The following is a 141,395-nucleotide window of genomic DNA, read 5'->3' as shown; positions in this document are numbered from 1 at the left end:
TGGGATAGGGAGAGGAAAGGCTCAAGGTGATCGGGAGGGAGGGGGGAGGGTTTAAACACATCTCACTGAGACCTAAGTGTCTCATCTGTAGGAAAATACACCCACCAGCTGTGCCCCTTGAAGAAGAGGCCCCTGACTGTGCAACAGGCTGGGTCCTGGGACCCTTTGCTACAGTGTTTGCACCTGGACAAATGTCTCCTCGAGCTACAAAATACAGAGAAACTATAAGGGACTAAAAATAGCTGTGTGCGTGCTGTTATGGACAATAAGATACAAAAGACCAAAAATCCAACTGCCACTTCTGAAGAGCCGGGAGCAAAAAGAGGGTACTGCACATGCCCCCTGCACACACCACCACCAAAGGGGTGGGCAGACCACCTAAGCCACCCTCTGGCCAGACCCCTGGACGCGCCCCTCCCCTCACCCCATATAAGGAGCCAGCTCGCCCCCCGCCCCCAGGAAGCGAGCAAGCAAGGGAGCCTGTTGCTAATTCTTGCTACCCCCCTGCTGCAGCAGGAGCCCCAGTAAGGCTTTGCCTGAATTTCTTGTCTGGCCTCTGATCAATTTCTATTGATCAAGGAGGCCAAGAACCCTGACGGGTAACAACTGCACAAACATGGCTGGTCAGGTTGTCCTGGTCTTCCATCTGTGTGGCCCAATGGTCACATGAGCGTGCCAGGGGTTGCACTACCTCCTTTGGGGATCCTGGAGCGGGGAGTATGGAGGGGGCCCACGTGAATCAGGTTCCTTTTCCATGGCCATTGCTTTCTGTGGTACCTACGTAGAAAAGGGCAAGATGAGCCATATTTACCTTCAAAGAGGGAAATGAGAAAGGTGACCAGCCCACATTTCTACCAGTGACATGAGGAAAAGTCCCTCTTCTGTTCTAGTGTTAAAAATCACATACATGGCTTGTTACTTAGGTTGGAGTTGAGCTCAGAAAATCATTTACAGCCCCTCCAATTTAGAGACTCCAAATTGCCACCCCTTTTGCGGTTGTCAGAGGAGAAGAATCTTGTGCCAGTTACTGGGGTTGGAAGACAGGGGAGAAGCCAATCTGCTCCCGAACCGCTGGCCATGGCCATGGGGCCTCTCTGGGGCTGGGCCCCTTAGTTCTGTAGCCAGGGCTACTGCAGGGCAAGGGGGCCTGTCATGATGTGCCAGGGCCTTTAGACATGGCCTCTGGGACATTGGACATGCGGCAGCAGACAAGGACCGGCTGGCTTGGCGCAGACACTAGGGAGATGACTCAGGGTCACAAGAAGGATCCATCTGGGTTTCTTACCAATTCCTCCAAGGAAGGAGAGGGAGAGGGAGGACTGAGATACCAGACATTTAAAATATGGCTCATAGGACATCGCGTTCCATATGGGCGGGAACCATCAGTGGAAGCTTGGAGCCTGGGGTTTTTCTGGGTCTGCTGTTTGGGTCATGCCTCCCTGGAGGACCAAGGTGGACACCACACTATGTGGCTTAAGGGCACCCAGCAACTTGGGAGTCATGAGTCTCACCTCCTGCTTAGTCCCTGCACCCATCTGGGCAATATCGGTGCAATCGGACTACGGAAAATTAGCATCAAGCTTAAATCTAAGCGATCTGAAGCTGTATCATTGAATGTCTTTCCCATTCTTTCCCTATAGTGGGAAGTGTGACCATTATTTGAATGTTGGTTTCCAGTGCAGAGAAAACCAAGCATTCTCTTGACCAAACTAGTTTGTAAAATAACCAAGGGCTCACCTGGGGAGGTGGGCAAAGGGGTTTCATCTCAGTAAAGCAGGAAAGATATAGTCTGGCTTGATCTGTGACCGAGATGCTTGAGAAAAGACCTCTCCTGTGCCCTGTTGTCCCCACAATACCCTAAGGATTAAATGACTCTGATCCAGGAAGAGTCCATTCCAGTCTCTCGCATGGTCATGTGCCAAAGCTGAGGCTGGTTGCACAATCCAAGCTTAGAACTATTCAGGCCAGTAAAAAGCTGAGAGGCTTCGTTGACAGCCCGGGTCTGTTCACGGTCTGGGGTCCTCTCAGGAGGAGGTCAGGGGCTTCCTAAGTGACTCGGAAGGAAAGCAGCTGCTCTTCGACCTCTGCAGAGCAACGTCCATGAATATGCTTGCTCCAGCTGCTGAGAATTGTCCCTAGTAACTTTTTTCCTGATTAAAAGAGAATATATGCTCATTCCAGCATTGCTTGTCCAACAACCCAACATGTCCAAAAACAGTAGAATGAATAAATATTTTATTTATATGATGGAATACTATATGGCAATGAAAATGAAAGAATTGCAGCTTCGTGTGAGAACGTGGATGAATCTCACAAAAATAAGTTGAGCAAAAAAAAGAAGAGACACAATGACACAAATGAACTTATTTACAGAACAGAAATAGACTCACAGACATAGAAAACAAACTTACGGTTGCCAAAGGGAAAGTGGGGGGAGGGATAAATTAGGAGTTTGGAATTACAACATACGCAAGACTACATATAAAATAGATAACCAACAAGGACCTACTATATAGTACAGGAACTATACTCAATATCTTGTAATAACCTATAATGGGAGGGAATGTAAGAAAAAGAATATATATATATATATATATATATATATATATATATATCACCTTGCTGTACACCTGAAACTGACACAACGTTGTAAATCAACACTATTTCAATTAAAATTTTTAAAAATACATGTAAAAAAAATAGAAGACACAGAAGGGAACATAGGGTGTTATTCCACTTACATAAAGCTCAGGGAGTTCCCTGGCGGTCCACGCTTTTGCTGCTGAGGGCCCATGTTCAATCCCTGGATGGGGAACTAAGATCCCACAAGCCACGTGGCATGGCCAAAAAAAAAAAGAAGTTCAATGACAGTCAAGCTATACCATTTTGTTTAGGGATGCATATATGAATGGTTTTTGAAAAGCCAAAAAATGACTAAGGGGGAAGAAAGAGGCTTGGGGGGAGGTTTCTGGTGGGCTGGTAATGTATTTCTTGCTCTGGGTGGGTATTTGCTTTATAATTATTTATCAGATTGTACATTTGTGTTTTAGGTACTTGTCAGTATGCATAGTTCATAACACAATGTTTTTAAAAGTTAGGTGCAAAAAGATAATCTATGCAGATGATAAACTTTGCCTTTTATGAATCACATGCAAAATCAAATCTAATGCAAACTGAAAACTACAAAACATCACTGAATGAAATTAAAGATGATCTAAATAAATGGAAAGACATCCCCCGGACATAGATAAGAACATTTAATATTATTAAGATAGCATTATTCCCCCAAGTTTATATCCAGATTCAATGCAATCCCTACCAAAATCCCAGCTGGATTTTTTTTTTTCAGAAGTGGAAAAGCTGATTCTCAAATTGATACTGAATTGCAAGGAGCACCAAACAGCTAAAGTAATATTGAAAAAGAAAAAGAACGTGGGATGACTCACACTTCCCCATTTCGAAACTTACTACAAAAAGCTACAGTGACCAAAGCTGTGCCATCCTGGGAAGAAAGAAAACATAGGTGTAAATGTTCATGAGCTTGGATTAGGCACTGGCTCCTTAGATATGACACCAAAGATAATACACCAAAAGCACAACAACCAGAGGGGAAAATAGGTAAATTGGACATCGTCAAAATAAAAATTTTGTGCTTCCTAGTATACTATCAAAAGGAAAAGACAGGGCTTCCCTGGTGGCGCAGTGGTTGGGAGTCTGCCTGCCGATACAGGGGACGCAGGTTCGTGCCCAGGTCCGGGAGGATCCCGCATGCCGCAGAGCAGCTGGGCCCGTGAGCCATGACGGCTGAGCCTGCGCATCCGGAGCCTGTGCTCCGCAGCGGGAGAGGCCACAACAGTGAGAGGCCCGTGTACCGCAAAAAAAAAAAAAGACAACCCACAGAAGGGAAGACAATTTTTGTAAATCACATATCTGATAAGTCTAGTATCCATAATATACAAAGAACTCTTATCGCTCAATAACAAAAATACAACTCATTTTAAAAATAGGCAAGGGATTTGAACAGGCATTTCTCCAGAGAGGATATGCAGGTGCACAATAAGCATAGGAAAAGATGCTCCACATCACTATTAATTAGAGAAATGTAAATCAAAACCGCAATGAAACACCACACCACTAGGATGGCTAGAATTAAAAAGCAGATGATAAATAGTGTTAGGAGAATGTGGAGAAATTAGGGCCTTCATACATTGCTGTAGGAATACAAAATGGTGCAGTCACTTTGGAAAAAAGTCTGGCAGTTTCTCAAAAAGTTAAAAATGGAGTAACCATATGACCCAGCAATTCCACTCCTAGGTATATACCCAAGAGAACTGAAAATATATGTCCACACAAAAACTTGTATATGAATGCTCATAGCAGCATTATTTATAATAGCCAAAATATGGCTATCAATTGATAAATGGAAAAATAAATGTGGGATATCCATACAATGGAACATTATTCAGCCGTAGACAGGAATGAAGCACTTATGTATGCCACAACGTGGATGAACCTTGAAAACAAGCTAAGTGAAAGAAGCCAGTCACAGAAGACCACCTATTGGATTCCATCTCTGTGAAATGCCCAGAAGAGGCAAATCCATAGACACAGAAGGTGGATTAGTAGTTTCGTGGGGCGGGGGGGGGGGGGGGGGGGGAGTGACTACTGTTAAAAAACAAAATCAACTGAGTAAATTGTAAAGATCTTATTGGCTTTATTCACCGATCATGAATCACCCAGCGTCCCATCTAGCAAATAGAAAGGAGCTCTGAGGCGCCGTACAAAAGGGAAGACTTTTACAGGCAGAAAGAGACGGGACAAGGAAATGAGTCTAGCAAAGAGCTGAGTATTTCAGGCAAGGTCCTTTGGGGACCTTGGGGGGATGACAGGGATTCCTTTGGGGGATGACAGGGATCTACCAGAAGGATTACTTCACTAGTGCTGACCAGGAAATTCCAGACTGACTGGTTAAGATTACATTCGTAGGAGAGCTTGAAACAGCAGTTAGGTTAAAGTCTTGGTTTGGTGACGCGTAGCACAAGCGACACCACTTGGGACCTGTTACCTCTCTTTTGACACGACTGTGTTTCTTTTTGAGGCAATAAAAATGTTATGGAATTAGATAATGAGGATGGTTGCACAAACTTGTGTATATGCTATAAATAACTGATTGTACATTTAAAAGGGTCAGTTTTACGGCACGTGAATGGTAATCCAAATTTTTAAAAATGAAATTTTCAAAAAAGAAAACCCAGTAAAATTGGGAATTAATGTTTCAATTCCTTTAAAACAATTTCACACAATAAGCTTTATTTTAAAAAATAGCGTGCTCATTGTAAGAAAAGTTGGAAACACCCCGTTCAGGAAGTAACCACCGCCACCCTAACCAGCGAACACCTCCGGTATGGCTGCTTAAGGAACGGGGATCACTTTGACAGCTGCTGTTGCTACCAGTGGAAAGACTGCCTCCACCCCCACAAGACACCCCCACCACCCCCCGCACACATGCTGGCCGTAAAGAAAGAAGGTAATATTAGCCCAAACTGTCAGTGCATCCCTTCCCAGGACTGAACGTCCTAGTCGGCTGGCAAGAGCAGGGGCCTCTGGAGAATGCGCGGGGGGTGGAGGGTGGGGGGGAGGAATGCGGCGCTGCAGACTAGACGTGGGGACTGCAGGGTGGAGCGTGGGCGCCAGGGGTGTGGTGGGAGGTCAGGGGCGGGGACTTGGGGATGGGGCCGGAGGTTGCGGGGAGCGCCTAGGGACGCGGGCACAGGGGCGCGGCAACGGGGCGTGGGTGGGGCTCGCGGGAAAGGCTCCGGGGCCAGCCGCGGGTCCGAAGTCGGGAAGTGAGGGCCACGGGGTGGCGCGTGGAGGACGCAGGGGCGTGGTGTGAGGGCGAGGGTGGGGCGCGGGGGCGGGGCGCGGCCGGGGTCCGGACGTGGGCGCCGCGGGGTGGAGCGTGGAGGGCGCGGGGGCGTGGCGGGAGGCGTGGGCGGGGCCTAGGAACAGGGGCGGGGCGCGGCCGCTGGGCCGCTGGGCGGCGGACCTGGAGGGCCCGGGAGGGGCCGAGACGCGGGCGGGGCGGGCGCCGGGATGTGAGCGGCTCGTTGGTTTGTGCCCAGACGGCGGCGGCGGCGGCGGCTGCCGCAAGCGGCGACCCGGCCCCGGCCCGCTCCGCTCCTGACCATGCCACCTCCCGCACCTCCCACAGAGCTGGTGCCGTCGGAGCGCGCCGTGGTGCTGCTATCGTGCGCGCTCTCCGCGCTAGGTTCGGGCCTGCTGGTGGCCACGCACGCCCTGTGGCCCGACCTGCGCAGCCGGGCGCGGCGCCTGCTGCTCTTCCTGTCGCTGGCCGACCTGCTGTCGGCCGCCTCCTACTTCTACGGGGTGCTGCAGGACTTCGAGGGCCCTTCGTGGGACTGCGTGCTGCAGGGCGCGCTCTCCACCTTCGCCAACACCAGCTCCTTCTTCTGGACGGTGGCCATCGCCCTCTACCTGTATCTTAGCATCGTCCGCACCTCGCGCGGCCCCGGAGACGGCCGCCTGCTTTGGGCTTTCCACGTCGTCAGGTGGGTGGCGGCGACGCTGCTTTCCCTCGGGTCCAGTGACCCCTGCCTGGATCCTGTCTGCTGCCCCTGTGGCCCTCGCCACCCTCTGGGCCCTGCGTCTTGATTGGACCCCTGGCCAGGCGCCCAGCGGGCATGTCCCGGGACAGCCCTGGGCCAGCAGAATGATGCTAGGCTTGCCTGGGAGATGAACTTGTCCTGAACATCGCCGCAGGGGGCGCCCCTTTGAGGCGGCCCCAGCCATAGCCTCCCAGTGAGGTGGGCGCCTCAGTGCAGCCCCTGGAGGGTGGGAGGGGCCAGAGCTCGCCCTCAGAGCGTGGCCCTGGTAACTTGGAAGCACCTGGAGAGCTGGCGAGGCCACTCTGGGCCCTTGGCCTCCTGCTTCAGTGTGTTCCTGCCATCTCTGCTGACCATGGGGATCGGGGGAAGCAGCTGGTCAGGCTGGGAGATAAGTTAGGTGTGGTGCATTCAGCCACTCTCAGGCTGCCGTCCACCCAGCCCTCTGCCAGATGCAGTGCTTCAGCTGTAAAATTTAGGAAGGACAGTCTTGTTTATCTTTGCTCATCTCTAAACCTTAGGCCCCAATCTCTTGTTATCTCTGTTCTAGATGATCTTACTTTCTTTCCAGAGTTCAGCAACTCTGAGATTGAGGTCAGAGGCAGAGGCTGGTCTGGAAGAGGGCAGCCAGCGGCCTGGAGTCTCTGAGAGCAGAGAAAACCGAGGCCTTGTCCTGCCCTGGCATTGAAGGGTCTCATCCAAGCAACCCTCATCTATGGAAGAAGGTTGGCCCCTTCCTGGTGTAATTTCAAGATTCAAACATCTGGTGGTGTCCTCTGGTGAACCCAAGGCAGGAATTTTATAGAGCCTCTTTCCTCTTCTCTTTCCTCCAGATAAGAGTACCAAATGCTGCCCTAATTATAGGTCCTCTCTGTTAAATACTTGAGTTCTTTCCAAGGGACTGAAGATAGTCAGCACTTTGGTAGAGACAGGTCACCTGGGTGTCACAACAGTGAGGTCACAAGCCTGCAATAGTCACTTGACCTCCAGGTCTCAGAGCTGTTGGATGGAGGCCAGCTGGTCCCTGGGAAACTAAACGGCCTGCTTCTCGGCTGTTCAAGTCAAAATGTTTGTAGCAAGCCATTCAGATGTGCCTCGGGTGCTGCAGAGACCCACAGAGAGCGGGGCTGCCTCCCCCACTCCCGCATCCAACCTGATCCCACCAACCATTTCGGAGACCCCGTCCTTGGCAGGCTGGTTGGCTGTGGGCAGCGTGGAACTCACGTGTACTCGAATAGGAGCCCAAGACTTTCTTTGCAAGATTCTCTTGTCTTTTTCCCCCTCTTTTGAAAAATACTGAATACAATGTATTTTTCAAGTGATAAAGAGAACATGGTGCAGCTCCTATAGAAAAGACATTTCCTAAGAAACCTTTCTTTTCACTTCTAGGGATGTTTTCTGTGACGCTTAGGGAAAGCCTCCTAAGAAAGCCCATGTGTCCTTCTCTGGCCATAAAAGGGAAGCGAATTGTTCGTCTTGTCTGTTGAATGTGATCCACCTGCTTCTTAAAAGAAAAAAAAAGAAGAAAGAAAGAAAATTACTTGTATCCAAGCTAGAAAGGGACTTTGATAGTTTACTCCCTGTCAGAAGTCAGCACTCATGTTGCTGGTGTGAGACTTGGTAAGACCTGTCCAACAGGTTCATGTATTGACCTAGGTCCTCCCAGACTGTGTTGCTAAGGACTCTTCAGTGTCTTTCTTTGGAGGACGAGTTTGTTGCTGCTGAAGGACCTCTTGGCGTGGGAAATCTCATCTTCAGCCTCTGGCAGCCCAGGCACCCACTCACTAACCATTTCAGATGACTGCAAATCAGTCCTGTTCTTCAAACCTTCCAGTCTTGGGAAATATTTTATTTTTATTTATTTATTTTTAAATATTTATTTATTTTTGGCTGTGTCGGGTCTTAGCTGTGGTACGCAGGCTTTCTAGTGGCGCACGGGCTCAGTAGTTGTGGCTCGTGGGCTCAGTAGTTGCGGCACACGGGCTTAGTTGCCCCACGGCGTGTGGGATCTTAGTTCCCTGACCAGGGATCAAACCCGCATCCCCTGCACTGGAAGGCGGAATCTTAACCACTGGACCACCAGGGAAGTCCCCCGGAAAATATTTTAAAATATGACAACACAAAGGGTTGCTCTCTCTGTTCTTATGAGTTGATTTTTTAAAAAAAAAACTGACAAATACCTTGAGAAACGGACAAAGGACATTCTGACGAAATAGTAAAAGCATGAATACTCAAAACAATACAACAGCGAGGTACCATTTTCTCATTAAATTAGAGGGAAAAAAATAGTAAGGCAGGATACTAATGTGATAAACATTATTATTGGCCATGTAAGTGGGAATAATCCACGTAGAAAATATTTGGTTCATACCCCTCGATCCCAGCAATCCTATTTGTAGGCATCTAGTCTAAGGCGATAAACCAAATTACATGCAAAGTTGGATGTACAAAGGAGTTTGCGTGGCAGTGTTAGCCAGCACAGTGATGAGAATTTGAAAGCAACCTAAATGTTCAAAAAGTCGGGGTTCAGTAAGTTATAGACTACACCCCACCCAGAACTGTCATGCTGCCAGTAAATACTGGCCATGAACTCTATAAGTCGTATATTTTTTAAACGGTATGATACAACGTTAAGTGGGAAAAGCCATCTATAAAACGAAATGCAGCCATGCACCGCAGGAGGCTGGAGAGAGTCGCAGGCAAGTTCCCACAAAGCGCCTGCATGGCCCCTGGGACCCCATCATAACGCCTGACATAGTTTCCTTTACGGAAAGACTTTTATCTCGTTGGGGAAGGAGGGCAGCTTAGACTTTATCCTCAGAGAAATTGCCTGGCATCACAAGCCGCATCAGGCTCCAGAGGTCTTGCAAGGATCAGGCTTTGATCCTGCATAAGCCAGGGGACTCACCCAGAGATGATCACCCTCCAGCCACAGCTGATGAGACTTTCCCAAGGCCACAGAGCTGTTAGCAGGAGGCTCAGCGTTAGAACTTCAAGGTCAGTGCCCCTTTTAGGATTCCATCTTGTCTCTTGGCCTTGATAATAATTTTTTAAACAGAGATAATTCAACAATCGTTTATTTTTAACTTTCCAGATTCCCCCCATCATTAACACTTTACCATGTTAGCTTTACTTATCCTCTCCAATTATTTTTTTCCTGGAACCATGTGAGAATAAGTTACAGGGACTTCCCTGGTGGTGCAGTGGTTAAGAAACCACGTGCCAATTCAGGAGACACGGTTCGATCCCTGGTCCGGGAAGCAACTAAGCCCGTGCGCCACAACTACTGAGCCTGCACTCTATAGAGTCCGTGAGCCACAACTACTGAGCCCATGTGCTGCAACTCCTGAAGCCCGCACGCCTAGAGCCTGTGCTCCGCAACAAGAGAAGCCACCACAATGAGAAGCCCGCGCACCGCAACAAAGAGTAGCCCCTGCTCGCCACAACTAGAGAAAGCACATGTGCAGCAACGAAGACCCAACACAGCCAAAAATAAAATAAAAAAAAAAAAAGTAAGTTACAGACCTGATGCCCCCAACTCCTAAATCCTTCAGTGTGCATTTATTTCCAAAAGACAAGGACAGTCCCTTGCGTGACCACGTACACTTCCCCAAAGCAGAGAGGAACGTGGAGCAGTGCCAATATCTGATTGTGTCCTGTGAAGAAGGAAAAAGGCAAAGCAACTAAAAAAAAAAAACAAAATCTGATTGTGGATCTGTTGAGGTTTTGCCAGTTGTCTATTAAGGTCGCCGATGGCAAAGGGACTTTGTTTTCACGTCTCTTTATCCTCCTTCAGTCGGGAGCAGTGTTTCCATCTTCCTTGGTGTTTCACAACTGGTGTTTTTGAAGAGTACAGGCCCGTTACCGTGTAGGATGTCCTCCCTCACCTGGGTTGCCTGATGCTTCCTCGGGAGTGGATTCAGGATCTGCACCTTGGGCTGGAATCTCACAGAAACCTGTTCTCGCTTCCTACCTGGTGGCGGCTGGCGACTTGGATTTGTTCCGTTCCCGGTGCCGTTCACTGCGATTGCTTGGTCAAGGTGTTATCTGCCCGTTCACCTCCTGGAACTCCTCGAAGTCTCATCCAAGGCTTTCCCATCCCCTGATTCCGACAGCATTCTGCGGTGACTCTTCCAGATGTTGCCGCATTTTCCAAGTGTGAGAATATTCTGTGTTCAGGGAAAGCCCTGCGATAAGTCCCTTTCTACTGTGTCTTAGCTGTGGAGACGGCACGGTCCCGACACCACGTATTTTAGTGATGGACTGCACTATAGTTGATTGACAATGTCGTGTTAGCTCCAGGTGAACAGCACAGTGATTCCGTTACATATTTATATTGTTTTTCAGATTCTTTTCCCTTAGAGATTATTACAAAATATTGAGTATAGTTCCCTGTGCTATACAGTAGGTCCTTGGTGTTTCTCTCTTTTATATAGTGTGTGTGTTTATGTTAATCCCAGACTCCTAATTTGTCCACCCCCCTTTCCCCTTCGGTAACCACAAGTTTGTTTTCTAAGTCTGTACCCATATCTTACATGCATGTGGAGAAGCATTTGTGACCGTGTGTTTGCAGTTCTCACCTAAGAAAGGGCTGTGCATCTTAGCCTGCTCCGGCTATGGGCGGGGTCATTTCCTTTCAGATAAGATAAGCAGGGAAACCGGCTCTGTCTCCCTGCAGAAGGTGACCTGCCTATCGAAAGCAGTCTTCAGCCCCTCTTCCCCTGCAAGGTGGTGGGCTCCTTCTGAACCAGTACGGCAGGGTCACGGACTGTCCCCTCACCGCTGGGCCAGGTGTGTCCTGTGATCGTGGGGGGAGGTCAGGCTGGGGCGCCTCACCTCGCCGCGTCAGAAGTGGAGCCCAGGCCGAGCTGGCAGCCTCGAGCAGCCTTTGGGTTTCTTCTGGCTCCACTGAAGTGGGGATAGGTGTGGGCATGACCCCAGGCCCACGTTGCCACCCACGCTCTGGCATTTGCTGGAGGCTCTGGAGGAAGAGAGAAGTCTATGGCATCCCAAGTTCACCACGAAAACCCCTGCTGTGGGGATTGGGAAGTTCCAGCGCAGAGAAAAGGGGACCCGTGGGCCCCAAAGGGGAGAGCCTGCAAGCTCTCTAATCAGACACCGGCTCGCTCACAGCGGGGCCCAGTGACAAGGCCCCAAGTGGGCAGTGTCTGAATGGGGGGTGAACCCAGTGGTTGTGTGAACAGCACCCCACGTCAGACAGTGCTCCCCAAAATGACAAGAGCTAAACCGGCTTTGTTTGCTGAGGGCCCTGCTGCAGTGAGGTCTCTGCGCTGCATTTGCGTGTCCGTGGGACACCCGCTGCGGCACCAGAGGCTGCCCCTTGACCCTGCCGGGGCAGAGTCAGAGTCTACCCCGGGCCCAGGTGAGCAGGAAAGCGTCCCTGAGCGCTGCACAGTGCTCCTTGGCACCCACAGAGCCAGGGTTGCAGAGGCCCGTGCCAGGGGCTGAGTGTTTAGAAGTTCCCTTGGACGCCTTTCCCCACCTCTGCGGCCAGGGCTACCAAGCGACCGACCTCGTGGTGGCCTGGCCGGTGCCTGACACCCTGAACTCCCACGTCCTGCCCCCTGCCCCACCCATAACAATAGGGGCAGAAACCTCCAGGCGGCCTCCTCGGGCCTGGATTCCTTGCACCAGGCTGTGCCCCCTGCAGCTGCATCCCTCCGGCCCGGGCCCGGCTCTGCCCTGCTCCCCAGAGCTTTCAAAACTGGCACATGGTTGCCAGATAGTTTCGTTCTCAGAGCATCTTGGGGTCATGGTCACATTCAAGGCCTTGCATAGGCCCCAGGCACGTGGACCAGGCTCTGCTGTTTGGGGGAGAAGACCCTCTTGTGGCCTTCCCATCAGGTGCCACCCTGCACCAGAGATCTGTAGGAAGGGTGAGGTTTGGGGGAAGGGGGGAGTGCAGGAATCCAGCGGTGGATTGAGCAGACCTTGAGCCCTTGGTGCGGAGGGGGAAGGGTGTTCCCAGCCCTGACTGTGAACGTGGCTCTGTCACCACAGGTGTCCCCCTCCCTGACCAGTGGGACAGGTTGTTTCAGAAGATCCCCAGCTGGGCAGACTGGGAACTCTGAAGGAAAGCCAGAGCCTTGCTCTCGGGGGCACCGGCCGCCTCTCGTGGTCATCTTGACAAATGCCACGGAATCCAGGTGTGGGACGCGGCCTGCTCACCGACCGCCTGATCCTGCGGTGCTTCAACTTCTCATGGGGCGACTGAAGAACAAAGTGAATGTCAAGTTCCAAAAGCCACGCTCATGACCAGTCTGCAGGGCATTTGTCAGTTTACCCCTCCCCTGAGCCTGCTGAGGGCCCCCAGCTCTGCTGGTCTGGGTGTCAGGGGGTGTCCCAGGGCTGGGCTGCCATCCCCTGCCCTGGCATGTCTCTCCCCCAGAGTTGGTAGAGAGCATCTGCCCTCATCTGCTGTGGCAGCCCTAACAAAGCCTGCAGACTGGGTGGGGTGCTTAAACAACAGACATCCCTTCTCTCCCAGTCCTGGAGGCTGGAAGTCGGAGATCCAAGTGTAGGCAGGGTTGGTTTCCGCTGAGGCCTCTCTCCTTGGCTTGCAGACGGCCGTCTGCACCCTGTGTCCTCACACGGTCGTCCCTCAGTGAGTGTCTGCATCCTAATCTCCTCTTCTTATAAGGACACCTGTCCTATTGGATTAGGACCCACCCAGTGGCCTCATTTTAACCTAATCACCTCTTTAAAGACCCTGTCTCCAGATACGTCGCGTCCCGACATACTGGGGGTTAGGACTTCAACACAGGAATTTGGGGGCAGGAGGGGACATACTCAGCCTATAACTGCCTCCGAAGGGGGAGGAAGCCAACTTGGAGTCTGGCCTCGGTTTCCACGCAAACACATGTGAGAGCTGGGGCCTGGGCACCTCTGGGAGCAGCTCTTGGAGCCCCTCAAGTGGGGGATTCTGCTCAGAGAGTGGTCTGCAGGCCCCCTCCATCTAGGTGACCCCAGCCACGCTTCTTCTCCACCTGCATCACAGGTTTGGAGAGAAGGAGCCTCATTGGTCACCTGCTTTAACCATGTCCCTCCTCAGTGCCTTTCATAGCATCCCCTGCACGTGGTCACATGGCTTCCTCCCCTTGATGGGGGACGCTGCCGGTTTAGCCCTTGGCTTTGGGACTGAGCAGGTTGCCTGTCCTTTCCTTCAGCCGCCTGAGTCTGCTCTGCTAGCTGGGCGTCCCCAAGAGTCTTCCAGTACTCGAGGCCCAGCTCCAGGCCCAGCACGTCCTCACATGCCCGCTCTGGTGCCAGCTTCACAGTCTCAGGTTTAGAATGTGGGTCCCAGGTGTCCACACGGAGGCAGGACAGTTTGCTGGCCGTTCTCCATCACCCACGTCTGGGCATCAGGGCAACCCCTCCGACCAAACACCTTCTGGGTCCCAGTCAGCTACAGCCCTTGGTCTGTTTCTCATGTGCTGTTGTTAAGCTGTATCTTACTTCTGGTTTTGTTTGTTTTTTGATTGATGGCTGCTTTTTATTTTTTTGGAGGGATAAAAAACTGTTAGGTGGTGCATGTCAGAAATTAGCAGTAGACATTTCTGGAAAGTGAGAATTAGGTCACACATGTCTTTGTAGAGTTCCTCCCAGAGTTGGACACCGCCTACAACTCAGGGTGGCCACTTGGCCAGAGAACAGCTTGGCGTATTGAGGTCACCAGAGAGATTTTCTCCTGGCTCTATAGGTGAGAGCCTGGGGCAGGGCAGCTTCAGCGCCCTATCCTTTTCATCCTCTGTCCAGTGGTGGCCTGGAGCTGGCTTGTGGGACCCGGTTGTTAAATTTGAGGGCATTTTGTGGGCTGATTGTTAGATAGAACATCGTTAAAAATTAAATTATATAAACTGCATTAAAAACAAAAGTAACATACTCAAAACTCCTTAGGTCCTAATTATACTTTTTTAAAAATTTATTTTATTTATTTATTTACTTTTGGCTGAGTTGGGTCTTTGTTGCTGCGTGGGGGCTTTCTCTAGTTGCGGTGAGCGGGGGCTATTCTTCGTTGTGGTGCGCGGGCTTCTCACTGCGGTGGCTTCTCTTGTTGGGGAGCACGGGCTCTAGGCGTGCGGGCTTCAGTAGTTGTGGCTCGTGAGCTCTAGAGCGCAGGCTCAGTAGCTTTGGTGCACGGGCTTAGTTGCTCCGTGGCATGTGGGATCTTCCTGGACCGGGGCTCAAACCCGTGTCCCCCGCATTGACAGGCGGATTCTTAACCACTGTGCCACCAGGGAAGTCCCCTAATTATACTTCTGTTGCTTTGTAGAGCAGATGTCAGCAAACTTTTCCTGTACAGGACCAAATAGTATTTTCAGGTCTGTGGGCCATGCGATCTCCAGTGCCACCGCTCAGCTCAGCTCTGGTAGCTTGGAAGAAGCCATGGATGATATACAACCAGTGAGTGTGGCTGTATGCAGTAAAACTTTATTTTAAAAAACAGACTGAATCAGGAGCTTGGGATGGACACATATGCACGACTGTATATAAGACCGATAACTAATAAGAACCCACTGTAGAGCACAGGGAACTCTACTCAGTACTCTGTAATGACCTGTATGGGAAAAGAACCTAAAAAAGAGTGGATACATGTATATGTATAACTGATTCACTTTGCTGTACACCTGAAACTAGCACAACGTTTTAAATCAACTATACTCCAATTTAAAAAATAAAATAAATAAATAACAGACTGGGCCAGATTTGGTCTGAGGGCCCTAGTTTGCTGGACCCCTGTTCTAGATTTAAGAAAGTGATAGAGAAATGTTTGTAGTAAAGATTAAATGCAAAAGTGTTTCTTGTCTCTGTACTTAAGCCCTGGCGGCAGCCACGTCGGGGCAGGTGGGAAGCCGCATATTTCAGGGGGAGGTGATGCGAAGGGGCCATGTCCCAGAGCAGGAAAAAAGAAGAAGCATTCTTCCAGTATTGGAAAAGTATTACCTGATCCACAGAGAGGTTGCTCGTGTCAGGTTGGCCCAGTGAAGTCCCAGCTCTCATCTGGTCCCCCAGGTCTTCCTCATTTCACTTCCATCTTAGTCATTAAGGAAAATGAAAAGGTCAGCCCCCTTCTCATCACGGAACTGCTCTCATTGGCTGACTGCAACCGCAGGCTGGCTGCAGATACCAGAGTTCTGCAAAGCTCCACAGAAGCCTCCTGTGAGAATCAGTTGGCTGTGTGGAATGTACGATGAGGAGTATTGTGTATTTTATTATTATTTACAAATTGTGTGCCCCACATCCTTTAGATCAGTAAAATTCATGATCAGTTATGTTTGTGTACGTACACGCACACACACGTGCGTAGATGTCTTTCTGATGTTAAAACATCACCAGCACACCATTGTCTGTACCTGTAAATTACGAGTCCGGTGGAGCCTGCTTGGCGGGGTTGTTAGACCATCCCTCCCACTCCATTCCCACTGCTCTCTGAGGTCACCTTTTCTTCCACCTCCACTCAGGTACCTCCCCAGGCAGCTTCTGGCCTCAGCAGAGCTGCTCTCTGTGCTTGAGCTCAAACAGCAGCTCTGATTGATCAACCCACGTGCTGAGCCCTTTCAAAGCCATCTATTTGGTCTCCCCTCTAGCAATTTTCCATCACAGATTCAGCTCCAGGTACAGCCCAGTGACACAGAGGAAATACGTCACCGGGTAGCTTCTGTACAACAAACCTAAAGTTGTGAAATGTGGGGCTGTCACCAGGGGCCCTGGTCCCCAGGGGCCGTAGGGATGCTGAGGAGGGAAAGAAGCTGCTTCCTCCCGCCAAGCCTGTGCTCTCCCTTCCCGGCGGGGTGGGAATCCTCAGCTCCAGTCCTGCCGGGTGTTGGTCCCTAAGCACTGCTCTCCCATCTCTAACTTCAGGATTTCCGGTTCAGCCCTTTAAAAGCCTTTCACCTCCTTTCAGTAAAGCCCTTGCAGTGAATATTTAAAGAGTAAATTGGGAAAAGCTGTCTCACTTGGTTCAAACTTCATTCATTCACTCACTCATTCATTCAGCAGGTCCTAGTCTTGCCCCTATCGTGTGCCAGGCACTGGTGTAGATGCCAAGATAGAGCAGTGAATCCGCATGGCCCTCGCCTCATGGAGCTCATAGCTGACATGTGTTGTCCTAAAACCCCAGGATGGCGTGAGTTTTAAAACAGTAACCCTTTGGTTTGATACTAATATCTATTAACTCACCAGATCAATAACTTTTCGTAGCACAAACATTTAAAATAGACACACTCCATCCATTTGAAGTGTAACTTGGTACCTTTCTCATAATCCTTGTTTTTTTAATAAATTTACTTATTTTATGTATTTATTTTTGGCTGCATTTGGTCTTCTTTGCTGCGTGCGGGCTTTCTCTAGTTGCGGCGAGCGGGGGCTACTCTTCGTTGCGGTGCACGGGCTTCTCAATCTGGTGGCTTCTCTTGTTGCGGAGCACGGGCTCTAGGCACGGGGCTTCAGTAGTTGCGGCACATGGGCTCAGTAGTTCTGGCTCGCGGGCCCTAGAGCGCAGGCTCAGTAGTTGTGGCTCACAGGCTTAGTTGCTCCACGCCATGTGGGATCTTCCCGGAGCAGGGCTTGAACCCGTGTCCGCTGCATTGGCAGGCGGATTCTTAACCCCTGTGCCACCAGGCAAGTCCCCACCATCCTTTAATTTCTATGGGGTTTTGGCCCCTTCTGTGCTCTTGTGACTTCAAGGAGGATGTGCTGCTTCTGCCTCTGCTGGGCTGTCGGGGCAGCAGAGCTCAGGGTGGCACCCAGTGGCCCGCCCCAGGCTCTGGTCCCTCCTGCAGAGGCCAGTGAGGGGAGGAGGTACCAAGTCTTTCCTGGGCCCAGGAAGCGGACTTTCTCCCTTTCCTCGCCATCCCTGCCCTGCCTCGTCCCCAGCCCTGCGGCATTTGGAGAACCTTATAAAATCACAGCCCTTCTAGCCTCGTTTTGGTAACAGACTAAGTGCAACTGTGGCCTCATCATTGTTCTACGACCTTCTTTCAGAAAGAGCCGATATTCCTTACACAGAGCCCTCAAGACAGAACCAGTTTCTGAACTAAACGTTTTCCTGATAACACTGTCCTATTTACTTACTGCTTGTTCTCTGGGCGGCTGACCTACCACGTAGGCCCGTGTGTCCTCCTGGGGGCAGAGACCGCGCAGGCCTCATCATCCCTGGTGGCTACACCGCAGGCCCAGATCCTGGGACCTGGGGACAAGCCTCACTGACAACGTTGGTCGTAAATGCGGACACGCTTACCCTGTCCCGCATGCTAGATGTAACGCTGATGAGTTTATTCTTGTGACAACCAGCAACGATGCTCTGCTCCAGGCACCGCGATCACCCCCACTCTGTGGAGAGAAACACGGATGTGTTGCGGCCACGTGGGGCAGGGCCGAGACTCGGACCCAGCCTGCTGCATCGCAGTCCAAGCTCTTAACCACCCTGCCGGGCCGCCACATAGCTTCTGTGTGTCCCCCTGGCTGATTTAAAAGGCTTGGCGAGGAGACTCGTGCGGGGACCACTGGGGAGGGGCCTTGGGGCTCAGCCCTAATCCCAGCTGTGTTGCCATTGCAGTAAACTCTAGAAAAGTCAGCCCAGCACTGCACTGAGAGGTGGCCCCCGCCCCAGGCTTTGTGCTTTAGTGGGCCCCCTTGGACCCTTGCCAGTGTCCGCCCCTTCCCATAGAGCAAGGAGGGCTCAGGACCGAGGAGATGTGTCCGCCCGGAGCCCAGGGCCCCTCTTCTAGTTCCTGCTGTGGGTGCACGGGACCCAGACAACCCCAAGCCACCAGTGTGTGCACCCCTGGGCCCAGGCTGGCCAGGGGGGGCTGACTGTTGGCGGGGTGTGTGGATGAGGCTTGTCTGCGTGGGCTGGTGTCTGCGGGCCAGTGCACAGGCCCCTCGGTGCGGGAGGGAGCCGGCCGTCCCGATGCCACAGCATCCCAGCGCCAATCTCCGAGGAGCCTGGCAATTCTGAAATAGACCCCGGCCTCCAAGGGCTTGGGAGGGTTTGTCCAGGTGGGAGGCCAGGGCATCCCGGGCTTGGCAGGGCTTGGGCAGAGCAGGGCTGGGTTGGGGGATTTGAGGACTCCCGCCCCTCCTTTCTCCGGGAACACTGTCTGCTGTATGCTTGGGAGAGCACCGTCCTTCTTGCCTAGCATCCCGGTGCCTTCACCCTCGCTGGCTTTGCCGGGAGCTGGGTCTGACCTCACCGCCTCCCGTCTGCTCCTTATTCCTCAGCTGGGGGATTCCGCTGGTCATCACCGTGGCGGCTGTCACGCTAAAGAAGATCGGCTACGACGCCTCGGACGTGTCCGTGGGCTGGTGCTGGATCGACCTGGAGGCGGAGGACCGCGTGCTGTGGATGCTGCTGACCGGGAAGCTGTGGGAGATGCTCGCCTACGTCACGCTGCCCGTGATCTACCTCCTCATCCGGAAGCACATCAACAGAGCGGTAGGTGCCCCACGGGGCCCCGGCCCAGAGCTCTGTGTGGCCACCATGTCCCGGCGTCGGGCTTGGCTGCCGTAGGGGACGGGACTGGTGACCGACCAGAGTGACGGAGGGTTTGCTGTGCCTCAGGCACCGTGACGTGCGCTGAATTAATAAGCATCGTGGGTTGACTGCTTTGCTAATTATGCAGCCCTGTCGGGAGCGGGTCCTGTTATCCTCCGTTTGTGGATGAGGAAACGGGAGCTCACCGAAGTTAAGGGGCTCCCCAGACTCGCCCAACTCTGACCTGCTGTGAAGCCAAGGAGGCTGCAGGCTCAGCCTGTGTTCTGGGCCGCAGCTCTCTACTGCCCCCTCCTGGACAGATCACCACGGTCGCTTAACCTGGAGAGGAATTTGGATGAAAGATGAACAGTAGCCGACTAAGAATTGAACTGGCATGCCCCTGGGGAGAGGAGGCCACAGGCTTTCACAATCAGCGATACAAATAACTCACTTCTTTCTCCTTGATGATTAAAATATTATAAGTGGTAGACTTTTCAGGCTGTCAGGAATTCATAAATCAATAGGCTGGGCTGCTCTGAAGTCTCCTAGACTTCTGGCCAGAAATTCTAGGAAAGAATGGTTTCCCTCTGATGATCTGGCCAAATTGTTCCTTGCTCTGGACTACCGGTTCCGCACATGTAAAGTATGGGCTTTCTCCTAGCCACAAGCAAACTGCTACCCCAGAAAGCCTCAGGTTAGCCCATCCGTTGATCCGCTCAACCATTCATTCAGTGTGTTTTTATTGAGCATCTACTATGCACAAAAGCTCTGTGTGTCGGTGGGAATGCTAATGAGAGCTCAGGCATGGGTCCTGCCCTCCTAGGAGGAGGGAGAAGTGTAATTACGATGGAAGATGAAACGGGGCTGGAGCAGTAACATCGTGAAAGCTCTGGGGATAGACTTCCAAGCTCATTCTGCTGGTGTAGTGCCTGTGTTTCTTTTTTGCTCTGAGTTTTCAAGGCTGTAATTGTAGGCGAGAATGTCCCTAACTTTTGACTTTCGGGTGTGCTGCTGGCTCAGCGGTCATTTCCAAGTGTGTAGGGTGCTCCTCGCAGCTGACACGTGATCGCCACCCTGTATGTGGGATGCACACTTTGGGTTCTCTTTTTACTCCAGAATTCACCTGATTCTCGCCCCTCCCTGCCGCCCTCTTCTGGCTCAGCTTGGAGTCGTTGACAGAGATGCTGGCAGGGCTTACCGATGGGTCTGAGATCCTCTTTGTCTACTTAGGGTTTTTTAGTTGGTCTCCTGCCTGGGCCAGGGCTACCCTTCTCACCTCCTCTTTTCCGTTGCCCTGGGAAGGTTCCGGGCTCCCCGATGAAAGCTCCCAGGAGCCCCACCAGGCTCTGCCCAGGACCTCCCCATGCCCTCCCCCAGCTGCCTTTTCATGTGTGTGTGTGTGTGTGGTGTTTTTTTGGGGGCCATACTGCAGGGCATGCGGGATCTTAGCTCCCTGAGAACCCGTGCCCCCTGCAGTGGAAGCACAGAGTCCTAACCACTGGACGGCCAGGGAAGTCCCCCGAACCACCAGATTTTAAATTGGCACCGCCAGCTCTCCCTCCTGCCCAGACTCTTAACCACTGGAGCGCCAGGGGAGTCCCTCGTGTGTCTGTCTGCCTCCCTGCCCTTCCTGTAGTGGGGGCAGGAAGCCTGGGGCCCTGCCTGTGAGGCTGACCACCCCCCCCATGTGAGAATGGTCTTCTCCTACAGCTCTGCGGGTGTTTCCAGAGAAAAGGAATACTAGTGAGCAGGGAGGTGAGAATGTACGGGTGGTTCCCTGCCTCTAGCTAGGAGGGAGAGCTAAAAATAAATGAACTGGGCGAGCTTTGCCCTGAGGAAGAGCGGACCAGCAGCCCTGGCTAGCGCCCAGCTAGTGCCCAGCTCCCCTGCCCACCCATGTGGTCCTGGAGGGGGTGGGTGGTGCCGGTCTCTGGGTGCTGAAGGCCCCAGGGAGGAAGCACGTGCTCTGAGCAGGTGAGCTGCAGCAGCTTGGGTGCTCAGAGATGCCAAGGGGTGTGGCTCTTCTCCTCACCTGCGCCTTCAGTGTCCCCCACAGAGGACCAGGCTCAAAAACACATCTTTGTTATGGAGCAGTGTTTTTTTATCTATTTTTAGAAGTTCGGTTGTGGTCTGGAACTGCCTTTCCTGTCACTGAAGGGCATTCCGAGGAGTGGGGAAACCAAAGCTGGCGGCTGCTCACCTTTTCTTCCTGTCCCAGCTTCGGGCAGAGCCCCTGCTGTGGGGCAGGCCGGCGGCGGGGTGGGGGGACACAGCAGGGCCGGGGGGCAGGGGGAGGCTTGCCTTCTGGAGGAGGATGGCCGTGAGCCATGGGCCTGATAAACGAGGGTGAATGGTGTCCAGGAAGGAGGAGGATAAGAGCTATGAGAAGCAGACAAGGATAAAGAGCTGGAGGTGGGGACAGGACCACCTGGGAAACGCCTTTGCAGTTTAAATAGGTTGTCAGGATAGCCCTTATCCAGAATTCGACACTGGAGCAAAGACTTGAAGAGGGTGAGGGAGTGAGCCACGTAGATGTTTGGGAAAGAGCATTCCAGCTCGAGGGAGGAGCCTGTGCAAAGGCCCTGGGGTGGGGTGTGCCTGGCATGTTTGGAGCATTAGGAGGCCCGTGTGTCTGGAGAAGAGTAAACAGCGGGTACGTAACAGGAATGAGGTCAGAGCTAGACTAGGGTTGGGGACATCGTAAGGAACATGTGAAATGGGAAGACACCAAGAGCTTTGAGTGGAAGACTGGCTTGATCCGACTTAGGTTTTCAACGAGCCACGCTGCTTCTGTGTTGAGAGTAAGACTGCATTGGGGATGGGGTGGGGTGGTCAGGGCGATAGAGGGAGACCTGTGAAGAAGCAGTGGCAACTCCCCAGAGAAGGGGTGATGGTGCTTGGACCAGGGTGGTGGCGGTGGCAGTGGACATCCAGGTCTGGGTCTGTTTTGAAGGCAGGGTCTGCAGGGCTTGCCTATGGATCGGACGTGAGCTGTCGCACAGAGAGAGGGACCAAAGGCCACTCCCAAGTTTGGGGCCTGGACGGCTGGAAGGACGGAGCTCCCGTTAGCTGAGTTGGGGGAGCACGCATGTATGTCGGACCTGAGAAGTTTCCGACGTGCTTTAGACACCCACGTGGGGTGTGGAGCAGACAGTGGATGGAGGAGACCGGGCAGAGGTGGGAACTTGGGCTGCCGGCCTCAGGTACTGCGCGGCTCACGACCTCCGCGTCCCGGTGGGAGGGCAGCCTGCGGTGGGGCTGGAGGGGGCGGGAGGGCCCCGTCGCTCACGTCTGCTTTGTGTGCTCCTCGCGCAGCGTGAGGCTCTCTCCGAGTACCGGCCCCTCGTGTCCCAGGCGCACCAGCTCCAGCGCCGCACCTCCGCGGCCGATAAGAAGCTGGCCCTCATCCCGCTCATCTTCGTCTGCCTCCGGATCTGGAGCACCGTGCGGTTCGTCCTGACCCTCTGTGGCTCCCCGGCAGTGCGGACGCCAGTGCTCGTGGTTCTGCACGTAGGTCTGCCCCGCCCCCGCCCCGCCCCCGCCCCGCCCTCGCGGCTCCCGGCCCACCGCGGGGTCAGCAGGGTCAGATCCCTGTTCCCGGCAGGCAGGCAGGCAGGCAGGCGGGGGGCTCTGCCCAACCTCGCCTTGCTCGCTGCCCCACAGGGAGCCTTGATGAGAGAAGATGGAAGGTCAGCGTGGCTCGGGGGCAGCCCGGGGGTGTTGAGTTGCTGTCCAGTGGCCTAGGAGTAGCCCCGGGAGAGTTGACTGACCCTGAGTCCTTCCCAGCCCAGAAGACCCGGGGACACGCCTGCAAGTCCAGGCCTGCCCGGTGCTCAGCCCAAGGCCCACGTGGACAGGGTCCCCCGCAGACCAGCCTCAGGGGCGGAGGACCGGGTCCTGGGTCCCCAGCACTTCCCGGCCTCCCTGCGTGTGCTTCTCAGGCCCGCCCCGGCCCTGGCGCTCACGCCTCTCCCTTTCTCCCTGCCAGGGGATCGGGAACACCTTTCAGGGGGGCGCCAACTGCATCACGTTCATCCTCTGCACCCGCACCGTCCGGACTCGTCTCCTCTCCCTCTGCTCCTGCTGCTGCCCTCAGGCTTCCGCTGCCGCCGAGAGCCCACTGGGCCCCCCAAGGCCTCTGCGCCCTCCACAACGGGCGGGCGAGTCTCAGGGGCCCAGGCGGGCCGCGGATGAACTTCCAAGCACCTGAGCTGCTGCCCCCCTAGTTCTGTGCGTGGGTGCTGCCGACCTGGGGCGGGCGGCGCCGAGTCCCCTCTGCAGGGAGCGGGGCGTCAGCCGCGCTGTCCGCCTTCGGCTACCGAAGCTCGAGCCCCGTGGGGAGCAGCGCAGACTCAGCTTGTCTACCTCCTCGACCCTCAAGCACGTCCCCCTCACACCGCATCCTTCTGCACGCAGGGGAATTCGTCAGCATGAGGGCTGCACTGAGATTCAGGGAAACCCGTGGTACCTGATCACTGCCAGGTTGCCTTGCGGTCCGGGCGTCATCGGCCTCATGACCACACAGCACTGTTTACAGCTGGAGGGACCCACACCGGTGGGAAAAGCACATAGAGATATATATACACTGGGCACCCATCCTCAAGAAAATGTCAGAGGGTACCAGCGACGTGGCCCCCACTGAGGTATCACAGAGCAGACTCCTGGTTCGTCAGGGCGTTGAGATTCCCCCGAGAGCCTGGCTTTTCTCGGATGGCTTTGCTCGTCAACGAAAGGGCCAGTTACCTTTCACCAGGAGGTTCCCCCCCTGGTGACCAGCGGGAGCACAGCCGCACACAGCTGCAGGGCAGCTGGTCTCCTGGGGCCTCCTGAATTCTCTCCACGGGCTGCCAGCCCTTGATGTATGGATTGTGTTTGAGTTTCAAGCAGAGGCCAGGATCCCGACTCCTGTCTCCCCCAGGCACTTAACATTAAAATGCAGGTCCCTCCTCCAATGCAAGGGCTGGAACAGGACAGGAAGAGGCCACTGCAGAATTCCCCGCAGACGCCCCACTGTCACTTGGGTCTGTTCTTGTAAAGACTGAAACGGGTGAGTCAGGGAAGGATCTGGCTCATTCACTTCCTAGGTTAATTTTTTATAGGAAAGGCGACCAGAGGGTTAGGGAACACCCAAATACTGATTCCTCCCTGAAGGTGAAGGTTTGGGGGATTGGTTGGGGAGAGTGACGCATGCATCATGGGGTGATGTAAAAGAAAACGGATTTAAAAGAAGCATCCGTATCTCTATAACCTATGACTCTTCCACCAACCCTTTCATCTTAGGTCAGAAAACAATTTCTCTGTTCAGTCACAGAAGTCACTGGCTAAGAGTGGGAGGTGTAACTGTCACCGTGCGTGCGGGGCCTTGGGGAAGAAAAGTACAACTAACCTGATAGGTGCCCCTCCCTTGGGGCCCATGAGAACTCTGCAAAACTGATTTTCTGAACCTGTAAAAGGGTTCTGGATTAAAACCAAAGCCACACCCTACTGTTGATTCCTCTTTTACTCTCAAAAGCAAAATCTATAATAGGAAGAGACTCTGAAAGTAATAGTCCTCTACAGAACTAGGTCCAAAACGCTCCTTTTGGGTTCCCTTTTTAAAAGAAGGTTTTATGAAAATCAGCAAGAGGTGAAACATCCTTTTAGGATCCAAAGAAAGCTCTGGGCTGCCCTACAGAAAGCTACTTGTCAGTAAGGCGGTCTCCTTACAGAAATGGCCCACGTGAGGGGAGTCTGGGGTTCCCCTAAAGACGTTACAGCTCATCATGGGTGCCTAGCTGGTAAAGAGCCTCACGTTAGCTTCTAGAATGGAGCAGAAATTCAGGAAGTTGCTTGCTGCAAAAGAGAAGGTGACTCACGGCTGCGTTAGAATATGGGCCCTGGGGGAATGATGCTCGAACACCTCTTGTTCTGAAGGGGGCCCCAGAGGCCTTGGCTCAGATGGTGCAACATCGATGCCCGCTGGGCATGGCCTCTAAGGACAGGCCTGAGACCTGGGTTTCCCCAGACCGGCTGCAGCCGGAAAACACCCGCAGAGGGAGTCGGGGCTCAGAGAAGAACATCTCCGTGTGCCCGGGCCTCCCTCACATTCTCATTCCACCTGTGAGTTGCCGCTGCTGAGTATTTCCATTTCCCTCCCTCTGCTCCCCACCCCGTCTCTGCGGACATGTTACTGAACAGGTGAACATGTTACTGCGAGTGGCGGACACGTGCGGGCAGGGGAGGGGCTCATCCTGGTGCCCGGAGCGTTGCAAACAGCACCATCACGAAGCCCAGGAGGGTCTCCTGCCTCGGATCAGAGCCAGACAAAAGCGCGTTCCTTTTACACGTGGCTGGGCGCCCGTGGGTTCTCTCTCTCTCTCGGCCAGTGTGGTTAATGTTTATCCACCCTCACCCCCCCGGGCACAGCTGTGGGACCTCGGCCTGGACAGGGGCTGCATCTCAGCCCCCAGCCCCTCTCTTCTCAGGCACTTGCTGAACCTTGGTCTTTTCCTCAGGTTTACTAAACACTTTCTGCCTCTTTGTGCTTCAGAGTTGTGTCTGTCTGTTTTTGTTTTTTAATAAAGATTATGATTTGGCCCAGGGTTAAGGGTGCAGACAGAGCTCTGCCTGTGTCCACAGCAAGAAAAGAACGTTTTTGCAGGCTTCCCGTCTCGGCATAATGGCATCGCGGGAGGTTTTGTGCACGTGCAGAATTGTAGGGCACACCCTGACCGTCTGGGTCAAGGCCAAAGTCTTGCTATTTTAAATTAACTTAACTACATTTCTTGTGTGTATTTGGTAAACCGACTGCCGTTGATGTGGGTGCGGGTCGGCAGTGCGGCTCAGACGGGCCTGTGCTGTGGGGCAGGTCCAGAGCTTTCCACACGGTTGGGCCCTGGAGACCACGTCTGTGTCCTTCTCTGTGGGCAAATGCAGTCGGGTAGGTGGCCACCTGGTTGGTATAGCCAGCTTCTCCTGAGTTTGCCTGATAGAATCCCTGGTCTGGGTTGGGGAGCAGGGGTGGTGGTGTTTAGAATGCAGATTCCAAGGCCCCGTCCCATATGAGAGTCAACAGAGCCAAGTTCCAAGGACCCGCAGCTTAGGGCTAAGCTCTCACGAGTGAGACACTTCAGATACTGGGCCACCAACCAGGTCTCCCTTCTTGCATGATTCTATCCCGACACCCGGTGACCCTCTGCAGTGGCAACTAAGGCTCCCAGGTGGCCGGGAACTGCTGGGGCACAAGGGCTCTTCTCTGAAGGAAGCAGCCTTCCAAAACCAGCCATCGGAGCCAGCTGCCTAGTTCGGTGCAGACCTTCGCAGCCCTGCAGCCCTGCCGTCAAGTCTTTTTTTTTTTTTTTTTAACTGCTACATCTTGGGAACTTTGCTCCCAGAAGCGTTCCTTGTTTATTTGTTCTACTTTCTGGATTTTGTAAAGCTAAAAATACATCAACTGTCAAGAGGATGAGAGGACAAGCCACAGACCGGAAGGAAATATTTGCAAAAGACACATCTGTGTATCTATACAAGATGATGGATGCTAACCTAGTGTCATCATTTCACAGTGTATGTGAATTGCCTTCACACTGTACACCTTGAACTTATACAGTGAGGTGTGTCAGTTATTTTTCAGTGAAACTGGGGATTGGGGGGTGGGGAATACACATCTGATAAAGGACTGTTACCAAAATATACAGCAGACTCTTTGTTGTTTTCAAATTTTAATTTATTTTTATTTATTTATTTTTGGCTGCATTGGGTCTTCGTTGCTGCACGTGGGCTTTCTCTCGTTGTGGCGAGTGGGAGCCACTCTTTGTTGCAGGGCACAGGCTTCTCATTCCAGTGGCCTCTCTTGTTGCAGAGCACGGGCTCTAGGCATGCAGGCTTCAGTAGTTGTGGCACACGGGCTCAGTAGTTGTGGCTCGTGGGCACCAGAGCGCAGGCTTAGTAGTTGTGGCGCACGGGCTTAGCTGCTCTGCGGCATGTGGGATCTTCCCGGACAGGGGCACGAACCCGTGTCCCCTGCATCGGCAGGCGGACTCTCAACCACTGTGCCACCAGGGAAGCCCGGCAGGCGGATTCTTAACCGCTGCGCCACCAGTGAAGCCCTACAGTGGACTTTTGACACTCAGCAATAAGAAAACAAACAACCCGATTGAGAAATGGACCAAAGACCTTAACAGCCGCCTCACCAAATAAGATACACAGATAGCAAACAAGCATGTGAGAAGATGCTCCACATCATGTACCACCAGTTAACACAAGTTAAAACAGCGAGATATCACTACCCACCTATCAGAGTGGCCACGAGCCAGGACATCGACAACACCAAATGCTGGCGAGGTTGTGGAGGAACAGGAACTCTCACTCACTGCTGGTGGGAACGCAAAACGGTGCAGCCACTTTGGAAGAGAGTTGCGCAGTTTCTCTCAAAACTTAACATACTCTTACCAGCAATCACGCCCCTTGGTATTTACCGAAATGAGTGGAAAACTTATGTCCACACGAAAACCTACACACAGATGTTCACAGCAGCTTTATCCATAAGTGCCCAAAACTTGGAAGTAGTTAAGATGTCCTTCAGCAGATGAATGGATAAACTGTGCTGCATCCAGACAATGGAATATTATTCAGCACTAAAGAGAAAGGAGCCATGAAGCCATGAAAAGACATGGAGGAAACATAAATGCATTACTGAGTGAAAGAATTCGATCTGAAAAGGCTGCATGCTGTACGATTCCAACTGTAGGACATTCTGGAAAAGGCAGAACTATGGAGACAGTAAAAAGATCAGTGGTTGCCAGGGGTTGGGGTGAGGGAGGTGGAGCACAGGGGATTCTTAGGGCAGTGAAACCACTCTGTATGACCCTATGATGATGGATACTTGTCAATACACATTTGTCCAAACACACCGTGTCCAACACCAAGAGTGAGCCCTAATGTAAACTCTGGACTCTGGGTGATAATGACGTGTCAGTGCAGGTTCATCCCAGGTGACAAGGGTACCACCTGGGTAGGAGGTGTTGATGCTGGGGAGGGCTGTGCAGGTGTAGGAGCTGGGGGCACATGGGAAATCTGTAACTTCCCTTCAATTTTGCTATAAACCTAAAACTGCTCTACGAAAATAAAGTCTTAATAGAATTAATTAATTTAAAAATACATTGACCAGCCCCTAGAAATGCCTTGCATCTTTCTTATATTAATTTTGTTATTAAGATGCAACTTGGCGGGGAGGGATAGATTGGGAGTCTGGGACTGACATGCACACACTGCTGTATTTAAAACAGGTAACCAACAAGGACCTGCTGAACAGCACAGGGAACTCTGCTCAATACTGTCTAATAACCTGAATGGGAAAGAATTTGAAAAAGAATAGATACGTGTATATGTATAACTAAATCACTTTGCTGTACACCTGAAACTAACACAACATTGTTAATCAATTATGCTCCAGTATAAAATAAAAATTAAAAAGAAATTTAAAAAGTAAAAACAATAAAATTATTACACTCAAAAAGATACAGCATACACAAACTTAAACAATACAAAATTAGAAGTGTCCTGTTTCTTCCGGGCAACCACTTGGGAGGGTGTTTTAGCTACTCTCTCTTGCCTTGGTCTCCATACCTTGAACCAGATTCTACGTGCTTACCTGTGAGAAAATGGAAGAAGCCTTTCCCGGCCGGTGCTGAGAGACCTTCCTGAGACCCTCCACTCCTCATTAGGTGCTGCGTGCCTCTCCCCATCCACACCATCTCCCCTCGGTGACCCTTCATCACCTCTTCCCCGATCTTCCCACCAGCCCCCTCGTCTGGCGTAGGGAGGCTCTGAGCACCACCCAAGGCACAGTCTGGCCAGGCGACCTGGCCTGAGGGACTCCAGGGGATGCAGCGAACGGTCCAAGCTCTCAGGCCTCCTCTGACCTGTACCTGTCCCCCTCTCTGGAGTCGCCTCCGCCTTCCTCACCCCAGCAAACAGCACACCCTTCCATGCTGGTGATGCTTGTGGTTTTTCCCAACCCCAGCAAGCAATCATCTGACACCAGCTGTAGGACCAGCTGGGTGTCCTGCAGTTCAGTTCTGACACCGTCTACCTGGAGACAGCATCACACCCTCAGGTGAAGGTCTCAGTCCTAAAGACTGTCTCCCCACTTCAGATACCAGCTGAAAGTCCAGGTTGTCACCTGTGCTTCTGACCAACCACCTGTAGACTGGAGATTCCCACTGGGGACCCCCTCTTTGGGTTCGATTAATTTGCTAGATTAACTCACGAAAATCAGAGAAACATTTTACTTACTAGATCACTGGTTATTACCATGGACATAATTCAAGAACAGCCCGATGGCAGAGATGCACAGAACAAGGTATGGGGAAGGGACACGGAACTTCCATGTCCTCCAAGTCCTACTCTCCCCGAACCTCTGTGTTTTCCTGTCCTTTTGGGTTTTTATGGAGGCTTCATTATATGATTGATTAAATCATTGGCTACTGGTGGTTTATTCAACCTCCAGCCCCTCTCTCCTCCCAGGAGGCTGGTGGCGTAGGACTGAAATTTCCAACTCCCTAATCACAGGGTTGGTTCCCCTGGCAACCAGCCCCATCCTTTGCTTACCTAGGGGCTTTTCCAAAAGTCGCCTCATTGACATAACAAAGACACTCTCAATGCTGAGGAGATTCCAAGATTTTAGGATCTATGTGCCAGGATGGGATGAAGACCAAATATATATTTCTGATGATAAATCACAATATCACGGTGCTGTTCCATACTGTCCCATGCTGTTCCCTCTCCCTGGAAAGCCCTTCTCTTCCCTTCTTGCTTGGCTCCCTGCTTCTGCCCTTAGCCAGCAGACACCCTGAAGACCACCTCCCTCTGCTCCATGGCCTTCTAAGCAGACCTCTGAGATGCCACGGCGTCCATAAAGACCAGAAGTTCCAGGGACCACTCTACCTGGCCGGTTCCCCCAGAGCCTGCCCGGTTCTGGGCACAGAGTGAGACGCTAGGGCCAGCCCAGCATGCACGTGGGGCTTAAGCCTTTCACATCCAAAAAGTTAGAAGTTTGGGAGGAAGAGGTAAATGACTTCTTTTTTTAAAAAATATATTTATTTATTTGTTTGTTTGTTTGTTTTTGGCTGCATTGGGTCTTGTTGCTACGCACAGGCTTTTCTCCAGTTGTGGCGAGTGGGGGCTACTCTTCGTTGCTGTGCGCGGGCTTCTTATTGCGGTGGCTTCTCTTGTTGTGGAGCACAGGCTCTAGGCATGCAGGCTCAGTAGTTGTGGCTCACGGGCTCAGTTGCTCCACGGCATGTGGGATCTTCCCAGACCAGGGCTTGAACCCGTGTCCCCTGCATTGGCAGGAGGATTCTTAACCTCTGCGCCACCAGGGAAGTCCCTAAATGACTTTCTGAATGAAGCATGTGGGTTCCCCAACAAAAAAAACCCCAAAACTCAGACTCACTTATTGGAGCAGAATCCAGGCTCCATGAAGGAAAGGTTTGCCTGGCGTTATGGGGTCAGGACATTGATAGTAGCTGACAGCTAATGTTTACTGAGCTCTTATTACATTTGGGGCCAGATGAGGTCACCCTTCTCAGCAGAGACCCTAGTGACCACACAGGTTGCAGGCCTCCCATAGAGTCGGCCCAGCCTGTTGATAAGGCAAAGCCGTGCATTGCTTGCAGGATAAGGAAAAGCACTCCCAACAGGGCCTTAATAGGGTCTCAGAGTGGGAGGGACATTTAGTGGGATATTTAGTGATTTTTTTTTTTTTTTTTTTTTGCCGCACAGCACAGCTTGCAGGATCTTAGTTCCCCAGCCAGGGATCAAACCTGTACCCCCTGCGATGGAAGCACGGACCCCTAACCCCTGGACCACCAGGGAATTCCCTTTAGCGGCATTTTTGAAGTGTGGTTTAAGGTGGGCCTTTTAATGTGCTGGGGATTGGGCGAGGGTCATGACATCCCAGTTTTGCATCAGTGGGCATAGTGGGGTAAGCATCTGGAGGTGAAGAATTTAAAGAGTTTTGGGTGTAAACTGTCACGATCCTTTCTGTTAAAGAATGCGTCGTTTCTTAAAAGTTCTTGGAGGGAAGTAGAAGTTACTTGTGGAAACAAAAAAATGTTGCCCACAATTCCAGTTCTACAAGGATGAAGTAATTAGCCCCTGACCTATAGCAAACCCTGAAAGGAATTCAGGATGAAGTACTCTGTGTTTTGGGCACATGGGGCCCAAGATAGTTAAGACACATGTCTAAGAAAGAATTTTGATGACCCCAGATTCTATGCACCTTCCCATGCATAGCAAAGCACTAAAATCATTAACTGGAGATATCTGTTTTCTGTGATCAGCATTAATCTTTTAACGAGATGTAGGCTTGGCTACATGTATTTCCCAGTCAAAAAATTTCATATATATGCTCCTCCAATACCTCTCTCGGAGCAGTTTCTCAGAGCTCTCTGAGAGGCTGTATGCTGGGCCATAGTCATCAGTAAGATACTGAATAAAACTCAACTCACAGCCCTTACGTTGAGCTTTTATTTTTTTCCAGATGACACTTGCAACTCATATCTCTCTGGGCCAGTCTCCTGGGAGCAGTAAAGTGATGCTGATGAGGGCAGCCACGTCTTTACCCAGCCATGTCTTGGCAGACAAACCATGGTCCAAGAAAGGGGGTCAGGAGAGACAGGTGTGTGAACAACGAGGCTCTGGAAGGAGAGAAACCGGGTCAACCAGGCCTCTGCCGTTCCTAAGGGTGTCACTCTGGGCAAAGAATTGTGACCTCTCTTAGTCTCGATTTCATCTAAAAAGGAGATAATAATGAAACTAACATGAGACCCAGTGCTTAGTACAAGGACTGAGCCAGAGGAAAGCTCTACGAGACGCAGCTGTCATTATTCTCGGTTAGCTTTTCTTGTGTTACCTAAGAGCCCCTGAATGGTCTACTACTTCCTGCCCCTTCCCCACAGCTGAATCCTCCCCTCTGTTTCCAGTGCCCCAGGCCCAGTTCCAGACGGAACAATCTCACACCTGCTCTTGTTGGGCAGTACCTATTTAACAAGCATCTGGGGAATTTCCCATGACCATTATGTCAGAGATGGGAGCAGACTCTCCCTTTCGCTAACATTTTCTGTAGCTTCTCTTCTCCCTGGCACCCAGCGAATCGCTGGATTTGCCTGGACCTGTTGCATCTGGGAGAGCTTCTCTCAAATACCAGCAGACAGCGTTTGTCTCTTCCCTGTCTCGGCACCACCACCCCAGGAGGAAAAGCAGACGGGTAGCGTCGGACGTCGGAGGGCAGGTGCCGTCTGAAGTTACCCAACCAGCGCCATGATGAGTGACATGAGTGACGAGGAGAGCATTGCAGACACTGTGTCAGCCCTGGGGGTGAGTCCGCCCTGGCTGGGCACAGATCCGGGGGACCTCGGGGCTGGGTGTCCACGGAGAGTAGCCGATGCCACGTTCAGGAAAAGCGTGGAGCAGTGCTTCTGACTTTCTTGAGAGCCGGGACCCCCGGGGTTCTGGTTAAAATGCAGGTTCTGATTGAGCGGGTCTGGGGTGGAGTCTGTGAGTCTATATTTTTCACAAGCTCCCGGGTAAGGCGGCTGCTGCAGACCTAGGAGACCTAGAGGAACTCTGGTTCCGGGGGCTTCAAAAGCGTGGGCGGTGCTTGCAGGGCTTGGCTTCAAGGAGAACTTGGGTGGCCCGGCAGTACCCACTGGGCTTCTAGATTCCGTAATATGCTCCTTAAGGCCTCAGGCTGGACACGTAAAATGTATTCTCTGGTCCTGGGGCGTCACGTGGCACTAGATTCTGTGGGACGCTGTAACCGTTCAACAACGGACCAGCTGGAGGCGGGGGTGGCGATGACTTACAGCCTGTGCTGATATCTGTGATGCTCCCACCGAGGTTCTTTTCAACTGACTGTGGGGAAGAGTGTGAGCTTCAGGGGAAAGCCGCGCATAGTTTACAGCATGCTTCCCGCTGGCACAGCCCTCTGCCCCTGTACTACCTTTGAGCTTCCAATTCTGCAAGTTGTAGGTAACTGAGGCTGGAACTCACACAATTCAACATCAAAAAGCCCCAAACAACCCAATTTTAAAATGGGCAGAGGATCCGAATAGACATTTTTCCAAAGACATACAGATGGCCAACAGGCACATGAAAAGATACTCAGTATTACTAATCACTGGGGAAATGCGATGAGATATCACCTCACATCTTTCAGAGCGGCTGTTATCAAAGAGACAAAAAGTAAGTATTGATGAGGATGTGGGGAAAAGGGGACCGTCGCACTGCTGGTGGAAATGTAAACTGGCCCAGCCACTATGGAAAACAGTATGGAGGTTCCTTAAAAAATTAAAAATAGTACTACCATATGACCCAGCAATTCCACTCCTGGGTATTTATCCAAAGAAAATGAAAACACTAATTTGAAAAGATACATGAACCCCTATGTTCACTGCAGCATTATTTACAATAGCCAAGATATGGAAGCAACCCGTGTCCATTGAAATACGAATAAAGAAGAGGTGGTGGGAATTCCCTGGCGGTCCAGTGGTTAAGACTCTGCACTTTCACTGCCAAGGGCGGGAGTTCAATTCCTGGTCAGAGAACTATGATTCTGCAAGCTGGGAGACACAGCCAAGAAGAAGAGGTGGTACACACATACACACACACACACACACACACACACACACACACACACACACACACACACAGAGTGGAATACTACTCAGCCATAAAAAAGAATGGAATCTTGCCAGTGGAACTAGAGGGTATTATGCTAAGTGAAACAGGTCAGACAGAGAAAAACAAATACTCTACGATTTCACTTATATGTGGAATCTAAAAGACAAAACAAATGAACAAACATAACAAAAGAGATTCAGAGTCATAGTTATAGAGAACAAACAGGGAGTTGCCAGAGGGGAGGGAGGTGGGAGGAGGAGAGAAATAGATGAGGGAGAGTAAGAGTACAAACTTCTAGTTACAAAATAAATGAGTCACAGGCATGAAATGTACAGCATGGGGAATATAGTCAATAACTACGGAGTATCTTTGTATGGTGACCTATTTCATGTAACTAGACTTATCGTGGTGATCACTTTGAAAAGGATAGAAATATAAAATAACTGTGTTGTGCACCAGGAACTAACATAGCGCTGTAGGTCAATTATACTCCAAAAACAACAAACAAACTCACAGAAAAAGAGGTCAGATTAGTGGCTGCCAGAGGCAGGGGGAAGGGAATTGGAGGCAGGTGGTCCAAAGGTACAAACTTCCAGTTATAAGATAAATAAGTGTTAGGGATGTAAAGTACCACATGATAAATATAATTAATAGCGCTGTATGTTGTATATCAGTGGTCCCCAACCTTTGTGGCACGAGGGACCGGTTTGGTGGAAGACAATTTTTCCACGGACGGGGCGGGGGGGGGGCAGGTGGGGATGGTTCAGGTGGTAATGCCAGCGACGGGGAGTGACAGGTGCAGGTGAAGCTTCACTCTCTCGCCCGCCGCTCACCTCCTGCTGTGCGGCCGGGTTCCTAACCGGCCTGGACTGGTACCAGTACTGGGGGTTGGGGAACCCTGTTATATATGAAAGCTAAGAGAGTAAATCCTAAGCATTCTTATCACAAGGAAAATATTTTTTTTTCTTTTTCTTTTATTTTGTATCTCTAGGAGATGATGGATGTTCACTAAATCATTTCGTGATGCACGAGAGTCAAACCATTATGCTGTACACCTTAAATTCGAACAGTGCTGTCAATTACATCTCAATAAAACTGGAAGGAAAAATGTCATAATTTTTACCTTTTTTCTTGAAAATTATCCTTTAACACGATTAATGTAAGGTCACTAACCCCAGAGTCAGAAAGACATGGGCAAACTAGCATACTATTCTAGAGTATTCCAGCATTTATTCCCTTGCTTTTACTAAGGAGAAATTCACATAAAATTAACCTTTTTAAAGCGTACAGTTTGGTGGCATTTAGTACCTTCACAGTGTTATATAATCACCACTCTATCTAGTTCCAGAATATCCGCATCACCTGCAAAGGAAACCCCACACCCATTAAGTAGTCACTCCCCATTCCCCTCTCCCCGCAGCCCCTGGCAACCACCAATTTGCTTTCTGTCTCTATGGATTTACCTTTTCTGGATTTCTCATATAAATAGAATCATACCATATGTGACCTTTTTGTGCCTGGCTTCTTTCACCTAGCATAATATTTTCGAGGTTCATGTAGCTTGTGTCAGGACCTCATTTCTTTTTATAGCTGCATGATCTCTTGTGTGTATGTATCACAATCCGTTTATCCAGTCATCCATTGGTGGACGTGTGGGCTGTTTCCCCTTTTTGGCTATTGGGAATAGCGTTGCTATGAATATGCATATACATATATTTGCTTGAGTGCCAGTTTCTGTTTTTACTCTTTTGGAATTAAAATATACCTAGGAGTAGAACTGCTGAGTCATATGGTGATTCTGTTTAACGTCTTAAGGAATCACCAAACTGCCTTCCACAGCAGTTGCGCCGTTTTATATTCCCACTGGCAACACGCAATGGTTCCAGTTTCTCCACATCCTTGCTCATGACATGGATGGACCTTGATGACATTATGCTAAGTGAAATAAGACAGTCAAAAGGACAAATACTCTACGATCCCACTTATATGAAACAACTAAAGTAGTCAGGTTCATAGAAACGAAAAGTAAAACAGAGGTTGCCAGAGCTGGGGGGAATTATTGTTTAATGGATACAGAGCCTTAGTTTAGCACGATGAGAAAGTTCTGGAGACTGCTTGTACAACAGTGAGTATACTTAGCACTACTGAACTGTACACCTAAAAAAGCAAATTTTTGTTATAAGTTTTTGACCACAGTTTGAAAAACAGAGTTGTCTACCCAAGGTAATGTGTAACCAACAAAGCCACTTGGGTCCCTGAGAAGCTTCCTGAGCCCCTGGCTTTCATGCATTCTGTCCATGATTCCCAAAGGGCACTCTTTAGTGCATGCGCACTCTGATAGGTGAGGTCAAATTCTATTCTTGGAAAGAAAACTTAGGAACCTTGTACCATCTCTGGAGTTTACTCACCGGGTGTGTCAGCACGATCCGATCCACAGCCTTTCTGCCTTGGGGGCATCTGATAAAATCTTGGCCTGTGGAGCAAGAAGGTTTGGACCAGGCATGTTTTCTCCCTCTTCCTTCCACCCACGTTGCAGAGTTGGGTTCCGATGGCCAGAATCCAGGCAGGCCTGGGTGAGGTGTAGCTGGCCCCACTGGGCACTGGGCTTGGGAAGTCTTGTGTCATCCTACCGGGCCCCCTGCAGCCGGAGCGCTGCCTGTGTAGATAGCTGGATGCATGCCGGTACCTGCTAATTACTTCTTCCTTATCTACACCTGGAATGGGGATGACCCAGAGCTGTTTCCTGCCTTCCCACCCCTCCCTCCAATCAAGCAATCCACACACACACTCTGCACCTTGGTAGCAGCCTCTCATTTTGTGCCCTCCGAGGCATGTGCAGGCACTTCTGCTCTAATGCGATGCACACGTTCCTAAAGAATCCCACTTTCTATCATATGGCACATAAATAAATAACAGGATTTAAGGGGAAAATAGGGTTGGGGCAGACCACCACGCAATTTTTAAATCTGAACACAAACAAAAACAAATACAGTCCTAATGAAAACAGCAGCCTGGGTAAATCTCCACTGACATTTGCACCCAGCAGCTAGGGGGTTCTCACTTTCTCCTTGAAAATGAGTGTTCTTAGGCCATTCGCTTCCAGTTGAGAGCCATGTCATCACATTTTAAAACCTGATTTAGGCTGTAGTCAAAACAAACAAATACATATATATATATATATATAGAGAGAGAGAGAGAGAGAGAGAGAGAGAGAGAGAGCGCGAGAGAGAGAGACATGTCTTCACAGCTTCATCAAGGGTAAGAGTCCCATCTTCTGTCCTAACAGACTTTCAGGCAAATGTTTGATGGTTATATCAGTTAGAAATGGGTTTGGCCGCAAGTGACAGAAGATGAAAAAGAGGAGTGTTTTTCTTTCATGGAAAGTCCAGGCAGTGGTCTGGCCAGGAGCAGCACTTCGAAGGGGAAGGGACCCAAGCTCCTTCCGTCTCCTTGCTCTGTCCTGTGCGGCCTCAACCTTGTGGCCCAAGCTGGTGGCACCCATATTCCAGGCAGCAGGATGGCAAAAGGAACAAAGAAGAGAGAAAGGTTCTTACAAGCCAGTACGTGACACCTTCACATATGTTGCTTTAGACAGAACTTGTCGTATGTCCCTGCCAACCGCAAGGGTGATGGGAAACCTAGTCTTTCCTTTGGGCAGCCTCAGGTCCTGCCCCAAATTCTATTACTAGAAGGACTGGGCAAATGGATTTGGGGATGGGTTGGGGGAGCTGCAGCAGTCTGTACAATAGAGGCCCACGACAAAACTTTAAAATTCCAGAACATTCCTAGTAGAGATGAGACCAAGAGTGACTTAAAGTCCTGGTATCACCTGGTCTCAGAATGATGCCGGAAACTCGGTATCTGTGTGCCAGTGCCAAATCTCGGAGAGTTTTGGATGAAGTAGAAAAGAATGGCTTTATTGCTTTGCCAGGCAAAGGGGGACACAGTGGGCTCGTGCCCCTCACAAACTCTATGTCCCAACCCAGGAGGTTTTGGTGAGGAGTTTTATAGCTATAGTTCAAGCATGGGGTTGCTGATAAGATCAGGGTGTGTGCAGGGCCTGTACTCCTTTAATCTGGTCTCAGGTAATCTGATGCGTTTCTGTGGTTCCTTTAATCTGGCCTCATGTGGTCTTCTTGAAAAGCTTCTCTGGAATGAAGAATGCTGACATCTTCCATTTGTTGGGGGTTTTAGTTCCATAAAGAGCTTAAAGATATTGTCATGTGCATCCCTTGAGGCAGAACCAGGACCTGCCCCAAGGCTGCACTATTGTTTCTTGGGTGTTCCTCCCTTGTCTCTGCGTCCCCTCCAGCCCCTGATTGGCAACTGTTCAAATCTGCCCTTTGGAACTGAGGGACGGTCATGAAGGCTGGAGTCTGTTCCCTACAGACAAGAAAGGGGGGGGGACAGAAAGGCTTCCGTGCCCAAGAGCACCACAGGGTCCTGCTCGGTTTCAAGAACAGCCCAGGGATTTGCCGACCTGCTTTGTGATGCTAATTCAACAGCTTACATCCTGGTTAAATTTTCCTATACAAACTTTTTTTTTTTAATTCTGAAAAGCTTCATTTTCAGATAGACCATTTTTAATTTTTGTTTTATTTTAAAATTAATACAAAAATCCTCTTAATTCCCCTTGGTGTCAGTCACCTCGTTTTGTCAATTTTACAGCCTAAATATCTCTCAGATGCATTTGCTTCTCTAATCTCTGCCACCACGCAGGTCCAAATCACTGGCATATTTCACTCGCTCTGCAGCAAAGAACACCTCCCTCTCCTCTTCCCCAAATCCACTGGTCTCTTGTCCCCTCATCGGTTCTCCTCTAGGCAGCCACAGTAAACTTTTCAAAACACAAATCTGGTCACCCTCCACCCTCTAATGCCTTCTTTCTGCTCCTAGAACAAAAATGAAGCTCCTTCACATGGTCTATAAGTGCTAAATATAGTCTGGCCCTGCCTACCTCCCCAGCCTCCTTCTCCATCCAGCCTCCCTTTCTCCTTTGTGCTCTTCAGCTACACTGATCGCAATTTCTCTTGTACCACAGGACCTTGGCACATACTATTTCCTATCTGGAAGGCTCTCTCCACCACCCCGTCCCCACCCCACCCCCCTTTGCTTAGGTAAGCTCTATTCATCCTTCCTTCCCATCTCAGCTCAAGCTCACTTTTTTTTTGTTTTGTTTTTTTGCGGTACGCGGGCCTCTCACTGTTGTGGCCTTTCCCGTTGCGGAGCACAGGCTCCGGACGCGCAGGCTCAGTGGCCATGGCTCACGGTCCTAGCCGCTCCGCGGCATGTGGGATCTTCCCGGACCGGGGCACGAACCCGTGTCCCCTGCATCGGCAGGCAGACTCTCAACTACTGCGCCACCAGGGAAGCCCCAAGCTCACTTTTTTAGGAAAGCCTTCCCTGACCAGCCCCCCAACCCCCTTCTTTAGAGTTCTTTTATAGTCATAACAGTGTATTTATCTGACTGAATTCTGCTTTCTTAACTGGAGTCTAAGCTGCTTGAGGACAAGGCTTTTTTCTCTATTTTGCGCCCTGTTGTATCCCCCCTCTAGGACAGTAGTAGACTCAGTACATATAAATGTAAACATGTGCTAGGATTGAAACCATTCCTAATCTCACATCCCAGAATAACCAGTTTTCAGATTCTGATAAGTCTTCTAAAATCCTGTGCTAATATATTTACATTTTATGTTAATAATGTTTAATAGTAATAATATATGTTAATAATAATGATTTGGGAATTGAGATCTGGGACCCAAATCTTCACGTCAGAATCCTTGACAAGCAAGGATCTTAGCAAGCACTTTCCCCACTGTGACAGGTTAGGGTGGACCTAACACACAGCCCTCTAAGAAAGAGGAAAAGTAGCTTTGGGTCCTTTTCTCCCTCAACGATAAAATCCTAATATAATTTCCCTGTAATGAATCAAACTGTATGGAAGATGGGAAAGAGAAAGTCAGGAAGGCCCTGGCAGAACGCGGGTCTGGTCACTTTCCGTTGACTTTAAAAGTGATTCTTTGGCTCTCAACAGAGGTAGTTTCAAGCACAGGTTCGTTTCTCAGAAACATTGGTACGTGTTCCTGTGACACACCTTGGCCTGCTATGTAACCAAAATATCCTTGGGTTAATCAGTGTTGTTTATTATTGTCATTTTAAATCCCAAGGCAAAAATAGGTTTCAACTGGCAGGTCCCCTTCCTAGTGCAGGCAGGACAGAGACAAGGGCAGGGTGGGGAGGGCGAGGGCCAGAGATGGGACACCCTCTTCCTCCCCGCCCCCGTTTTCAGCTCCCGCGGGTAAGGAGTAAACGTGGAAAGTTCACAAAACCAAAAAGACACTTGCAGTGGGCGAGCCCGGCCCACACACCTCAGGTCGCCCTGACGCTAGGGTCCTGCAAGACCCCAGCAGGGACAGTCCCCGCCTCGGACCAGTGGGCCACTCCCTATTCCAAGCCCCCAGATCCCTGGGCGCCCAAAGGACCCCCTTCCCCCAAGGGCCTAAAGGCGGCCTGAGACCCCGAGGCTGCTGTGCCCGGGTCCCGGGACCTGGAAGGACCGGGCAGGGGACACAGAGGACTTGGGTGGGGACAGTCCCCGAGCTCTGGGCCCACTCCCGACCGTTCCCGGCCCTCCGGGGCCTCCAGGTGCCCTCCCTGGCCCCCAGGTGCCCTCCCTCGGTGTCTACTGGCCGCCGCGGGGCTCGAGGGTCCCGGGCTGAGGAGGCCGCGGGCAGGGCTGAGGTGAACCCGGGGCAGGGGCGAGGGGACAGCGCCCCACGGCCCAGCATCCCGGCGGCCTCCCCGCCGCGTTCTCTCCGCTCGCGCTGCGCTCCCGCCGCTGAGGCGTTGGTGACGCCGAGGCTGTACCTGCGCTGCCCCGGGGCTGCCGAGCCAGGTACTGCGGCGCCCCCTCCCCTGCCCTCCCCCCCCCTCCCTCCCCTCCTCCCCTCCTTCCCCTCCCCTCCCCCCGCCTCCCCGGGACAGGAGAGCCCCCTCCGGCCCAGGCCGGGCCACCGGCTCCTCCCACCACCTCCACTCCAGGTGGGAGGTCGAGGCTGGGGAAGGGGAGGTCTGCATCGGCCGACACCAACCCCATCGCTCAGCTTTCAGCTCCCCAGGGAGCGAAGTGGAAGCTCTGGGCCTAGAAGTGGTTCTCTTGATTTCCTCTGGACCTGGCAATGACCCATGGTGGCAAACTTCTGACAGTTCTTTTTGCTTTCCCAACCGGTCCCCTTCCCTTCACCCCGCCACCCCTCTCCCGCCCGCCGCCCCGCAGCTAAAGTGCATTTTCTTTGGAGAATTTTTCAAAACTCTGAAATAATTGGGAACCTCTGGTCTTGCCAAACCTCAGTGGGAAATCATGGTATTAGGGCTGTGACCCAGGAGAAAAAGGACAGGAAATGAAGTTAGAGAAAGGAAATGGTCAGTCCCGCCCCCCACTGCTCCCAACACCTCCCTATCCCCCCAAACCCCCCACGTGAATGGGGAAGCAGGGACCAACACACACACACACACACACACACACACGCACGCACGCACACGCGCTGTCACCTTCCTCAGCCTCCCACACAGAGGCACCTGATGACAATTCCCGAGTTTGCCACTGATGCCAAGACCAGTGCCCGACACACAGTGGACCCCCAGTTAACTGTCATTTGAAGGTGAACAGGGGAAGATGTGACTACATTAACTGGATTTGCGCCACAGCAAATAAAACAGGGAGCATGCCCTGTAAAGATGAAAGCCCATCGGCTTTGCGAGCCTGCTCTGGATTTGGGCCACTTGACCTGGTGTGGTGGCCGCATGGCAGCCAAACACATGCTGAGCACAGGGGGCCGACAGGGGCCTGGCCATGCATGGAGGACCCAGACAAGCAGCTGTGACTCACTTTCCCTGCCCTGCAGATAAAGGGATTTGAAATATTTACTGCTTTTGCAATAGTGATGATTACACAGAAAATCTCATCTCTAGGCGACTCTGAGTTCCTTAAAAAGGAAAATAAACTTTCTGAGAAAAGTGTCGCGTGGTAGTTTGGGCAAAAGCCGACTTCCTAGTGGAGAGATTTGGCTGCAGGCTTCCTGCCAGGGACCACTCCTGAGAAGCCTCTAATGACCCCATCTCCTGCCCCCATGTTACCTGCTGTGTTGTAGGGTCACTGGAACCTGCTGCTTTCCATGTGTTTGTGACGGAAATAACCCTTCCAGTCACTCACCACGAGCCTGACTTTCGCAGTAAGGAAATACCGCAGACTGTCCCAATCGGGAAGGCACTGCGCCTGCAGTCCCTGGGGGGTGCCCACTTGCTGAGTTAGACCCCAGACATCTCCCTTAAAAGAAGAAGCGAAAACGAGACAAACCTCTGGGTTCCCGAAAGGGTTATTCTGCCTCAGCCCGCCTATAAAAATGCTATTGGCTGTTACCTGGCTTGGCCAAAGTACAGACAGAATGTCTTCTCTCGCCATTCAGTGCATTTGTTATTTTGGCTGAAAGGAAATAAGCAGGACCCTGCGCTTCCAGAGCAAAGATGGAGCAACAGGACGCAGTCAGGAGGGAAGGGGTAAGTTTGCTGTCGAGACAGCAAGCAGCAGCCCCACGGCAGGGCCTGTTCGGCATTGCTGGGGATGCTCTTCGGAGCTCTGTGCACGGCGAGGACCACTGGGGCACCTGCCCCTCAGAGCTCACCCAGCAGCTGGACTTTTACAGGGACTAGAGAGAGGAGACATTTAGACACATTGAGATTTAGAGGTTCTTTGGGCTGGGACCGAAATGATGAGACTCAAAGGATGAGTTTGTCACAACTTCCCTCACTGTAAGAACTTGAGGTGAAGGGCTTCGGAAACCAGCAACAAAATCCTTACACATGGCCTGTGAGAGTTTTTTGATTTGTTTTGATTTTCGCTTCAGGGCATTTTCACTAACCTTTTCAGCAGGTGAAGAGCTAAGCCAGCACGAAAAGAAGATAGAGAAGATGTTGCAGGATTTGAATTGAACTCAGAGGTTCCCTCCCTTTTAGATAAGCAGAATCCTTTTCTTTTAGAGACGAAAGATTTTTCTGAACCTCTTCCCACCCACCCTTGGCCTCCATATAATTGTCGTTGTACTTTTAGAGTCTTTTTTTTAATAATTTTTTTTAATTTTTTTTTTTTGCTGCGTTGGGTCTTCACTGCTGCACACGGGCTTTCTCTAGTTGCGGCGAGCGGGGGCTACTCTTCGTTGCGGTGCGCGGGCTTCTCATTGCGGTGGCTTCTCTTGTTGCAGAGCACGGGCTCTAGGCGCGCGGGCTTCAGTAGTTGCAGCATGCAGGCTCAGTAGTTGTGGCACACAGGCTTAGTTGCTCCGCGGCATGTGGGATCTTCCCGGACCAGGGCTCGAACCCGTGTCCCCTGCATTGGCAGGCGGATTCTTAACCACTGCGCCACCAGGGAAGTCCTAGAGTCTTTTGATTGAGGAAAATGCACAAGGACAGAAAGGTAACATAAATTTATTAACACTTTTAAGAAATTTGCATTTTATTCATCACAACAGCATCTGCTTATATTGATGGGGGAGGTACTTATTTGTGCAAATTATTATTTATTCAGTCGTGGACAAGAGAGCCTTGCCATAGACAGGTTGGGTCCATGCTCTGTAGCTCACAGATTAAGGATAGGTCTGAGAGGTAGAAGTACCTGGGATTCATTCCTGCTCCATCCTATTCTAGCTGTGGGAACTTGGGCAAGTTATTTAACAGCTCTGTGCCTTGGTTTTCTCACCTGTAAAATGGGAATAATAACCATACCACCTCAGAGGGATGCTGGAACAAGTAAGTGAGATCACGTGTGTAAATTACCTAGCACAGAGTGGATCCCCCATAAGTGTTATTATTGTGTGACCATCCTTTAGAGCAGAGCACTACTGACTTTGGGGGCCGGATAGTTCTTTGCCATGGGGGGCTGGCCTGGGTGTTGAACAGCATCCCTGGTGTCTGCTCACTAGATGCCAGTAGCACTCTCGCCCACGAGATTGCCTGCTTTAGAGATTACTACGTCACTCCACAGGGATTGTCTTGTGGACTTCATGACAAGAAGAACGTGTTAGGTCAAATGTTATCGCCTCTATTTTATAGAAAACGAGCTGTGAGGTAATAAGAACTCAGGGATTTGGGGGTCGGGGGGCCCTGGTCTGGTCTGTGCCGTCTCTTCAAAAGAAGTGCACTGCCCAGCTGTGCCCCCGGGTGGGGCTGCAAAAGAACAGAAACACCCTGCGTGGTGGTCCCTGAAAACGCACGATGCATTTTGAAAGGAGATGATTAAACGGTCACATGCAAAAGATATGGGCTGATCACAAACACCTGCTCCTGCAGTCCCCCAAGGAAGGGGGCCTCCTCCAGGGATCCATCCAGGGGGATGCAGGCTGCCCCTTCCCAGGTGCCTGAGGGCAGACCTGGCCCTTTGGGTGAATATATGCCGGGTGTCCCAGGAGACGTCAAAACAGAACTATTCCAGTGGTGACTGTAAAAGAACCTTCAAATCACAAAAGTGAAGCCAAGGAGGGATTTAGGAGCTGAGTGGAAGTGGGGGGGCCAGCTCAGCCCACAGAGGCTGGGCTGCCAGGGGCCGCTCAGGGCTGGTGGGGAGGGCCTGGCTGGCTGTCCCCTGGTGGCTGTGTGACCACGGCCTCACTGGACTTTGGGTTCCTCATATGTAAAGAGAAAAGACATGAATCTGGTGTGCATCAAGAACTTTCCGCCGGGAAAAAGGACTCTTGGCCTGAAAGAAACAAATAAGATGATTAGAAAAAAAATGCCAAAATGCTTTGGAAAGTGAAAACAGAATTTTTCGTGGAGTGTCTCCACCACCAACTAGTTTAGTGTCGTTGAGCTACTAACTTCCCCTCTGGGTCCTCATTGTTAATAATTAATATTGATAGCAAACCGTGATATAATGTGTAATGCTTGGAGTGTGTACCACCACGAGCCAGCTGCGGGCCTGTTTCACATATACGAACTCACTTATTCCCCATATCAGTCCTGTGAGGAAGGCAGTATCATTGTCCCCACTGTACAGATGAAGGAGCCAAGACACAGAGAGGTTTAGTAGCTGGCCCTAGGCCACACAGCCAGCAGCAGGAGAGGCAGGATTCAACCCCTTGCTCTTGGGCTGCAGTGGCCACGCTGTAAACCCCCCCGCAGCGACAACACTTGGCCCCTCCAGCTCTAAAATGTTATGACGTTTGTCTCTCCTCTCTCCCCTCGTCACTCGGACCTCAAGGAATGTTTGTGAAACTTTGGGTTCATTCCATAGTGTGATACAGTGACTTATAGTGTTAATAATTCATAGGGACTCACTTTTCCAGGCATATTTGCATTCTGACTGGAGACGCCTGACAAAGAAAAGTCTGAGACGGAGAGTGTCTCTCTGGTGGTAGAAAGAGAAATTGGAGACAAATTCCTAAGAGAGAAATGGTTTGGGTGGGGCTTTCTTCCCAGAGAGCTTGAATCACACCCTGTCAGAGGGCTAGCCCTAAAGGTGGTTGCTTCACTGAAGTCTCAGAATGTTCTCAGCATTTTGAAAAACAGGAAGCCAGTTTACCTTGGGCATGAGGGATTTGGTTCCTAGTTTTTCTCAAAAGCACAGTTCATAGTCCCGGCTTCCCTTGGCCTCTGAGGAGGGTCCCCTCTCATGTCTTGAGGACACTGAGCCATTTGTCATTTTCAATAAGATGGTCAGAGACCTGGACATCCTCCCTCATGCCCTAATCCTGCCCAGTACCAAATTCTATTTTTTCCCCTCTTGGAAAGGAAAGAAAAGGAAAAGAGAAAGAAAAAGAAAGCTTAAGCCCTGAATTTCTCTTACATGCCTTTTTTGTATAGTAACTTTATTGAGAATATAACTCCCAGACCATACAATTCACCCCTTTAAAGTATATAATTCAATATATATTCACAGAGTTGTGTATCCATCACCACAATCAATTTTAGAACATTTTCATCACCCCTAAAAGAAACCCCCTACCCACTGACAGTCACTCCGCATTTCCCCCCATCTCCTTCTCTTCTCCCCCAGCCCTGGGCAATCACTGATTTATCTCTGTCTCTGTGGACCTGCCTATTCTGGACATTTCACATCGATGGAACCAGGTGGTCTTCTGTGACTGGCTTCTTTCACGTAGCTTGTGTTCAAGGTTCATCCACTTTGTAGCGAGTATCACTGCTTCATTCCTTTTCATGGCTAAATAATATTCCATTGCATGAATATCCCGCATTTTGCTTATCAGTTCATCAGCTCATAGACATTTGGGTTGTTTCCACTTTTTGGTTATGATGAAAATGCTGCTATGAACATTTGTGATCAAGTTTGCATGAATATGTGTTTTCATTCTCTTGGGTATATACCTAGGAGTGGAATTGCTGGGTCATATGTTTACTCTGTGTTTAACTTTTTGAGGAACTGCCGGACTCTTTTCCAAAGTGGCTGCACCATTTTCCAATCCCATAAGCAATGTGAGAGGGTTCCAATTTTCTCAGCATCCTCATAAACACATTTACCTGTCTTGTTGGTTTTAACCATCCTAATGAGTGAGAAGTGGTATCACGTTGTCGTTTCGATTTCCATTTTTCTCGAGGGGTACCGCATCCCTTGATTTTACTTCCTAAATAGTCCTCAAAGCGGTACCTCTTGCTCCCCTGCCTCAGCCACTCCCCTACCCGGGCCCCCATCCTCTCTCAGTCACTTTCCTGACTCCCCTCTTTAACCACTTCTGTGGATTTTCTTCATAAAACTTACTCCAGTTCTAGTTTCATTATTAAATTATTATGAAGTTTAAAAAAAATGTCTGTCTTTCCCATTGGACCACAGTCTTCCTGAGGGCAGCTGTTTTGCTCACTGGACTATAGCATGGTACACAGATCATAGACAGCTGTCAATAAATATGCAATGCAATGTTTATTGCATCGTCCATGAAAAAAAATTAATCAACGGTCAATCTAAGAAAGAAATGAAATTTTTATTCGACCCAACCTGAGGATTATAACCTGGCAGCCAGTCTTTCAGAAAGCTCTGAGGGGGCTTCCCTGGTGGCACAGTGGTTGAGAGTCCGCCTGCCGATGCAGGGGACACGGGTTCGTGCCCCGGTCCGGGAAGATCCCACATGCCGCGGAGCGGCTGGGCCCGTGAGCCATGGCCGCTGAGCCTGCGCGTCCGAAGCCTGTGCTCCGCAACGGGAGAGGCCACAACAGTGAGAGGCCCGTGTACCACACACACACAGAAAAGAAAGCTCTGAGGACTGTTCTTCCTGTTAGAAGTCAGAGCACAGTCATATAATTTTTGAGACGAAGTGTTATACATCAAAGTAACATATGACAGTTTACATAGTCTAACGAGGTGAGTAGTGAGTTTGAGTAGTGACCCCTTACAGGATTGGGAAAGGAGTGTTATCTCCTAAGGATTTAGCTTGCTGGTGCCAGGAGGGTATTGTTTGTTGTCGTTGTTTTTCTTTCTTTGTGTGAGTAGGCAATCCTGTGTCCTCTAAGGGGATCTAGTTAATGTGTAACGCATATGCTTAATGCACACTAAAGGGGAGGGGATAGTAGCTCAAATGGCAGAGAAAATTTTATGTTAAATTTTTCTTTTCCTGCCTTAAAAATACTTTTGTTTCATAAGAATGAAGGCATTTGGACCAGCAAGGTCGGTGAGAACTTGAGAACTTACCCAGAATGTCTTTGCTATTTCCACAAAGGGTGAACCCTGATTCCTACGGGTCCTTAGAATGTGCCTACGGCTTGAATTCAAGGAGGAAGCCAAGGAATAGAAGTTGAATTATGTGCTCTAGGCTTAGACACTCTACAGCGTGAGGTCTCTGATAATTTTTGCTAGAATCCCATAAAAGCAGTCAGAGAGCTGGCTATCCACGTACCTGGCAGGATCCCCCCGGTCTGGGCCATGAGCCCCGGGACACCAGCCAGCTCCCGCACTGAGCTTGGCCAAGGACTTCAAACCTTAGGACCCATCAAAGTGGAATGTTGGAGTTGCACCTGCAGTATGAATGAAGCCTGGTGCATTTACAGCTTGTCATTTACTGGGAAGGGAATTAGAAGAGGAGAAATTTTAGTCAACATTTTTTTTCCTTCCTCGCCTCCTTCCCTCCCCTCCTTCCTTCCTCCCTTCCGCCAAATCAAGCAATAGGACAGCTATAGGGCAGGGCTCTTTGTTTTCTTCTCCACTATATCCCTAGTAGCTAGAACCTAGAACCATGGCTGGCTCACAGTGGGTGCTCAACGTGTGAATGAATGAATGAATACCTAGAGCACTTCAGGAGGTGAAGTGTAACATGGTTGGCCCTATGCTACCTCCTGGGTGGGGTTTTGGGGGTGGGGTGCGTATGCCTACTTGCGTACCCCCTGCCTTTAGAAAACACGGTGTAGCAACAGCCCGGGAACCCGCCTCCCCTCCTGGGCACCATCCCCTGCTCCCCCCACTTCTGTCACCTGCTGCCCCCCTGGCCCGAGGGGGTGGTGGGGCCTGAGGAGAGACTGGAAACCAGAGCCCGTTGCTCCTTGATAGGCTGCCTTGTCTGTGGCTCTTATCATCTTTACCAGAAACTTCCTGTGAATTAAGCATTTGTTAATTATTTGGTGGAAGAGGTGAGACGGGCAAAGTTTCACTTGCGGTTCTGCTCTTGACCAGGACTCCTGTGGGTCCTGCACCTGCTCTGTGGGGTCGGGGAGGGGGTCACTAGCTCAGCGGTCCCCCCCGGGCATGAGGCGAGGCCCAGGTGCCCACTGTTTCTCTGCCTGTCCTGCTCCTACTTGCCTCTCTCAAGAGGTTCCCCCTTAGATTCGGAGGGATGCTGCCCAGGGGAGACATGAGGACCTCAGCTCACCACCAGAGGGGCTGAGTCTCATGTGATGGGGACCTCGGTTGTAGTACAGGATGAAGGGCGTCAATGGTGGGTTCAGAGAGCCCAGGCCCACCGCAGTCAGTGGATTCACCTCCACAGCTAGACGCTTCCATAATGAATCCTTGCAATAACTCCGAGAGGTGTTATTATCCTAACGCTAAAGATGAGGAAACTGAAGTTCACAGAAATTAATCCAGAAAGTGGCAGTGAGCAAATTCAAACTGAGATCCATAGATTCTAAGAGCAAAGCTCTTTCCACTTTTATTTTTCTCCCAATTTTCATTCTTTTACTAATGAATTCCCACGTGTTATTGAGTTAAATGAGTGTTCAGTTACCCAGGTGTCAAAGGGGATATCGTCACAGAATGTGTGTGTTTAAGAGTCCCCAGAAATCTTTAAATTTAAATATTTCTTTCACCATGCCTTCTGCCTCTTAGAGCAACAGTCCAGAGGCTAAAGGAAGTTAATCAGTGGCCCTAAAAAATTAAAAATTTTCCACTTTCTCTCTGATTTTGGGGGGGGCTGTGTTTGAGGCAGTCCCTGAGTGCATGTGCTGCAGTCAGCAGAGGCGGTGCCCCGCAGGAACGTCACAGGAGCGGCTCAGACATGAGGCGGCGTGTTGGAGGGGTGACCCTTCGGTTTTGTTGAGACCCAGTGGTTCTCAACCGGGGGCGATTCCCCACCTGCCCCCAGGGACATTTAGCAACGTCTGGAGACATTTAGGTTGTCCCAGATGGGGTGAGGGGTGTCTCTACAGTGCACACAGGACAGCCTCCCGCAACAAAGGATTATCCAGGCTTAAGTGCTACGGTTAAAGAAACCTGCTCCACCCAAGGTGCGTGGAGGGTAGGTTTCCAGACACGGAGTGGTTGAAAGACCACGGGTCTTCAGATCCCATTACATCCATCTTTCTGCAAGACTCTGAGTAAATCAGGAGCTCCCTGGGACCCCGGGTTGCTTCCTTACCTAAAGCCGTGATCTCTCCTCCTGCAGAGGCTGACACCAGTGCTTGCTCTGGCGACGCTGATAGCCGCCTTTGGGTCATCCTTCCAGTATGGGTACAACGTGGCTGCTATTAACTCCCCCGCCAAGGTAGGTCGCTACGGTGGGCGAGACGCAGCCCCCCGGGAACAGGGGGGCGGGTTTGGAGCAGCCGGTTCCCCGGGTGGCCACGGGGGTGGGACTGTACAGACACTGAGGGCACACAGTGGGACCTCAGGTGAAGGGTGGGGGAAACCCATGAAATAAACAGCACAAGCCCAAGGGACTTGCAGGCACAGGGTCATGGGGACACACCAGGTTCTCGTGGAGAGCCAGGCCTGGCTGGACGCATGGTGGGCTGGCCTCCAGGGGTGGGGGGTAGGTTTGGGGGCACTCTGATCTTCCACAGCCTCGTAATCCACAGCAGAGTCTGGAGGGGCCAGGCTCATCCAGCATTGATTCCGTGATTGGAAGCCTGGAGTCATTCCTTTCTGGGGTTAGAAACATCCTGGGCAGGGACCTCCCTGGCGGTCCAGTGGTTAAGACTCCAAGCGTCCACTGCAGGGGGCGCGGGTTCGTTCCCTTGTCGGGGAGCTAAGATCCCACACGCTGCGGGGCGTAGCCAAATAAATAATAAAGAGAACCAATCAAATTCTTTAAAGAAATAAAAAGAAACATCCCCGGCAGCTTGCCCATCAGATGCCTCCCAGCCACCCACCCTGCGTGGGTGCCCCCTGCTAATTGCTGTTAATCTTCATTCCTCTCCTCCACTTAATCGTGTTGATGTTCCAACATGCCCAGCTCATCCCATCGGGTGGCCCAACAACTTACACTGTTCTTTCTGCGAAACCAGCTCAAATTATTTTGGTGTTCTGTTTTGCTTTGCTCTCCAGCTCATGAAAGCATTTTATAACGAGACCTACTATGACAGAACCGGTGAACACATAAGCGAATTTTCCTTGACCTTGCTGTGGTCGGTTTCTGTGTCCATGTTTCCCTTTGGAGGCTTCCTCGGCTCCCTCATGGTCGGCCCCTTGGTGAATAAATTAGGCAGGTAAGGCAAGGTGAATGTTCAACTCCCTGAAACTCATAGACCCCATCAGAGTTTAAAACCTGGGCCTAAAGCAGAAATCATTATCATAAAACCGGGTTATGATTGCTGCGATGATCTTTGTTTCCTGGGCTTCCCTGGTGGTTGTTTCCTAATGTGGTTAAGAAGACCAGACATTGACCAAGTGTTTGGGGACTTAGGCAATGAAGGTCTCAGGGCTGGAGTTGGGTGGGGGTGATAGGTCTCAGGGCCTGGGGTGGGCATGGAAAGAGCAGAGAGTGCTTCAGAGATCAGGACTCACTCCCGCTCTTACCCTCTCTTGCCTTGAAATCGTCCTTTCCAAAACTTCCTTTTGGCCTTTAGAAGAGTCAAATGCCAGATGGCATGGCCAAGACATCAGGCCCAATGCAGACCATAGACTGATGCTCCTGAACTCTGCTTCCTAAATGAACACAAGCTAACTGCTCTGTTCTTTTACCTTGGAATCCAGTTACATGCAAAATGTAGCCCAAATTAAATTCCTGTAAAACTCTGAAATGGCTGAGATTAATGTCAAGCCCTTCGGTGTGAGACCGTGTGGTCCCAGGGCGACCCTCACTGTGAGTGTCATCAGTGGCAAGAGCAGAGCTTAAATCTTTGCCCCTAATTCTAGAAGCATCAGAGATTCTGTATTTGATTCCAAGAAAGGTCCTTAAGCCCTCCCCCCCGCCTGGTAAATTCCATGGGCGTGAGAGAGCAAGCAGCCTTGTTATGAACAGTATTTCAGAGTTCTTCCCCTCCAGGCCCCTCCCTTCGAGGATGGGCACACGGAGGCGGGTTGAGGTAAAGTGCCCGTTCTCAGCCACAGATCTAGTGAGCTCAAGGCCAGACCCCAGACCTTGGTTCCTTCTCCAGTCTTTTTCCAAAAGCATCTGAGAATAGAAACATACAAGCTGTGATTCAGGATCGAAGGTCCTGAAGTCTTGCTGGGAGGTTGGTGTTGAACGCACAGTTCTCCCTGTGGACCGCCGGTGGGCAGAGCATCAGTCAAGTCAGACCTGCAGGATGCTTCTGAGTGAAGGACTAGCCGTCTGGTCTGAAGACGCAGCTGACAGTTGCTAGTCCAATTGAAAATGTGATAAGTGCTACTCAGTTGTTTGTGGTTTTCTTAAAGATTTATCAGTGTTCTTTAAATATCAGTAGCAGCTAACAATTAATTGATGGGTTCCTACTTGCCGGCCTCTATCGTAAGTGCTTTTAGGGGATATTAATTGCACTAATCCTTACAAAAGCCCCATCCCCTTTTCACACATGGGAAAAGGAGGCACAGAGGGTGCTGGGAGGAAATTTCACTTCTGAGCACATCGTGCCAGTAACGTCCACACTGTACTCTGTTGTATCCGGCACACGTCTTCTCAATCCGTTGCCTTATTTATTTATTTTATTTATTTCTTTGGTTTTTTGGGTCTTCATTGCTGCACGCGGGCTTTCTCTAGTTGCGGCGAGTGGGGGCTACTCTTGTTGCGGTGCGCGGGCTTCTCATTGCTGTGACTTCTCTTGTTGTGGAGCATGGGCTCTAGGCACACGAGCTCAGTAGTTGTGGCACGCGGGCTCGGTAGTTGTGGCCTGCAGGCTCTAGAGTGCAGGCTCAGTAGTTGTGGCGCACGGGCTTAGTTGCTCCGCGGCATGTGGGATCTTCCCGGACTAGGGCTCGAACCCGTGTCCCCTGCATTGGCAGGCGGATTCTTAACCACTGCACCACCAGGGAAGCCCTGTTGCTTTATTTTTAATTGTACATGTAGTATCTTTTTGATACAAAATCTTTAAATGTTCAAGTGGTCACATTTAACTCATCTATGATTTTTGCTTTTTATGTCTTAAGACAGTCTTCCCTACCAGGCGTCATAAGGATAATCTTCTATAATTAAAAAAATGATTTTACAATTTTGTCTTTCCCAGATAGATCTGGGATAATTTTATTTTGTATGTAGTAGGTGAATGGAGAGGGAAGGCCAATTTTATTTTAATTTTTTTCCATGTAAAAAATCACTTACTCTCAAATTTATCTTAGTTATTCATGTTCCTTTAGTCTTCTGTGTTAATTTTAAAATCAGCTTATCGAGGGCTTCCCTGGTGGCGCAGTGGTTGAGAGTCCGCCTGCCGATGCAGGGGACACGGGTTCGTGCCTCGGTCCTGGAAGATCCCACATGCCGCGGAGCGGCTGGGCCCGTGAGCCATGGCCGCTGAGCCTGCGCGTCCGGAGCCTGCGCTCCGCAACGGGAGAGGCCACAACAGTGAGAGGCCTGCGTACCGCAAAAAAAAAAAAAAAAAAAAAAATCAGCTTATCGAAATCCCTGAAAAAGAATTCTGCTTGGAATCGATTTGGATTTATCATTTAATTGGAGGAAAACTAAACATCCTTACACTGTTGAATCTTCCCTTTTATGAGTAAGCTATGGCTGATTTATTTATCCCAGAACTCATGGCAGTTCCTTGTTTGAGGTTTCATGTCTTTGTCATCAGTTCTGGAAAGTTTTCAGCCATCATTTCTACAGATCTTTTCTCTCCTCCATTTTCTATATTCTTCTGGAAGTTCCTCCGTGCCTTTGTCGTTGTTGTTGTTGTCTGTAAAGAGACTTCTTTAAAAAACTATTTTTCAAAAATTGTGGTGGGAATTCCCTGGCAGTCCAGTGGTTAGGACTCCACGCTTTCACTGCCAGGGCCCGGGTTTGATCCCTGGTCAGGGAACTAAGATCCCACAAGTGGCACGGTGCGGCAAAAAGAAAAAAAGTGTGGTAAATATACATAACATAAAATTTGCCGTTTTAACCAACTTTTAAGTGTACACGTTGTTTTTTTCTAATTTTAATTAATTCATTTGGCTGTATTGGGTCTTCGTTGCTGCGTGCAGGCTTTTCTCTAGTTGTGGTGAGCGGGGGCTATTCTTGGCTGTGGTGTGCGGGCTTCTCATTGCAATGGCTTCTCTTGCTGCAGAGTGCAGGCTCTAGGCACATGGGCTTCAGTAGTTGTGGCATGTGGGCTCAGTAGTTGTGGCTCGCAGGCTCTAGAGTGCAGGCTCAGAAGTTGTGACGCAGGGGCTTAGCTGCTCCACGGCATGTGGGATCTTCCCGGACCAGGGCTCGAACCCGTGTCCCCTGCATTGGCAGGTGGCTTCTTAACCACTGCGCCACCAGGGAAGTCCAGTGTACAGGTTTTTGGCATTAAGTACACTCACACTGTTCTGCAACCATCACCACCACCCACATCTCTGTAACTTTTCATCTTACAAAAACGGACACCATGTACCCATTAAACAATAACTCCCCTTTCTTGTCTTCCCCTAAGTCACCAATCAACTTTCTGTCTCTGTGCGTTTGACTGCTCTAAGGACCTTATATGAATGAATCCTACAAGATTTGTCCTTTTGTGACCGGGTTATCTCACTTAGCCTAATGCCCTCAAGGTGCATTCATATTGTAGCACGTGTCAGAATTTCTTTCCTTTTAAGGCTGAATAATACTCTGTTGTATGAATATACTACATTTAGTTTATCCACTCATCTGTCGATGGACATCTGGGTTGCTTCCACCTTCTGGCTCCTGTGACTAGTGATATTATAATCCTCCCTATCTTAATATGTCATACTTCCCATCTTCTCTCTCTCTCTCTCTGTTGCTTTCTATGTAACTTCCTCAGGTCTGCCTTCCTCTTCATTAATTCTTCCCTCAGCTGCAATTCACCTACTACGTTTTTATTTCAATGACTATATTTTTCATTTCTAAGTTTTATTCATTTGCTTTTAAGATCTATCTTTTTTGCTATTGTTTTGGGTAGTTCTGTTTTATGTATGTTCTTGTTCCTTCTATAGTACGCTTTTGATTCCTTATTTTATGACACTACTCATTTAAAACATATTTTATGGCTTCTATCTAACCCTGTTGTCTGACGCTGTGCGGTTTGTATGCGCGGCCTCTTGCAGGTGGTGGATTGTCTTGTGTGTCCTGTAATGGTGATGCTTCATCTCAGGGGGTGGGGGTCCTTGGCTGGGGGACTCCTGGGGAGCCCAATGGGAGGAGCTTCTCCAGAGAAGCTTTCCCTTTGCCTTTGTCTGGTTCTCCAGGGCCCAAGTCCAACTCCAGTCTTGACTTAAATTGGACTGTTTTGTAAGTTTTATTAAGTTTGATTTTTTATAGGTTTTCAGGAGATACCCTTTATCAGCTTACATAAGTCCCCTCATTTTTATAGTTTGTTAAGGTTTTCTTTTAAATCATGATAGATATCAAATTTTATCGACTTGTTTTGTTACTTCAATTGTTGATCCTGTATTTTTCCCCAGTACAATCTTTAATATGGTGTTTTTAACCTTGAAAGAGTCTTATATATGCTGTTGAATTCAATTGGCTAATATTTCATTTAGGATTTTCACATCTACGTTGATAGGTGAGATTGGCCTAAACCTTTTCTTTAATGTCCTCATCCAGTCTGGGTTTCAAGATTACACTAAAATCATGTTAGTTTATGGTTGCAGGACCCTTTACTGTATTGTAATACGCGAGCCTTTCCCTCTGTTCCCCACTACTGATGCCCGCTGCACTGAGGTCATTTACATCTGCTCCCACAGAGAATATTCCCACACCAGGCCATGCACTGGACCTGTATCCATCTTAGGTCAACAGCAAATCGAACAACACAACAGCAACTGCTGTAACTGAGTAGATGCTCGGCAAACATTTGTTAAAGGAGTGGCAGATCCTTAAACCAAACCAACTGGTATTTTGTCCTCTGCAGAAAAGGAACCTTGCTGTTCAACAACATCTTTTCCATCGTGCCTGCGATCTTAATGGGATGCAGTGAAGTTGCCAAGTCATTTGAGATGATAATTGTGGCCAGACTTTTGGTGGGAATATGTGCAGGTAAACCATTCTGTGATCCGGGATGGTCAGAGGGAGGGAGAACAGGCACCTGGGGTCTGAACCAATCTGGGGTCTCTGAAGCATATAGGGTCAAGCTGTTCCTACACCTCTGCTGTGTGTAGACGCTTAAGCCCCTGCGTTATAGGGATGTGTGTGGACCGCGGGCAGATCTTCACTGTGGAGTTTCCTGTGAAGAAAGCTGTTCTTTGAAAGACTGAGATACAGAATCTTAGGACAGGACTGGTCCTTCCAACCACTCCTTTATCTCAATGTTTTCTAAACTGCAGGTCGGGACTGATACTGACCAGGGTTCTTGGCCTTCCCCAATCAACAGAAATTGGCTAGAGGCCAGACAAGAAATACAGACAAGGCTTTGTTGGGGCCCCTGCAGCCGCAGGAGGGAGCAAAAACAAGTAACAGCTTCCCTTGCTCACTCCCCGAGGTGGGGGGCGAGCTCGTTCCTTATATGGCGTGAGGGAAGAGGTGTGTCCAGGCATCAGGCCAGGGGGGTGGCTTGGGTGTTTTGCCCACCTCTTTGTGCTGTTGAGTGCAGGGGGCATGCGCAGTACTCTGCTTTTGCTCAAGACACCCAGTGTTTTCTCCTGGCTCTTCAGAGGTGACAGTTGGGTTTTCTTTGGTCTTTTTGTATCTTGTTGTCCAGAATTTGCCCCAACTACACATGCACACAGTTATTTTCAGTCCCTTATAGTTTCTCTGCCGCTTGTGGCTCAAGGAGATTGTCCAGGTGCGAGCACTGCAGCAAAGGGTCCCAGATCCCAGCCTGTCTCAGGATCAGTTGGTGGGTGGTGACGTCTGTTTAGCAAACAGTATTTTCTTTTTTTTTGCTTTTAACTAGGGTAGACTGTGTCACATGTAGTAAAGATAAGGATTGTCTTTTTCTGTGTGTGGTAGGCGGGCCTCTCGGCCCAGCCGCTCCACAGCATGTGGGATCTTCCCGGACCGGGGCATGAACCCACACCGCCTGCATTGGCAGGCGGACTCCCAACCACTGCGCCACCAGGGAAGCCCAAGGATTGTCTTTTGAAACGTTGTTTCAGTTCTTTATCTTTATACATATGTGAGAACCAAGTTGGATGTAAAATGTATTTCTGTATTTTGCACCGTGAGTTGTGGTCAAAAAAGCTTGAGAAATTATCAAATGCATGAATCCCTCTACCAGAAAAGGGTTAATGGTAGTAACCTCTCCAAAGCCATTCTGCCCAGGCCGGGTTTCCCTGGTTATAGAAAATTCCCCCATGATGGCTTCAGACTGAAGAGACATGGTTCAGCCATGCCGTGGCCTTCCTTCAGGTTGGCTTCCTCTATAGGCAGAAGGGCCAGGGCCGTCGAGGCAAGCGAGGTGCCCACTCTCGGGGCCGTGCACTGCAGGGTGGGCCCCCAAGGGTAAGCGCCCCTGGAAATGCTGCACCCTGGACACTTCACTCGCCCCCCACCAGGCTGTGGCATTTTCAAGTGACTCGTTCTCCTTCCAAACACAGGGATGGGGATGAAGAAGGGATAATTTGGCTGGATGTCAGCAAACCCCTTCCCTGGAGTTTACTGACAATAGAGGAGACAGCAAGAAGCCTGGTATTTGGGGAAGTGGCGAGGGATTGCAGGGCTGGGGAGATGAAGAGGAAAACAAGATTCCCGAAGACAGAAGAGGTCACCGCAAGGAGGGACTGATGGGCCCCCTGGCAAACTTCATTCATTCTAGCTTTCCCTGAGAGCACCCGGACATTCATCTACCATCTGGCCAGGAGTCCCGAGGTGCCTGGCCCTGCTCCTGCACTTTTTCCCTGCAGCCGGGCTCAGCTTTATGAAAAATGGACGATTCCTGGAAGTTGTCAGCTGCGGGCAGGTGCTGTGACGTTTCTATTGACAGCCAACAATTCAGAGTTGGTTCCAAAAAAGAAATGTTAGGCTCCAATAGAAAACTCACAGTTTAACATCCCAACCTTTGCTTTTTTTTTTTTTTTGGCCATGCCACACAGCTTTCCGGATCTTAATTCCCCAGCCAGGGATTGAACCCAGGCCCTCGGCAGTGAAAGCACGGACCACTGGACCGCCAGAGAATTCCCAACCAACCTTTGCTTTTAAATAAGCATGACTTCTGGTCAACAGTTCTCAAACTTTTTGGCCTCAGGACCCCTTTACACTCTTAAAATTATTGCGGGTTCTAAGGAGCTCGTATATGTTATACTGATCAATATTTACCATGTTAGAAATTGCAACCGAGAAATGTATTAATTCATTTTAAGATAGCAATAAGAAGCCCATTACATGTCTTTGTGAAAATAATTCTATTTTCTAAAACAAAAAAATTTAGTGGTATTGCTTTACATGTTTGCAAATCTCTTGAATGTCTGGCTTAACAGAAGACAGCCAGATTCTCAAACCTGCTTCTGTGTTCTGTTGGTGTGACGTCAGAGAGCATGTGATCTCTGGAAAACTGGTCAGGGAACGAGATTGAAAAGGACAAGTAACATCTCAGGACGGTTCTGAAAACAGTTTTGATCTTACAGACCCCCTGAAAGGTGACACCTGAAAGGTGTCAGGAACCCCCTGTGTCTTCAGGTCATACTTGAAGAACTCCAGCAGAAGCCTAATCTATTTGCTGTTCATTCCTTCACATATTTCTTGAAAAGTCAGGAAAGGGTGTCATCAAGCCCCGTGGTACTTAGACACCCTAAAAACGAAGTAAACGGCCACTCTGACCAAGCGGGTTCAGGGTCAATGCAGCTTGGACCCCCAGATGCTCAGTTTGCTGGTTTGCTGTTACTCAACATCTTTGGTAAGAACGCTTCAGACTTTCACTAATGGAATTTAAACTTTAAAAGCTGCTTCTCTGGCTTTGGTGTCAGAACAGGCTGGCCGGGGGTTGCCCCATGGAGTTGTTTTTTAAGACAGAATGAGACTGTTTTCCACCGACATGAAGGGAATCCCATCTCTTCACAAACCCCCTGGTGTTGGTCTCTCCAGTGTTGCTATTAACTAAGTTCAGAAGCACTTGGCCTTGAGAAGCGGCCACCGGGGCCTGAATGGTGACCGGGCAACACGAGGGCGTCGCTTTCTCCATAGCCCTTTGGGCACTGGGCCTGCAGGGCCACCCCCGCCCCTCCACCACACCAGACACTTAAGAGCTGCTCTAAAGACTGTCCGTCTTTGTCTGAAAATCAGAAAGAATTGGTATTAATTAATGAACTGTGATGCCCCTTTTAAAATATTAAGCAGAATCCCACTACTGGGCATATACCCTGAGAAAACCATAATTCAATAAGAGTCAGGTACCACAATGTTCATTGCAGCACTATTTACAATAGCCAGGACACGGAAGCAACCTAAGTGTCCATCGACAGATGAATAGATAAAGAAGATGTGGCACATATACACAATGGAATATTACTCAGCCATAAAAAGAAACGAAATGGAGTTATTTGTAGTGAGGGGGATGGACCTAGATAGAGTCTGTCATACAGAGTGAAGTAAGTCAGAAAGAGAAAAACAAATACCGTATGCTAACACATATATATGGAATCTAAAAGAACAAAGGTTCTGAAGAACCTAGGGGCAGAACAGGAATAAAGATGCAGACGTAGAGAATGGACTTGAGGACACGGGGAAGGGGAAGGGTAAGCTGGGACAAAGTGAGAGAGTGGCATGGACATATATACACTACCAAGTGTAAAATAGCTAGTGGGAAGCAGTCACATAGCACAGGGAGATCAGCTCAGTGCTTTTCGACCACCTAGTGGGGTGGGATAGGGAGGGTGGGAGGGAGACGCAAGAAGGAGGAGATATAGGGATATATGTATATGTATAGCTGATTCACTTTGTTATACAGCAGAAACTAACACACCATTGTAAAGCAATCAGACTCGAATAAAGATGTTTAAAAAAAAAAAGCCAAAAAAATAATAATAATAAAATACTAAGCAGAGATGTCCTTGGGCAGAATTGCAGAGCTGAAAACTTGGCCGTCAGTTTCCTCTTACCTCAGTGCTATAAAATACCCTCCCATCACCAGCAGCTCCAGCCTCCCCTCACCCCACACCGTCTCCCTTGGTCTGCCCTTGGCCACAGCCTTCCTCTCAGACCCCACGTCTTTCTGAGCACCAGCTTGCCTCTGGCTCCACGTGTGAAACTTGGACCAGTAACAGCCCATCTGACCTTCCTCCCAGACCCCCAACCTTTCACTGGACTTTGAGGAGAACTAAATGGGATAATATCTATGAAAATACTTTAGAGCCTATTAAATTTTCACCTATTCATAAGGGGGTCAGATATCAGTAAGACGGGAAAACCAACGAGTTCAAACACTGAGGCGTCAGAAGTAGTTCAGTCATTACACAAATCCCAGAATGCAGTTAGTCTACAATATATATTTAAGTTTTCAATGCTTACTGACAAATAAAGCTTGTGCTTCGATGTCTATGCATCAGCTTATTATGTAATATACAGTCTCAGAAGGTAAAGCTGGTGGGCAGGGGTCCTTGGACTTCTAGTAACAGGTTCCCCCCCGCCCCCCGCCGCCGCCCCGAGGAGCAAGACAAGAGAGAGAGTCTAACCACACCTGGGCTTTTCCTCTCCGAGACCAAGCCAATCAGGAGGGAAGACCTGAGGTCCGGGTGGCCTGTGTCTCCAGGTGACACCAGTCTGGAAGCAAACGCACTGTCCATGAACTTCTTTGGTCAGACTATTTTCTCTTAAAGTTAAAAGGCCTAAGAATTGCAAGAGGGGTGGTTTGCTTAGTCCTGCAGTTTTGAGACAGTTTCAGCCCAACTAATGCGATTGCTGAGGAAGAATAAATGTATTTGAAGACAGAGCTCATCCCTGCCAGATTAATGTTTCCTGATGGTGTCTTTATTTCACCCTCCCTCCCAGGTCTGTCTTCCAATGTCGTCCCTATGTACTTAGGGGAGCTGGCCCCTAAGAACCTGCGGGGGGCCCTGGGGGTGGTGCCCCAGCTCTTCATCACCGTCGGCATCCTCGCGGCCCAGATCTTGGGTCTTCGGAGTCTCCTCGCAAACGAAGAAGGTGAGCTCAGGACACCTCAGACCCCCAGCCCATTCCTATGAGCTGGTCTTTTCTCTCTAAATGACGGGGCCCCTGCACAGCCCTGACCCCACGGTGCTGAGCCGGAGGTTCCCAGAGCAGGCCTGAACAAGTTGGTGGGGACAGACAGACTGACGTTCTCTAGTCCCTCTTGGGACACGGATGAGGGAGTTGTGAGGGCGCAGGAGGTGCTGCTATCTTTCTCTTGGTTGCTTGGTGGCTGTCACACAGGGACCCGGGGCGTGGTAATGACAGCCACCAGGGTGCCAGGCTCTGTGCTTAAGGCCTCCGGCACCATTGCACTGGAGCCTCCCAGCAATGCAGCTGCCCAGGGGCCCGTGATCATCCCATCGCAGACCAGGAAAGAGGGTCACAAGACCCAGCCTCCGTGGGTGAGGTGGTGAGTCTCAGGGCTGGTATCCACACCAGACCCAGACTTCGGAACCGCACACCCCCCCCACCCCAAGAGCCTGGGGCCTGGCACATAGTAGGTGCACAGCAACTCATAACTGTCGTTGTTCTTGCATGACCTCCCTTTTTTTCATCTTGGGTCTCGAACCTCTGAAAGGGAAATCACCACTAACAAAGCACCAGTCAAAACGTATGGGCCAGACACGAAGTCTTTTATATAATCCATTTAATCCTCCAAACAACCTATGAAGCATGTACTATTACTATACCCATTTTACAGGTGCAGAACCTGAGGCATAGAGAAGTTGGATCACATGTCCAATGTCTCCTTAGGACACAAATGCAGGCAGTGCAGGCCTGAGTCTGAGTTTAGCTACCAGCTCTCCCACCTTTCAATCGCCCTTGTAAAGAGCTGGGCCCAGGAGTGGAGGAGCTAGGTTCCTGTCTCCCGCTGATGGCACGTTACCAACCAGCTGCACCCAGAAACAGCCACGGATCCCTGGCACCTGCGAATTGCTCTGTGGTGTGTGGGAGGGAGGCGTGGTTCCACCCAGGGAGGGGGTCTCAGAGAGGGCCTGGGCTTGGGGGGCGGCGAGTAGGACCAGCATTCCAGATGTGGGCAGAGGGGATGGAAGCATAAAGTTCTTTGTGCATGCAGGGAGCTGCAGGTGTGGTGGTGGACTCTCACTTTGTCCCTCCATCCTTTATGGTGACTATTCAGCCCTCGGTACCCTCCTCTAGACAAGAGTGTGGAGGGCAGGGCTTGGCCTTCCTCATCTTTGAATCTCCGGCGCAATTCATGGCACATACTAGGTGCTCAGTGAAGAAGGAAGGAAGGCCGGAGAGAATAGTGTCAGAGTTCTTGGAAGCAAGTGGGCAGTCACAGCACAAAGGCTGCATAGAAGTCACGGGGGTCAAGATTGGAACAGGGTGTCTGGGTTTGGCAGTTAGGGGTCACTGAGATCTCATGAGAAGAGTTTCAGTGTAGGGGGCGGGGTCGGGGCCAGAGGGCAGATGGCAACGGCCCGAATGGCTGGCACGTCTATACTCGCTGTAGTCTGTGCAAGGGTGATAGAAGCGGGACCTGGATCAGCTAGGCCCTGGATTCGGAGCCAAGAGGTGGGAGAAGGTTGGGAGGATAGGGATTCAGGGTTCAATGTGCCTGAGTTCGAATCTCAGCTTTGCTCCTAAATAACTGATCTCGGGCAAGGGGGCTACATGCCCTCCATGCCTCAGTGTTTGCAGGTGTAACATGGGCTTGATCCTGGTGCCTGCCTCCTGACATTGCTATGATGGGGAAGTGGGCTACATGTGAAAAGCCATTAGACTCCAGTGCCCGGCACGCAGATGTCTGCAGTTATCACCTCCTCATAGGAGAAAAGGGGGTGAGTCGGGCATTCACAGCTCCTAGATGGAGCCTGAACCACTCATTCACTTATTTAACTGTTTTTATTGAGTGATGTAACATATATAAGGATCCAGAACTAGAACCACGCCGGCCCCCTGTGCACCCCTCAATCACAGCCTTCCCGCCCCCAAAGGGAGCCACTGTGCCAACATTTATGATCATCGCATCCTTACTCTTCCCTAGAAGAGTTTCACTACTTTTCTAGAAGATAGAGTTAATTTTCCCTGTTTCCGGACTTAATACAATGGAACCACGTTGTGTGGAACCACATTGCACCCAACATCGCATCGGTAGGATTGGCTCCTGTCCTGACTCGCTTCATTTTCGCCACAGTATAAAATTCCATCTTATGAATGAACCATGATGTATGCATCCATTCTACTGTGTGGACATTCGCCTTGTTTCTGGGCTTTGTTTCTGTAATCAGTGCTGCTCTGCCCTTGTCCTTCCGGTGTCCTGGTGGCCCAGGCATGCGTTCCTGAGCGGGACTGCTGGGTTAGAGCACGTGGGTGTCCAGCATCACTAGCTCCTGCCAGACTGTCCCCTAAAGATGCCACGTCTCCACACAGCGGTGTGGACACTTCCCATCTGCCCACATTCTCGTCAGTGCTTGGTGTTGTCAGAAGTTTTCACTTTGTTCATCTGATAGGTGGGTAGTGGCTAGTCATCAGCATCCATTCTCTAAGTATTCTCGTCAGTGCTGGGTGTTGTCAGAAGTTTTCACTTTGTTCATCTGATAGGTGGGTAGTGGCTAGTCATCAGCATCCATTCTCTAAGTATTTAGAGTGTCCGCTCTTGGTTAGGCACCATCCTAGGTGCTGGGGACAGAAGAGAAGAAAGAAGCTCCAGCTCCAAAGAAAACCAATCAGGATAATGGGCCAGAGCGGCTCCGTGGGGCTGGAGGCGGAGAGAAACAGGAGAGGAGGCTGGGGCGCCAGCTCTCACGTGGGACTGGTTTCCTTGCAGGCTGGCCCATCCTCCTCGGCGTGACCGGGATCCCCGCGGCAGTGCAGCTCCTTCTGTTGCCCTTCTTCCCCGAGAGCCCCAGGTACCTGCTCATTCAGAAGAAAGATGAAGCGGCTGCCAAAAACGGTAAGGCTTTCCCAGGAGACCGGAAGAAACGACGCAGGTTGCGGCATCTTTGCTGGGGGGCGGGGGGTTGCGTGCTTCAGCCCCCAGCGCCCTCTCTGCTCCCTCACCCAGCGCTGAGGGAACTGCGCGGCTGGGACGACGTGGACGCCGAGACACAGGAGATCTGGGAGGAAGACAGGGCCGAGAAGGCCGCCGGCTTCATCTCCGTGCTGAAGCTGCTGAGAATGAGGTCCCTGCGGTGGCAGGTCATCTCCATCGTCGTCCTCATGGGCGGCCAGCAGCTGTCGGGAGTGAACGCGGTACCAGGGCAGCCGGGGCCGGGGCAGCGGGCAGGCACGGGGGCGGGGGCGGGGGCGGGGAGGGATCCGCTGAGGGGTCCAGGCTGCCCGGCCGGCCTCACCAGCCTCGGGGGTGGCCTTCCAGATCTACTACTACGCAGACCAGATCTACCTGAGCGCTGGGGTGAGGGCACAGGATGTCCAGTATGTGACGGCGGGCACAGGCGCGGTCAACATGCTGATGACCATCTGCGCCGTGAGTGCCCCTGGGAGCCGAGTCCCTGTCTGCCACCAAGGATGGAGGGCACCTTGAGAGTGGGGAGTCTTGGCCCAGGAAGGAGCCCGGAGCTCAGTGGCGACATGCCCCTCGGTCCCTCCTCTCTAGCCTCTGGGCTGTCCTCAGATGCCAGCCTGTCTCTTGGGGGGGGAGGGCGGTAGCCTGTGGCCCCAAAGATGGAGACCCGTCCCCACCGTCCACTCCGGAAGCTACCGCCGTGAGAGGTGGCTCTTCTCCAACGTCTCACACTGGGGACCACTACCTGTGCCAGGGCCATCGCGTGACAAATGGGGCCCCTGGACTGCGCAGTGCGGAGGCCCGCTGGCCATTCAAGGACACACACACACACACACACACACACACACACACACACACACACGGGCGGGCGGGCGCACAGGGGAGGTGGGCCTGCTGAGCCTCCCACGTTTCCTCGCCCTTTCCCTCCAGGTTTTCGTGGTGGAGCTCCTGGGGAGGAGAGTCCTGCTCCTCCTAGGCTTCTCCATCTGCTTCACCGCCTGCTGCGTGCTGACTGCCGCCCTGGCTCTGCAGGTGAGGAAGGGGGCGCCTGGGGGGGCCTTGCGCCCTCGTGCGCATGCGCGAGTCCGCTGCTTGGGGATCCCGCGCAGCCCCGATCCTCGCCCCAGCAGCGCACTTCCCACTTCCAGCGGGTATTCCAGGGGCATCCAGGTGGCGCTGCTTGTAGAAGGAGGTGCCTGGCGCCCGCCTTCCCAACCCAGGCAGAGCTACTGGCCCTCCGGGAACCGAGAGTCCTGACGCTCCCGTCCCAGGTTGTCTCCGCTTTGCCAGGTGTGATTCAACTCTGTTTTCTCCCCACAGGACACAGTATCCTGGATGCCCTACGTCAGCATCGCCTGCATCATCTCCTATGTCATAGGACATGCCCTTGGGCCCAGTATGTATCCCAGAGCTGGTTCTGTGGTTTCACTGCCCCCTCCTGTACCACCAGCCCTAGAAACTGCTGGCCTGAGCTCCTTAGAGAGGCTCCAGGGAGGGGCGAATTCGGCCCAAATGGCTTCTCTGCCTGTGTTCTTGTGGCAGAGGGCTTTGAGCGAGGACAGTAAAGCAGCCTGTGTAGGCTGGAGCACGGTGCCCGTGTGGTCGGCACAGAGAGTCTTACAGGTGGTCATGGGCCCCCTTTAGGGACACCACAGGATGTCGCCTGTTGTGCCCGACTCTTGCTAGGTGCCTTCTCACACTGCTTCTCCACGAGACCAGGAGTCCTGGAGGCACACTGCTCCACCTTGGGCCGGATGCCTCTGGAACCTTGCATGGGCAGGGCCTCCAGGACCCTCTGTGGGCTTGCTCGGCCGGCAGGGAAGACAGCTCTTCCTCTTCTTCCCCAGGTCCTATCCCCGCACTGCTCATCACCGAGATCTTCCTGCAGTCCTCCCGGCCGGCCGCCTACATGGTGGGGGGCAGTGTCCACTGGCTCTCCAACTTCACTGTGGGCTTGATCTTCCCATTCATTCAAGTAAGTGCCACCCAGGGGCCCCAGAGGCCCAAAATACTCAAGCAGTAAATCGAGAACCTTTTCAAGAACGTGAACCCTCTCCCCTCCCACAGGTGGGCCTCGGAGCTTACAGCTTTATCATTTTTGCCATGATATGTGTTCTCACCACCATCTACACCTTCCTGGTTGTCCCCGAGACCAAGTCCAAGACCTTCATAGAAATCAATGAGATCTTCACCAAGATGAACGAAGTGTCAGAGGTGCACCCAGAAAAGGAGGAGCTAAAGGACTTTCCACCCTCTACTACGGGGCAGTAACTCGAGAGGAGGAGCCTGTGAATCAGGTCTGCGTGGAGCTTCCCTCCTGGGCTATGAATCCAGAACTAGGACAAGTCCGGTGTGGAAGGCAGGCCCTGATGAGACTGTCGTAAGGGCTTCTGTGCAGTTCTTAAAGCCAGGCTGTCTCTTTCCAGGTTGACCCATCACCAACCCCAAGGCACGCCGGGCAGCTGTCCCTCAGCCATGCTGGGTCAGCCATTGTGTGGCTCCTGGCAACACCGGCTCTTATAATGAAAGCCATTACCGTGGTGTTGAGATGGAAGGAATCAAACGCGGCCAAAGAAACTAGTTCTTCTCCAATCCCGTAGTCTTCCGGGGGCCACGGGCCCGTGTTCAGGGTGGAATCCATCCTCTTGTCAGATCCATCTCCAGAAACACTAGTTTTGAAAAGTATGATGTCGTGAGTGATGAAGTCTAGGAATCTGGGAGGCAGGTCCCTGTGGAGACTCTAACCAAGTCAGAGATTATTGTTCCCAGATTATATTATTAGAGGACAATAGGATTGCCTCTATATATACTCAATAAAACAAATATGATCACTTTTCACCAAGACGTGCTGCTTTTCTGTGAGCCGGTGGAAGGCGGGGGGCATTCCCTGCTCCTTCAGACAGCTTGGCTGCACTGGAGTGTCAGCCCCTTAAGGGCAGGGGTTTGGCCAGTTTTGTCTATCCCGGGATCCCCACTGCCTAAAAGAACCAGGCATGGAGGAGGCCGCTCAGACGATCTTTGCTGAAAGAAGGGGAGGAGTGAGAGATGAGGTGGTCGCAAAGTTGAGATTTTTAAGATTTAAGGTTGGGGAAGCCTCTGCATGTGTTCAGGTGTGTAGCGAACACCGAGGGGCCCCGAAGGTGGACAGGAAAGGGTGTCGGGAGAAAGAGGCAGTGCCCCCTACACACACACAGCAGAGCTAGAGGCTTTCGTAGAGGGGTGTGTGTGTGTATGTGAAGAGGGTGTGTACAAAAAGGTGGAGAAAACTGAGGTGTAGGAAGGGAAGTGGAGGGACCACCTGCCGAAAGGCTTCTGACAGGGTGTGAAATCTTCTCCTGGGAGTCAGGGAGGCAGAGGCCAGGGGCCGGGTGGGACAGAGGTGGGGTTGGGAGCAGCTTTCTTGGGGGTGGAATGGGGATTCCCCAGGTGGTGAATTCCATGACTTACGAATATAGTGAAGGCCTAGACAACCCTGTGGTTGGACCATCCTTACCTTCTGCCACAGGGACCTACAGTGTGAGGGGGCACAGAAAACAACCATAGATGGTAGCTCGCCGTGCTGAGAAACAGTAAGGCCAGGATGTCAGAATTGAGGGACTGTGGCATTATCAATTCCACTCATGTTACCGACAGCACCTCTAACCCAGGGGAGGCTCTGGAGCACAGGATTCTGTGGGTCTATTCTCCGGGGTCAACCATGGTTCTGCCACTTAGTAATTGAGCGACTTGGGCAACTTATTTGGTTTTTCTGTACCTCAGTTTCCTTTTTGGTTGAGCTAATAGTAAATGCCTCACATGGTTGGTTATGAGAATTAAATTCTATGCTGTAGCTTTTAGATCAGTGCCTGGTGTGTATTAAGCACTTGGTTATTTTTAAGCGCTTGGGATGTTGATCTTGTAGACAAATAAGCACACAGGTAAAATACAGTGAGAGACCCCACTCTACATGAATACTGGGATTAAACAAGTAAGTGGATGGCAGAGGCTGGGAACCATCTCACTCTTGCAGTGGGAAATTACAGATAAGCCAAGAGAGAGAGTCTAGAATGATCCATGTGGTAATAGACTAGAGTTGGAGATATTGTTCAGCTGAATATAGACACAGGTGGCTACACATAGAAATATTTATAGATATGTGGATTTACATGGGTTGGTAAAATACAACAGGAGGAGAAAAAGATGGGCCTGGTGCTATGGTTGCACAGAAGGAAGATGGGGAATTAGGAAAGACAAAAAGGATTTCTCCAGGAGAAAATGCAATAGGAAAGAGAAGAACGGTCACTCCAGGCGAGGAACAGCACAGAGAGATGAGAGGGTTTGAGGGGAACGCCAGGTAGCTTTGTGTGAACGTGAAGCCAGAAAGCCCGAACTAGATTCTGTAGGTCTCTGTGAGCCACACTGAGCCTGAACCTTGTCCTCAAGATAAAGGTGGCGGGACTTCCCTGGTGGCGCAGTGGTTAAGAATCCGCCTGCCAATGCAGGTGACACAGGTTCGATCCCAGGTCCGGGAAGATCCCACATGGTGGAGCAACTAAGCCCGTGCACCACAACTACTGAGCCCACGTGCCACAACTACTGAAGCCCACCCGCCTAGAGCCCGTGCTCTGCAACAAGAGAAGCCACCGCAGTGAGAAACCTGCGCACCGCAACAAAGAGTAGCTCCTGCTCGCTCGCCACAACTAGAGGAATCCCGAGCGCAGCAACGAAGACCAAACGCAGCGAAAAAAAAAAATAAACCTGGTGGTACGTGACAGTTGAGTTTCAGAGAGTGTGGCTGCAGTAACAAGACCAGGCAGGACTTGGGGAGGGAGACCGATTGGTGAGAAATAATAAGGGCCCTGCAAAGCCAGCAGTGGTGAGGCCGAGAAGTGAGGGAGAATTCAGAGAGACTTGGTGGGATTTAGGGGCCCTCAGCCACTGTAGGTGAGGCATCTGGCATACGTGCCAGGTTTCTAACGGGCCAACGGAGAATGGTTTGGGGAGCTGAGCGGCAGGTTTTGGGAGAAGACTAACAGTTTTGGACCTGTTGAGATGGGGGAGCTCACGGAACACACGGCAGACATCTAGAAGGAAGTTGACCGTATGGCTCTGAAGCCGGAAGAGCAAGGATGTAGATTTGGGGGAAACATACATACTTATCAAGCATCTACTGTGTTCCAGGCACTGGGGCTGCAACAGTGAAGAAAACCATGTCACTGAGTGAGAGGTGCGATCAAGAAAGATTGGGTAGCGTGAGGGTGACAGGTGGAGAACGGCTGTTCTCCAGGGAGGGGGAGGAAGGCCTCCCTGAGGGAGGGAGGGGGCAGCCACAAGAGAATCTGCGCAGGCACCGGCCTGGTGCAAACGTCCTGAAGTGAGAGAGGGCTGGCCGCAGCTCGGGAGTGACGAGAGGTCGGTGGAACGGCTGCAGCAGAAAGGGTAAGGAAGGAGGTAGCTGGCAGAGACTCAGCAGGCCACCGGGAGGATTGGGGATTTTATTCTGAACGTGAGGGGAAGTCACTGGCTGACTTGAGTCAGACAATTCTGATCTGATTTGCAATTTAAAGAGCCACTCCATTAGAAAATGTCGGGAGATGGGAGGTCCGTGGATGCTGATTAAGGTCAGTCAAGGTCAGGGCAGTTAGCAAGTGAGAGAGATGGTGGGGAGGGGCTACAGACCCTGTTTGTTCGCTGCTGTGTATCCAACAGTGCCAAGAGCACGCAGCAGGGCTCACTGGGTGTCGTTTTGAATCGGTGAGTCTTGGCCGGGAGGATTTTAAGAGCGAGAGTAGAGCAGCGTGAGGCTGAGCTGATGCAGGGAGAGCATAACTGGAGGAGTTGCCAGCCGCAAGGCAACACGTTCATAACCCCATGAGGCAGGTAGCTTTCACCAGTGGTTTCCACACTGCTGGATTTCACAGACCAAAGCTGGGTGAACTAGCGTTGGGCTGCCTACTTTTTATTTTGTAAGTAAAAACCTAAAATAGGGAATTCCCTGGTGGTCCAGTGGTTAGGACTCCGTGCTTTCACTGCTGAGGGCATGGGTTCAATCCCTGGTCAGGGAACTAAGATCCCACACTGTGTGGTGTGGCCAAAAAAAAAAAACACGAAACCTAAAATAATAATAATAACTCTCAACTACTATCATAATGAAAAAAAGAAAGGGCATTTTACTATATAGGCGGGATGTGACCACAGAATAGATTTCAGTCCTTTAAATCGAATAGACTTTTCTTCATGGAAACCTCACTACATTGCCCTCTGTCCTGATGTCACTCAACCAGCAGCAGACAGACTTCAGGAATGCGAGGGCTGCAACGCTGGCGATGTTCCTTATGGAAGAGCTTGGAGGGCAGAGTCTGAAGTCCCACTTTGGAATGAAAGTGGCACAGAGTCTTGCCATCTTCAATCAGCTTCCTCGAGGGCTGGTTCCTCAGTTCCCAGAAGAAGAATGAGGAGGCCGGTGGCTGCCATTCTGACCCTCACTTGCATGGGCTTCATCGTAAAAGTGCGTGGTGATTTGGTTCTCTTACCCGGGGATGGTTCCTCTTCCTCCCCTCCCCTGTTATTCCTTAACCAGCTGATCAAGTGCTGCTGAGGGCTCTCCAGTCACCCAGCATTCAGCTCAGCACTGGGACACGGCAGAGTTGCCTATATGGCATCTGCTGTCTTCAAGGAATTTACAGTCTAGGCAGGAAGATGCAAACCACATGCAAATGGAAATTACGGGGCAATGAGAACTGACAGAAGACTGTTGTATCTAGTTTTGAGTCTGCTCTGAGCATTGTCTTAACCATCCGAGCAGCTCCGATGCCTGATTGGGAGCTTGACACTTGTTGGCACTTAGTAAACGTTGACTGAATGGACGTGACCTGGAGTGGTCTTCAAGGAAAATGTGGTGAGCTGAGCCTCTAAGAATGGGTGAGATTTGTACAGCAAGGGAGGATAAGGCGATTGGAGGGTAGTGGGGGAGGGAAAGGACATTCATTCATTCAACAAATATTTGTTGAGCACCTACTATGTGCCAGCCAGTGGATGTAATGGATCCAATGGCCAAAAATACAAGTAAGCAAATACTGGAGGTCATTTCAGATAGTGCTCAGGGCAAAGCGGAGAGCGCCAGGTGAGGGGTGTGGATTACTTTCAAAAGGGTGGTGCTAGTGAGGACCTCCCCAGGGAGGTGACATTTGACCTGAGACCTGGGGGAGGAATGTTTCAAGCAGAAGGAACAGCAGGAAGGAGCTCGGTTTTGCCATCAGCTTGACTTTGTTGCTGCGGTTGACTCAGAGAGAGGAGGGGAGGCAAACAGTGTTGAATCAATGTTATTAGACTGTAAGCATTGTGACTAGGTATTGTGATTTCTGCCAAAAGGATACAGAATTCGGCTGATAAAGTGGAAAGATGGAGTGGGCTAGCATTCGAGAGTCTTTAGGAACAAACTGAGAGGTAACTGTGGTCTGCTAACCCCGAGATGGGAGACTGCTGTGGATTATTCAAGTGGGACTAATGTAATCACAGGGGGCAGGAAGAACCAGAAAGACAGCAGCAAGAGGAAGATTCAGTCTGATATTCTTGGCCTTGAAGATGCAGGAAGGCTTCTAGCAGCTGGAAAAGGCAGAGAAATGGCCTTTCCTTACAGCCTCCAGAAAGGCGACACCTTGATTTAAGCCCACCGAGACCCCTGTCAGACTTACGACCTCCAGAACTGTCAGGTAATACATTCGAGAGGCTTTAATCCACTAAATGTGTAGTAATTTGTTACAGTGGCCACAGGAAACTCATACAGATCTTGGTGCTGAGAAGCAGGGGAAGCTGTAACAAATACCTAAAAATATGGAAGTGGCTTTGGCGTGGGGCAATGGGAAGAGGCTGGAAGAACTTTCAGGGACGTAATAGAAAAAGCCTAGATGGCCTTGGACAGACGTGGTAGAAATAGAAATGTTAAGATTTCACTGCTCACTGGGGACCAGGCTGTGCAGCCAAGGTTAAAAGGCAGGGAGGCGCCCCCCAGGGGAGAGATGAGTGCATGATTCAGGGTTGCGGAGGACAGACCACTCACACACCGCTCAAGTGGTACAGCGTCTACTTAATGCAAAGGAGGAGAGAGAGGGCTTCCCTGGTGGCGCAGTGGCTGAGCGTCCGCCTGCCGATGCAGGGAACGCGGGTTCGTGCCCCGGTCCGGGAAGATCCCACATGCCGCGGAGCGGCTGGGCCCATGAGCCATGGCCGCTGAGCCTGCGCGTCCAGAGCCTGTGCTCCGCAACGGCAGAGGCCACAGCAGTGAGAGGCCCGCGTACCGCAAAAAAAAAAAAAAAAAAGAGAGAACACGTGCCAGATCCAGCTCCCGGCCAAGCATCCGCCACCCCACAGCCAGTGGATGCGCAGCCCTGGAGGCTGCACACGCCCCACTTTGTGCTGCGTGGGAGGACCCCACCTTCTCCCCCGCCACCCCGTGAGGGCTGAAATACAGAAGCTGGGGGCCTGCCCTTGGCCACTGCTGAACGTGCTTTAAGCAGAACCCTCGAGCACACACTGAGCCTGAAACGGAAAGATAGTCCCTCCCAGGGTGAAAAGCCCGGCACAGGCCGTGAGGGCTCTTCATGTCTTGGTAGGGAAGTGTCCTAGGTCCAGGACTTTCCCAAGAGTTAACACTCTGCTAGCAAGGCTTCAGAAGGGATGAGGGGCGCAGCAGACAACACATGTAGCACTTGGGAGAATACCTAAATTGTCATGAGCAGACCGTTAGGAGAAATAAGGCCCCCATGTTCTCTCATCCCGGTGGCCGTCACGCTGCTGTCCGTGTGCCAACACATTTTTACCCAGGCACACAAGTGTATTTTGCTTTAGTCACCTAACATGACGTTCGTAACATGTCTCCACGTCCCTACGTAATTTTCATAATTATCCCTTGAAATGGCAGCCTGGCATTCCAGTTGATTTGTCATAATTTATCCAGTTATTCCCTACGTTTTTGTTTTGCTAATATAGATAATTCCTTTTTTTTTTTTTTACTTTATTTTAACTTTTTATTCTATCTTGGAGTATAGCCGATTAACGCTGTTGTGATAGTTTCGGGTGCATAGCAGAGGGACTCAGCCATACATGGACATGTATCCATTTCCCCCCAAACTCCCCTCCCATCCAGTCTGCCACGTATCATTGAGCAGAGTTCCCTGTGCTATACAGTAGGTCCTTGTTGGTTATCCATTTTATTTTATTATTGGAGTATAATTGCTTTACAATGCTGTGTTTGTTTCTGCCATACAGAGAAGTGAATCAGCCATATGCATACACACATCCCCTCCCTCTTGGACCTCCCTCCCCACCGTCCCATCCAACTAGGCCATCACAGAGCACCGAGCTAAGCTCCCTGTGCTATACTGCAGGTTCCCACTAGCTAACTGTTTTCCACATGGTAGTGGGTTTATGTCAAAACTAATCTCCCAATTCATCCCACCCCCCCTTCCCCCATGTCCACACGTCCGTTCTCTACGTCTGCCTCCGTTCTCTACGTCTGCCTTTCTATTCCTGCCCTGCAAATAACTTCATCTGTACCATTTTTCTAGATTCCACATATATGTGTTAATATATGAAATTTGTTATTCTCTTTCTGACTTACTTCACTGTATATGACAGACTCTAGGTCCATCCACATCTCTACAAATGACCGATTTCATTTTTTTATGGCTGATTAATATTCCATTATATACACATACCACATCTTCTTTATCCATTCATCTGTCCCTGACTTCAGACTATACTACAAAGCTACAGTAATCAAGGCAGTATGGTACTGGCACAAAAATAGAAATATAGATCAGCGGTTATCCATTTTAAATATAATAGTGTGTACATGTCAATCCCAAACTCCCTAACTATCCCTTTCCCCCACCCTTCCCCTCTGGTAACCATAAGTTCATTCTCTAAGTCTCTGAGTCTGTTTTGTAAATAAGTTCATTTGTACCATTTCTTTTTGGATTCCACATATAAGTGATATCATATGATATTTCTCTTTCTAATAGTGGTAATTCTGAAATAAGCACTTTTTTTGTTCAATATTTTATTGACTTATTTAATACTAATAAGTGTAAGTAGAAATAACTAAGTTGTATCTCTTTAAAAGCATTTAGTTTGCTCTTTCCCCCAAATGGACAATTAGTCCAAATTCGTAAGAGGAAGCACAGATGGAGAGATAACACAGTAGACACATAAAGGATCCTGGCAATCAGGCCCGACTTGGTTTCCAAGGCACCTCATTTCTAGGGACCCAGGGCAGGTGGTGTTTTTCTTCTCCTTGGTGCAACCAGAGAGTTTCTGATTTGAGACTTGATGGAGACAAAGACAAAATTCACGCTGAGTGTGAATCTTTATCTTATCAACACGTCCAAGGAAAATATTCTCCTGGGGAAAGTCAGCAGGGTCCAGAGACCAAAAGGGTAATAAAGTCTCACAGGCCCCAGGCTGTCAACACAGAGCAGGACCCAGGTGTCACTTGGGAGGCAGAGCACACCTGTTTCTCAGCTGAACAAGGACGGAGAAAAAAAGGGGCAGGGACTTCTCCACCCACCCCACCCCACGGAATGGGTAAGTGCCAAGTCTGGGAAACTGTCACTGCCACTGTTCCTTTGCCACCAGGTGAGGGGACTGTGGAGGGAGAGGAAGACCCCTGAAATGCTTCTAGCAAGGAGAGGACAACACTGCCCCTGCCTTTCCTGGGGAGCCACCAGCCCTGGGAGAGCAGTGGGGGGGAAGAAGCTTCCCCAAACATCCCAGCTCAGACAAAAGAGAAGAGGGGTTGAGTCCAGCTCTAGGGAAGTGTGGGAGACCCCTGTCCCCGTCCCGTTCCCCCAGCCTCTGAAGTTGCCCAAATCCTGCTTTTGTCTGCCTGGCTGGTTTGCTGGCTGCACAGGGCTGAGGGCTGTAGGCAGTCAGGCAGATAGTGGGGGTGGGGGTCAGAGGTACAGGTAACAGGCAAGCAGAGGGGTAGGGGGATGGTCTGGGGCCATGGCTCTGCACCAGCTGGCTTCTTGGAGCCCTGGGTGGCACCGACTCAGGCAGCCACAGACCCTGCCCCAGTTCTGCTGGGCCCTCCTCAGACTTTGGCCCCGGGGGTCAGTTCCCGGGAACTACCTTGGGTGCTGCGGTAGCCATGGAAACGTGACTGCCTTGGTTTTCCCCAGGGCCTGTCCAGGAGTGGAAGGCAAGCCATGCCTCTGTTTGCTGCTTCCTCTGTCTAAAAACTCCTCCCGCAGCAGCTCACAGGCCCACCTCATCCTTTCAGGTTTCAGCTTAAAGGCACCTGCTCAGAGAGCGCCCTTTTCTGCCCCCCATTGGCTTCTACCCCATTACCTGTTTTATTGTCCTCATAGCATTATCGTTATTTGGAGGTCTCGTACTTGTCTGTGTTTTTGTTTTGTTTTGTTGGCCTCCCCTCACTAGAATATAAGCTCCTCAAGGGCACAGTACGCTGGACCTTTTTCCTGAAGCTTCCCCTACTTCATCCAGGGCCAAGCCCAGAGGAGACGCATAGCTGTATCTTTAAGGAGGGGGATTCGTTCAAGGAACAGGAAATGATGCCATCCATTTCCCCCAACCTCCGGCACCTCCCCCACTCCCCTGGGCATGGCCTAGGGTCCTCCACCCCCACTTCCAGCCCAGCCTCGGCCCCACTTCCGGAAGTTCCCAGGACTAACCTCCCAGTCCCTGACCGTAAACCTCCTCTCCCGCAGCGCCTCTAATCCACGCTGGTGCTGGCCACGCTGAGCGCAGCCTTTGGCGAGGCCTTCCAATACGGCTGCAACATCGCTGTGGTTAACACACCGCACGAGGTGGGTGGGCAAGAGGTGGGCAGGAGAAGGTGGCCATCTTGCTCTGTGGAGGCCGCCATCTTTCTTCTGGAAGCCACCAGCTTTCTTCCGGAAGCAGCTGCCTTCCTCTAGTAGTCCTGGGAGGCAGCCTCTGCAGACCAGGGAATGACTAGAGTTGTGGGCTATTCCCCTCCCCCCCCCCCCCACCCCCCCGACCCACAATGTAATCCTCTCCAGGCACGTTGGGAAGCGGGTGGGAGGAGATGGGCTTGGATTCCCTGCCCAGTAGCTTTGGGCCTTAGTCTCACTGCCTTTCTCCTGGGAAGACCACTTGCAGATGACAAAGAGGATGGAGTCAAGGACTAAACCCTTAGGGGTTAGGATTGGGGTGAGGGGAAGCAAAGGAAAAAGAGTCTCCCAAAGGTCTAGTAAAGCATGTGAGTCAGGAGGGAGGGACAGGCCCTGATGACGAGTAAAGATGAAGCGTGAGAGTTGACCACTGGCTTTGACCTCATGGAGGGCATGTGTGACCTTGACAAGAGCAGCTGAGTTGAGACAAAAGCTTGACTGAAGTGGGTTCGGGGAGAACGGGCAGAGTGGAGGAGAGACAGCTCTTTAAGGAGTTTTGCTGTACAGGAGTTTTGCTGTACAGGGGAACAAAAGATGAAGCTTAGTGAAGGGAGAAGGGGGGTTGTGTTAGGGTTTTATAGGGCAAGAGTCATGTTTCTATTGTCATGAGAAGGATGCAATAAAGAAAGGTGTATTGGGAATTCTCTGGTGTTCCAGTGGTTAGGACTTGGTGCTTTCACTGTGAAGGTCCCAGGTCAGGGATTGAACCTGGGTCCACAAGCTTCAATCCCACAAGCCATGCCGCGTGGCTGAAAAAATAAAGGGACCAGTGATGCAGGACACACAGGGAATAGATACAGGAAGAAGGTCCCTGAAAGGGCAAGGACAGGAGCCAGTGTCTGTTCCCATGCATTTGGGTGTATGAGTCCTGCTCTACTTTTAAAAATCACTGTCATTGGGCTTCCCTGGTGGCGCAGTGGTTGAGAGTCCGCCTGCCGATGCAGGGGACACGGGTTCGTGCCCCAGTCCGGGAAGATCCCACATGCCGCGGAGCGGCTGGGCCCGTGAGCCATGGCCGCTGAGCCTGCGCGTCCGGAGCCTGTGCTCTGCAACGGGAGTGGCCACAACAGTGAGAGGCCCGAGTACCGCAAAAAAAAAAAAAAAAAAAAAATCACTTTCATTACTTTATAGCTACACTTAATTCTGCTTTATAGGAGGTACTGCAGTAGTTGCTCATGGCTTATATTAATATACTTATCATTATTACCATTGAAGGAACATTTTTTTCTCAGTCAAGCAATGTACCATCACTGTAGCACAGTGAAGCTCTTAAATTCTCCATTGGATATATATTATTTCTATAACCAAGGAGGAAACTAAGACTTACAGAGGTAGAACTTGCCCAAAGTCATACAATTAGTAACAATATTTCTTTTTTGTTTTTTTAGCATCTTTATTGGAGTAAAATTGCTTTACAATGGTGTGTTAGTTTCTGCTGTATAACAAAGTGAATCAGCTATACATATACGTATATCCCCATATCTCCTCCCTCTTGCGTCTCCCTCCCACCCTCCCTATCCCACCCCTCTAGGTGGACACGAAGCACGGAGCTGATCTCCCTGTGCTATGCGGCTGCTTCCCACTAGCTATCTATTTTACACTTGGTAGTGTATATATGTCAGTGCCACTCTCTCACTTTGTCCCAGCTTACCCTTCCCCCTCCCCGTGTCCTCAAGTCCATTCTCTACATCTGCGTCTTTATTCCTGTCCTGCCCCAAGGTTCTTCAGAACTTTTTTTTTTTTAGATTCTATATATATGTGTTAGCATACAGTATTTGTTTTTCTCTTTCTGACTTACTTCACTCTGTATGACAGACTCTAGGTCCATCCACCTCACTACAAATAACTCAATTTTGTTTTGTTTTGTTTTTATAACTGAGTAATATTCCATTGTATATGTGTGCCATATCTTCTTTATCCATTCATCTGTCGATGGACATTTAGGTTGATTCCATGTCCTGGCTATTGTAAATGGAGCTGCAATGAACATTGTGGTACATGACTCTTTCTGAATTATGGTTTTCTCAGGATATATGCCCAGTAGTGGGATTGCTGGGTCATATGGTTGTTCTGTTTTTAGTTTTTTTAAGGAACCTCCATACTGTTCTCCATAGTGGCTGTATCAATTTACATTCCCACCAACAGTGTAAGAGGGTTCCCTTTTCTCCATACCCTCTCCCGCATTTATTGTTTGTAGACTTTTTGATGCTGGCCATTATGACCGGTGTGAGGTGATACCTCATTGTAGTTTTGATTTGCATTTCTCTAATGATTAGTGATGTTGAGCATCCTTTCATGGGTTTCGTGGCAATCTGTATATTTTCTTTGGTGAAATGTCTATTTAGGTCTTCTGCCCATTTTTGGATTGGGTTGTTTGCTTTTTTGATATTGAGCTGCAAGAGGGGCTTGTATATTTTGGAGATTAATCCTTTGCCAGTTGCTTTGTTTGCAAATATTTTCTCCCACTCTGAGGGTTGTCTTTTCATCTTGTTTATGGTTTCCTTTGCTGTGCAAAAGCTTTTAAGTTTCATTAGCTCCCACTTGTTTATTTTTGTTTTTATTTCCATTTCTCTAGGAGGTGGGTCAAAAAGAATCTTGCTGTGATTTATGTCATGGGGTGTCCTGCCTATGTTTTCCTCTAAAAGTTGTATAGTGTCTGAGCTTACATTTAGGTCTTTAATCCATTGTGAGTTTATTTTTGTGTATGGTGTTAGGGAGTGTTCTAATTTCATTCTTTTACATGTAGCTGTCCAGTTTTCCCAGCACCACTTATTGAAGAGGCTGTCTTTTCTCCATTGTATATCCTTGCCTCCTTTATCAAAAATAAGGTGACCATATGTGTGTGGGATTATCTCTGGGCTTTCTATCCTGTTCCACTGATCTATGTTTCTGTTTTTGTGCCAGTACCATACTGTCTTGAAGTAACAATATTTCTTATGTTGCCTCTTGCACAGCAAGGTTCTGCAAAGTGAATATTTTGTTGTTGCCATGTCGCTCGGCATGTGGGTTCTTAGTTCCCCAACCAGGGATCAAACCTGCGCCCCCTGGCGTAGAAACTTGGAGTCCTAACTGCTGGACCACCAGGGAATTCCCAACAGTGAATTTTTAACATTTTGAGCAGCCTGGTTCCGCATCTCACCCCATCATACTGTAGGCTTTTTTATTTTTTTATCTCCAGGTAACAACAGAGAATCAATTGTGTCCTGAGCGTATTGATAGACACATCCTTCAGGACAATGACCAGGGGCAACTGGGAACATTACTTCTTGGTCTCTCATGAGTTGCCTGATTGTCTATGGATGGGGCAATGTCTTCCAGGTCTTGAAGTCCTCTTATAATGAAACCTACTTTGAGCGACACGGAGCCTTCATGGACGAGAAAGTCCTGCTGCTGCTGTGGTCCTGCACCATGTCCATGTCTCCTCTGGGCGTCTTGGGGGGGTCCCTGCTTATTGGCCTGCTGGTTGACAAATGTGGCAGGTAAAGAAGAAGGGTGCTGCTGTCACTCAAAATTCATATTAGTAAAGCATGTTGGCTCTTGGCACTTGTGCACGTGGTGGGGAGTTGTGCGACCTTGAAAATCAGGAGGTCTGAAGTCCAGCCCCCACTTTGCCATAGACATCCTGACCCTAAAGCAAGTCCTTGAATTCCTTGGGATTTCTTCCCCTTGTCAGCTGCATGGGAACAGCAGCCCCTCTGTTGTCCACCCCGTGGAGATGGATCGGCCTTTGAGAGCAAAGTCTTGACCATACTCAGCACTTCTAGCAGGTGTTCAGTAAATGCTTGTTGACTGGGTTTAATTCGAGGTCAGGTGACCCATGGCTCCGAGTTGTAACAGCTGCAGCCTCTCCCCGTGCAGCCTCATCCGTGTCGTTCTGAGCTTTGGGGTTCAGACCGAGTCAGTCCATGTGCCCCTGACTCGTGTCTTGTTTGAGCATGAAGAATAGTTCTTGTACTTTGCTTGGTTTACACAGACTCACTAATCTTGACACGTAAGCCCAGTTGCTGCCAAGACGTGACTCTGCAGATAAGGAGGGATGTCCAGATCAAGGTTCCCAGGAAGGAAGGGAGTGAGCCAAGTCCTCAGGGCGAGGCCGCTCGGAATCCCGTATGGCCAGATCTCACTCTTTGGAATTCAGTTACACTTGGACTTGATGTGCCATGGTCAGCAGTTTGTAGGGAGGAGTGGGAAGTCCTCTAAAGAAAACTAGCTCTTAAAGAACCATACCAGTTCAGTTTTCATGCATAAAAGAAAATACTGGGGAATTCTCTGGTGGTCCAGTGGTTAGGACCCCGAGCTCTCATTGCCGAGAGCCGGGGTTCGATCCCTGGTCAGGGAACTAAGATCCCACAAATGGCAAGGCTCAGCCAAACAAACAAACAAAAACAAACAAAAAAACAATGAAAATATTGGCAATTGAAAATTAATTATGTATAAAGCAGGACTCATAGGACCTTTTCTTATAGATACTTGATTAACAATTAATTTGCCATTCATTGTATACTTGAATGAAGGAAGCATTCACTATACTGCAATTATGCCATAATCCAGGCTTTTTTGTAATTCACACTGTGGTGTTCTCAGCTACACCAAGAGTGATTGGACTGTTCTAGCAGCTTGGCCCCCACCTCCTTGTCTGAATCCAGAGTTACAGAACTTGGGACCTCAGAGATGGTTTCATCATTGCCCTCATTTTGCAGATGAGGACCCTGAGACCAGCTGGTATGGTGGAGCTGGCCTTGCCCTAGTGGGGTCGGGACCAGCCCTGAGCTAAGCTAAGGCTTCCTGGTCATCAGGAAGGGGTTCGTGTGGGTTGTTTGTTCTCTCCTGACCTGCAGCCTCTGGGCTGGCTGATCCTCTGCTCTGAGTTTGGGCTTGGATGGCAGTTCTCTCGGAGGTATGGCCACCCCAGGAAGAGAAAAGTGGCCTGAGAAAACCAGTCTGTGTATCTGATGAGTCCTCAGTGTTGCCTAGAAGGGGACTTTTGTAGAACTCTTAGGACTATCCCCCCAGGAGGGGTGTGTGGGTTTCTGTTTAGAGATCCCCCTCCTCCACTCCTGGCCTCAGAGATGATGCACCTGTGTCGGTCAGGGCCCTGATGGTCCTCGAATGTGGGCAGCATGTGGAGATATCACCAAGGGTGGTGCAGCCAGCAGCCACCCTATAGCTGGGCCACCATCTTCCTTCCTGATCCACTGCTGTTTTCTCCTTTGGCAAAATCCAAGCCACATGTGGGGATGAGGGGGGCAAGGGAGCCACCGATGCCAGTCAGCATGGGGCACAGAACACAGTCTGGAAGGTAGCTATGGATCCTGGGAGACAGGCAGGGGCATCCAGCGTAGTTCTATTCTTCAGACACTCCCTCCCCCCACTTCATAGACTCATGGTTTTTCAGCCTTGGGAGGAATCTTAGCGGTCATCTAATCCAGCTCTGTCTCCCACCTGTTGTGGGGTTCCCCTGTTCACCATTCTTGACCGTCTTCATCCGGCCTGCTCTCTGCTTGAATACCACCAGTGACAGGAAGCTCCCTCCTTGCAGAGGCAGGCCCATTCCTTCCTCCTTCCTCACTGTCTTCATTCAGCTCCAATGGTTAGCGTGCTCCCACTCCTCCCGCCACCCCTGCTGACCCCAAACCTCCCTTCCTGGGGCCTCTGCCCACCGGTCCTTGCTTTCTGCGCTTCCCAGCCATCAGCCTTTCTCAGGCACGTTCCCGGCACTTCTATAACGGCTGCCCTGGAGAATAGGAGTTGGTGTCAGGAGCGCTTCTGCTGCCTCAGCCCCCATGCCCTCTGGGCTCTGCTGTCCTTGCAGAAAGGGAACACTGCTGATCAACAATGACTTCGCCATCCCTGCCGTCCCGAAGGGAGTCAGCAAAGTGACCAAACCTTCCGAGCCGGTCATCTTTTCTCGAGTGGCACTGGGATTCTGTGCAGGTACCTACAGTGATGGCTGAACCCCCAAGCCCATGCTCAGGGTCAGCTGTGGGGAGAAGGGTCTGAGTCAGACACACTGGCCAAGGCGGGAAGCAGGGGCAGCAAGGGTCTTCCTGGTTCTGAATGGCTCTTTTCCCTTTGGGGGCATCCTCTTGTCTCCATCCCCAGACTCTCGAAAACCTCATGTTCTCTCTCCCCTTCCCCTTATTTAACAAAATCTATCAGGGGAAGATCTTTAAAAACACACTTTTAGGGGGCTTCCCTGGTGGCGCAGTGGTTGAGAGTCTGCCTGCCGATGCAGGGGACACGGGTTCGTGCCCCGGTCCAGGGAGATCCCACATGCTGCAGAGCAGCTGGGCCTGTGAGCCATGGCAGCTAAGCCTGTGCGTCCGGAGCCTGTGCTCTGCAACGGGAGAGGCCACAGCAGTGAGAGGCCCGCATACAGCAAAAAAAAAAAAAAAAAAAAAAAAAAAAAAACACACTTTTACCTTGAAGTACAAACTGATAAGGCTTTACAAGGTATCTTCCAAGGAAGGTGTCTAGTTCACGCTGAGGGTGAGAGGCTTCAAGCAAAAGAGTACAGAATTTGGGGACTCTGTCAGCAGGGGACTGAGGTTTCTTAACTACTGTGGTTTCTTCTATTAAAAAAAAAACAAAAGTGATACAAGTAACCTGTGCTTCAGAAAAATCAGAAAATAATCCCAAGCCAAAGACCTATCTTTCAGTCCCACATCCCAGGAACACAGTCCTCGCCTGTAACAAGTGGCCCCAGCTCCGCAGCTAGGAAGGAGAGGATATCCTGCCGTGTCCCCTGGGAGTCTGAGGATTCTGGAAAGGTTTCCTTCTTAGTGCGAACTAAGTCCACGTAGCCAATTTCCATCTCCGTGGAGGGGAGGTAGGGGGCGTACAGGCTGCCTGTCAGTGGTGCTGACGCCACAGAGAAACTCAGGGACTATGAGATTAATTAAATCTCAGGTTTCCGGGGCCCCAGGAGGCTGGGATTGTTTCTTTTCTCCTCCCCTGGTTTTTGTTTTGCTAGATCCAGGCACCTCCTACAGTGCCCTTCCCATGTAGCTGGGAGAGTTAGCTCCCAAGAACCTTAGGGGTGCTCTGGGAACAATGACAGAGGTGTTTGTCATCGTGGGAATCTTCCTAGCACAGATCTTCGGCCTGCAAGCCATCCTGGGCAACCCTACAGGTACCTGTGGCTCACCAAGGTCCGAGGGTGGTGGTGAGAGGGAGCGTGGGAGCTATGGGGGGGCTGAGGGGGCGGGGTCTGGACACATGGGGCTCGGCTGTGCCCATGTGTCTGGCGGATCAAGTGAGGTGAGGCCAAGAGGTGCCCTTTGGGTCGGGCAATGTGTGGCTTGTTTGGAGATGGGTGACCTTGATGAGAGCAGTTTGGGTGAGCGATGGGGACAAATTGTGCATGGGGCTGGGAGGAGATCGGAGACAAGGGGCACACACGACTCTTGGGAGTTTTGCTGTAAAGGAAGGAGAGAAGTTGGGGGGTAGCTGGAAGGGGAAGCAGGCTGGAGAGAAGGGTTTTTTGTTTTGCTTTGTTTTTTCAGCTGGGACGCTGTGCGAATGGTCCTGCAGTGAGGGCAATCGATGCAGGAGAGGCAGGCACACAGCCACGGTCACTGTCACGTGGCTGGATGGGTGCTTCTCCTCTCCAAGTGAAAGGTGGCCAGGCCATTGCCTGAGAGGGTGGGTTGGGGAAGCGGGAGGGAAGCTTTAGGACAGAGGAGAAAGGGGGAAATGGCCCTCTGGGGGAGTGGGCGAGAGAATGGCCCCGAGAGTGTGGCTTGAATGCAGGCCAGCATTAAAGGCCCACAAGAAGACAGTGGGGTTTCTTTCTTTATTTTCTTTTTCCTCGTAAACATTTTCAAGTTACCTAAATTCCACAGGAATTCCTTAATGGGTGGATTTATGACTTTGTATTCCCCAGAGTACCTTGAAGAGACTCAGGACCCAGTCGTGCTCAGTGAAAGGTCATTAGTTTTAACGATTCCCAAACTACCCCAGTGCAGCTGAAGGGGAAGCCAGGCTGGGCCCGTTGCTGCCAACAGCTGCCTTGTAGTGATGCCTAGCGTATGATGCCTGTCACCCCTCACCACTCTTCAGGGGGCACTTTATCACTATCATCTTCATCATCATCTTTATTTTACTGATGAGAAAACTGAGGCTTAGAGAAGTAAAATGCCTCTTCCAGTTCCCATCATAGCTAGTAAGGCTTAGATGAATCTCAATGCTGCCTCCTTAACCCAGACCTTCCAGAAGGAGCTCACACAGCCACAGTGCTGGTTCCAGCACCCTCCTTGACCCCAGGCTCCAGCAAGGCAGAGATTATGCCATTTCCAGCCATAAAGTTAGGAAACAAGACATGGGTTCACTTTTTCCAAGGCTCACACTTTTAAATCATATGCTGTTCCTAAGAAAAGCAATACTCTTCCTGCAGAATGAGTTAACAGCAGATCTTTTGAAAATTGTAATTATTTTCTCCATTTTAAAATGTGGAACCCTGCTGTGGGTGGGTTCTGGGCAGCCACATCTTGGCAAGGACTAGGTCCCTGCTGTCGTTGGCTCTCACGGAGGGCTGGAACAATGTGGGTGAGTGAGTTTGTAAGAGGAGAGTCAGGACAGAGTCAGGACATGCGGAAGGTCAGCTGAAGGGCAGGGATTCCCCAGTGTTGGGTGTTCATGTTCTCAGTGTTGGGTCCTTCCAGACTGGCCTGTGCTCTTGGCACTCACGGGGGGTCCCCGCACTGTTTTGGCTCCCCTCTCTGCCATTCTTCCCCGAGAGCCCGAGGTCCACCCTGATTCAGAAAAGAGATGAAGAAGTTCGACAAGGTACTGGAGATACAGGCTGCTCCGTCAAGACCCTCCCACCACGTTCACTTCCCAGCCGCCTCCCCGTGCCCGCCAAACATCCCTCCCTAGTGCCCGAAGCAGAGAACGGGCAGGGGGCAGGGTGGGGAAATGCACTCCACAACGCAGGCACCAGTGGGACGGGACAGAGGTGCCGTTGGCACTGGGGAGTCCAGGGCAACTCTGAGGTGTGGTCCAGCGGAGAACATGGTCAGAGCCGGCATCATGGCTGGTGGGCCTTGACTTCTGCAAGCTTGCCCAGGTGGGGGTGTGGTTGTGACTGGGAACACGGTCACGGTGTTGGGGACCTAGCTGGGGTCCAATGAGCATCCTGCCCTGGGAAAACGGGGAGCCTGTGGCCAGGGCTGGGCCGAGCTCCTGGGGAGCTGTCCCCCTGTGTTTCCTTAAGCCTTGGGTCAGCTGCTGTCAGCGACAGGAGGGGACCGCTCTGCTCCCCGCAGCTCTGCGGAAGCTGAGAGGCTGGGCAGATGTGGAGGACGAGATGGAAGAAATGCGCGTGGAGGACCAGGCCGAGAGGGCCGAGCGCCGCTGTCTGTGCTCAGCTTCTTCACGTTTCTGCCTGTCTGCTGGCAGCTGGTCGCCATCGTCTTGCCCATGGCCGGCCAGCAGCTCTCCAGGGTCAACGCGGTATGCGCGGTTCTTTTGCTATAATTGTATCTATTGATGGTGTAGGCGAAGGGTGAAGATCTGCAAAAACAGGGCTGGGAGGCTGCTTCCGGAAACGTCGGAGACTGGATGCGTAACCCATATGGTGCTTAAGGAAAGTGTGAGGAAGTGGTGGCATCAGGCCCTTGGGGACTCACGGTTGCTCAGCGGGAGACGTCGAGTGGTACACAGCTCAGGCAGGAGCCAGGGCACATGGTGGCTTTCAGAAGTGCTGCATTGCCCACATCCTTGGGGCTGGGCCACGAGAGAAGCTTGAGCTTGGGGCTGCCTAGGCCTGGAATGAGAGGCGAGGGGTCATTCGGTGGGGCCTGAGATCATAGACTCACAAAGCGACAGAGGGAAAATTCTCGGGGTCCCATTTTACAGATGCAGAACTCAAGGCCCCGAGAGGGCAAGAGCTATAACCCGGGCTCCGGCAGAGCCAGCCTCCATCCCAGGTCTCAAGTCTTCAGGTCACGGCTCTTTTCTCCCACCTACTGCCTCCTTCCTGTCCAAGGGGTCCCCTAGGCTTTCAGGACTGTGTGTCCCGACTGAGTCAGGAAAGTTGTCAGTGGCTTGGGCCTTCAGGTCTCTCCTCACAGCCCTTGTGCTTTTGTTTTAGGCCAACTACTACGCGGACATGATCTACGCCTCCCTCGGCTGGCATGGAGGCGGCTCATTCCCCGTAACAGTGGGTGCCAGCGTGGTCAACACAGCGATGAGCTTCATCTCGGGGAGCCACCCACAAGTGTCCCTCCCATTGGGCATCTCTGAGTCGGTGCCCCGCAGACAGAGAAGAGCCCCCCAGGGTCCACTGCTGGTGGCACTGGTCCTGGGGTGACTGGAGTGACACAGACTTTCGACGTGCCCATACTTACCACTGTGTGACCTCAACCAGGCCACTTAAACACCTTAAAATTCAAGTTTCTTCCTTTGTGCAATGGTTACGGTGATTGTAATACCCAGTATACTGATGCACGTGTTCTTACTGTTGGATAAAACTATTATTTCAGAGTTTTATATTTAAAATCTGAACCACTTATGCCTGTGTTTAAAAAGTGAATAGACAGGGGCTTCCCTGGTGGCGCAGTGGTTGAGAGTCCGCCTGCCGATGCAGGGTCACGGGTTTGTGCCCCGGTCCGGGAAGATCCCACGCAGAGAGGCTGGGCCTGTGAGCCATGGCCACTGAGCCTGCGCGTCCAGAGCCTGTGCTCCGCAATGGGAGAGGCCACAACAGTGAGAGGCCCGCGTACCGAAATGAAAAAAAAAAAAAAAAATGTGAATAGACAGAGGTGTGCTCATTTACAAGGTCAAGTGACCATGATGGTCCTTTCTCTAGAACTCTTCCAAGTTATCTCACTATTATTTTGGTTCCTGTTTCTTGAGTTACCTTGGAGTTTAAAGGTGTTTTCAAAAATTATTTATTACTTATCTGTATTTTCCCCAGAACCAGTTTAAGCCCCAATGAAACTTCAGAGGATTCAGCATGGTGGGGAGGGCCGAGTGAAGGAAAAGAGCCGGAAATGGGAGGAGCTGGGAGGCCCCCCGGCCCAATTCTCCACCCTCCCGGGAGTCTGTGCACCCCCTCCTCCAGCGGATTCCTGGAGCCCCTGGCCTTCCTCTAGGGCAGGGTCCACCCTCTGTCCTCAGAGCCCTCCTCCTCTAGGGTACATTGTCATAACTAGGACCCTCTTCCCCATCATCCTACCTGGAAAAACCCAAGACAGGGGCGCCTCCCTTTCTCTCCCTGAGGAGCGGTGTCTGGGTACTAAACACAGAAGGAGACGTTGGTCTTACCTCTCTCTACCTTGTTTATACAATCCTGGGATTGCCGTTTTGCTCCTATTGGGCCCTCACTGAATGGCAGTGATAATCCCCGTCTGTAGGGCTGTTGGGAGGACGGAGGGGACGTGTAAAGTGACCGTACAGGGCCTGGCGTGGAGTGACGGTGGTGCCTTTGCTGATGGCATTGCTGTGGGTGCTGCAGGTGAGGCTGGAGTAGAATGAAAAGGGCATTAGAACAAGAAGGAAGGCAGGCATGCTGGTCGGACGAAGCATTGTCCAAGCTTGGAATATTCGAGAAGGTACAGGCTGATCAGGAGGTGTGTGTCCTGGCAGTGGAAAAGAAAGTACCTGGGGGTGAGAGGGACCCTCATGAAGTGAGGCCAGATTCTGGGCGCCCTCGACGTGAATTGAAGTAGCACGTAATGGGAGGGGGCTATGTGAAAATGTAGGTATTATTATTATCTCGGGGGTGTGAGATGATTGCCACTGAAAAGACAGCGTTGCTTACGGTTCCCAAGGGAGAGAGGTGCACACAAGGCCACATAGAGAAGCATCTGGCAGCGGGGGGCGGACAGCAGTACGTGGGCAAGAGCCTTTCTTATGGTTTCCGTGGGAAGGAACAGGCAAGGCAGGGTAAGCAGGTTTAGGACTGCCTAGTTTGAAAGATTTCAGGCGGTTCCCGGGCACCGATGCCGGGCTGTTCCTGTTGTCTGGTGCCTGCCCTGGGCGATAAGGCAGAGGGGCGCTGGCTGGGGGCGGCGGGGGCAGGTGAGAGCCTGATGGAGCAGGGGGTGGGGTGGGGGCGGCTCCGGGAGGGTTCCATGTGAAAGGTGCACGCACAGCTGAGCTGTCTGCTATCTCTAGAAACCGGCTAACGGTGTGTGTGGGGCAGTCCCTCCAGCGTCAGGAAGGCCCCCACATGTCAAAGCATCAGACGCAGAAACTAGAAAACATAGTTACAGTGCGGGGGGGGGGGCGGGGGGGAGGTGGTCAAGGAGCCTAAACCCGGGGTCTGTAGATGCCTGAGACGGAGGAGTAGTGGTGCAGAGTCTGTGGCACGACCGTCAAGTTCCCGTCGGGATAACGGCCTAAGTTCCACGGAGCAGGCAACAGGGGCGAGCGGGCACTTAAGGAGGGGCTGAGGAGGTAGTGGGGGCCCAGGCCCAAGAATTCCGGGCGCCCCCCGCCTGGTGCCGTCGAGGCTCCTCACTGCCCGCCCTTCCCCTCCAGGCAGGCGCCGTCCAGCGGCTGGGTAGGCGGCGTCTCCTGCTGGTCGGCTACGGCATCCGCGTCTCGGCGCTGCCCTTCCAGGTCGGACCTCGCTCTCCTGCCCGGAAGGGACGGGGCGGGTTGGGGGCACGCAGAGGGGTGGGGCGGAGGGCGGGGCACGCAGAGGGGTGGGGCGGAGGGCGGGGCACGCAGGGGAGGATGAGCAGGGGGCTGGGAGGTCCCTGTAACAGAACCCACACCTCTAGAGCCAGTGATCTCAAACTCCGCGTGTCAAACTCCACGCCCCCTTCGTGTGCAATGCAACGCCCCGTCCTGAAGTAGAGTTCGTGGGTGACTTCAATTACCTACCCATGTACATGCAAATAAATGATTAAATCGAATGCCCTAACCGTGAAGTAAAGGAGAAACAAGAAGTTCCATAAAGCATGTAGTTCAATATGCAAATGCTTAAGCGCACTGCACTAGAAGATGTCCACCAATAATGATCTAGAGTAGAATAAAGAGACGGAAGATCGGACATCGTTCCATTCAACAAGCAGAAGAAACTATGAACGGAGGTCGGCGTGGACGGCAGACTCTACACTAGTGTGAGGATAAGTGATGACCAGGGACCAAACGTATTCGTATGCGGGAAGACGAAGAGAAAGATACCTTAACTGCAGTAGGAACACCACTCACAGGCCACTCGGAAGGTTAGGATGGGGGACGTGAAGAAGGAAGGTGAGGTGCTGGCAGGTGAGCTTGGTCTGATTGATGTGTGCCGCAAGTACAAAATGGGGTAGAGCTCTCATCTTGAAATCCTAACGCGTGTCAACAAGCATGTCGGTCTCTACCATTAAAAATATCTTGGAGCCCAGATCAGAAAGAAGTAGGAAAAGAAGCAATGAGAGGCTATGGAGCAACTGGGAACAGTGTCAGAGCGAGATTAAAACACAGAAGGCCGCCCAACAAGAAATACGTCACTCTAATTTGTCATTTTCTTAGCATATTTTTGTTATATGTGTTATACAAAAATTTTGAAAATACATAGGATGGCCGTAGTATGAAATATTCTGAAAGCAGACAGCATTTTGTATATCCTCAGCTGTTTCTGCCCTGTTGTTGCTTTTGCAGTAACTGTGCCTTTACAATTAAAACTATACGCAGGCGGGACTTCCCTGGCGGTCCAGTGGTTAGGACTCTGTGCTTCCACTGCAGGAGGCCCAGGTTCGATCCCTGGTCAGGAAACTAAGATCCCACATGTCGCATGGCACGGCCCAAAAAGAAAAAAACTATACACAGATAGATAGTTAGTTTTCCTGGGTCTCTGCCTTATATTCGTGTTATTAAACTTTGATTTTCTCCTGTTAAAAAAAAAAAAAAAACTATATACAGATCTTCCTTGACTTACAATGGGGTTACATCCCCAATAAACCCATCGTAAGTTGGAATATTGTAAATCAAAAATGCATTTAAGGGCTTCCCTGGTGGTGCAGTGGTTGGGAGTCCGCCTGCCAATGCAGGGGACACGGGTTCGTGCCCCGGTCCGGGAGGATCCCACATGCCGCGGAGCGGCTGGGCCCGTGAGCCATGGCCGCTGAGCCTGCGCGTCCAGAGCCTGTGCTCCGCAACGGGAGAGGCCACAACAGTGAGAGGCCTGTGTACCGCAAAAAAAAAAAAAAAAAAAAGCATTTAATACACCTAACCTACTAAACATCATCGCTTAGCCCAGCCTACCTTTAATTGTGGTTAGAAAAAGTGCATTCGTCTACAGTTGGGCAAAATCATTTAACACAAAGCCTATTTTATAATGAAGTGTTGAATGTCTCATGTAAGTTATTGAATACTGTACAGAAAGTGAAAAACAGCGATTGTCACTGACCTTCATGATCACGTGGCTGACGGGGAGTTGCCTGGCAACACGAGAGAGGATCGTACTGCCTATTGATAGCCCGGGGAAAAGATCAAAATTCAAAGTACAGTTTCTTATTTTTTTTTTATAAATTTATTTGTTTTTGGCTGCGTTGGGTGTTCGTTGCTACACTCAGGTACGGGCTCTAGGCACGCAGACTCAGTAGTTGTGGCGATTCGTGGCATGTGGGATCTTCCTGGATCAGGGATCAAACCTGCATCCCGTACGTTAGCAGGCAGATTCTTAATTACTGCGCCACCAGGAAAGTCCCTGAAGTATAGTTTCTAGTGACTGTGTATCACTTTCCCACCATGGTAAAGTTGAAAATTTTGGACCTTCTTAAGTCAGGGGACCGTCTGTCGTTGAAAACGCAATCGTATGTGAGGATGAGAATGTGCGAAGAGATTATTCTTGTAATTCAGAGACAATGTCTTCATTCTTCGCCTTTTTTGCCAAGCTGTCCTCTCCATCATGACTTCCTTTTTAATTCCTGGGTGAGCACAAGGACCTTCAGGGGGACAAAGCTGGCTGTGGTCAGGGAACAGCAGGGCAGGGGAGCCTGTGGAGGAACAGGCGAGGTGAAGGGTGATGATGCAGCTATCGAGGAAAATACTAGTTACAGGGACTTCCCTGGTGGTCCAGTGGTAAAGAATCTGCCTTACAATGCAGGGGATGCAGGTTCGATCCCTGGTCAGGGAACTAAGATCCCACATGCTGTGGGGCTACTGAGCCCGCACACCTCGACTAGAGCCAGCGTGCCGCAAACTACAGAGCCCACACGCTCTGGAACCCGGGTGCCACAGATAGAGGGAAGCTCGTGCACCACAACGAATATCCCGTGTGCTACAACTAAGACCCGACGGAGTCAAAAATAAATAAATAGATAAATAATAAATAAATCTTTACCCAAAAAAAAGGAAGTGATTTTTTTTTTAAAAGCTAGTTACAGTCCTGTTTTGGTTTAATCAAAGTTTCCTTTTTAAAGACCTTATTTTCTCATTTGAAAATAATCTAAGTTCTTGGAACATTTAGGGACTTAGGTGAAAAGAAGTAAATAAAACTGGACATTATCTATAGAGATAGTTGCCAGTTGCCTTTTGGAGACCTTGGTGGCATCCCCGGCAACTTTTTTTCTCTCACTCTCTCCTTCCAACCCGTTGGCCAGTCCTGTTGGCTCTGCCTGAAAACGTAACCAGCAGCTGCCCAGGTGGCACCAGACCCAGGATATCCCTTCCAGCTGCAGCCAACTCCTCTCTTGCTTCAAATATTGAAATGGACCCCACCCTGCCTGCCTGCGTGAATCAGAGCTTGTCACGCCTCTGCTCAGCGGCCGGGCTGGCTCTTCATCCCCAAGTCATCCATCTCTCCCCTTGCCCCTTGGAGACAACTTCATTGAAGGAGGTGTTTTTGGTTCACCTCCACCGCCAGCCCTGCAGGAACCCCACCTTCGCAGTGTTTTTCATAACTGTAGTGAAATAGTTTACCTGCATACTTAGTTTGGTTGAGGTCTGTTCACCCTGAGTATGTGTCATCTGTTGCCCTGGCAGTGGGGAGCAGAGATAGGGGTCTGCCAGCTCTCCTGGTCTGATGCCTTCTAGAAGGATCCTAGCAGAGACTGCAGAGTCCGGGTCCCAGCTCCATCTACTGCTGATCATTTGACTGGGGCCATTGCTTGACCCCTGGGGGACCCAGTGTCCTCTTTGTCTGTGTTCAGGCTCTCTGTGCTCTGATTCCACATTTGTAGGATTGAAACAGTGTTATCCTCCCTCAGAGGGGTGTCAAGAAGATTCAGTGGGTTAGCATCTGTGAAGGGCAGAAAATAAATAAGTGGTCGGCATTCCTCCTGTTACGTTTCTCTCCATCAGGTACAGCTCCCGGAGGCCCCCGTTGACTAGAATGCTAGGTTCACTCCTGGTCTCATCTTCCCTCTCTTGCCCTCAGAGCCCTGGAGGCCCACGCAGGTGCTCAGAAATCCAGGTGTGGCTCCTTCCTGTGGCAGGAAGGTGAGGCCCGCATGTGGGCTTGTCCGCATGTGGGGCTCTTGGCCTCAGGCTCTTAGAGGTCCCAGGCCTGGGCCTCTCAGGCACGGACAGCCCTGCCTCTCCCCACAGAGCACGGTCCCTGAGCTGTCTTACCTTGGCATCATCCTACATCACAGGACATTCCATCGGGCCCAGTGAGTACCTGCATGCCCCACCGCCTTCCAGGGCCCAGCACATAGGAGGTGCCCGGTATTTGTTGAATGAATGGATGCCCTTGATTGGTAATTCTCATGATGTTCTCTCCACCTTTTCCCCTGTTCCTACACAAGCCCCACCCACACGGGAATTCTCAGTTCAGTTTACCTTTTTCTTGAAAGGTCATTCCAGCTCACATTCATTCATTCAACAAACATTTACTAAGTTCCAACCAGTGCCACGGCCAGGCTGGGGTCTCCCAATCTCCTGTGGCTCCCAGAGTTGCCCAGCTTCAGTTCCAGTGCCCAAGTAGGGGATGAGCCTCTGCAAAGAGGGAGCTCTTGCCAGCCAGACCCCACTAGGGGCCCCTCAGTTTACATCCAAACCCTCTACATGCTCACTTTAGCCTCCAAGCCCACAGCCCACCCGGGGCTCAGTTGTCTTTGGTCCCCTGGCCTACAGCTACAGTCCTGTGTTGCTTTATCCCCGTGTCCACGTGCTGGCAGAGTTGGGCCTTCACTTCCACCTTCCTTGGGGGCAGCCTCCAGACTCCAGGCTTCCCCTCCCCTGTGTGTCCTCCTGAGAATCTAACGCAGTTCCCACTGCTTGCGGAAAGACCCCTCTGACCCCTAAGACTAGAATATTCCCTGCAGAATCTTGGTTTTGAAAGAGCTGTCCATAAGCCAAAATAAAGGTATTGATCCATTGAACACACGCTGATGGAACACCTGCTGTGCCAGGCACTGGGGACGCAGCTGTGACTCAGACCGACATGGTCGTGTTGAAGGATATTTAAGTGGGATTTTCGACAGGAAGCCTTCCCGGCACACCTCCAATATGGAGGCAGGAGGGCCTGGTGGGAGCAGTGCTGGTGTTTGTGTCGGGAGGCCTGGGTTCTGGGCCATTCCGCCCCTTACTGCCTGTGCGTTTCCCAAAGCAAGCCACTGTGCTTCTCTGGGCCTCGGGCTCCTCCTGGAAGACCAGGAGTAATCAGCTGTGCCGGCAGATGTGGGATCAGATGGTGGACTGATTTGACATGTGAACCACCTCCTAAAGGGCTGCTTGGCTGCCCGGCCCCAGGGGGCAGGAGGCAGGAGGCCAGGGAGGGCAGCGTGGATAACTTCCCTCACTGCTACCCCTTTAGGGCACAAAGCACTGAGGAAGGGGCCCCCTCCTCGCCAGTTGTAGGAGTTTCCCATTTGACGTCCCAAGGGCAGCTCATTCCGGGGCTCTGAATTCCTCTCCATCTTCAAGGGTTGGAAATTAACTGGGGGGAGAGAGACAGAATCTTATTTTTGTAACAAAGAATATAGATAATATGTTAATATATAAAGAACATATAAAGTCATAGATAGACCTACTGTATATAAACGGATATAAAGTATATCTGTTGTATTATAATTTCATGAGGGATGGTGATTAAGGGGGAAAAATGGCCGTAGACATTTTAGACAAGACTCCTGAATGAAAAAAGGTTGAGAAACTGCCCCAAGGCAAGGTGCCTGCCATCCCCCAGACCTACCACAGGGGGCAGCACGTCCCAGGCTCAAGCGCTCATTCAGCTCTGCTCCCCCTCCCCTTGTCTGCGAATTTCAAAATGACACCACCACGGGGTAGAGCGGCCTTGGTGTGACCTTGAGGCCCTCAGAGGCTCAGCTCGAAGCTCAGCTATGGGCGCACCCAGGAGGAGAGATGTGAACTTCCTCCCTCGGCCATCCGGAACAGACTAAAGGGCCCTCCGCGCCCCTCTCCGCTCCCCTGGTCCTGCGCTCTCTGCCCCCAGGTCCCGTGCCCTCCGTGGTGAGGACCGAGATCTTCCTGCAGCCCTCGCGGCCGCCTTCGCAGTGGACGGGGCCGAGCTCGGGCTCACCAGCGTCATCGTGGGCTTCGTGTTCCCGTCCATCCAGGTGAGTGGGGACATGCGGTGGGGAGCACGGCGCGGGGGGGGGGGGCGTGCGGCCCCTTGCCCCCAATTCCTGCTCCACCTTGCCTCCCCCGCCCCGCCCCAGGCAGAAGGGGCTCCGGGAAATAGGCGGGGGTGCCTCGTCTGCTAAGAACATCTGCGAATTCGACAAGGGGGGGCGACTCTCCAAGGTCCATAAAACACACATGGCGCCACTTCAGCCAAACTGTAACTACGCCAGTTTCCCACCACTGAAGGCAGGTCCCACACTCAGGCGGTGACGCGTTCATTATGTAGGGGCTCTGGTCGGCCAAGTGCAAAGCAAGCTAGAGCCAGGGTGAGGGAACAATTCCCCCACATCCACCTCCTTCCTCTGTTTCTGAAGGTGTGCAGTCAGGTCTAGAGGACATTCTGTCCCTGTTGTTAAAAGGCCGAGTCCTTTTAGATGTGAGGGCAGGACCCAGTTGTCTAGCTCTTCCACTCCTCTGGGTGTAAAGTAGAACTGGCCACTGAGAAACTCCTGTGTGACTCACAAAGGCCTCACCCAGAGCTGCCCCTGGCATTCCTTTCTTCCTCCGTCCCCTCCTGTTTTCTTGTCTCTTGGCCTAGGAGGTCAGTGGTGCCTACAGATTCATTATCTTTGCCAGAATCTGCCTCCTCACTGCTGTTTACATCTACATGGTCATTCCTGAGACCAAGGGCCGAACATTTGTGGAGATAAAGCGAATTTTTGCCCAGAGAAACAGAGTGGAGTTTCTGGAGAAGAAAGAAGAAATCACAGATGCGGGGCCTCACATACCGTCTCTGCCTGCCAGGGAGACTTCCTTTTAGTGGCTCAACACATCCCCCAGGTGGCACATTTAAGGCGTCCTTCTCTGAGGAAGGGTCTCCCTGCCCCAGGCCTCAAGGGAGGGTGACTGCTGTGAGATTTCCGTGCCCCCAGTGGCAAATGGAAGACTTTGGTCTTCCAGTTTGGTCCCTGATTTAGTTAAGAAGCAGTTAGCTTCCAACGCTAACCCTGGGAGGAATGACCTAGGAGGACGGGCAGGTACGTGAGTATTGATTGGCAAGAATAGATTCTCCGATTCTACATCAGCATCAAAACTCAAATGGTGGATGCACACTTTTTTAAAGTAAAAGTTTTCAAGTTCAGCATTTGATATGGAGGCTGAATCCTGATCAAAGTGTCAGAGAATCGAAGAACTAGAAACCAAGGCTCTGGATTCCATCGCCTTCCTGGGGCGGCTTCCTCTCTCTCTGTGGCTGTAGGTTGCAGGGCTAATCCTGGTCAGCGTTTACAGATTGCAGGAGTCGTTCACTCGCATTTGTGATGGTTGATGCTGGCTGAAACTGACGCATGATCTGGGCTTCCTCATACCTTGGTAGCTGGATTCCTGCGTGCGGGGGAAGGAGAGAGAGAAACAAAATGGTATACACACTCACACCCCTAGCTCTGAACATCACATAGATAGCATCAGTTCTGCCACGTTCTGTTCTTTAGAATCTAGTCACTAATTCCAGCCCACACTGAGGGTGGGTGGAATCAGACTGCAACTTTTGAACAGAGGCATGTCAAAAAATTTACAGAAATCGTTTAAAACCATCTTAAGATCTTTTTTGGGGCTCCAACATTTTTGCCTATTCTGGTCCTTTGTCAAGTAAGTTAATCTTGTTTAGCTTCAGTTTCTGCATCCCTGAGTTAAGGCTGATCATTCTTGCCTCATATAAACCAGGTGGAAACGCTTGGTAAGTTAAGAAGCATTTTACAAATGTCAGGGGTTATTTTTATGATTACTATTATAACCTATCTGTTAGCCGAGCCCCCCGGCACACTCATCCCAGAACGCAACCCCCCGCAGGCCTCTTTCTCTTTACCAGGATGTGTCCAATGCCCTGTGGCAGTGACTGAATCTTCAGGAGGTTCAAGATGTGGCCCCAGCAGGTCCTGTGGCTCATCCAGCCTGGATATTTCATACAGGAGCTCACCAGGATTCTCCCCCAGAATGATGATTCCTCCCTCCTAGATCACATACCCCATCTAGAGGTCTTCTCCACCAGCCTTGCCCATGAGCCACAGGTAAGCCTGTCCTGAAGTGGAAGCCCAGGTCTCACGGTGCTGGGCCCAGTTGGTGGTGCAAGAGAGCAAAACAATAAAGGAGACGCCCACCACAATGTTGGCCAAGTGAGCCCAGGGTCATCCAAACACATTAGCTGCCTCTGGAGTAAAATAGAACATGGTCTGGTGCATTGGTCATTGGTAGGAGTGGACGTGTAGTCTGAGCCTGGACAAACGTGACTTGCTTCTACCCGATAGAATACAGCAAGATGATGGGATAAGAAGGGAATATTATGAACAGTTTTATGACAATAATTTGGCAACTTAGATGAAGTAGACAAGCTCCTCAAAAGATACTAAGTGCCAGGGCTTCCCTGGTGGCGCAGTGGTTGGGAGTCCGCCTGCCGATGCAGGGGACACGGGTTCGTGCCCCGGTCTGGGAAGATCCCGCATGCCGCGGAGCGGCTGGGCCCATGAGCCATGGCCGCTGGGCCTGCGCGTCCGGAGCCTGTCCTCCGCAACGGGAGAGGCCACAACAGTGAGAGGCCCGCGTAACGCATAAAAAAAAAAAAAAAAAAAAAAAAAAAAAGATACTAAGTGCCAAAGACCACACAATAAGAAATAGATAACCTGTATAGTCCTCCATCAACTAAAGAAATTGAACTCATGGTTAAAAACCTCCCCACAAAGGAAACTCCAGTCCCAGATGGACTTACTGGTGAATTCTACCAAACATTTAAGGAAGAAATAATACCAATGTGACACAAACTCTTCCAGAAAATTAAGAGGAAGGAATACTTCTTAAATCACTTTAGAAACTATCATTACTCAGATACCAAAACCAAACTAGAGACAGAAAACTACAGACCAACACCCTCATAAGCATAGATAGGAAAATTATTAACCAACTTTAAATAGAATATAGTAAAGTGTTATAAGGACAATAATATATCCTGTCCAGGTGGGATTTATTTTAGGAATGCAAGGTTGGCTTAATCCTCCCCAAGTTGATCTATAGATTCAACACAATTCCAATCAAAATCCCAGCAGGACGTCTTGGGGGGCATAGAAATTGACAAGCTGCTTCTACAGTTTATGTGGAAATGCAAAGAAGCTAGAATTACCAAAACAACTTTGAGAAAGATGAAGTTGGAGGACTAATATTACCTGATGTCAAAATTATTATAAAGCTACAGTAATCAAAATGGATTTAGATATAGACAACTGATTTTTGACCAAAGCAATTGAATGGTGACAGGATAGTATTTCTAACAAATGTTCTGGTGCAACTACATCCACATGCAAAAAATAAAAAAGAAGAAGAAGAACTTTTATCCATACTTCACATCATATATAAAAATTAACTCAAAATGGATGATAGGCCTAAATTAAACTTCTAGAACAGAACATAAGAGATAAATATTTGTGAGCTTGAGTTGCACAAAACAACACCCAAAGCACAATCCATACAAGAAAATGTTGATAAATTGGACTTGGACAAAATTAAGAATTTCTGCTATTTGTAAGGCACTGTTATGAAAATGAAGAGACAAGTATTTGCAAATCATATCTCTGAGAAAGACTTGTATCTAGAAGTATAATGTATAAAGAACTCTCAAAACTCAATAATAAGAAAACAAACAACTCCATTTTTTAAATGGGCAGAAGATTTGAATAAACACTTCCCCAAAGAAGGCATGTGATGGTAAGTGAGCACATGAAAAGACGCTTAAATTATTAGTAATTAGGGAAATGCAAATTAAAACCACAATGAGATACCTCTACCTACCTCTCAGAATGCCTAAAATTAAAAAGACCAACTACATCAAGTATTGACAGGGATGTGGAGAAACTCTTGCTGGTACACTGCTGTTAGGAATGCAAATGGTACAGCTACTTTCAAAGACAGTTTGCCAGTCTCTTCCAAAGTTACAAACATACATCTACCATACGATCCAGCATTCCCTCCTAGGTATTTACCCAAAGAAATTAAAGCATATGTCCATACAAAGGCTTGTACACAAATGTGCGTAGCAGGTTTATTTGTAATGGCCCAAAACTGGACACAGTATCAAAGTGCATCCCTAGGTGAATGGATAAACAAACTGTGGTATATCCATACAGTCAAATACTATGCAGCAATAGAAAGATATGACTGCTGACACATGCTACAGTATGCATGAATCTCAAAGTAATTCTGCTGAATGAAAGAAGCCAGACAGAAAAGTATATCCTATATTATTTCACTTATGTAAAATTGTAGGAAATGCAAACTAATCTATAGCGACAGAAAACAGATCAGTGGTTGCTTGGAAGAAATTTGGGAATGATGGAAATGTTCGCTATCTTCACTGTGGGGATAATATCATGGATGTGTACAGATGTCAAAACATCAGATTGTGCATTTTAAATAAGAAATAAAATGGCTAATAAAAACATTTTCAAAATTCACATTAGTAAACCATGCTGTCTCTTGGAGATTGTGCATGTGATGGGGAGTTGGGCAACCTTGAAAATCAGGAGGTCTAAAGTCCACTTTGCCATAGACATCCTGACCCTAAAGCAAGTCCTTGAATTCCTTGGGATTTCTTCCCCTTGTCAGCTGCATGGGAACAGCAGCCCCTCTGTTGTCCACCCCGTGGAGATGGATCGGCCTTTGAGAGCAAAGTCTTGACCATACTCAGCACTTCTAGCAGGTGTTCAGTAAATGCTTGTTGACTGGGTTTAATTCGAGGTCAGGTGACCCATGGCTCCGAGTTGTAACAGCTGCAGCCTCTCCCCGTGCAGCCTCATCCGTGTCGTTCTGAGCTTTGGGGTTCAGACCGAGTCAGTCCATGTGCCCCTGACTCGTGTCTTGTTTGAGCATGAAGAATAGTTCTTGTACTTTGCTTGGTTTACACAGACTCACTAATCTTGACACGTAAGCCCAGTTGCTGCCAAGACGTGACTCTGCAGATAAGGAGGGATGTCCAGATCAAGGTTCCCAGGAAGGAAGGGAGTGAGCCAAGTCCTCAGGGCGAGGCCGCTCGGAATCCCGTATGGCCAGATCTCACTCTTTGGAATTCAGTTACACTTGGACTTGATGTGCCATGGTCGGCAGTTTGTAGGGAGGAGTGGGAAGTCCTCTAAAGAAAACTAGCTCTTAAAGAACCATACCAGTTCAGTTTTCATGCATAAAAGAAAATACTGGGGAATTCTCTGGTGGTCCAGTGGTTAGGACCCCGAGCTCTCATTGCCGAGAGCCAGGGTTCGATCCCTGGTCAGGGAACTAAGATCCCACAAATGGCAAGGCTCAGCCAAACAAACAAACAAAAACAAACAAACAAACAATGAAAATATTGGCAATTGAAAATTAATTATGTATTAAAGCAGGACTCATAGGACCTCTTCTCATAGATACTTGATTAACAATTAATTTGCCATTCGTTGTATACTTGAATGAAGGAAGCATTCACTATACTGCAATCATGCCATAATCCAGGCTTTTTTGTAATTCACACTGTGGTGTTCTCAGCTATGCCAAGAGTGCCTGGACTGTTCTAGAATCTTGGCCTTCACTTCCTTGTCTGAACCCAGAATCACAGAACTTCGGTGGTAGAGGAACCAGAGATGGGTCCCATCACCTCCATCATTTTGCACATGAGGACCCTGAGCCCAGGACGTGTGGGGTGGATCCGTCCTTGTGCTAGTGGGATTGGAGTTTGCCTGAGGCGAACACGCTCCTGGTCATCAGGAAGAGCTGGCTGTTTGCATGGCTAGCAAGGTTTGGGCTCCAGCAGTCCCCCAGGGTTCTCTCCTCAAGATGTGGAGCCAGGTGGCCACTAGAAAACCCATTCAGCAGAGATTTCTTCTAGGCCCCCACCCACCCACCCCCATCTTCTGGCATCAGAGCCTCCTAGGTTGTCTGTCTGGACCAGATTTTCAGGTACTCCCCCTGCCTCTTGATAAGATCTTGGATTTCAACACTGAAAGGGGCCTTAGCTGTCTCTTAGTCCCTGTCCCCAGTAGGAATCCCTCGTTCAACATCCCTGCAGTTGTTATCGGACCTCTTCTTGAATGCCTCCATTGACAGGCAGTTCACTACCTCCAAAGACAGCCCATTCCAGCATGGACTCTGGAGGCAGACTTCCGGGCTCTGCACTTGGGTGAGTTACTTAACTTCTCTGTCTCATTTTCCCATCAGAAAAATGGGGATAATAATAGTATTCGCACCTGCCTTGTAGGATTGGTGAGAGGATTATATGTGTCAACGTGTGGGGGGCAGACACCCTCCACGTGCTCTGGCTAACACTGTATGTCCATGTCTGCTTTCCCTCTCTTCACCTGAAGGCATTTTTCTGAGCCCAGGTGAGCCCAAAGAGCTGGGTGGTGGGTGCCCTGCACCGCTGGCTGATGGAGGTGGTGTGTAGATGCTCTGGTTTCCACAACCCCCGCCAGGTCAATCTGAGTGTGTTCCACATGTTTCCTCATGTCCCTTCTGGGATTAAAGCAACAGATTCCTGTTGGTAGCTGGCCCCATAACACACCCTTCATGGGCTCCTTGCTCTTTCCAGGATCATTTCTCCACTCCCTTGCCGTGTTTTCTTCCACTTTCCAAATGAACTACTTGCGCTTGACTCAGGCTCTGCTTCTGGGGAACCCGCACTAAGCCAATGTTGAAAGCACTTTGCATAGCGGCCGGCATGAAGTGCGTGCATATTTATGTTAGCAACTGGTGTCAGCAGCTTTATGCCATAAAACGCTCCTCCTACATTGATCCCAAACCTTCCTCCTTGCAGGTGGGCCCCACGGTCCTCACTTCTGTGTTTGTCCCGTCCATTGTCCTGTCATAGACACCTTCCCGGCATCTCCGTAAGGATGCTCACCCATTACATTCCCCCTTGTCATTCAGTTTGTTGCGTTTTTATGTCAAAGTTAGATACCACCGTCTCTGGGACTTCCCTGGTGGTCCAGTGGGTAAGACTCCACACTTACAATGCAGGGGGCCCAGGTTCGATCCCTGGTCGGGGAGCTAGATCCCGCATGCACGCCACAACTAAGAGTCTGCATGCTGCAACTAAGACCCTGTGCAGCCATTAAATAAATAAATAATATAATATATATTTATAAAAAAGAGGGATACCCCCGTCTCAACCACCTTCTGTCCCCAGAGTCTGACCCTAGGTCATGCCCTCGCTCCAGAAAGGGAGCCCCGCTGATCAAGAACATTTCCACCATCATTCCCGTCATCCCGATGGGAGCTTCAGAGTGGTCCAGGCCTTTGAGCTGAAAGACTTTTCTTGCTGGCAGTCTGTACGTGCACAGACTGGTGGGTGCTGGTGCCCTGGCCCTGTGCTTAGGTCACCAGCTAGGGGAGGATCTGTGTGCTTTGGTTTCTGAGAGGGACGGGTCAACACCGTTGGCCAAGGTTGGAAACAGGAGTGGACAGAGGTCAGGGCTCCCGCTGATTTTCCTGACTTGGCAATTAGACTCTTTGCTTCCCTGTGAGGGCACAGAATGTGAGCAACTAGGAGAGTCCCAGACTCCAGTCCTTATTCCCCGCTCTGCCTGTCACAATCCCTTAGTCCTCATTCTCAGGTCTTGAAAGGCTCCAGTCTCCTCAAACTCCTAGATACATCCCAGTAATGATTTTTTTAAAAAAACACTTATAAATTTGCCATATTTCCTCTCCTCCTTCTTTGTGGATATATATTTTTTTTTTTTTTTTTCAAATTTATTTATTCATTTATTTATTTTTGGCTGTGTTGGGTCTTCGTTTCTGTGCGAGGGCTTTCTCTAGTTGTGGCAAGCGGGGGCCACTCTTCATCGCGGTGCGCGGGCCTCTCACTGTCGCGGCCTCTCCTGCTGCGGAGCACAGGCTCCAGACGCGCAGAGCTCAGTATTTGTAGCTCATGGGCCCAGCCGCTCCGCGGCACGTGGGATCTTCCCAGACCAGGGCTTGAACCCGTGTCCCCTGCCTTGGCAGGCAGACTCTCAACCACTGCGCCACCAGGGAAGCCCCTGTGGATATATTTTAAAGTAAATTACAGACATCATGAATTTCATCCCTAAATACCTCATTATGGATCTTTTAAAAATAAAGTCATATTTTTATTAAATACTTTTATTTCACATAAAAATTTTTCAAATATCAGTAAGCCCTTCATATCATTTAATATTTCTGCCATGTTCAAATATCTGCAGTTGTCCCCAAAACATTTCTGTGTGTGCTCCTGTCAGGCACCAGGAGGGGCCATTGAAGTTTCTAGTTGGTTTTTTTTTTTTTTGGTTTAGCTGGGTGTATGTGTTTTTCTATTGTTTTTATTTTTGAGTCCTTTTAACAAACAGATAATATGAATTTGAACCCTAAAGCCAGGGAAGGGCCAGCTGGTGCTTATGAATATTTGCTCAAGGCCCACCTTCTCACCCTCCGCCTAGATCTGAGACCTGGATGCTGTCCCCCTTTATTGGGTGGACTTCTGTCCTGCTCTCCCTTTTGCTGAAGGTATTCTCCCCAGGGTCGCACTTTAGACAGGGGTCCCTATTCCAGTTCTCCATCTTGGGAACTTCTCCATCTTGGTTGCTGAGCCCAGAGGACAGAATCCTGGAGCTTCTGGCGCCCACTGTGAGGGACCACTTTCGTGAGAACAAGGCCAGAGGGAGGAGGGCAGGGCTGAGGGAGGATGAACTTAGTTCTGACGACATGGTGTGAGCTGGGACCCCACTGAGCCTGAATTTTTTTGTGCTTCACCTGAATTTTTCAGTTCAGTGAACCAATAGATTTCCTTTGTTGCTGAAACCTGCTTGATTTGGGTTTTCTGTCTCTGAAAACAAAAGTCCTGAATGAAATAGCTTCTTAAGGAACAGAGCAAGTCAGAGAAATTCTTCACAGGTCACTGGAGATTTAGACCCACACCCCAATGCAGACTTCTGGTAAACTAGGTAAGCAACACTAGCAATTCTCAAGTGCTACGTCAGCATGACCTGGGAGCCTGTTACAAATACAGATTCTAGCCCCCACCCCCAGACCCCCTGAATCAGAAACTCTGGAGTGGAGCCCAGGAATCTGTGTTTTAACAAGCCTTCCCGATGATCCTAACCTAACACAAGGCCCTCACTCAAGTCTCACCCTTGGACCCTGTCAGAGTTCCATTTTAGAAAGGTTGTTTTGACAGCAGCTGGATTGGAATTGAGCAACCAAGCGTGGAAATAAGGAGACTAATGAGGAGGCTACTTTAGTAGCCCAGGGAAGGGATGATGGACTTGAAAGGGGTCAATGGAAAATAGAGGTAACCGGAGAGAGTTAAGAGATATTTAGGAGATAAGATCAATGGGACTTAGGAGTGGATTGGATGGCGGGTGAGGAAGAGGGAGATGTTTAAAAGGTTTGCTGTTTTGGTTTGGTTTTGTTTTACATCGTTCATTGGATGCATTGTGCTGCCATTTAGAGTTTGGGGTCACAAGAAGAATACTGGGTTTTGTGGAGGAAAACCCTGAGTTTAGTTTTGTGCATGTTGTGGTTGAGTTCCCCCAAATTCTGGGATTGGCTTTGATTGGGCCACTTGGAACCCTGTATCTCTGAAAACAATCCTTGTGGCCAACAAGGATGGAGCATGCTGACTGACCACCCCACCCAAAGCACGTGGACTGAGTGTTGGGGAGGAAGAAGAGAATTAGCTGCTCCTCACAGAGACCTCTAAGGAAGGGGGCTCTGGGTCAGGAATGGGTATTCCTGGCACCCTCAGCCAGTGCTATTGAAACACCAACTTGATCACACCACAACATCTCAAATATACGCTATAGCTACTCTTTCAACTTATATTTCATACTTTTTAATCTTGAATTCTACATTCAGGTAACCAAGACTTGCTTTCTGTTTGCATTTGCCTGGTATGTAAGTGCTCACCCCTGTATTTTTAACCTCTCTGTGTCTTATGTTTTAGACATGCTCTAGATTTTTTTGTTCTTTGATCTAATCTGAGAGTCTTTGCCCTTGAATATCAGAGTTTAATCCATTTATATTTGTTATAATCAACGTTTTGCTCTTTGGCGTCTTATTTTATGTTTTGCTTCTTATATGTTCTTGCTATTTTCTTTTTTCAATTTCCATTCTTTTGCTATATTGATTAACTTTGCTTATTTTTATATACACATTTGGAAGACTTACATCCTAATTTTATTTTACTAACAATGCCCACAGACCCCCTGAGGCCCATATAGGTGCTCAAAATCCCAGGTGTGGTTCCTTCTTCCTGTGATGGAGGGTGGGATCCACAGGTTTATCCATGCACTCAGGGCTCTCAGAGGTCCCAGGCCATGCCCCCTCAGCCACAGACAGTCCTGCCTCTGCCCACAGAGCTTGGCCCCTGAGCTGTCTGACCTTGGCTGTGTCTTCATAACCATTTCACTTTGTACCTCCCCTACCACCACCATCCTTCCAGGAACAGCCCCACTGATGCCCTAGCAAACCTTCTTCTGTGGCCCCAGAGGTTCCTAGATTCAGATCCAGAGCCCAGTAAGGAGATGAGGCTCAGTATGGTGGCCTCACGGCCCACCAGGCTCAGGTGGAGGTTCCTTTGGCTCAGTTCTGAAGCCCTTTAAACCCTTGGCTTGGACGATAGACCATGGGTCACCACAGAGAAAATAGTTTCCAACGCCTTCTCACCTTCCAGACCCTCTTTCATCACTGTATCCATGAACCCTCAAGCCAACAACCTCAGGCCCTCACGCAATCAATCCTAGCCCTCCAGCAGCCTGTGACACTCCAAATTACTCCCACCTCTTCATCCTCATCAAAACCACCATTCTGGGGCTTCCCTGGTGGCGCAGTGGTTGAGAGTCCACCTGTCAATGCAGGGGACACGGGTTCGAGCCCTGGTCTGAGAGGATCCCACATGCCGCGGAGCAACTGGGCTCGTGAGCCACAATTACTGAGCCTGCGCGTCTGGAGCCTGTGCTCCGCAACAACAGAGGCCGCGATAGTGAGAGGCCTGCGCACCGCGATGAAGAGTGCCCCCGGCTTGCCACAACTAGAGAAAGCCCTCGCACATAAACGAAGACCCAACACAGCCATAGTAAATTAATTAATTAAAATTTTTAAAATGCATTCTATGAACCTGTTTAAAAGAAAAAAAGAAAAAAACACCATTCTGGGGCTTCCCTGGTGGCGCAGTGGTTGAGAGTCCGCCTGCCGATGCAGGGGACCACGGGTTCGTGCCCCAGTCCGGGAAGATCCCACATGCCGTGGAGTGGCTGGGCCCGTGAGCCATGGCCGCTGAGCCTGCGCGTCCGGAGCCTGTGCTCCGCAACGGGAGAGGCCACAACAGTGAGAGGCCCGCGTACCGCAAAAAAAACACAAAAACAAACAAAGAAAAACACCATTCTAAACCCAAAGGAAAAGTATCACAGTCCTTCACCTTGCAAATATTTACTGGGCTTGAGCTGTGCCATTTAACTCACACTAAGATTTAAACAACTGGTAACAGCCTAATCTATGAACTCCCTGTAGTGTTTTCATTTTCAAAGAGAAGCTTGTGGTTTTTTTTTTTTTAGTCTTAATGATATTTAGGTTTAATCCAACATATCTAAAACATTATTTCAACATGTAACCAACATAAAAATAATTATTAATGAGATATTTTGACATTTTTTATGCTCAGTCAGTGAGATCCCAGGACATCTCAATTTGCACCAGCCACATTTCAAGTGCTCGATAGCACATTTGGGGATTCAAAGAGAAGCATGTTGACGATAAAGGATTTTTAATCTCTGATGGTATAAACTTCTGACAGGAGCCCTGTGGTTTCTCCTCAAGTGGGAAATGAGTAGGAAAAAACTAACCTAAGAAACAGGAGGCCTGGCTCTAGATCTTGCTCTGCCATTTGGTACCCGAGGCACCTGGAGCAAATTGCCTAACCTCCTCACCTCTGTTCCTTGCTCTTAAACGTGCATGATATGGGTGCCCTATCTCGTGGGTATGAATACTGCGCCCTGAAGGGTGAAGTGGAGCTCACCAGGTGGAGAGGGGGTGACGGAGTGAGAAGCACATATGACACCCTCCTTGTTGTACGTGAGGAGGGGGCACTGCCTCAGGGGACCCTTCCGTGGATGGTGGGTCCTTTCATTCTTGACAAAGGCTAGTGGTCCCATCTGGTATTTTTGATCCAGGGCCTAATGATGGCTCTGTTGGCCCACGTGTGTCTGCCTCTAAGAAAGATGTGATCAGCTGGTTTCTCCCATGTCCCCCCTGAAAGAGGGGCCAGTGCTTGAGCAGCCCACCCTGGAGCAGTGGGGGGCCTCTCTCTCCCTCAGCTTCCACCCCCAGGAGCTATCAGCAGTGGGGTGGGGAACTCTGGAACAGGGGCCAACGGGACATTTACCATGTTTCTGGGAGATGCTGGGGTCCTGACACCCTAAAACTCAGCCTAGGGGTCTTCCTCGGTGGAGCTGAGGCTGCTGAGCTGCACCCCGGAGAATGAACACCATGCCTCTTCCTGATTTGTTCCCTAAGTCAGTTCCAACAGTCCAACCGGTCAATGAGAAAGTGCTTGCAGCCCAGAACTTCAAGTTCGCGCTTCCCTGCTAAGATGCTGTGTGTCAGAGCACACTCTCTTGTCCCAGTTTCTTCAACTGGAGGTAAACCAGGCCCTCCAGCATCCCTGGTTGCTTCAGAGGCTCCAACAAAATAAGGCGTGTTGTGTCTTAGTTGGGGATTGTGTGTTTGTGGAGAACAAAAATGCAATCATACTCGCTCAGTCAAGACCTTGAGGGGGCGGGTGGCAGGATTTCCAAGGGCAGGAAGTACAGCCCATACCAGTGGTCACCAGCAGGTCATCATCACCCCCCACCTCAGCCACACTGACCCCCTCTCTGAGGCCTGGAGGTCCTTCTCTGCTGCTCTCCAGCACCTGCCTCCTCCTTTCTGGACACAGCTGTCACTGGGAGGGCAGGGTGTCTGCTCCTCCAACATCCACTTATGTGAGGTGTGGGGTTACCAGGTGCCAGTCCTGGGCCCCTCTGCACGGCCTCATGTCAGCTGGGCCTCAAGTCGCTATCTCAGGCCTGAGAGGGGGCATCTGAGTGGCCAGCCTTGTCCATTCAGCGGGGGCAGGGGAGGTGGCCCCCCAGGTGACAAGAGGGTAGATGGGAACGGTTGGGTATCTATCATCCAGGGTGACAGTGCTTTGAAATTCTAAAAGCAGGACATAGAGGCAAGAGGGACCATAGCCCAGAGCAATCCCACGTCTTATTGTGTGAGAAAGGATGGTAGTCCAGGAACATGCATTGTGTTGTTTGTCCCTGACATGCCTGTAACTTACGGGAGACCTTTAAGGGTCCTGTGTATCCCAGTTTACCAATAAGAAAGACGGGAGGGGTGGACGGGATAGCCAAGGTCTCCTGGGCACGGACCTCGCCATCCTCAGAGTGGCCACTGGAGGGCAGCAGCTTCCCTGCAAACGCAGCCCGTCCACTCAGCCCTCTAATCCGTCCTCCACAAACACCTTTGCTTTACTTAGTTTTTCACAAGATGGCACCGACACGGAAGGCCTTTGGGGAAATTTCTGGCATTGGTGAGAGAGGAACATCAGCTGAGAACACCATGGAACAGCTAAGGGGTCGTTTCTAAGGGATATTTTGTTTCTCAAAACTTTTCTCGAGAACCACGAACTCACAGAAACCAGTTTGGGAATTCTGAAATCCCAGGGCCCGCTAAGGGGGGTGGTCTTCCCAGCTTCTGCTCCCGGGGGACCCAGCCTTGCCCTTGAGGGGGGCAGTCGGCCAGGTGACTTTCTTCCCACTGACAACCAGCAGCTGTTTTTAAGGCTGTTTAAAAAGCAGATTCTTTCTGCTTTCACCGGGAGAGGATGTGTTCTCCATCCTCAGCGGCTCCCAGGAGAAAACTCTTGGAAAACAAAATTGACAGCAATTCAGTTTAAAAAGTGTTCACAGTGACAATCTAGAGAAATAACATTAGCCGCAGATTGATACCACCTGAAGCCATTTTATTCTTTTCCTTGGGTGTCGGGTGTTCTGGGGAGTTTTGTTGTCTTAGTTGGTTTTTTTTTAGTTTTTAAACTAAATTCATCCAAATTCCTACTGTGTCGTTTGTAATAGTGAAAAGTTAGCATCATAAATTAACAGTAAGTAATAATACGATTAAACAGTAGTATTTATAGTTTCTATAAAAGTTATAAAAATACCAATTGATGATTAGAAACTTTCATTTTCAGCCTTTCAATAAGGTCTGTGGGAACTTTTGGTAACTTTTGAAGCACAACATAAATGTGAGTGAGTTTTAATTTTATGTAATTAAAATGTCCCTAGAAGCTGGGTCAATGCCGAGTCTGATTCCTGCCTAGCTCATCCCAAAGCCTCCACCAGCCTCACACCTTGTATTTGGAGTTGTGTGTCTCCCCAGAGCAATGTCTCAATTTGCTGGTGGCCCAGGGAGGCTGCAGAGAGCGCGTGGCTCATCCAGCCCAGGGGTTCATTGGAGAGGACCCTGGAGACCACCACGATTCTACCCGCAATGACAGTGCCCCCCCTTCTGCATGACACATCTTGTCCAGAGTCATTTTACAACCTCTTCCCCCATCCACAGATGCGCCTGCCCTAAATGACCACACGGCAATGGGCCCAACCCTGGTATCATAGTTCAGGGCAGGAGGGTGAAGAAGCAGCCCACTGCAGTGCTTCATAAGAGAGCCAGGGTCATCTCAAGCTCATTGTCAATCTCTAGGGTAAAGCAAAAGCTGGTCTGGTGGCTTTTGTGGAGATGTGAGTAGAGAAGCATAGCAAGAAAGAGTAAGAGCCTATGCCCTGCATTCAATGCAGGGAGAATAGCATATGCAAAGGCGCTGAGGCTGGACCATATTTGGTATGTCTGGTATGGCCAGAGCTCAGTGAGCAAAAGGGAAAGTGGTAACAGAAGCTGTCCAGGGAGTAGCCAGGAGCCAAATGATGTAGACCAAAATTAGGGCTTTGGAATTGATTCAAAGTGTAATGGGAAACCATTAGAGGGTTTTGAGTAGGAAAGTGATTCCATATTTTAAAAGGAATAAATAGTAATTAACAAAGAGTAATGACCAGCCAGGTATCCACCACCCATTTTAAGCAATGTCATTACAGACACAATTGAGGGCTGTTTCTTCCCACCCCTCCCTCCCCATGCTGGATGCAGCCACTACTCTTGTAATAGGGAAGAACAAATCTGACTCCATATTAAACCTGTGTCTTTTACTTTAACCTTTGTATTCTAGTACTTTTGCTTCCATTTAAGAATGTTGCCTATAGCCTGAAGTATATAGGATAGCCTATTCTCAAGGCTCTGACCTTTAAGGGTATAACACTTCCATTCATACACAGATAAAAAGTTGCAGAACAGAGAGTAACATCTGTCTTGTTGGAGGTTTACAGGAACATCGTGACCTGACCCACGTGGACGGCGGCAAGAACAAAGGATTCCAACACCAAGAAGTCTGCAAGACCAGCAATGCCCCTCCCTCACCTTGCCTTTTAAAATGCTTTGCTGAAACCCTTGGGAGTTCAGGGCCTTGGGAGCACGAGTCCCCCATTCTCCTTGCATGGCCCTGCAACAAATCTTTCTCTGCTCCAAACTCTGACGTTTCGGTTTGTTTGGCCTCACTGTGCATTCAGTAACCTTCTGAATTTGGAGTTTTTCTTATGAATCACCTTTACTGTGTATTATTAAATACACCTTAAAATCACGTAGGTATATAATTCTCTTGTTATTGTTCAGCTTTTACAAATAATACAACACTGTATTTTTCCTGCTACTTATTTTGTTGCTTGTGACTTTCTACCGTGCTGGTAGGTGTAGTTCTGGTTCATTCATTCTTTACTGCTGCCCAGTATGTTGTCTTACGTGATCCTGTTAACAAATATTTCCCCTATTTTTCAATTACAAGTAACGCTGCTGCGAACACTTTTGTTTCTCGTGCATATACGCAGGTTTCTCTAAGGTAAACCCCTAGGAGTGGGGTTTCTGGGTCATAGGATATGCACATTTTGCAAGTATCATCCAAGTGCTTTCAGAGCTGTTGGAGCAGCTCACACCCCCACCAGCAGGAGGAAGTTTGCTCCACAACCTCAGCAGCATGTGGTATTGTCAGATCCCAATCTGGGGTGTGAAATGGTATCGCATTAAGGTTTTCATTTTTATTACCTTAATTACTAGTGAGATTGAGACTCTTCACGTATTTATGGATCCTTCCCATTTTCTCTCTCTGTAAATTGTCAGTTCATCCCCTTTTCTGATTTGGTCTGGGGTTGCTGGTTCTTTTTTCTTACTGATTTTTAGGATTTGTTTATACAGTCTGGACTCATTCATTCAGCAGTTTTTCATTGAGCACCTTTATGCACCAGATACTCCTCTGAGGTCCTTGGAGTTCGTTGTCACGGAGCTTATATCTTCTTGGTGAATACACGTTCTTCTATCCTCTGAATTTCCTGAAAACTGCTTGCTATAGTTAAAGCCTTAATTACATCCAGGTTCAAAAAAAAAATTCTCTTTGCCACTGGTCCTCATGGGCAGTGCTGGGTACTCCAAGACGCCCAGAATGTCAGCTTGTTCCATGTCAAGCGGCGTTAACCCTGCTAAGTGTCCTTAAATCCACGGTATGAAGACCCCGTCAACCTTCCATCTGCTGGTGTTAGGGACCAGTGATGATCAGCTCTTGGGCCCATTTGTTCATTCAGTTGCAAGATGATTCTTTCTGAACTTAATAGCTGGAACTGCTCCAGGAAGAGCTTCCTTTCACCGCGTGCGGTGGGTTGGATGGCAGGCCCCCAAAAAGATACGTCCATCTAGAAACTGTAGACGTGAACTTATTGGAAAAAAAGATCTTCACGGATATAATTAAGTGAAGGGTTTTGAGATGAGATTGTCCTGGGTTATTGAGATGGACCCTAAATCCAATGACAAGTGTAATAAGAGAAAGACAGAGGGACACAGACACAGAGACGAGGAGGAGGTGAGGTGAAGACGGAGGCAGAGACTGGAGGGATGCAGCCACAAGCCAAGGGATACCTGAAGCCACCAGGAGCTAGAAGAGGCAGGAAGGATTCTCTCCTGGAGGCTTTGGGGGGAGCGTGGCCCTGTCCACACCTTGATTTCAGATTTATAGCTTCCAGAACTATGAAAAAATACATTTCTGTTCTTTTAAGCCATGCAGTTTGTGGTCATTTGCTATAGCAGCCACAGGAAACAAAAGCAACCAACTATGAGGCTACTGTACTTTGAAATACAATTTGGACAGGAAAAGCAGGACAAATACTTGAGTCTCCCCCTCTATTTGCCGATTTACAGAATAACAAGTGGTTTCCCTGGCAACCTCCAAATTTGGCCAATGAGTTTTATTTTATTATTATTATTATTTTAATTTATTTTTGGCTGTGTTGGGTCTTCATTGCTGCACGTGGGCTTTCTCTAGTTGTGGCACGCAGGGGCTACTCTTTGTTGCGGTGCACGGGCTTCTCATTGCGGTGGCTTCTCTTGTTGGAGAGCACAGGCTCTAGGCGCGTGGGCTTCAGTAATTGCAGCACGTGGGCTCTAGAGTGCAGGCTCAGTAGTTGTGGTGCACGGGCTTAGTTGCTCCACGGCATGTGGGATCTTCCCAGACCAGAGATCGAACCCGTGTCCCCTGCATTGGCAGGCAGATTCTTAACCATTCTTAACCACTGTGCCACCAGGGAAGTCCTGGCCAATGAGTTTTCCTTCCTTTTTTTTAGCACCATTATGAGTTCATGTCTTTCTATATATTTGCTGTGTTTCAATCCATTGCAGTTATTCTTCTTTTTCTGATATTATTCTTTTTGATGCTTAAGTTGTCCCAGGAGCCGCTTCAAGACGATCCCTGTTCAATATATGCAAATCAATCAATGTGATACACCATATTAACAAATTGAAGAATAAAAACCATACGATCATCTCAGTAGATGCAGAAAAAGCTTTTGACAAAATTCAACACTTATTTATGATAAAAACTCTCCAGAAAGTGGGCATAGAGGGAACACAGCTCAACATAATAAAGGCCATATACGACAAACTCACAGCAAACATCATTCTCAATGGTGAAAAACTGAAAGCATTTCCTCTAAGATCAGGAAAAAGACAAGGATGTCCACTCTCACCACTATTATTCAACATAGTTTTGGAAGTCCTAGCCAAGGCAATCAGAAAAGAAAAAGAAAGAAAAGGAATACAAATTGGAAAAGAAGGAAAGCTGTCCTTGTTTGCAGATGACATGATACATAGAGAATCCTAAATATGCCACCAGAGAACTACTAGAGCTCATCAATGAATTTGGTAAAGTTGCAGGATACAAAATTAATGCACAGAAATCTCTTGCATTCCTATACACTAATGATGAAAAAGAAATTAAGGAAACACTCCCATTTACCATTGCAACAAAAATAATAAAATACCTAGGAATAAACCTACCTAGGGAGAAAAAAGACCTGTATGCAGAAAACTATAAGACACTGATGAAAGAAATTAAAGATGATACCAACAGATAGAGAGCTATACCATGTTCTTGGATTGGAAGAATCAATACTGTGAAAATGACTACACTACCCAAAGCAATCTATAGATTCAATGCAATCCCTACAAATTACCAATGGTATTTTTTATGGAACTAGAACAAAAAATCTTAAAATTTGTATGAAGACACAAAAGACCCAAGATAGCCAAAGTAGTCTTGAGAGAAAAAAATGGAGCTGGAGGAATCAGACTCCCTGACTTCAGACTATACTACGAAGCTACAGTAATCAAGACAATATGGTACTGGCACAAAAACAGAAACATAGATCAATGGAACAAGATAGAAGCCCAGAGATAAACCCACGCACCTATGGTCAACTAATCTATGACAAAGGAGGCAAGGATATACAATGGAGAAAAGACAGTCTCTTCAATAAGTGGTGCTGGGAAAACTGGACAGCTACATATAAAAGAATGAAATTAGAACACTCCCTAACACCATACACAAAAATAAACTCAAAATGGATTCAAGAGCTAAATATAAGACCAGACACTATAAAACTCTTAGAGGAAAACATAGGAAGAACACTCTTTGACATAAATCACAGCAAGATCTTTTTTGATCCACCTCCTAGAGTAATGAAAATAAAAATAAACAAATGGGATCTAATGAAACTTAAAAGCTTTTGCACAGCAAAGGAAACCATAAACAAGACAACCCTCAGAATGGGAGAAAATATTTGCAAACGAATAAATGGACAAAGGATTAATCTCCAAAATATATAAACAGCTCATGCAGCTCAATATTAAAGAAACAAACAACCCAATCCAAAAATGGGCAGAAGACCTAAATAGACATTTCTCCAAAGAAGACATACAGATGGCCAAGAAGCACATGAAAAGCTGCTCAACATCACTAATTATTAGAGAAATGCAAATCAAAACTACAATGAGGTATCACCTCACTCCAGTTAGAATGGGCATCATCAGAAAATCTACAAACAACAAATCCTGGAGAGGATGTGGAGAAAAGGGTACCCTCTTGCACTGTTGGTAGGAATGTAAATTGATACAATGGAGAACAGTATGAAGGTTCCTTAAAAAACTAAAAATAGAATTACCATATGATCCAGCAATCCGACTACTGGGCATATACCCAGAGAAAACCATAATTCAAAAAGACACATGCACCCCAATGTTCATTGCAGCACTATTTACAATAGCCAGGTCATGGAAGCAACCTAAATGCCCATTGACAGATGAATGGATAAAGAAGATGTGATACATATATATAATGGAATATTACTCAGCCATAAAAAGGAACGAAATTGATTCATTTGCTGAGACATGGATAGATCTAGAGACTGCCATACAGAGTGAAGTAAGTCAGAAAGAAAAAAACAAATATCATATATTAACCCATGTATGTGGAACCTAGAAAACTGGTACAGATGAACCGGTTTGCAGGGCAGAAGTTGAGACACAGATGTAGAGGACAAACGTATGGACACCAAGCGGGGAAAGCCACGGCGGGGTGGGGATGGTGGTGTGCTGAATTGGGTGGTTGGGATGGACAGGTATATACTGATGTGTATAAAATTGATGACTAATAAGAATCTTCTGTATAAAAAAATAAATAAAATAAAATTCAAAAACTAAGAAAAAAAAAGACGGTCCGTGTGTCTTCTGGGCATGACCCCAGTAGACTTAGGTAGATTTCTTGTTTGCTGGCCAGGTTCATCTTGTATATCCTTGCCCCAGATCTGGAATCAGCCATTTCTCCAAGGAGCCCTGGTTCCTGATAGTGGGAAATAACATTGAGAGGCCACCGTCTGGATATAAGGGTGTTCATTGCTGTGGGGTTACTGTTGTTTCTACTCCTGAGTGCACAAAGCGAGGAAATACCTGCTTTTTTTTTGGCCACGCAGCACGGTGTGTGGGATCCTAGTTCCCTGATCAGGGATGGAACGCCCACCCCCTGCAATGGAAGCATGGAGTCTCAACCACTGGACCACCAGGGAAGTCCCAATATGTGCTTTTAGAAAGAGAAAAACGTCTTATAAATTATACTGATATTTCTAATTCAAATCTACAAATACAGGTCTTTTACTTAGCTTTTTTTTTTTTGAATTTTTCAATTTTATTTTATTTATTTTTTTATACAGCAGGTTCTTATTTTTACTTAGCTTTTTAAATTTTATATTTGGATCTCTATGTTCCTATGCTGAAAATCATGCTAATCTGACATAAACACAATTATTTATGTATATATAGTAACATAGTAATTACACACACACACACACATCCGTTCTTCTTGTCCTTAGGATTAAACCTCGCTAGGTATGATAGTAAAAATACTGTGTTTAAGGAAAAACTCTTCTCTCTGTGTTTGTGCTACCAACTCAGTGTATGATTGTTCATTTTACTGTGTTTTTACATTTTAAGTTAACTGAAGTTTTAGGGATTTTAAAAATCCTTTAAATTTAATTTAAATTTATAACTATTTAAAACCCAAGATTCCAAGGTTAAAACTACCAAACAGGGTGCATCCAGAAAAGTCCATTTCCCAGCCCATCCTACACCCTGTCCCGTGCCCACCAACCCCCTGCTTAGGTAACCATTGTAATTAATTTTGGTTCCCTTTTCCCTTTTTTTCAACCTTTATCCAACAATGTAAAAAATGTTTAAAACGTGTAGTCCTGAGCTTCAGATGCTGAACTACAACCTCATAGGCAAGTGGGGAGAGAGGGTCAGGATGGAAGTTCAGAGTTCCTCCCACCCCTGTACCACGCTCCCGGTGTGGTACAGGATTAGAACACCAGGGCCCTATGGAGGATGGGACCCCCTCTCTCCTAGCACCAGACCAAGACCCCACCCACCCCACTGCTACCCTTCCTCTTCAATGGAGAAGACACAAAATTCTTGAAACTTGTACGGGAACCTGGAGCATGGTGCACGTGGCAGGCAGCTAGCTAACCAGGGAGGGTCAGCGCTGCCCCCCTGCTTCCTGGCAGGCAGGATGTGAAGTCAGATATGAAAGTGCTTTGGATACGATGAATAACGACATGGAAGAACAAAGATAGTAATGAGAGCAGATAAAGGGATTCAGAAGAATGAGGGTGAGCTCAGTCGGAGATGAGCAGGAAGCTGAAGATGGACGAGGAAGGTCCTCCGTGAAGAGGATGGTAACTGGCCGGTAAAGGTTAGCAGCCACTCTGCGGGCTGCTCCCCAGGCTTGTCTTACTTACTCAAAACCACAGCCCTAAAAGACAGGTAATTTTATTATCCCATGTGACTAGTAATGGCAGAACTAGCACTTGAACGCACGACTAGTGACAGCAGACACCATCGGACCAACAAGGACACGACCTCAGGGAAGCCCTTACCCCTCCCCCCAGCCCCACCCCCACCTCCTCTCCCGGGAGCCCGCCTCCTCCCTCTTCTGTCTCTCTCTGACTCACTGGGCACGATCACTGCTCCAAACGTCTCCACCCACACGTTCCTAACGCAAGAGGAAAGCACCAAGTGCTAACCACCGGACTGCCAGGGAATTCCCAGGTCTCTTTCCTTTTTCTTAATCTTCGTCCTGGAAATCCCTCCCACCTTGATTTCTACCCCATCACCTGGGTCTCTCGGGATAGAGCAAAGAAGGGATATTTGAAGTGGTACAAAGGCATAGAAAAGAGAAAACTAAGTAACAAATTTCCAAAGTTACTTTATTTCATCTAAATGCTATAGGGATGTTTGGGCTGATTTGTAATTTGGACACATCAGTGTGTGTGATTCGAGCGGAGGATAGTTAGGTCTCCATCTCCTTTAAATTTCTATTCCAATCAATTCCCATTGATGTTGTCTAACTCAAATCCCTTCTCATATATTTAAGCCATCTCACTTCCTTTCATGGATGATGGTTTCTCCTGTTTTAATCATAAATTAAACAGGTGCCTCAGTGGGAATGGTGTGATCCAGACATACAGGGCTTCTTGGAGACAAGGCAGGGCTCATTCTTCAAGGTCATTACCCTTGTCTTTTTCTCTTTGCTTTCTTCTGTTCAATAAACCTTCTCAAGTACTCGAGGTTACTGTCAATATTGTTTAGATAAAACTGGAGCTCAGAGCCTATAAAAAGAAGAGTTAATAGGAAAAGTTCAGAACTTTGGAGGTCTTCATGCCTACCTCCAGCACCCTGGTGTCTGCAGCTTGATCCCCAAGAATAGGTAGTAGACAATTGTGGTCTAGTTAACCCCACCTTGAGGGAATTTATAGGAGGAGCTGTGGATGGGTTTGTAATAGAGACCAAGATAAAAGTGTGAAATATCTGAGCTGGATTTGATAAGATTAACTTGAGCCAAAACTCTTATGGGAATATCTGGATGTCGCTTGATATCTTGCTTCTCCTACTGTCTCTGGCCAAGACTAGGTGGGTAATAAATCATGTAGCTTCTCATACTCATCGTCCCCTCTGTTCTACTCACTGGTACCACTGCCTGGACTGGGAAAATGAGTCACCCCCTTTGCCAAAGCCCTGTACAGCCCTGAGCCTCCTGTTGTTTAGATAATTCTCCTTCCTTTACTATTTTTTTTTTTAGGCCATGCCGTGTGGCATGAGAGATCTTTGTTCCCTGACCAGGGATCGAACCCATGCCCCCTGCCTTGGGAGCATGGAGTCTTAACCACTGGACAACCAGGGAAGTCCCTTTTCCTTCCCTTACTATTGCCAGAAGAGATGGGTCCACCCAGAGAAGGAGGAAAACAGGAAATTATAATTGCAAATTGCAAAGAACAAACAAGAGTTGATCTCACTCACACTGATTAAGTTGAGACATGAAGTTGGCTTCTACCACTCTGTTGTTCAGGGTCTGGGTCCCACGGTAATCATTGTGGAAGGTCTTGTTCTGGTGATTCAATAAGGAATGCTCCAGCTTCCAAACCTGCAGGAAACGTGAAGGGAATTATGGAGAGGAGAGGCACTGGGTGAGTTTTTAAATTTAGCTAGCAACTGAACTAGAGCTTGGATTTATATAACCCTGATAAAGCGGTTGTGAGAAGATCTCAATTCCAGAAGTGGTTCTGGGTGCTATGTGCCAGGCCATTAATCCACACATTCATTTCTCCAACAATCTCTTTTAATCTTTTTCTATGAGTATTTAGTCAATAGTAGAAAGGAGAGGAAGAAGTAAACAGAGACATACCAAGCAGCAAGCTCAATTTTTGTTTTTTCTGAAAATGTCTGTATTTTGTCTACATTCTTTTTTGTTTAACATTTATTTATTTATTTGGTTGCTCTGGGTCTTAGTTGCGGCAGGCAGGCTCCTTAGTTGTGGCTCACTCACTCCTTAGTTGTGGCTTGCCAGCTCCTTAGTTGGAGCACATGCAATCCTTAGTTGCAGTAGGCAGGCTCCTTAGTTGCAGCACGTGGGCTCCTTACTTGTGGCTCGCCAGCTTCTTTTTTTTTTTCGGTACTCAGGCCTCTCACTGTTGTGGCTTCTCCCATTGCGGAGCACAGACTCTGGACACACAGGCTCAGCGGCCATGGCTCACGGGCCCAGCCACTCCGCAGCATGTGGGATCTTCCCGGACCGGGGCACGAACCCGCGTCCCCTGCATCGGCAGGTGGACTCTCAACCACTGCGCCACCAGGGAAGCCCTCACCAGCTTCTTAGTTGCAGTTCATCGGCTACTTAGTTGCACCTCACAGGATCCTTGGTTGCAGCTCACAGCCTCCTTAGTTGCAGCATGTGCGCTCCTTAGTTGCAGCAGGTGGGCTCCTTAGTTGCGGCTCACCAACTCCTTAGTTATGGCTCGCAGTCTCCTTAGTTGTGGTTTGCTGGCTCCTTAGTTGAACTCTCAGCTACAGCACGCATGTGGGATCTAGTTCCCTGACCAGGGATCAAACCTGGGCCCCCTGCATTGGGAGCGCAGAGTCTTATCCACTGCACCAGCAGGGAAGTCCCTTGTCTATATTCCTGAGAGATATTTTTGCTGCCTGTACAACTCTAGGTTAGCTATTCATTTCCCTCAGTTCTTTGAAAATATGGTTTCACTGCTTTCTGACTTTCATTGTCGCTGTGTTGAATCTACTCTTGGTCTATAATATTTCTTTCATGAAAATCTGTCTTTTCTCTCTGGTTGATTTTTAAATCTTCTCTTTGTCTTTGATATTTTGTGGTTTCACTGTGATGGTTTAGTGTGGGCTTCTTTTTGTTTTCATTGACTCATTGGGCTTCCTTCACATATGACATGGTGTCTTTCAATTCTCTGGAAAATTGTCAGCCAATATTTCTCAAATTATCCCTCTTCTCTATGCTACCTCTCTTCTCCCTCTAAATTTCAACCAGACATTTGTTGGACCTTTCTAGTATATTCTCTATATCTCTTTACTTCTTTTTCATATTTCCATCTCTTTTTCTCTTTGTGCTGCATTTTACATAATTTTGTCAGCTCTGTCTTCCAGTTTACTAATTCTTTCTTGAGCTGTGTCTAACATGCTATTAAACCCATTTGTTGGGTTGTTAATTTCATTACTACCTTTTCATTTCTAGAAATTAACAGCCATTTGGTTTTTTTTTCTTCTTTGAGTTTACTTCGTCATTTTTATACTTTGTTCTTTCCTCATGTTTAAAACTCCTATACATGTTAAACATAAACTAAATATGTTTAATTTTACATATTATGCATTATTTATGCATATTAAACATATTTTATATTAATTGACTGATAATTACTATATCTGAAATCTTTGTGGTTCTATTTCTGCTGACACTCATTCATAGTGCCTTTTTCCTGATATTTTGTGATTCTTTAAAAATTGAGCTCATTTCAGGTAACTTTATTCATGTAAATTCTTATAGATCTGGATTTAAGGTGCATTTTTCCTGAGATGGTTTACATTGGCTTTTGTTAGGTATCTAGCGGAACTTCAAACCTGGTTGGCAATGTTTTTTGTGTGGTTATAAGAATAGAGGTCTTTCCACCTTTTTCCTGGAATAGGGAAATGAAAAGTTTAAAAAAAGAAATATTTGTTTCTGAGGAAGAACATCACCCAGAAGGAAATGTCAGCTTTGTTTTGAAACCTCAGTAACGTTTGTCCTTTATTTAACTCAACAGATATTTATTATGTACCCATGCTATGTTGAAGGACAAAAGACAACTGATACAGCTCTTCCCCTCAAAGAGCCACAGGCATTTTATGTGATGAAAGGCTAAATATGAAGCTCTCCTTCTTGCATGGAGTCATTTATGAAGTAATGTGTTACTTCATATAAAGCAGTGCCTGATGGGAGCAGCACTCAGTAAATATTTGCCTTCACTGTACAACTCTTGTCCTATGACCTGGACCACGTCCCGGTTTTTTTTGTTGCATCACCTATAGGTTTCTTGGATTCCCTGATGCCTGTTTGCCCGTTTCTGCCACAACACTAGTAAGATCACCCCTAGCAATAGAGGTGAGGCACTGCAGCCCTGTACATGGAAAACACTGTAGGAGCCCAGGTATCAGCATTAGGTGAGATTTAGGGAGCGCTCTTGTTAACCAGGCCGTTGAAAGGAGAGACTTTGATAAAGTGATTCTACACACTACCTGTGCCCTGGAGAGCTTGACGGTATCCGCCAGCACAAACCAGTGGACATTCTCAGTACAGGGAGGAGTGGTGAGTGACCCCCAGTAGCTGTAGTAGTAGTGGAGGTTCCCAGGTAGCATGTCCTGAACATCAAGGCCCCTCAGAACTGTGTTCTGTCCTAAAAGAGGGGACAAAAAAGAATGTTAGGGACCACTGCTGCCCCTTGCAAGGACAGCTCTGGCTCAGATCTCACCATCTTTAAATCTCCTGATTTAAGCAGGGGGACATAGAACCTGGCCATTGGGAAACATCCCCCAGTGTTCTGCTTCCAGGGGGTGTTAAGGGCAAAGACTTTGGGCAGAAACCCACTCAAATACCTCCTCCTGGCTGAGTGGCCCTGGCTGGGTCTGTTAAAAGGGGACCCCCAGGAGCACTGCTGTGAGGGTAAAGGGGAATGTGTTTATAAAGTGCTGGCATTGGACCAGCACATAGGAAAGTGCTCATGGGTGTAGCCATCACCACCATCATTGTTAGGCAGAGGATATATTTTATGATAAATGAAAGCAATTATGACTCCTAGGGGCTTTTGGGTAAGTGCTCTCAAAGAAAGAACAAAATTCCTTGAGTTGTGCTCATCTATAAATGAAGGGGAGGGATAGAGATTAGAAAGGCAGGATCAGAACTAAGCAGGAGTCCAGGTGCAGGCATCAGGCCACGAGCACTTCCTGCCATGCCCACTGGCAACCAAGCTCAGCCACAGGTGAGGTGTAGAGAGGGGGACATCCACAGGGCGTCTGAAGCCTCCACGGCACCCACATCTATCGCTGCATCTATAGAATTCCTCTTTTGTTCATGTCAGTGACGCGGAGTCCCTGAACTCAGCCAGAGACTCTATCAAAGCAACACGGAGTCGAGTTGACTTTTGCTTCACCTTCCCTGAGCACTTTTGCATTTTTCAATGGCAAAGACGATATCATTTTGATATATACATAAACTGGTTTCTTTAACCAAGTCTGTGAAGTGTAGGAGTGCATAATCCCATGAATAAGTAAAAGATTTCTAAGTTTTGTTTGTTTTTGTTTTTTGCGGTACTTGGGCCTCTCACTGCTGTGGCCTCTCCCATTGTGGAGCACAGGCTCCGGACGCGCAGGCTCAGCGGCCATGGCTCACGGGCCCAGCCGCTCCGCGGCATGTGGGATCTTCCCGGACCGGGACACGAACCCGCGTCCCCTGCATCGGCAGGCGGACTCTCAACCACTGCGCCAGCAGGGAAGCCCTAAGTTTTGTTTTTATCGGGTAGATTTCAAGATATAACCTTCTAAAGGACTCTATTGCATAGATTTTGTTTCATAACTCCAATACGTTCAAGTGAGCGAAGAATTCCAGAACCATGAGGAGCCACTGTGGAAAATAATATGGTGGTTCCTTTAAAAATTAAACATAGAATTACCATATGATCCAGAAGTTCCACTTCTGGGAATATACCCCAAAGATTTGGAAGAAGGGAGATAAAAACAACAGGGCCCACTGATGGTTTGGGTGTGGCAGGGCAGGGTGGGGAATGAAAAGAGGGAAGTCCAGAAAAATTTGGGGATTTTTGGCTTAAACAAGGGGATGGATGAGGATGCTCTTTGCTGAAATGAGGAAGTCGGTTTAGGGACAAGCCTGGAAAGGGACGGGAATAAGTGATGCTTTGACCATGTTAAATTCTAGATCCATCGGGCAACATCAACTAAACAGTTGGGTAAAGGAATCCAAAGTTCAGAGAGAGGCCAGTGTTGTGGGCAGTATTGATCAGCAGTGGAATTTATTGAATTGGAGAAGGAAATATATCAGGATCAGTTAGTAGAAATAGAATATCTGAGGTCGGTGAATTCAAGGCAACTCCTTAGTTATACCACAGGCCTGTGGTGTCTCCTGCTGGCTTCGTTCATGGTCAGTAGATGAACTAGACAGTTCTTGCCTCTACTTTGCCTCACCTGTCCTGCCTGGTGCTGTTGTTGCCTGGAGGACCAGATAGAGATTTTTGGAGTCCACAGCCTAAAGATGACGATTCAGGCCATGGGACTGAAAATGAGGTCACCGAGAGAAGTCAGAGTCCTGGCACCCTCTGACGTTAAGGCAGGAGCCAGGAAGAGAGAGCAAGAGAGTCGTGCTGGGGCTGGGGGCGGGCTTTGGCCAGAATGCAAGCCGCGTGTAATGCATCACTGTTTGGAGGTGGAGCAAGAGAAGAGGAGAAAAGTGCCCAGGAGATCTGACAACCAGGATGACCTTGAAGGCTTAGGGTGAGTGAGAAAAGAGAACAGGACAGTAGACAACTCTTTCAAGGGGAGATGAGAATGGGGTGGAAGCTGAGGGAATGATGGGGTCAAGAGATGGGGTTTGTGTTTTGAAATGGAAGAAAGGGGAGCATTGTGCTTTGTGTTGAGTGGAGTGATCGGGTGAAGGGTGAGATGCAGGAGAGAGGGGAGACGGGCAGGAGAAAAGGCCCTGGGAATGGGGGGGCTCAGTGCCCACATGGAAGGCTGGTCCTGGACCGGAGCAGGGACCTCTCATCCAGTGTAACAGAGGAGGGGACGTGGAGTTTGGTCAGGTGCAGGCAGGCTAAGATGAGTGAGTTTCTGACTACCTTCTCCATGGAGTGGGAGGCCAGGCATCACCTCCAAGGGAGAAGCTGGGGCCAGAAAGGAGGGGCTTTGGGAGAGAGGAGAAAATATGACGCAGTAATTTTGGAGGGGGGAAAAGCAAATGTCTGGAGTAGTATTTCAGGATTTCTGAGCTGTGTTAGTACTTGTGTATATTTGTCGCTGTGAATGAAGCCAGAAATCCGTATGCTTCTCTCTGGCTACATTCAGCCATTTGGTTACAGGCTGTGAGTAAGTGGGAGTTAGTCTGGGGCTTTGCCAGGTGATCTTGTGGAAGGATGGAGGGCATTTGAGTGGGCGTGTCAGAAGTATGGCCCGTGGAATCCAAGCTAGGCAAAGAGAGATGAGAGGCATGAGGCGTGACCAATAGTGAGAATGTGGAGGTCCAGGGATTGGAGGTCAGCAGATTGCTGGAGGGGGTGAGGACTGAGGTCAGGGGCCTGGAGTCTGGGAGACGTGGCCAAAGTGAGATGCACACAACCAAGGCTGCAACAGACCTGGTTACTGCTCAAGGTCAAGGGTTGACCATGGGAGCGGGCAGACACTCTGACAAGAACCCTGCCTTCTGGCGGCAGAGATAAGGGAGAGCAGCCCTGTGTCTGTGTGTACAGGCACCATGACAAGAGGCTTCACTCCTGAGATTCTTCTCAGCTTGAAGCCAAGGAGATCATCTCTCTCTAGAGACCAGGATCATTACTACCAGCTGGGGCCAGAGGGGAGAGTCACTTAAATGAAGGTATCCCTCATTAGTGGAACTCTGGCCATCCAGAAGTTCCAGCTGTGGCAATTGACAGGTAGAGTTTATGAACGGGTTTCTCAGAGGTGTGCACAGCCTGAGCCAACCGTGGGAATTGCTGGAACCAGAGACCCTGCACAGGGAGGGGAGCATCCCCTGGCAGGCTTATCTGCCACCCTCTCCACCAGCGACACTCTTCCCTGCTCCCCTGCCCCCCATCACACTCACACTCATTCCTCTGCCCTCGTGCAGCCACTGTCGGTTTCCCTTACCTGGATACCTGACGCTCTTCAGGTGAGAAATGAAGTTGCTGTAGTAAGTATTTTCAGCATTATCCTTGACCTGCGGGAGAAACACAGAGCAGTTCACCTAATGGAGAAGGGCCGTCCCTCCAGAACTATCCCCGCTAATCCAGCTATTTTGTAAACTGGCTGACTGGGCAGAGCCGCAAGGGCAAGGAGGCAGCCCACCCGTGCCCCACTTGTGCTGGGGGAGACCATCTGGCTGTTCTTTGCCACCAAGTGCCTGGGCTCCCCTGTCTCTTCCAGAAAGACAAGATCTGAAGCATTTTGGCAGCTTCCAGGGAAAAGAGCTTCTTGGTGGTGACTGGTGATGTCTTCAAGGAATGGCCAAAAGTCACCGTCAAGATATCCCCAGTGACCCTGTTTTGGGCAATGTCAGCCACAGTCAGATTCACTGTGTTTTTTCATATGTTTGTTTGGTTTTGGTTTTTTGGCCATGCGGCATGAGGAATCTTAGTTCCCTGACCAGAGATCGAACCCACGCCCCCTGTATTGGAAGCATGGAGTCTTAACCAATGGACCGCCAGGGAAGTCCCCAGATTCATGGTGATGCAGGGGCTTGCTCTTAAGTGCTCCCTTCTTCATCCTCAGGACTTTTGACTGAATGAAGGAAAGCCAGATGTCCAAGGCAAAACGGCTCCAATTCTGACCACCGCCATCCTTTATTTATTGTATGAGTGTTGACTTTTTAGAAGTCAGAATAGTTGCTTTTTGTGAAAAAGGTCTATGGACAATGGTTCTTTTCAGTCAGTGATGCTGATCCATTCTTCCACTGGGTATAAATTCAGACTTTCTTGGATTTCTGATTGCCATTTATTTGTTTTCTAAACGTCTCATCTTTTTTTGTTCCTCTGTTCTATCTTTTGTGTTAAACTCTGTTCTATACTTTTAGTGTACCATTTAACCGTGTTAGGTTATTAGTGGTTGCTCTAGTGACTACCACATACAACTTATCACAATCTATATCAGGTAGATACTAACTTAATTCTAGTAAAATATAGCAACTTTGTTCCAATATAGCTCTATTTCTTCCTCATTTTTTTCTTCTATTTTTGTCATACATTGTAAAGCTAATACTACAGGGGTATAATTATTGTTCTAAACAATCTTATGGTTTTTTTAAAAAAAGAAATTAAAAGAAGACAAGAATATGTATATATGTATATATATATGTGTATGTTTGTATATGTGTGTGTGTGTGTATATATATATATATGTGTGTATATATATATATATATATATATATATATATATATATTTACTATTTTCTGGCAGTCTTCATCTTTTTCTGTGGATTTGAGTTGCTGTCTGGTGTGATGTCCTTTCAGCCAGAAGGATTTCCTTTAATTTTTCTTGTAAGACAGATCTGTTAACAATTATCTCAGTTTTACTTTAACTGGGAATGTCTTTATTTTGCCCCATTTCTGAAGATTGGTTGATTGGACATAGGAATCCTGATCGTCAGTCATTCCACTGCCTTCTGATGCCTTGCTTCTAATGAGAAGTCAGCCATTAATGCACTGTCGGTCCCCTCTATATAATGAACCCCTTTTCTCTTGTCAGTTTTGACAGTTTGATTTTGATGTGTCTAGGTGTTTATCAGATTTGGAGTTTGTTGAGTTTCTTGGATTGGTAAATTATTGTTTTTTCATCAAATTTGGGAAATTTTGGCCATTGTTTCCTCAACAGTTTTTTCTGCCACTTTCTCTCTCTGCTCTCCTTCTGGGACCCCCATTACATATAAGTTGGGAAGCATGATCTTGTCCCCATGAGTCTCTAAGCCTCTGCTCATTTTTCTTCTAGCTTTTTCATTTGTTCTTCAGATTCCATAATTTATTTAACCTGTCTTCAAATGCACTGATTGTTTCTTCAGCTGCCTCAAATCTGCTTTGAGCCCATGTAGTGAATTTTTCATCCTTTTATGATACTTTTCAACTCTAGACTTTCCATTTGGTGCATTTTTATAGTTTCTGTTTCTTTACTGAGATCCTTTTTGAATCATTGTCATCGTATTTTCCTTTAATTCTTTGAACATAGTTTCTTTTCATGCTTTGAACATGTTTATGATAGTTGTTGAAAGTACTGTCTGCTAGGGAAATCCCTGGTGGTCCAGTGGTTAGGACTCCATGCTTTCACTGCTGAGGGCCAGGGTTTGATCCCTGGTCAGGGAACTAAGATCCCACAAGCCACGTGGAGCAGCCAAAAAATAAAATAATAATAAAGAAAGTACTGTCTGCTAAATCACTCTTGGTCTATTCAGAGTCAGTTTATATTGACTGCTTTTTTTTTTTCTCCTAAATATGGATCACATTTTCCTATTTCTTTGCATGCCCAACTTTTTCTTTGATATCTGGACATTTTAGATAATACATGGCAGCAAATCTGAATTCTGATTTTTTTTTTTTTCGGTACGCGAGCCTCTCACTGTTGTGGCCTCTCCCGTTGCGGAGCACAGGCTCCGGACGCGCAGGCTCAGCGGCCATGGCTCACGGGTCCAGCCGCCCCGCGGCATGTCGGATGTTCCCGGACCGGGGCACGAACCCACGTCCCCTGCATCGCAGGCAGACCCCCAACCACCACGCCACCAGGGAAGCCCCTGAATTCTGATTTTTAAAAATTGTCCTGAGGGGTTTTTTGTTGCTGTTCATGTGACTGTTTGGTGACTTGCCTGGACTTCTTCTGCAGGATACGTCTCACAACAGTATATAGCAGCTAATGAGCCTGCTTAGGTCTTAAGTCTTATTTTTAATTTTTAGCCTGGGGCCATCTAGGGTCAACATAGTCTTGTGGCCAATGATTTTTGCAGAGGTTGTGCTCAAACCCCATGAGCCCAAGATTTGCACCCTCTGCTGATGGATCTGTATGTGGGTTGAGAAGCACATTCAAAGATCAGCCAGTTACTAAGTCAGCTTCAGCCTTTATTTTCCATCAGGGTTTCTTGGGAAGCCTACACAGCCTTCCTGTGGCTCATCTCCCAGTTAAATTTCTGACTGGTCTGCCACTTGCCACTCACCTCAACTAGGACTGCAATCTCAGACTATCCAACCTGCAGGTTTTCCGTTTTCTGTCTTTTTGGCTGTTTGCTACTTTTACCAGCAGTGCCCCCTGGGCATGGGTTTTCAACTTCTACTCCATATCAAATTAGTCCCCTGTACCAAGCAGTGGAGCTGCTGGTTTTCCTGTCCATGCTGCCCTGATAAAACTACCTTGCTGACCAAGTTAGGGGAAGGGGATGGGAACAGCCCCAGGCAAGATGTCCACAAACTCCTATTGTTCTTACTCAAAATTCTAGCCATTTATCATAAATAAATGCCTCACCTTGTTATTTGTCTTTGGTCCATTTCCAGAGCACTGATACGGTTTTTTTTGACAATTTTATCCAATATAAAACTTGTTTGGGGGTGATTGGATTCACTGACCACTTCTTGCTACCTAGACATAAATCCCACCCTCCAGACTTTCCGAGAAATGCAGAGGTGTTGGCTTTGTCTAGGGGGTGGCAGACTTCCTCTTGCCCTCAGAGCAGTTTTTGTCAAGTGGACCCTTCTCTGATCCCAGCTCTTTTAAGTCAGCTCGTCCGAGTTATGCAATGTCCTTGAGGTTGGTGACACAGAAGGAACACAGTAACTGTGAGCAAGGACTGGAAAAAGGGTAGGTCTTTCATTGGGTGAGTGTTTCCAAGAATTGAGAGCTCAGGAACAGATGAGGAGGGGCAAGGAGGAAGACCCTTTGTCTACACTTAACACCTTGTTTTGACACCAGTTTATAACTCCGCACGTGTAGTTTCAGCTTTACCTCAACGAGGGCTGCCAGCACAGCCAAACCGTCCCGTGCTTTCTGAGCCTTATCGTAGCTCTTGTATTTAGAATTGTAATGAACAATGTGAATCTGTGGAAGCAAGAAAGCGTAAGTCGAGGGCAGTTCCTGTAAACCTCCAGTGCTTCAGGTTTTCAGGGAAGGAGGAAAATAAAAAAAGATGCTCCATCCCACACCTCAGCTGACCCACATAAACACCTCTGACCACCACGTCCCTCCCTCTGGGCTACAAGATCTCTCAAGACCAGAAAGTTCTCCAAGAATGCGAAGAGTATGAGTGGTATTCTGGAGAGATGGCAACTCACCTTCCCCCAGGCAGACAAGCTGGCAGAGTCCAAGGGATCATATGAGGCCACTGGGTTCTCCTGAGGTCTCCCTAGAGTAGGCATGTGCCCCCTTACCCCAGGAGGCCACTGTAAACCTGTGGTCATCCTAAGCAAGAGGGGGAACCGGCAAATCTACCACATAGAAATCCAGTGGAAACTAAAGAGGGCTTGCCCCACTCTGTGGGCTGTGAACTCCTGCGTTGGGGTGACTTCTGTGAGGTCAGGGACCCTGCCCAAACCCCCAGCACACAGCAGTGATCAGTGAATTATTGTAAATGAATGAAAAATAAACTCAACCTCAGGGTGACGTGACTCACCAAAGCCTTTTTGGCTGTTTTAATAAGAAAAGTGACTATGGGGTTTGAAAGAAAGAGGATCCGCAGGGTACCTCGATCACATATCTGATCCCATCAATGGTGTGCTCGGAACCGCTGATCTCCAAGGAGGCGCCACCCCAGTGGAAGTGCATCTGCTGGGTTATGTACTGGGTGCCGTCGGCAGCCGTCATGCACATTGTGGGGGGCAGGCTGATCTGTACTGGAAGAGAAGACGAGGGGCAGGGAGTGTGCAGATGGGCGTGGATGGGTCAGGCCTACAGGTGAGGCAGCTTCCCTGGTCACCTGCCCACTCCTGGGGCAAGCTGGTACTATAGACAGGCCTAGACTGCCATGAGCAGGGTGCCCAACAGAGAGGGGGCACCTGGCACATGGGGAAGGATGGTGACCAGGCACTGAGTAAGCTGGGCTGGACAGGCACCCGTCCCAGGGCACGCACCTTCCCACCCAGGACCAGAAGGTCAGGGGCAGGACCTCCAAGTGGCAGGTCCAGCTTGTTAGCCCTAACGAAGGGAGGAGCCCTGAAAAAACAGGGCTAATGAGTGTGGAAATCAGAATTCGCTCTCCACCTCTGGCCAATTTTGGAATTTGCCCACAGGGTAGGGATAGGAAGTAGGGCCTCTTGGACTATTTTGATTACTTTACTACCCAGCGTGAGTACTCTGTAAGGTCAAGCTGAGGTCATTTTCTTCTCTATGATGTGCTTAAAATCTTCATCCCATATCGACTTCTAGAACTAGACCAACTACCAACCCATCCCACTTCGTAGAAAGTAGCATCCCCGTGGGGCTTCAGTACTTTTATTTTATGGACAAGGAAGCCAACCTTGGTAGAAAGATTTGCAGAGTCACTCAGTTCATTGGTCAGGAGAGAGCTGGGCCAGAACTGGGCCTGGACGGGACATCACCATTACAGGCTTCAACTTGTCTTCAGAAGACAAAAGACCACATTCTGCGGCAAGTCAGGGGACACACAGACTCTTGGCTTGGGATTGAATTTGATGGGATCATCAACAGATGCTTTCAAACGTTAGGTTCTTGCCGATGGGAAAATGGATCCCTCTTCCAGCTTCCTTTTGCCTTGTGCCCCACAGACTTTCTACAGGGAGGTTACTTTGGTGAGACAGCTGCCTTGTTCATTCCACTGGCTTAGGTCTTAGAGAAATCTCTATATTTTAGAATGGCCCAGGCAAAAGGGAGACATGGAGAGTGACCCCAGAAAATGACCAAGAAAAATATCTATGAGGGTATAATTTAGGACTTGAAAAGGGACAGTCAGCAGCTCTCCTGATAACAAGGTTTTTCTGTTTAAAGCCTTCGAAGATGGTTATAAACAAGTAAATTTTCTTAAAGAGCAGATAGTAGGTATTTGATATCTGTCAAATGACCCCTTCTTCCCTTCCAAGTTATCTAAAGCAGCAGGAAGCTGTGATGAAATTCATAACATAATATGACAGAAGGCAGAAGTCCAGCCTCAAAGATTTTTACACGCCCTTTGGCAGAACAGGTGCTTTGTATTTAGTGCTTAAACTGTAGCCGGCCTCAAAAATCACTGCTCACATGAGAAAAATGGAAGAGGTTTGCAAAGGAGATATGCAGTCATCTGTTCCCAGAGATTGGAGAGTTACTACCACGGGAGCAATAATAGAGATCCAGACAAGCATGTTTCCCTTGAAACACAATTCCCTGCAGACAGAATGTCTCAATTCTCAAGCTGTATCAATAGAATCGCACAGGCCAGACTGAAAAATGGCGGCAATTCTGGGTTTATCACTGTGCTTTTGCAAAGGTGAGGCCAAATATCTGTCTTCCCACAAATCAATTTGCTGAACCTTCCAGATTCTGAAAAAAAATTGATTTAACTTGCGGAACTTATTCCCCTTTGTTTGAAACTAATTTAACCAAGTTCTTATCAGACCAGAGAAAAAACACACGATCTGAGCATTTACTGTGCTCAAGAAACAACTGCAAAGCGTCAAGGTTACAAAAGACTGAGGAGCTGACCATGATTGTAGAAGACTCAGGAGATATGATAACAAAATGCAATGTGTGGTCCTGGATTAGATGCTGGACCAGGATAAGGACATTCTGGGCAAGTGATGAGATTCAAATGAGGTCTAGAATGTAGTTCATCATATGGTATCAACACAGTCCAGCTATAAGATATTAAAATTAGGGGAAGTGGGAGAAGGGTATTTGGGAACTCTGTACTATTTCTGCAATTTTTCTAGCCTAAAACTATTTCAAAATAAAAGTTAAAAAAAACAAAGACAGAACCAGTCTTGCTCCTGCAGCTTTCAAAGATCAAAACCTGCTCGGGGGACTTCCCTGGTGGTCCAGTGATTAGGACTTCACGCTTCCACTGCAGGGGGCATGGGTTCCGTAGGGAACTAAGATCCCGCAAGCCGCATGGTGTGACCAAACAAAAAAAAGCTACAGTAATCAAGGCAGTGTGGTCTTGGTGGGAGAGTACACAAATACTCAGTGGAACAGAATAGAAAGCCCAGAAAGAGACCCCCATAAATATATTCAACTGATCTTTGACAAAAGAGCAAAGATTATCAATGGAGCAAAGAGAGTCTCTTCAACAAATGGTGCTGGAACAACTGGACATCCACGTGCAAAAAAATGAACCTAGACACAAACCCGACACCCTTCACCAAAATTAACTCAAAGTGGATCACAGACCTAAATGTAAAGTACAAAAGTATAAAATTCCTCGAAGACAACATAGGAGAAAACCTACATGACTTTGGGTACAGTGATGCCTTTTTAGATACAGCACCAAAGACACAATCCGTGAAAGAAAGAATTGATAAGCTGGACTTAATTAAAATTTAAAACTTCTGTTCTGCAGAAAAGAATATCAAAAGAACTAGAAAACAAGCCACAGACTGGGAGAAAATATTTGTAGAAGACACATCTCATAAAGAACTGCTATCCAAAATATACAATGAATCCTTAAAATTCAACAGTAAGAAAACAAATAACCCAGAGACCATAACAGACACCTCTCCAAAGAAGACATACAGATGGCAAATACGAAAAGATGCTCCGCAGCATAGGTCACCAGGGAAATACAAATTAAACCAACAATGAGGTTTTCCCACACACAATAGAATGGCCAAGGTCCGGAACACTGACAACAGCAAATGCTGGCGAGGTTGTGGAGGAACAGGAACTCTCACTCATTGCTGGTGGGAATGCAAAATGGTGCAGCCACTTTGGAAGAGAGTCGGGCAGTTTCTTGCAAAACTAAACATACTCTTACCAGCAATCACGCCCCTTGGTATTTACCCAAATGAGCAAAAAAACTTATATCCACACCAAAATCTACACACTGGCGTTCATTGATGTTTATAGCAGCTTTATTCATAATTGCTGAACCTTGGAAGCAGCCACAATGTCCTTCAGTAAGTGAATGAGTAAATGAACTGTGGTGCATCCAGACAGTGGAATATTATCCAATGCTAAAAAGAAATGAGCTATCCAGTCATGAAAAGACACGGAGGAAGCATAAATGCATGTTACTGAGTGAAAGAAGCCAATCTGAAAAGGCCGTACACTTCTGCCAACCTGCTGGTAGCTTCAGAGAGTAACTTTGGAAACAGGAACGTGATATGGGTGATAAAATGAGGCTTTCACGAACTACGTGTGGAGTTCAGTAATCCAAATCACAGCTGACCTGAGGGCTACTGCCTTCACCAGCCCCATCGAGGACAATTGGTTTTATTTTCTTAATAGTGCAAAAAGGAAATCTGAGTCCTATGACCGCCCCCCCATACACCTGTGCGAATGGACAGTAAACTGTCCCAACCCAGGTGGGAGTGGAGAGGGAAGTTTCCAAGGAGGACATGACCAAGGAATCAGACATCCGGGGCCTGGATCCAGCTCGGCCACTAGAGACTGTGTGACCATAAGTCCCTTGGCCTCCCAAAGCCTCTGGTTTCAGCTTAAAAAAATGCCCCCCTCTGGGCTTGTCATAAGGCTCAGAGGAGACGAGCCCACTTGAAAAACATCAGAAGGATGTCTGCAAACGTTAAGCAGGATTTGGTGGTTGTCCAGTCTAGGCTTCTGGAATGGAGGCCCCCAAAACCAGCTTTTCCTCTCTGACCTTCCCACATAGAAAATATGGCAGATCAGACCTGGGCACAGATCAACAGAACAGACAGTGGGTCATGTGGCTTCTCGGTATTGCCTCTCTGTCCTCTGAATTTCCTGCTGGTTGGGTCAGAGTGAGCTCAGAGAGAGGCCAGTGCAGGATGAAGGGGCCAGTGGGAAACCGAGTCTACAGACGGATGCTGCCCAACCAGGGACGAAGTGCCAGGGCTCGACACCGGTCTACCCCGAGTCTGAGGCCTGCAGCCCCCAGGCCACACTCTGGATCTCTGAGCATACAGCTCCTGGCAGCCTTGCCTGCCTGCCTCCCCCCGATGTCCACGCGGGGACGGAAGCCTGTCGCCCACCCTTACCTGTGTGGCCATTGTTGATCATAAGGAACGCCCCGTGCTGGACCTCGTAGCCTGACAGGTTCAGAGCCCTCAGGGAAGGGTTGTACCACACTTTCTTCCTCTGCAGGTCGATGGGCGACTGTCTCTTCCCCCTGCAGTCGGGGTACTCCCTCGGCCAGTGTGCTTCATCCAGCACCCCACCTGACACAGGAGGGAGTCCAGGGGGTCACAGTGCAAGGGGCTCCCTGTGGGCACTCACTCAGGGCCTGCTCAACAGGAGGCCTGCAGAGGCCACAGTCAAGACCAGAGGCCTGTCTTCTAGAAAGCAGGGCCAGGCCTCCAGAAGGAGGTGGGAGGGGCATCTAAATCAGCTCCACGGACCCTGGTGTCTGGGGGGCTTTGGGGCTGGTTCGTAACTTTCCTGTTGCACCCACTGGCCCTGAGAACATGCCTTCGTGTTTTGAAAGCAATGGATGTCTTTAATACATAGCTTTGGTTTTTCGTTTACGTGACTGTCTTCTGATAAATGTACTTGAGGGCTGCTTGGGCTTGGCATCCCTGTTACTTTCAGGGCCTTTTCCTCACTTCTTCTGAATGGCAGTTTCTCTTCCCCAGCCCCCAAAAATACCACGGCCCACTCCACGCCCTACGCCCTATGGCAGGACCTCCCCACCTCCTTGCTTGACCCTTCCCCTTTAACTGGTTCCCAATATGGTAAAGACCACCTGGGTGGTGCCTACACTTATGGATTCAGGACAAGAAAGGAAGCATCGGGTTCAAGGATGACCTAGAATGATTAGTTGAAAAAAATATCAAAATAAGGAAATTTACCTTTTTAAAGGTAGTTATTAATGACAGAAGAGAGGAGAGAGGGTGATAAAAGCAAGTCATTATAATGGGTGACTCGGCCTCCAAACTACTGTGGGTCCCGGTCTCATCCATTTGCAATAGGGAATCCAGCTCTCTTTCCCCCTTAGGGGACAGCGTCACCCATAGCTTGTTTTGAGGAAGATGTTTGTACTCAGGCCTCTCACGGCTTCTCGGTTCAATAAAAAGGCAATTCTTTTTTTCTCTGTTCCTCTCTTCACTGTTTAATAATACAAACCAATCTGTAGACGATTCTTTCCTAGGGGCAGGTGCCAGGAGCAAGGCCAGACGTCTTGAACACAGCCCCTTCATGGATCAAAAGGTTTTTTAACAGCATTGGTGTTTCTCAAGTATCCCCGCAGCAGCTGCTGCCCAGTTCTCCTGGGCCCCGGCTCAGAGGCTGTGTTGAGCTGGGGAGGACAGACGCCACTGTCGGAATCCTCTCTCTTCCTTACCCTCGAACCACACCCAGTACCAATGGACCTGACCGAGCAGAAGCCTCGTGGCACTGGGCCGGGTAAGGGAATCCTCTGGTCCAGACAGAGCAGTTGGTCAGAGTCCGCTGTCCCACCCCCTGAAGGTGGACTTCCTGAGCCTTGCCACAGTGCTCCTAACTCTGCTGCCCTTGACTTAGAGGACACACATCCACCCTGGGAGGACGCTTCACCCTGTATCTGCGGCCAGGGCAGACTGTGCAGAGAGCAGCCTCAAAACTCTGCTTGCTCCTGGCTCCTGCATCAGCCAGCGGCCACGAGCATCCTCTCCGGCCCCACGCCTCCATCCAGGACAGAAAAGAGGTAGGCGCTCTCTCCCCTGCCACACAGAAGGGGTGTTTAGTGTCTGAACCCCACTGTCTTCCTCTCTTTGGTCCACACGTGGGGCAGGACCTGTGCTAAATGCCAGGGTTTTCCACTTCACGTCCTATAAGTGGGGTTCTGGATGTGAGACTGGGGTCTCAGCACGGCCACGGCGACCAAGAGAGGCCAGCCTGGAGGCCATGCAATGGTCACTGGGTTCTCGGCACGTCTAGACGCTCTGGATAAACCGTGTATCATGAAATTTCCTGGAAGAAAGCTCTGGCAAACCCCACGCACCCTCGGTGGGGCTGCAGGGAGCCCCCTGCAACTGCTTTACTTTCTGTCTACACAGACCGAGAAAGCAAATGGCTTTGCCCTCGTAAGCACTAAGTGGGCTCTCAAGCCAGCTTCCGGGGCAGCAAAGCAGAAACCCTGCGGGTGGCTCAGGGATCCGGGAATGGGGAGAGTTCTGCCCTCCGCTCCTTAGCCGAGGTCTAAGTTCTGTATGCTCTTGCCCCAGCCCGAGACCTTGAGACCCCAGCAAGCACTGTATGCAATCATCAGGCATGGTCGCCCCGAAAGGCCAGCCTTCGTCCTCAAGAAGTGGGTGCCCCCTTCCTTGATGTGATGGCAGAAAGGGGGCGTGCAGCCCTTGGGGTGGGCCTTACCTGAGTAGGTCCACTCGGCCCCTTGCTGGGCCTGGGGTCCCAGCAGGAGCAGGGACAGCAGGGTGACCAGAGCCGTCATGACGCTGTGGGTCTGGAATCAGGGCCGATTCTGGGGAAGCTCTTCTTTTAAAAGTTCAGAAACTGTAAATAACAATTTACCGAGTCTGGTCAGCTGATCCACCCTTTGCTGCGCCCACTGAAAAACAGCACGGCCTTCTCACCGGCTTCGCTCAGCCAGGTGGTGTGCGCCTGTCTCAACAGCTCTGGCATCAGCCGTGATGTGTCCACTTACCCAAGGGTTTGGTTGTTCACTGTCTGACTTATGAAAACTCACTCACAGGGTCCCACAGGGCAGCCTCTGTGGACGAGCAACTACAGGCCAGGGAATGGCCCAAGGAGAGAGAAGCAGGATGGAGAGGCTTTCCCAGAACAATGGCATTTCCTGTGCCCTTGCTCCTGGCAAGGGGGGCCCAGGGAGCTGGTGAGGGGCATCCTGGGTGCCTGAAAATGCCAGTCGGATGCCAAGGGGTATTTCCTGCCTGTCTCAGCAATCGACACCTGCCACTCATGCAGACTCAGGGCTGCCCTCGGCCAGGCGGTGAGAGGGATGGCCTGGGTCCCACGTATTGGGCATAAAGTGGAGAATCCAGCCGGCAGCAGTCCTGTTCTCATCCTAATTCTTAAATCACTGGTGGACCCCTAGCCCCAGCTCACGAGTCACATCCCAACACGTGTCCTGGGCTGTCCGAGCTGCTCTAGGCGTCCGAGTTTCTCCGTGGGATGGATTTGTTCTGACAGCCGCAGTGCGCTTGGTCACACCCAAACCCACCCAGCACGTCGGATCAGTGGATTGCCTAATCCTCCTTCGTTCACTTAGGTAAACAGTCCTTGAAATTAGCTGAGGGAGGAACTTTTGAGTTTATACCTGCTGACAGGCCAGCTCTTCCCATGCCCTTCAGAGAGGGCACAGGTGAAGGGCAGCAGCGTTCCTGGCCAGAAACAAAGGACCATCTTGTTCTGCAGAACAGAGCTAACGCCCTCTGCAGCCTCTTCTATCTCATGGCCCACTTTTTGCTGGAGTCTGAGGGATGATGGAATGGCAATACGGTATGAATTAATGAATGAATGGCATGACAATAGCATGAATTAACCATGGTAAAGAGCAAGGATTCTGCAGCCAGACCCACAGGGTTCAGATCCCTGCTCTGCCACTTACTAGCTGTGTGACCTTGGGCAAGTTACTCAACTGCTCTGTGCCTCCGTTTCCCCAGTTTAATAGGATCTAATGATAGTACCTCCTCCTGAGGATTCAATAACAAATCTGGTTTAGCACCTGGTGTGTATCATTTCCTTTCTCATTTTACGGAGAAAGGAAATGAGATCATTTTCACCCAGCCTGTTTGTAAGGGAACTAGAGGTGAGAATGAAGGACTCGATCTCCAACTCATGGAACTGCTTCCCATGATTTCAGAAATAGGAAACCCACTCTCCAGTCTTTGCTAAGAAAGTCAGATCCCTGCCCGCTGGGCCCTGGTCTGGCTTAAAGGGCCACCTTGTGAGACGCCAGCTCTGCTGAGGACAGCAAGATGGGCATCAACCTTTAGGACCTTTTAGATGTACCAGGGAGCCCCGACATCCTGCTCAGAAAACAGAAACTGAGACATCTGAATTTTTTTCTTGAGAATGACACAAAGAATTAGGGAACTGCAGAGGGAACCAGAAGGATCGCGATGTGGGGAAGCCAGGGAGGCTTACTGGGGTGAGAAGGAACTCTGAGTAAGCCCGAGCCATGAGGCAGGGGAACCTGCAGAGAGAGGGAGGCAAGAAGGGGCCGTGGGGAGTGAGAGGAGACGGGGAACAGATGCTTGGAGAAAGGAGGGCTCCTGGACCCACACAGCCACTTCCAATGGTTCCTGGGCCCTCACGGGAAGTGCGGTCCTGAGGTCAATGCTTTGGGATGCCCAGGAGAACCCTGGTGCTTTTATCGCCCCCACAGAATCCTCGCAGTGAGTGCATCTGGAATCTTAGCAGCCCTCACATGGAGCCCTGCTGCAACACATGCCTCCACCAGACCTGCAGTTTTGCCCTGGTTTCTCCGTATCTTTGGCTCAGGAAGAGCCAGGGCTGGCTGGTAATCTATGCAGCTAATGCTGAGAATAAGTGGTTAGAGTGATTAAGTTAATAAAGCAATCAGACTAGTCAAGACCCATCTGCTAACGAGGCACGTTGCTAGAGAGGGGTGGGAGTCCCCTCCCTCTCCTAGGTAGCATACTCCAGGGATCTCATCCACGCCGAATCAGACACTTTTGTTTTTGTTTTTGTTTTGCGGTACGCGGGCCTCTCACTGTTGTGGCCTCTCCCGTTGCGGAGCACAGGCTCCGGACGCGCAGGCTCAGCGGTCATGGCTCACGGGCCCAGCTGCTCCGCGGCATGTGGGATCCTCCCAGACCGGGGCACGAACCCGTGTCCCCTTCATCGGCAGGCGGACTCTCAACCACTGCGCCACCAGGGAAGCCCGAATCAGACACTTTTGTTGCCTACTTTCTAACTCACTGTGTTCTTCAACCCTAAAATTTTCCATTAACTTTGAACATGAGTTTCCGCCTCGCAATTTGCAAAGCACATAGTTTGCTTGGATTCTGTTTCTCTCGTGCCACATTCCACTCTGAACTTGCTCGTTCTGTCTACATCCAATCACATCTCCAGCTCATCAAGGATGTATCTTATGCGGCACCGTCAGCCCGGGTGAGCCAATGCTCAGGTGTACACACGACTGGCACGGAAAATGATGCTGGGCGACTTCCCTCGTGGCACAGTGGTTAACAATCCACCTGCCAGTGCAGGGGACATGGTTCTATCCCTGGTCCGGGAAGCAACTAAACCTGTGCGCCACAACTACTGAGCCTGTGCTCTAGAGCCCGCGAGACACAGCGACTGAAGCCCACGCGCCTCGAGCCCGTGCTCCGCAACAAGAGAAGCCACCGCAATGAGAAGCCTACGCACCGCAACGAAGAGTAGCCCCCGCTCGCCTCGACTAGAGAAAGCCCACGCACAGCAACGAAGACCCAATGCAGCCAAACAATAAAAAATAATTTTTTTAAAAAATCTGGCTACGTGAGAATATGCACATTTTGACTCTAAGTAATGCAGACAGGCCATTGTTCTGTTTCATTCAGGAGTTCCAGCTCTGGCGTCCTGAAGACTGAGTCATTCTGGACAAGTTAGTTGTCTAGATGAGTAAAGGCTCAATTCTATCTAAGCACCAAGACGTTTAGTCCACTTTGGATTAAAACTTCTAAAGTAAACCCAGGGAACTCTGCTCAATATTCTGTAATAACCTAACTGGGAAAAGAATTTGAAAAAGAATAGATATATGTATATGTATAAACCGAATCACTTTGCTGTACACCTAAAACTAACACAACATTATTAATCAACTATACTCCAATATAAAACTTAAAATTGTTTTAATATTTAAAAAATAAAGTATACTGTGGTCTTGCCTGCTTTCTTAAATAGATGAAGCTGAATGCAATTAAACTTTTTTTTTTAAATATGTATCTATTTTTTTAGCTGCACCGCGAGGCATGCGGGATCCTAGTTCCCCGAGCAGGTTTGAACCTGCACCCCCTGCAGCGGAAGCGTGGATTCTTAACCACTGGACCACCAGGGAAGTCCCAGTTAAACTTTTCTTAATGACTGAGACCCACTAATATACATATCAATTGTTATCTTGCATTGTAATATATTGACGCCCGCTGGGCCTATAATTATAGATTCTTCTCCCTATGTGAAACAACCCTAACTGTTATACTTTTGGATTTCTTATTTTATATTGAGGGGGGGGATTCAATTGCTCAAATATTAAAGCAATGTACACCTACGTTCACGGGTGAGAGCCAATTATCAACATGCATAAGGCCAGGGCAGGACCAGTCAGAACAGAAATGAGACTTCGTGCTAAGGCAGAGTCCGGAAGCCCCTGCTCTGCCAGGAGTTAACCCTTTAGTTGATGGATTATAAAGAGATTGGGAGATCCTGGGGAAAGGCTGGGCAGCTGGGGCCCTGGAGGTACCAGGGTGTGTATGTTCACTTTTTAATAGTTACTATTGCAACATAGGCTGCCAGCTGTTTCCTCTTAGTTGTCCGTTTGCCCGCCCTCCTCTCCTGACTTACTTGCTGTTTTTGACCTATTTGGCCAGCGATCAGATGACTGCACTTCTCAGAATGATAGGCACAGGAAGAAGAGAGAGAGCTGAACTGAGAGTCCAGAGGCTGTTCTAAAACCAAAGAACGCAAACACTGAAATATTCGTTTTGACTACTCACGAAATTTTTATTTCCTTTCTGACTTTTGGTTATACCCATATAAGTGAAGCATTACTGAATTGTCAAGTTAAATAACCTACTTGCAGAATATTCAAACGTATCCAGCCCCAGTTCAGTGGGGCCCATGTTTTCTCTCACCAGCCTCTTAGTGGATGAATTCCCCAGTCTTATAGGGTATTTCCAGTCTCGTCTGTCCTCCTAGAACCCGGCACCTATCGTTTAATCTACCAGCAGGCATTTTGCTCCGTTATATCTATTCTTCCTTACTGGGCACCAGTAACCCACATCAGAAAACATCCAGACCAAAACCCTGGTGGCGATTCTCCATTATTAATATAGGGATAAGCAACGTAGTATCCAAATACCTAAAAATATTCACAGCTCAGCCTGCCATCCACATTCTGCGCCCCTTGTCTGTGCAAACTCACTGTAGGACCTGCTGTTGGAGTTGGAAGTTCCATTCGCCTCTCCTGCTGGGCTGTCCCTTTGGCTTCTTGGAAGACTCTTGGGCCAGGTCTTGCTTCAGTCCCTTTTATGTACTCCTCCCCTTGTTGATTTCTGTAGGACAGGTTTGTGTGTCTTCACCTCCACCCTTAACTGTTCAATATGCGACTCCCAATCTATACTGAGTCCTAATTCTCCCCTTACCCCCAAGGGACTGGTTACACAAGTAGAAGGCTGTGACAAATTGCCACAAAGTCAGTGCTTAAGACAAGACAATGTTATTGTCTTAGAGATTCAGAGGTCAGAAATCCAATATCAGTTTCACTGGGCTGAAGTCCAGCATCCACAGGGCTGGTTCCCTTCTGGAGGCTCCGAGGGAGAATCCGTCCCTCGTTCTTTGCAGCTTCTCAGCTCCTGAGGCCACCTGCACTCCCTGGTTCACGACCCCTTCCTTGCATCACACCAATCTCATGCTTCATTCATCACATCTCCTACTTCCTCCTCTGATCTTCTTGCCTCCCTCTTATAAGGATCCTTGTGATCACATCTAGGGTTCACCCAGGTAATCCAGGATCATCTCCCCCATCTCAGAATCCTTAACTTAATCACTCCTGCAAGTCTCTTTTGTAACATTCACAGGTTCTGGGAATTAGGATGTGGACATCTTTGCAGGGCCGTTATTCAGCCTACCACAAGGGTTCAGGAGACTACCAAGCTAAATGAAACCACGAATAGCTGGAAATGGGATTTAGACTTTAAAGAACAGAGGAACAAATCCACAATGTCATGAAATACACCAGGAAAGGAGGGGCTGTGGGAGAACAAGATGGACAACAGCTGATCTGTTGGGAGAACACACAATTGCCAGGCACTTCGCTGAGCTCTCAATGGTCATAATGGTATGACCAGAGTCAGCTGGTTGGACTGGAACAGCAACCCAGCAGCCTGAAAAACTCTCAATAGCACGGAGGAGAATGGGTATAGCCAATCTGCCAGGTGTGGGTGGGACCAACACCCTTTGAATGTGTCATGGGAGAAGGAACGGTCAGCCTTTGGCTTGAGTCATGCATGGGGTGCCTCTGCATCAGATACAGAATCCTTTGCTCTGTGCCCACACAACCCTCTAGAGGACAGAACAGTACAATGAAATTAAAAATCTTCAGCAAAGGTTATCCCAATACTTCAAATGTGGGACAAATTACTTTTTTTTTTTAATCTCTCTAATAGCATCAGAGATCATCAAGGCAGAGTTATATAAATAGGATAATATATCACCAGAGGTTGGGTTTGTCCCAAGAATGCAAGGTTGGTTTAACATTTGAAAATTAACGTAACAAAAATAGGAGAAAAAATACCAAAAGCATTTCAACATATGGAGAAAAATCAATTGATAAAATTCATCATCCAGAAGAGAAAATCAAAATCCACTTATAATATTTTTTAAAAACTAAGGAAAGGGCTTCCCTGGTGAAGCAGTGGTTGAGAGTCCGCCTACCGATGCAGGGGACACGGGTTCGCGCCCCGATCCGGAAGGATCCCACGTGCCGCAGAGCAGCTGGGCCCGTGAGCCATAGCCGCTGAGCCTGCGCGT

At 49.3% G+C, this 141,395-nt stretch overlaps 4 protein-coding genes across 7 annotated transcripts; 3 read left to right on the top strand and 1 right to left on the bottom strand.

Moving 5' to 3' along the window:
- The first annotated feature begins 6,042 nt into the window (after window positions 1-6,042).
- GPR157 (G protein-coupled receptor 157) lies at window positions 6,043-26,531 on the top strand. Its single transcript, XM_032605661.1, has 4 exons — window positions 6,043-6,569; window positions 18,867-19,080; window positions 22,435-22,629; window positions 23,108-26,531. Exons 1-4 carry the CDS (start codon window positions 6,187-6,189, stop codon window positions 23,327-23,329), a joined length of 1,014 nt encoding a protein of 337 aa, XP_032461552.1. The 5' UTR covers window positions 6,043-6,186; the 3' UTR covers window positions 23,330-26,531.
- On the top strand, window positions 19,019-66,459 carry SLC2A5 (solute carrier family 2 member 5). 4 transcript variants are annotated; one of them, XM_032605628.1, is made up of 13 exons: window positions 42,254-42,339; window positions 49,653-49,751; window positions 50,534-50,694; window positions 55,459-55,583; window positions 60,468-60,620; window positions 63,424-63,549; window positions 63,661-63,848; window positions 63,973-64,083; window positions 64,552-64,653; window positions 64,942-65,017; window positions 65,469-65,596; window positions 65,689-65,918; window positions 66,048-66,459. In XM_032605628.1, the coding sequence occupies exons 1-12, from the start codon at window positions 42,307-42,309 to the stop codon at window positions 65,890-65,892; spliced, it is 1,506 nt and encodes a 501-aa protein (XP_032461519.1). In that variant the 5' UTR covers window positions 42,254-42,306; the 3' UTR covers window positions 65,893-65,918; window positions 66,048-66,459. The 4 variants fall into 4 exon arrangements, with proteins under 4 accessions (XP_032461538.1, XP_032461511.1, XP_032461519.1 ...); XM_032605620.1 differs by having other exon boundaries at window positions 42,247-42,339; window positions 65,689-66,459; XM_032605638.1 differs by lacking the exons at window positions 49,653-49,751; window positions 50,534-50,694 and having other exon boundaries at window positions 42,277-42,339; window positions 65,689-66,459.
- An 8,879-nt stretch (window positions 66,460-75,338) lies between these two features.
- Window positions 75,339-94,824, top strand: SLC2A7 (solute carrier family 2 member 7; the record flags this gene model as incomplete). The annotated part of the gene is given in 16 exon segments (XM_032607622.1): window positions 75,339-75,428; window positions 78,855-79,015; window positions 81,349-81,470; window positions 82,516-82,668; window positions 84,200-84,225; window positions 84,227-84,323; window positions 84,803-84,883; window positions 84,886-84,989; window positions 85,630-85,844; window positions 86,894-86,994; window positions 88,027-88,103; window positions 92,025-92,059; window positions 92,061-92,089; window positions 93,874-93,921; window positions 93,924-93,997; window positions 94,603-94,824. Coding segments are annotated over 16 exon segments (1,635 nt in total), but the record flags the coding sequence as incomplete, so codon positions are not given.
- A 21,716-nt stretch (window positions 94,825-116,540) lies between these two features.
- On the bottom strand, window positions 116,541-136,077 carry CA6 (carbonic anhydrase 6). The gene is made up of 9 exons (XM_032652816.1): window positions 136,068-136,077; window positions 135,033-135,256; window positions 132,722-132,901; window positions 128,304-128,452; window positions 127,569-127,661; window positions 123,744-123,813; window positions 120,111-120,268; window positions 117,339-117,462; window positions 116,541-116,650 (listed from the first exon to the last, which is right to left on the bottom strand). The coding sequence occupies exons 2-9, from the start codon at window positions 135,109-135,111 to the stop codon at window positions 116,550-116,552; spliced, it is 954 nt and encodes a 317-aa protein (XP_032508707.1). The 5' UTR covers window positions 135,112-135,256; window positions 136,068-136,077; the 3' UTR covers window positions 116,541-116,549.
- Between the last annotated feature and the right edge of the window lie 5,318 nt (window positions 136,078-141,395).

The sequence above is a fragment of the Phocoena sinus genome, chromosome 1, assembly GCF_008692025.1.
Source record: "Phocoena sinus isolate mPhoSin1 chromosome 1, mPhoSin1.pri, whole genome shotgun sequence".
Taxonomy (NCBI): Eukaryota; Metazoa; Chordata; class Mammalia; order Artiodactyla; family Phocoenidae; genus Phocoena; species Phocoena sinus.
Note: the sequence above shows the minus strand (reverse complement) of the source record. Positions and strands in the feature narration are given on the sequence as shown.

Excerpts from the sequence above, each read along its gene's own strand:
- GPR157 (XM_032605661.1), top strand. The coding sequence starts at position 6,187 with ATGCCACCTCCCGCACCTCCCACAGAGCTGGTGCCGTCGGAGCGCGCC. Across the intron at positions 6,570-18,866 it reads TGGGCTTTCCACGTCGTCAG|CTGGGGGATTCCGCTGGTCA; the intron begins GTGGGTGGCGGC and ends CTTATTCCTCAG. Across the intron at positions 19,081-22,434 it reads GGAAGCACATCAACAGAGCG|CGTGAGGCTCTCTCCGAGTA; the intron begins GTAGGTGCCCCA and ends CTCCTCGCGCAG.
- SLC2A5 (XM_032605620.1), top strand. The coding sequence starts at position 42,307 with ATGGAGCAACAGGACGCAGTCAGGAGGGAAGGG. Across the intron at positions 42,340-49,652 it reads ACGCAGTCAGGAGGGAAGGG|AGGCTGACACCAGTGCTTGC; the intron begins GTAAGTTTGCTG and ends CTCCTCCTGCAG. Across the intron at positions 63,550-63,660 it reads TGAAGCGGCTGCCAAAAACG|CGCTGAGGGAACTGCGCGGC; the intron begins GTAAGGCTTTCC and ends TCCCTCACCCAG.
- CA6 (XM_032652816.1), bottom strand. The coding sequence starts at position 135,111 with ATGACGGCTCTGGTCACCCTGCTGTCCCTGCTCCTGCTGGGACCCCAG. Across the intron at positions 128,453-132,721 it reads GATCAACAATGGCCACACAG|TACAGATCAGCCTGCCCCCC; the intron begins GTAAGGGTGGGC and ends CTTCTCTTCCAG. Across the intron at positions 117,463-120,110 it reads TCAAGCTCTCCAGGGCACAG|GTTTGGAAGCTGGAGCATTC; the intron begins GTAGTGTGTAGA and ends CGTTTCCTGCAG.